The 112,608-nt window shown below is 42.6% G+C and overlaps 1 protein-coding gene and 1 pseudogene across 1 annotated transcript; one reads left to right on the top strand and one right to left on the bottom strand.

The window, feature by feature from the left end:
* The first annotated feature begins 36,682 nt into the window (after positions 1–36,682).
* LOC139385182 (protein RIC-3-like) lies at positions 36,683–40,933 on the top strand (annotated as a pseudogene).
* A 2,854-nt stretch (positions 40,934–43,787) lies between these two features.
* Positions 43,788–101,714, bottom strand: LOC139384756 (tubby protein-like). Its single transcript, XM_071129629.1, has 12 exons — positions 101,566–101,714; positions 84,011–84,062; positions 66,361–66,523; positions 62,169–62,306; positions 55,057–55,209; positions 54,154–54,275; positions 52,804–52,995; positions 52,192–52,304; positions 49,195–49,309; positions 48,615–48,713; positions 48,325–48,496; positions 43,788–44,313 (listed from the first exon to the last, which is right to left on the bottom strand). Exons 1-12 carry the CDS (start codon positions 101,601–101,603, stop codon positions 44,180–44,182), a joined length of 1,491 nt encoding a protein of 496 aa, XP_070985730.1. The 5' UTR covers positions 101,604–101,714; the 3' UTR covers positions 43,788–44,179.
* Between the last annotated feature and the right edge of the window lie 10,894 nt (positions 101,715–112,608).

Below are 112,608 nucleotides of genomic sequence, written 5' to 3'. Positions count from 1 at the left end.
AATGAACTAAATAAGATTTTATTTGGAATAAAATAATGACTTCTCCAGACTGTGTTGTTGTACTGAGCATGCAGGTGTCATGAAAGAAGCAGTGTTTGGATGAGAACACAGAGAGGGAGAGCAAGAGAGCGTCTGCACCCACTGAATCATGCCTCGCTAATTGCCATCTGATTATGAGTGTGAATTGGCTGGGAAATGAAATGCACCAGCAAATAACAAATTAGATAAATGCTCATTGCATTTGAGTTTATTCTAACTAGATGTGGAGCTGCAATAACCAATTTAGGTTGGTGGCACCGTCTCTATTTATCTGAGGGGAGAAGGCAAGGAGCAAAACTCAAGACTTTGTTATATCATTATCTTATTATGAAATAGAATTGTGTATATACAATGTAGTATTCTGGAATGATATAGTTTTTAGTTAATACTGTATTAGCAAAAAAGATCACTTGAAACTGTCTATCAGATAAAGTAACCAAAAATGTGAGACATTGCATCGGATGCAATGTTTGAGTCTTAAAATAAGGCACTGTCCACTTGAAGGGAGAATTGAGTGAAAGCAAAGCTTGTCTTGAACATATGGGGTATTAAAAGAGAACGGAGCATATTCAACAGATCTGAATAGCTTTTATGTACAAAGGCATTGCAATTAAGGGATTGCTACTTAGGTGACACAATCCTTTGTCATACTACTTTTGATTTTCATCGGTTGGTGGTAATTCTTGTTTCTATGGGCTCAGAGCCACAGGAGACCTGCTTTGCAGCGTTTCTGCCATTTAAAGCAATTCGCTTCATCCTGAGCAAAAATTATGAGGAAACCAGTTGGGGTCTTTGAGCATATTGAAATTTCCTTTAAGCATGTCTAACAACTTGGGTAAGAAAAAATATATATAAAACAAACTCTAAATGTATTTTAATGGACTCTAATGTTACCGCAACAACTTTTAACAATGTTTTTCAAAAGTTAACAGGTAATTAAAGAGAACAAACATCAGTCTTATTTTTTTGTTGCTGTAAAGGCATATTAGAAACTCCACAAATAAAATGCTATGTATTCATATTTTTTGTAGACCTATATTCTAAATGTACAGCGTTAAATTGATTTCTTTTGAGTTTTCAAATCTGTCCCTCAGGCAGTCGCCTTGGATTACTGTGCCACAATGACATCACATGTTTTGATAGTGATGTCAGAACTCTCAGCTCAGAGTGAACACCAGTCCTGTCGTTAGTGGGACTTAACAAGTCTGGAACACGCTATAGCATATAGCCTCGCTTCCTAGTTCCTACCGCCACACCACATGCAGTAACAGTACTGTACATACAGATGATATAAAACCTGTGCTCACCCAAACATTCACATAATCAAGTATCATATAAACAAATGTGATACCTCAACACAAACCCAGAACTAAGACCCACTCTGCACACTGAGTCACAAGGCATAGAGCTGGTCCATGTCTGGTCGGTGCAACACCCAAATGGAGCAATCAGTGTAATAATAAAGGAGGTAAGGCTTTTAATGGCAGTAATTAACATGCTGGAGGTTTTTACAGGTGCACACAGAGAGCACTGTGTGTTAGGGGTATACATGAGGGTGACTGTGGGCAAGACAGCGTGTGACTGGAACTGTCTGTCAAGGTTATGGGAAACGCAGAGAACAATTGCCAAATGATCATAAAACTTTTAATGTTTCCACCTGCATAGCTGTGGCATTTCCAGCTGGATGTGAGGAACACATGCAAACTGAACTTTCCAGTTTCTGCAGGATGCACACAACTCCTATTCAGCACACCCCCGGTCTTCAATTTCCTCTCTACTTATGTGGCTGGCTGTACCTCAGATTCTGGGCAGTGTGTGACATTCTGGAAGCACTTTACTCCAGCAGAAAGCAGACCAGCGACATAATTTGCTAACAAATACATTAAGTGTGGAATGTGCATTAATTAGAAATTCATAAAACATCCAGACTCACCAGCAGGTGTGCAAATAAAGGATTAGCAAGACATCAATTACACCACATAAGAGTACCTTTTAATTGCAGCTCCTGGATTGATTTACAGAGGGAGACAATCAGGTTCTGTGCAAGACGGCTGATTGCTCATTTTCTGGAAAAATAATGTGAAAAAGACCTCACCAGGCTACACTGTCCTCAGACACACACACACACACACACACACACACACACACACACACACACACACACACACTCTCTCTCTGCTGGTCTGCATTACCATCTGCCTATGTTGGTGGAGATGTTATTAAGCATGTTGAGCAGTTATGACTCAAGTCTATGAATGAATTCTCCAGCCTCCCTCCACTGTGTTCCTGATTATGGCATCTGCTTAATTAGCTGGGCTTGTGTCATGTGCTGCACACCAGAAGGAGATGGATAAATGCCCTTCACTCCAGCTCAGTTAGTATACCTGCCTTTCTCACTCCATATGATCTACAATACCTTCTCCTGTGTTACATTAGATCGCAGTAGTTTGTTCCATGCATTCATCTATAAAGGGTTTCTCTCACTCTATCCATAAACTAAGCCAAATGAACTGTCGTTGTTAGGTTCCAAAATCCTCTCCATGACTATTTGAAAAGAGTTGGCGTTTCACTATGGTTGGTTAGTCTAATATGATGCTCTTTGTCACAAGGTGTCTGTCTATCTATGTGACCAGTGTGAAAGCCCTCCCTATGTGTTAGGACAGGAGTGGCCTGGGCCTCTGTCTTTCTGCAGCTCATTCCCTGGGCCTGGACTATGTTCACCAAATGAGCTGCCTGCCACTGGCAACCCCACCACTCTGATGGGTCTCTCATTACAGACGTCTAAGCACAACTGATGGTCCAACATAAAAACACAGAGCCAGGAGACGTACGTGCGTGCGTGCGTGCGTGTGTGTGTGTTCCAGTACAGAACGATGTTGTGTAAGGGTATAACACTCAAATAGCACATTTAAGAAAATATGTATATAATAATGTATACACACTTTCATACAAAGCAACTTGCGTATGGATGGTCCCAGGAATTGAACCTACTATCCTTATGTTGCAAGCACCATGAATTACCAACAGAGCTAAGGAGTATTCTTTTTTTTCTCTTTTAGAATTTGTCTAGAACTATAAAACCTCTGTTCATGAGTCCACACTAAAACAGCCAGCCTTTATATACACTAATGATAGGTAGAGTCAAACAACTGAGTGCTATGTACTGTAGTAGCATATATTAGAGCTACATACAGTGCATTTGGGAAGTATTCAGACCCCTTGACTTTTTCCAAAAACATTTACATTACAGGCTTATTTTAAAATTGATTAAATTGTTTTTTCCCTCTCCAATATACACACAATACCCCATAATGGCAAAACAAAAACAGGTTTTTAGAAATGTTTGCAATTTTATTAAAAAAAAAAAGGAAACTGAAATATCACATTTACATAAATATTCAGACCCTTTACTCCTTGTAATCGCACCTTTGGCAGTGATTACAGCCTTGAGTTTTCCTGGGTATGACGCTACAAGCTTGGCACACCTGTATTTGGGGACTTTCTCCCATTCTTCCCAGCAGATCCTCTCAAGCTCTGTCAGGTTGGATGGGGAGCGTCCCTGCACAGCTATTTTCAGGTCTCGCCGGAGAAGTTTGATCAGGTTCAAGTCCAGGAGTTTTGGTACCCTTCCCCAGATCTGTGCCTCGACACAATCCTGTCTCGGAGCTCTACAGACAATTCCTTCAACCTCATGGCTTGGTTTTTGCTCTGACATGCACTGTCAATTGTGGGACCTTATATAGACAAAAATTCAAAATCATATCTAATACGTTTAATTTACCATAGGTGGACTCCAATGATCAAGGATGATCAATGGAAACAGGATGCACCTGAGCTCAATTTCGAGTCTCATAGCAAAGGGTCTATTTCAAAAAACCTGTTCTCTCTTTGTCATTAAAATAAAATACAATTTGATTTGTCACATACACATGGTTCTTTGTCATTATGTAGTATTGTGTGTAGATTGATGAGGATTTGTATTTAATCCATTTTACAATAAGGCTGTAACGTAACAACATGTGGAAAAAGTCAAGGGGTCTGTATACTTTCCGAATGGAACATTATTCATGTTCTACATACAAACAGCCTGTACCAAGAAATGCATATAAAACTGAAATAAATGGCTACAGATGCGTAAACTCGCCCTGATAGAAGTTTACTTATTTTATGATCTCATTCTTAAATTAAACCAATTTGCCTAGAAAGGTCTACATGAAGAGTTCTGTACATCAGCCCTGCCACACACACACACACACACACATACACTTTCACAGTCACACTGCCTCCCACCCTTCCCTCGCTGCAAATCATGTTCGACTTTGAAGTGCTAATTTTGGAAGTTTAGCCAATTTTTATTTGCTGCTTTGAAATGTATCCTCTAAGCTGCTTCACCAGCAATGAAATATACAGACCTTTACAATGAGGGATAAGTGACCAAAATGAGAAGCGCCTGGTTTTCTCCTCCACATTATATAACTGTGAATAATCTGCACATTGCATTTGCTCCTATGGCATTACTGAATTACTGACTCAATTTATTTCCCCAAACATTATGCAGACACTCACTTCTTCCTCATTTGATAAGCTACCTTCCTTCAGAGCTCACTGCAGGAACACTATGACGCTCATGACAAACAAACTTATTTATATGTAAGAAATACTAAACCTAGAGACTTACAGTACCAGTCAAAAGTTTATACACACCTACTCATTCAAGGCTTTTTCTTTATTTGTACTATTTTCTACATTGTAGAATAATAATGAAGACGTCAAAACTATAAAATAACATATGGAATCATGTAGTATCCCTAAAAGTGTTAAATACATCTAAATATATGCTATTTTTGAGATTCTTCAACGTAGCCACCCTTTGCCTTGATGACAGATATGTACACTTTTGGCATTCTCTCAACCAGCTTCATGATGTAGTCACCTGGAATGCATTTCAATTAACAGGTGTGCCTAGTTAAAAGTTAATTTGTGGGATTTCCTTTCCTTCTTAATGCGTTTGAGCCAATCAGTTGTGTTGTGACAAGGTGGGGTGGTATACAGAAGATAGCCCTATTTGGTAAAAGACCAACTCCATATTATGGCAAGAACAGCAAGAACAGTCCATCATTACTTTAAGACATGAAGGTCAGTCAATACGGAACATCTCAAGAGCTTTGAAAGTTTCTTCAAGTGCAGTCGCAAAAGCCAAACGGTATGATGAAACTGGCTCTCATGAGGACTGCCACAGGAAAGGAAGACCCAGAGTTACCTCTGCTGCAGAGAATATGTTTATTGGAGTTACCAGCCTCTGCTTCACAGAGTTCAAGTAACAGACACATTTCAACATCAACTGTTCAGAGGAGACTGCAAGAATCAGGCCTTCATGGTCAAATTACTGCAAAGAAACGACTACTAAAGGACACCAATAAGAAGAAGAGACTTGCTTGCGCCAAGAATTACGAGCAATGGACATTAGACTTGTGGAAATCTGTACATTGGTCTGAGGAGTCCAAATTTGCGATTTTTGGTTCCAACTGCCATGTCTTTGTGAGATGCAGAGTAGGTGAAAGGATGATCTCCGCATGTGTGGTTCCCACCATGAAGAATGGGGGAGGAGGTGTGATGGTGTGGGTGGTGCTTTGCAGGTGACACTGTCTGTGATTTATTTATAATTCAAGGCGATACGCCATCCCATCTGGTTTGCACTTCGTGGGACTATCATTTGTTTTTCAACAGGACAATGACCCAACACACCTCCAGGCTGTGTAAGGGCTATTTGACCAAGAAGGAGAGTGATGGAGTGCTGCATCAGATGACCTGGCCTCCACAATCACCCAACCTCAACCCAATTGAGATGGTTTGGGATGAGTTGGACCGCAGAGTGATGAAAAATCTGCCAACAAGTGCTCAGCATATGTGGGAACTCCTTCAAGACTGTTGGAAAATAATTCCAGGTGAAGCTGGTTGAGAGAATGCCAAGAGTGTGTAAAGCTGTCAAGTCAAAGGGTGGCTACTTTGAAGAATCTAAAATATACTTTGATTTGTTTAACACTTTTTTGGTCACTACATGATTCCATATGTGTTACTTCATAGTGTTGATGTCTTCGCTATTATTCTACAATGCAGAAAATAGTAAAAATAAAGAAACATCCTTGAATGAGTAGGTGTGTCCAAACTTTTGACTGGTACTGTATAATACATAAGATGAATTGCTCAATCACTAGAAAAACAAAGCAATATAAAATCATTGTTTTGCACTTTTTTGTGCAAATGAGCGTAACAGAATAATATGATACAGCAGTAATTAGGAGGCAATCTGTCTAAACCCTCAGGGGGAACCTTTGTGCTGCGAGGTCAAGGGACAGGTGAGTGCCATTCAGTGGTGGACACTAGGGTGAATCTATTCCAATCGGGAACATCAGCACTATTGTGGTTGGGAAATGTCATTACTGTAATCAGCCTTAAGGTGCAGGCCTCTGTTGTGTGGAAAACAGATCCGCACAATGAAAATAGACCTTGGTAATGGAGGAGCCTTGAATTCCACTTCATTTACCCCACTAATGGATGTATTGACGACCTCAATCACAATCCTTTTTTAACCATATTCTCTGGGAGACGGGCATTATGTGGTAAAATAAGTTGATCAGATTGGCTCCTCACAAAACAGCCCAGCTAATCACACGGCAGGCAAAAAGCTGGAGGGAGAAGAGATTTGGAATGTGCCCCCCTTCCCAGACCCATTTTCTGCTTTGCCACGGCTCTGGACTTGGCAATAAATTGCTTCGGTAATCAGCTTTTTGAAAAGCTTATTTACTGCTTGTTCTCTGTTTATTGTGGTTCTCAGAATGAAATATAAAATTGGATTTCATTAGATGTGCAATTTTCTCTTCTCGTAAAGAAAGAGAGAGAGAGAGAGAGAGAGAGCACATCACCTTGTTGAGTATAGAGAATGGATCCAGACAGAGTGTATATTATTGTTGATTGAGTCACTCTCTGTTTTGATTCAGTCTCCTCCTGCTCCTACTGGGAACACAGTCCAGAGAACCAGGAGAGGAAAGCCCAGGACTAAAAGGTAGGCAACAGTACTGTATGTATGGTTCTGGGGCAGTCTCCTGTGAGGGGTGTGAGTGTCTCTGTCTGGCTCTCAGCCTGTATGAATAAAGTGCACCCACAGAATAATTGCGTGCTCATTGACTGAGCACAGCTCTGATGCAACGTTCATTTAACCACAACTGTACTTAACTAATGCACAAACGATGTACTTAATCATATTGGAGTCTTGTGAGTTACACAGCGTTAGTTAGAAGCACTTCTGCACAGACTACTGTGTGATCCTCCAGGGCTTTTATTTTTCTGATGTTTTAGTCTGGTTCATTTCTGGTCCTATTTGGAGAAATAGCTATACGTCTCAATGGTTCTAGGCCGCGTGAATGAATAGGAGAGGATGCAAACATTAAAAAAAGACTAGAAACCAAAATTGAGTGGTCAAAACAATTTGTGTGGATGACCAAAATAGAATTTTCAGTGAAACATGTTTATTCTGAGTGTTATTTCAAAGCAGTAACATCATACATCATCACAAAGCCGATGTCTATGGTCAATATCCTAAGATGTATTACTTTGTAGATGAGTTGGATCATTAAGGAGTTATAGAATAGTATGACAATAATTATGGTTTTGTGCAGCCATACATTTTAAAACAGCACCATCTGCAGGCTAGAGGGAGGTAGCATCACGGTCCTACTGAGGGAGAGACGGAGGACACTGAACAAGTGTCTAGTCCAAGCACGCACCCATTCTCATCGATGGGGCTGTAGTGGAGCAGGTTGAGAGCTTCAAGTTCCTTGGCGTCCACATCACAAACTAATATGGTCCAAGCACAACAAGACAGTCGTGAAGAGGGCACAACAAAACCTAATCCCCCTGCGGAGACTGAAAAGATTTGGCATTGGCCCTAAGATTCTCAAAAGGTTCTACAGCTGCACCATCGAGAGCATCCTGACGGGTTGCATCACTGCCTGGTATGGCAACTGCTCGGCCTCCGACCGCAAGGTACTACAGAGGGTAGTGCGTACAGCCCAGTACATCACCGGGGCCAAGCTTCCTGCCATCCAGGACCTCTATACCAGGCGGTGTCAGAGGAAGGCCCTAAAAATTGTCAAAGACTCCAGCCACCCTAGTCATAGACTGTTCTCTCTGCTACCGCATAGCAAGCGGTACCGGAACGCCAAGTCTAGGTCCAAGAGGCTTCTAAACAGTTTCTACCCCCAAGCCATAAGACTCCTGAACAGCTAATCAAATGGCTACCCAGACTCTTTGCATTGCCCCCCCCTTTACGCTGCTGCTACTCTTTGTTATTATCTATGCATATTCACTTCAATAACTCGACCTACATGTACATTGACTCTGTACCAGTACCTCCTGTATATCGCCTCGATATTGTTATTTTACTGCTGCTCTTGAATTATTTGTTACGTTTCTTTCTTTTTTTTTTCTTAAAACAGCATTGTTTTTAAGGGCTTGTAAGTAAGCATTTCACTGTAAGGTCTATCTATACCTGTTGTATTCAGCGCATGTAAAAAATACAATTTGATTTGATTTGATCTGACATGTCTGAAAATAAACATATTCCAAGAAGAATATAAAATGCCCATTACATTGTCTGGAGAGAGAGTGAATGCTTGGTGTGTGGGGGCATTGGCTCTGTGTGTGACAGAGTGAGTGAGTGTGGTGAAAGGTACATGTAAGGGTTGCTGGGGCCTCACTGCCCCGGGGCCCTACGGCCCCACACACACACACAGCTGCAATGTTTACCAACACACCTCCCTGCTCGGCCCCCCCTGCCCACATTCATACCCACCCCCCTTCTTTATAATCCTTTAAACATGCTTCATGCAGCTTTCCTGGAAATGTAATTATGTTTACAAGGTGACAAGACTTTCCAAAGTTGTATGATTACCTGGGTTGAACATGCTGCCTACTCAGCCAAACTCACGCAACAGACCAAAGGCTAGGATTGCAACACTGTCCTCTTTGGCTGAGAGAGTTTGGTCTTTCTATCATGACTGCCACTTATCACCACCTTCACATCAAGGAAGATTGGGGGCAAAGAACACAGTCTTTAAAGAGACTTTTCATTTCATGACTCAAATACAAAGCTGTTAATATTTGGGGGGAGTTGAAGGGGGGCAGCTGTTTACCCCCCACCTACACAATGCATCTAACTCCCGAAAAGCACTTGAGGAAAACAGGTCAATACAAGCTCCAACATGCATTTTTAGAGAGAGTTGACATGGCTGTAGGTTTAATTTGCGAGGCTCGTCTCCTCTCAAAAGATCTTGATGCTTACAAACCTCTCACAAACTCATGAAGCCAAACTATGTTGACAGGCAGCTTTTCATTGATGTTTTTTGCCGTCAGTGAAACTTAAAAGCTAATTATAAAGTAATTTCACTTTGAAGCAGATGTGCCTTTCATTTCTACAAAGACCTGCACACAATATGCATATCTCACTGTTTATATACCCCCAGGTATACAACTAAGAGCCCACTCATAATACCACCAGAATAGGCATCAGTTACATTGTTGAAAGAGTACAAAGACAGTGAGGAGCCTGTCATTTAGGCACAACCAGAATAAGTTAGGCCTAGCCAAACAACACCTACGCTTTACAGTTCAAAGTTTATAACACAGTATGTCCAGCAGCTCTCTACAGGCTCAACTTATTCATATTCAGCTATTATTCTGGTGGCAGGTAGCTACAATGAAATCCAAATGAGATCTCGGTAGCACTGACATACTTTTAGCTAGCAGGTACAGGATGCCTCCTATATGATTAATTAATTGCGGCAGCCTGCCATCTGTGTTTTAACTGATTAAACAGCTCACAAAGTGGGATGCACCTTTTGATGTGAACCTTTGGGGAACAGGCTCACTCTTTGTATTTCTACCTTGATTAACCACAACACTCCTGCACTTCCCCCAGCCCTCAATTTCAAAGTCTCTTTAATTTGGGAGGAAAGGACACAATGGCATTTGGGGTGCTTTATAATCCCGCCCATCTCCAGCAGCAGTCTGGGGGCTCTTACTCTCTCTCCTCTTTTTTCATAAAGTGAATGTTTCACACAGGGCCGAGCACAGTGCAGTGAGCAAGCATCCAGCCTTCGGATAAAAATTGATTCCAGTAAATTCTCACCTGAGATCCATCACGGAGAAAGGCTTTAAAAGGTCACACATGTAATAAGTTCCTATGGTCTCAGTCACTCCAATAATGGGCCTTTAGTCTGCCGTGGAAGACTGGTATATAGAAATAATTGAGTAATCTGTGGACCATTCAATTCAATAGTGGGACTGGGTGACAGTGCAGGGGCTGGTGGGGTGCTGAGAGGTTGAACTGGGGAGTCTCTGTACCGAGGGAAACGGTTTGTCCCTGTAAGCCATGCACCTCTATTCCATCTCAGCACCGCCACTGTGGATCACTGACATTTAAAGGCTCTCTCAAAGGCCTTAAATGTACTGAATGGTGTTAGTATTTCAGATAAGAAAGAATAAATATTACAACTATTCTCAATACCGTTTTAATTAGATATAGAAGTGATAGATTCAAATATTATAAATACAAATGTGATTAACACAAGGGATGGAGACATAAAACCTACATAAACAGATACAGCTACTGTAACTATACAGATATCAAATGTTTAGGGAGCTAACACAAGTTAATGCATATTAACTCCCAAGTGAAATGCAAAATGTAAAATAATAAACAGATGATAATAAAGCAATAACAGTCCCCAGTGAGTTCAGAATCATACAGAATGGCATTTGAATAATAATTTCATAATGCTGCGGCCCAATATGAGCCCATGTGCTCTTAAACTAAGGTCCCTGCATGAACCATAACACTCAACACCCCATCTCTATAGCAATTTCTACAGATTACAGTCCTGAGATAGCTAACTGGCTGAGGACAAGCCACAGTCCCCCAGAATTATGGAATTTAATATAGTGTGTGGAAAACATTGTAAATGTATAATTTATGCTTGATGCATTCCACAGGCAGCAGCCTGTATCCTCTCTAGCTTATATTATTACCATCCTCAGATGAGCCAGACACTCTGTGGCCTTCTGATTCTGGGAATGCGAGGGACAAGCCTGCTGCTTTTGCCAAGCCAATCCAAATACTTATCACTCAAACGAGCTGGAGCATTCCAACGATTGTTACTGTTTCAAGTAGAGCTAAAAGTAGAAACCTCAGTCTTGAATACAGCAATGCTGATTTGTCTGACATGTTCGTTTGTTCAAATGTTATTCAACATATTGTAAAAATAAAAAATAAAAAAACAGTTGCCATTTAAGTAGCCTCTGTCTCGTTGGTGAATACTAACACCACTCAGGTATATACAGTGGGGCAAAAAAGTATTTAGTCAGCCACCAATTGTGCAAGTTCTCCCACTTAAAAAGATGAGTGAGGCCTGTAATTTTCATCATAGGTACACTTCAACTATGTCAGACAAAATGAGAAAAGAAAATCCAGAAAATCACATTGTAGGATTTTTTTATGAATTTATTTGCAAATTATGGTGGAAAATAAGTATTTGGTCAATAACAAAAGTTTATCTCAATACTTTGTTATATACCCTTTGTTGGCAATGACAGAGGTCAAACGTTTTCTGTAAGTCTTCACAAGATTTTCACACACTGTTGCTGGTATTTTGGCCCATTCCTCCATGCAGATCTCCTCTAGAGCAGTGATGTTTTGGGGCTGTTGCTGGGCAACACAGACTTTCAACTCCCTCCAAAGATTTTCTATGGGTTTGAGATCTGGAGACTGGCTAGGCCACTCCAGGACCTTGAAATGCTTCTTACGAAGCCACTCCTTCGTTGCCCGGGTGGTGTGTTTGGGATCATTGTCATGCTGAAAGACCCAGCCACGTTTCATCTTCAATGCCCTTGCTGATGGAAGGAGGTTTTCACTCAAAATCTCACCATACATGGCCCCATTCATTCTTTCCTTTACACGGATCAGTCGTCCTGGTCCCTTTGCAGAAAAACAGCCCCAAAGCATGATGTTTCCACCCCCATGCTTCACAGTAGGTATGGTGTTCTTTGGATACAAGTCAGCATTCTTTATCCCCCAAACACGACGAGTTGAGTTTTTACCAAAAAGTTATATTTTGGTTTCATCTGACCATATGACATTCTCCCAATCTTCTTCTGGATCATCCAAATGCTCTCTAGCAAACTTCAGACGGGCCTGGACATGTACTGGCTTAAGCAGGGGGACACGTCTGGCACTGCAGGATTTGAGTCCCTGGCGGCGTAGTGTGTTACTGATGATAGGCTTTGTTACTTTGGTCCCAGCTCTCTGCAGGTCATTCACTAGGTCCCCCCGTGTGGTTCTGGGATTTTTGCTCACCGTTCTTGTGATCATTTTGACCCTACGGGGTGAGATCTTGTGTGGAGCCCCAGATCGAGGGAGATTATCAGTGATCTTGTATGTCTTCCATTTCCTAATAATTGCTCCCACAGTTGATTTCTTCAAACCAAGCTGCTTACCTATTGCAGATTCAGTCTTTCCAGCCTGGTGCAGGTCTACAATTTTGTTTCTGGTGTCCTTTGACAGCTCTTTGGTCTTGGCCATAGTGGAGTTTGTAGTGTGACTGTTTGAGGTTGTGGACAGGTGTCTTTTATACTGATAACAAGTTCAAACAGGTACCATTAATACAGGTAACGAGGACAGAGGAGCCTCTTAAAGAAGAAGTTACAGGTCTGTGAGAGCCAGAAATCTTGCTTGTTTGTAGGTGACCAAATACTTATTTTCCACCATAATTTGCAAATAAATTCATTACAAATCCTAATTACAAGATTACAAATCTGTCATAGTTGAAGTGTACGTACCTATGATGAACATTACAGGCCTCTCTCATCTTTTTAAGTGGGAGAAATTGCACAATTGGTGGCTGACTAAATACAGTGCCTTGCGAAAGTATTCGGCACACTTGAACTTTGCGACCTTTTGCCACATTTCAGGCTTCAAACATAAAGATATAAAACTGTATTTTTTTGTGAAGAATCAACAACAAGTGGGACACAATCATGAATTGGAACGACATTTATTGGATATTTCAAACTTTTTTAACAAATCAAAAACTGAAAAATTGGGCGTGCAAAATTATTCAGCCCCTTTACTTTCAGTGCAGCAAACTCTCTCCAGAAGTTCAGTGAGGATCTCTGAATGATCCAATGTTGACCTAAATGACTAATGATGATAAATACAATCCACCTGTGTGTAATCAAGTCTCCGTATAAATGCACCTGCACTGTGATAGTCTCAGAGGTCCGTTAAAAGCGCAGAGAGCATCATGAAGAACAAGGAACACACCAGGCAGGTCCGAGATACTGTTGTGAAGAAGTTTAAAGCCGGATTTGGATACAAAAAGATTTCCCAAGCTTTAAACATCCCAAGGAGCACTGTGCAAGCGATAATATTGAAATGGAAAGAGTATCAGACCACTGCAAATCTACCAAGACCTGGCCGTCCCTCTAAACTTTCAGCTCATACAAGGAGAAGACTGATCAGAGATGCAGCCAAGAGGCCCATGATCACTCTGCATGAACTGCAGAGATCTACAGCTGAGGTGGGAGACTCTGTCCATAGGACAACAATCAGTCGTATATTGCACAAATCTGGCCTTTATGGAAGAGTGGCAAGAAGAAAGCCATTTCTTAAAGATATCCATAAAAAGTGTCGTTTAAAGTTTGCCACAAGCCATCTGGGAGACACACCAAACATGTGGAAGAAGGTGTTCTGGTCAGATGAAACCAAAATTGAACTTTTTGGCAACAATGCAAAACGTTATGTTTGGCGTAAAAGCAACACAGCTGAACACACCATCCCCACTGTCAAACATGGTGGTGGCAGCATCATGGTTTGGGCCTGCTTTTCTTCAGCAGGGACAGGGAAGATGGTTAAAATTGATGGGAAGATGGATGGAGCCAAATACAGGACCATTCTGGAAGAAAACCTGATGGAGTCTGCAAAAGACCTGAGACTGGGACGGAGATTTGTCTTCCAACAAGACAATGATCCAAAACATAAAGCAAAATCTACAATGGAATGGTTCAAAAATAAACATATCCAGGTGTTAGAATGGCCAAGTCAAAGTCCAGACCTGAATACAATCGAGAATCCGTGGAAAGAACTGAAAACTGCTGTTCACAAATGCTCTCCATCCAACCTCACTGAGCTCGAGCTGTTTTGCAAGGAGTAATGGGAAGAAATGTCAGTCTCTCGATGTGCAAAACTGATATAGACATACCCCAAGCCACTTACAGCTGTAATCGCAGCAAAAGGTGGCGCTACAAAGTATTAATTTAAGGGGGCTGAATAATTTTGCACGCCCAATTTTTCAGTTTTTGATTTGTTAAAAAAGTTTGAAATATCCAATAAATGTCGTTCCACTTCATGATTGTGTCCCACTTGTTGTTGATTCTTCACAAAAAATGCAGTTTTATATCTTTATGTTTGAAGCCTGAAATGTGGCAAAAGGTCGCAAAGTTCAAGGGGGCCGAATACTTTCGCAAGGCACTGTACTTTTTTGCCCCACTGTAGATAACTACAATCAGTCCACTGTTTGATGCCTTACTGCTTGTTACTTACTTCCATCAGCATACCAATACAGAGCATACTACAACATGATGCGACAGCTCGTACCACCATTTTGTTTTCAGCCAAACTCTCTTCTACCCCATCAAAGAAGTTCTCTCCACACACAAAACATGATATACTTGCAAATATTACTTAAACCAGAACAGATGGCCTAAAAAGTACAACACAGTAACTCAATCTGGATAATGGAAGGCTAACCACAAACTGCTCCGTTCTCATTTCTCTAACTGAGAAACTCTCAGCTGAATTGTAATTTGGAGTTTGATGCTCAACCCCTCCATCATAGTGTGTTTCTATGTTCCTCATGCATATTATAAGATGTTTAAAAGGAAAATATTGTATATTTACTAGACAGGCCTCACCATGTGCCCATAGAGGAGCCATTAGGGCCCAGACAAAAAAGGAAATGTATTGTAATTGATTGTTATCAAAGATTTCCCCTTCTCAAGAAAGCATCTAGCCATTTCAGGATCACATTTGATGGCTAAAAGCACTGTGCAAAATAAAGAAGCTCTTTCGGCATCACACATTCCTGCTGACATGCAGCTTACAAAACAATTACCGCACTTTGTTGCTTTGCCTCAAAACCTGACTAGCCGAGTTCCTGCTTTGGATCTTTCTTCATAAGTGTGAGCACAGTCGTTCCCCTGCCATGCAAGTCCTGTGGCAATTATATGGCTGAATCTATTGACGCTTCCTTCAAGGGATCTCCCATCAACAGCAGATGCATTGCACGTTCCCTAAAGATATACGACAAACTGTCAAGACGAGAGCAGCTTGCTACATGAAAATGAAGCAATTAAAATAATTCTGCATTATGTTTCTGTCGAAGAGTGGCATCTGTTTGTACGAGATCAGATCTCACCATCATTCACTTAAAACAATGAGCCTAGAAATGATTGAGGTTGAAGTCGTTGTTTAATACAACATCATTTAGATGTGCTATATGTACCATGCAGTGACTATACAGAATGTGTTGAGTGAGGCCATTGGAGACATGCCAAATAAGCAAATCACAGTAAGGTTTTGCAGGAAGCCAAGGAGGTTGAGTGAACCATATACATCTCGTAATGACAGAACATTGCAGGGCCTGTATTTGATTCTGTTTCTGTATGTTTATGAAACGATATCCAGTAACAGCCAGACTATTCTCTTATGAGGTCTCCTTAATTGCCCACCGAATCGGAATATAGTATTCAACTCCATAAACAGAAAGATTCCACAGTCAATGAAGAACCTCCAGCAGACTGAAATAGTTGATTTGAAGGGAAAGGCATCTGTGTCCATTTAAGGATAGTGTGGCAGTGTGTCTAAATAGGCGAAACACAGAATCTTGAAAATCCCCAACTAGCAGAAAATTGGTTTCTGTGGCTGCAATATAGCTGAGGCATTAATATTCAGCCCTTTGGAGGAAATATATTAACCTGGTGGGCCACGTGCTGAAACTCTCGAACCTTTTTGTTGACAGGTTTTATGAACCTAATGCACTTTGTGATGTATAGCATAATAACAGTTTATGACTGTAGGGCCTTGCTCTTAATATCGGCTGGCTGGTGTATCAGGCAAAATTATTGTAATGAGACCAAATTTCCATACAACAGCAAAATGAGTTCATTACTCTAAGTTATATTGGTGAAGTAACCAAAAGAAATTGATGCTTTTATTTGGCCGGAATTGGATTTCAGACATAAATAGAATTAGGTAAACTTGCAGATAGCAAAATGTAAGAATTACATTCCAGTTATCGAAAAGGATATCACAATGCCCCCCACCACTCTTTAATCACTGCTTTCAGACAGAGGTGCACTTTCTGTGCTGGGATAATTCCAATTTCCTTGGCCTAAACATGCTGATTGAAATTCAGTGGCATGTCCAAATTGACAGTTGGACATTACACTGTCTGAAAACACTACAGGAATGCACTATTTACAATCATGTTAAACTTGTCCGTTTTCTTACAGGCTTCCTTCTCAGTCAGATAGTCTTGCATATTTACGATTCAAAGACTGAGTATGCACTGCACATTGACAAGTTCCCTCTCTAAAATGCCTCAGATTACTGCATGGCTGATGAGAAGTAAGTACATTACCAGGAGACTAGTCTAGCATGGCTCTGAACTTGATGTTCGGGAATATTTTGGCTCCTGTCAAGGCTACAGCACAGATATGATGTACACTACAGCAAGTTATCCCAAATACATATTCCTTATGCAATTTATTCATTGCTTGCTTCACTGGCAAGGTGGAGAGGCTTGTTCCGACAGTAAAACTGAGCTACAGTTGGATTGGCAGGCGGTCTCTTCGGCCCAATAGTTCATGACTCCGTGCTTCAATACAGTGAGCAGTAAAGGTACACGACAAGGATGTCCCAGCTACCATATATCAAAGTGTGTCTTTACACCATCACCACATTAATATCCCAATACAATGATCATATACTGTGGAATAGATAGAATACCACTTTAAACTGCAGTACAGTATGTACAGAGAGTTGTTGGAACAGTTCATGTGAATGTGCTTACTAATGCAATGATTATCAATAATTATAGGCCTGTGTAGGTACTGTAGTATATAACAAGGTGCACTGTAGTTACACTGTGCCTTCCTATATATCCAAGTGTTCATGTAATACAACTACAATTCAGAAACACTTAGCCTAAAGCTGAACTGAAAGCTGCATTCCCCTGTTTATCCTATAGATTTATCAAACCAATTATAAATTGCATTCAGTCCTTTCAAGGTTACCTTAACAACATCCTCATCTCTCACAGTAGCCTAGCTGCACTATTCAGTGGTCTGTCCATTCAGTGTGTATCCTCTTCATCAGCTGATTATACTATCTATCAACCCCAGCTGTCGCTGGCCATTTAAACCTTTGTCAAGTCCTCTATGTAATGCAACCACCTGGAACCCAGTTGATTGCTGTTTTGTAACCAACACCTCCAACATGCCTCACCCTTTCTCTCAAAAAAAAAAGTACATATTATAAAACCTGAAATCTAAAAATACATAAGGTGTAGGAACGCTTTAAAATGAAACATTTGGGTTCAGCTCTGTTGATGAAGGAGGGGGGAATACCATTTACAAGCAAACTGCCATCGAAAAAAAACATTGTTTAGTTTTTCTCTGTTTACAAAGTTGAAATGAAAGGAGAAAAAAAAACATGCCAAATGCTTTTCCTCGTTGCCAAGGCACGCACAGGATGCTGGCAGCTACAAAGATTCAATTATACAAAGTGCAGAAAATAATTAGAAAAAATAATAGCACTTGAAAAAAATTGCCCCTCCAGAAATTGCGTAGAACAATAAATCTGTTAATTAGCTCATTAATATTCAATTGGGGTCAGTGGACTTAATGGAACCTTTTTCATGGGCCAAAGAAATGTTTAACTCTCAGTTTTCCCTCTGCCGGTTCTTATTATCAACTATGCACAGCCAGGCCTTATCAGTCCTCCAGATGGCGAGGAACAATGCAGCGCCATTATCGTCTTACAGCAGCGTGTGTGCCTTGTAACCGGTGTGTGCCTGGGACAGTGAAGTATAGATACTGAGGCGTTTAGTGTAATTGATATGTGGTATATATCGTATTGTTTAGGCATGTTTGTTTGCTCTGCTGGTATTCAAGGCGAAAGGAGAGGTGAAGATTGATTTTCACTGCAGTCGTTCCTGCTCTCTCCACAGGTCACAGATAAGTTGTCAACGAAGGGTTAGGTCCGGTGTAAAATACATCAAGGCTAAACTCTCGGCCATTCCGGAAGAGAGCGGGTTTCATCTCGACAAACAGCAGCACAGCGTCTGCCATTTCCTTCTGCTATGAGACCAATGTGTTTTTATTCAAGAAGTTCAGGGGGCAGGGAAGGGAGCTGTCCAGGCATAGAGAGCAGAACAGTCTTTAGCTTCTTGGCTTTGTTATGTTCCTTTTCAAACCATTCACAGCCAAATGAACAGGACACTTTTCAGCCTTTTTATATGGTTTATGTAGGGATAAAACTTGAAATCAAATATTAAAACTGAGTCAAACCAGGCATAGGCTACAGCTGCTTAGAACTCATAGGTACAGTACACAAGCCAATTAAACTCAATTGATAGAATTGGACTGAGTTTGGGCAGCAGTTCGTACACCTACTGTACAAAATACTCAATGATCTACCATTGTTTTTCTTGTGAAGTCAATAGGTATGAAATTGATGTCATTATCCAGGAAGTAACCTTGTAGTTTTGTCGGCTTTTTGAATGGTATTCAGCGCAAAAAAAAACCTAATAAAAGGCATCAGGCAGAAGTAAATTAATCCACAAACCAAAATATAATATAACTGTGTTTTCACTCATTTTGAATCGCCAAGCCCATTCAAAAGATTAGGGGACATGATACGGAAGTAAAGTGGAAGAGGAGGTTACTTTCACAGGGTATAACGTTCTGTAGCCTAACAAACATGTGCTTTACTACATTGGCTCTTTCCCAGGTACGGCATCCTGTTCCTATATATATACATACCGTGGCCTACTACACATGATGGCTCTTATAAGCCAATTGATGAGTACATGAAAGCCAGCTCCCCCAAAAGTCCCTGCAATACAGCCGGTGTATATTTCATCAGTGTATCTTACATAACCATTTCTTTTTTGGTACTTGCATATTGAGTAAAAAGAGGAGAGATCCTCCATGCCGGAGCAAGAAAAAGTCATCTTTATGATCCTATCTCCAACTTCAAAAACAGGGGCTCAATCATGGAATCTTCAGTCACGCCACCAAAAACTGGAGGCGGGTAACCAATCTTTGATTAAGCTTCTCTTAGTGTCACAGAGGTTCTGTGAACTTGCCGGGACCCTGGCTTTGCTCTCACTTATTAAGCTCCTCAAAGATTCAGATTACCTCAAGCCATTTTCACTGGCATACGACTTCAGCCAGCGTCTCACCAGAGAGCAGATTGAGACCAAATCACTCATGCATACACACTTGGCTAGGAAATGGTAAGGTCAAAGACTATGGTAAAGCCAATTATAATTAATGCAGACATATAGATTAAAAGCCAGGTTCTCACTGTGGGGACGTTATTAAAGCCATGATATATACAGTACATAGCTTTTGGTAGGATATCTCTCTCACAGAGAGGAAAACAGGCCACTGAGGATCTCAAATTTTTAGAGGCATAAAATCAGCTCAAGAAATCTTATTTTACTGACAGTCAAAGGGGAAATGGTGTTGCTTGCTCAGTATTGCTCAGTATTTATTTTTTTATCAATATTTTCCACAACACTGTGGATTAACATAGCTTACTTCAAAATATGAACCATGACGGTGTCATTTTCCATTAGCTTATTCCATCTCCTGTATTCATCATTATGTCTACAACTGTTAAATGTCAACCTTTGAAAGTCTTCCTCTCCAATCCCATGCAGGGTCTTGCCTCACTGAAAAATAAGGCGCAACACAAAAAACAAATAGAATGTGTTTCTTTCTCTGGTTGAGGTAAAGACTTTATGGATTTTTGCTGAGATAAAAGCTGCCACGTTTGTTCTAAACATGTCTGTTTACTGACACCATTCTGAGAGTACAGGAAGATTATTTCAAATCGCATGATCTTTTTAGTTGGTGTTAAAGATGTTGCTTTAAGTTCATCAGGACATGAAAGATGTCTGACTGTAGGGCTGACCATGGGGGACTTCCCTTCACAGTCTTGCCCAGGCAATGTAAAACAGAATGATACGAACAGCACAAACACAACAACATTGGCGTCAGAGACCAATGATAGAGCCTCTCAACAAATATCCAACAGTGGAATACAAAGCAATTGCCTTTGAAGCTGTGGAAGTCAACAGACCACAGTACTGAATTTGCTGAATGTGCAACAGCAAACCTATGGATCTTGACAACCAGAGGTTATCCCAGATCATGTGTTTAAAGGTTGAAAGCTTCAGAGCCTAGGTGTCATGGATAATACCTACTCAGATATCTTTAGGAGCCTCTTCTATCTCTCCCCTTCTCTCTGTCCTGGCTTAACTTCACCTCTGTCTGACAGTGGAGCTGCCATGCTATCGATCCTCCCACACCCCCACCACAGGCCCAGACGGCGGGCACAAGGGCAGCCACTAAACCTGTGGGCAAAGAGAAAGAGGACCCCCCTACTGAATGCAATTGGGATTTGAGAAAGTTAAACACTTCTCAAGCACAAAATTCCAGCCTGGGCAGCAGAGAGGGGATTCTCTCTCCAGGCCCTGTGGATGCTCCCGATCAGGAGGTCAGTTCTATCGTCACAGTCCCTCTCACCAGCCTCCCTTCCCCAGCATCCTCACCGCTGTGGAGCGGCTCAGCTCTCTCATTTACTTCAAACGCTCCTGTCAACACTTTTGCTGCTGCCCTTGACTCAAGAATGCCAGGTTGAGGTGGAGAAGGATGAAAGTGCAAAATGGAAGAAGGGGGATATTGGACAAGGTGTTGCAGAGAACACACTATTGGCTGCACTAGAGGGGGAGGGAGCCTACCTTGAGATCTTGTATTCTACCCTGCCTTTGGTGACCTCAATGAAACTGATAAATGCAAAGTAGAAAACATTCCATTGATACCAATGACCATGAAACATTACCTTGACAGAAGTTAGTCATGATAGTCATAGCTTCATCTCCTGGTCTTGTCCATCCGTACGTTACAGAATCCCTAGAAATGGAGCATACTGTAACGGTTTTGACTTGAGGTTGTTTGATATAGGGGTGCCAGGTAGGTTGTGCCTACCAGAGAAAACATTAGTTTCTCCTTTTAGTTTGGGAGGGAATGAGTCCCATCTGGTCCGTCAAATCTACACCATTACAAAGGACTTATGTAAACGTCAGAAGGGAAATCAACTTTTCATAAACCCTTAAAACATTGAAAGAACTTCAAAAACAACTATTCTTTTGCGTGGGTTGTATTAGCAACATCAATGGATTACACACACATAATAATATAACACAATGAGTTCTGGTTCCTCCAGAAATGTCCTGTACCTCGGGCCTAAAAAGAGTCCCGCCCGGTAAAGGAGTTCAGTGAACTCAAGTGACTTTGGTCACGCAATGTTGGTCCGTTCATTCCGTGTAGCGTAAACCCAGTATTAAATCATACAATCAATATAACCATTTTACCACAGAACTTTAAAGCGTATCTGCTCTTACTAATTCCTCAACTACATCTAACTACATAAATCGTCACCGTATACATCATATCAAAACAAATGAAATACCGTATACAAAAAAGGTGGTAGTCAGTCGGTCAGTCAGACAATCCAATCCGCCAACAGATCTCCAGCGGAGAAAGGCCACGAAGAATAGAGAGGAGTAGTCCACGGACGCAAAGAGTGGATCCGATCCTGGGTAAACTCTCAGGCTACAAAACACACGTTTAACAGCAACAAAACAACCGGAATAGAGAAGCTTCGGGAACACATCCTCAGTCACGTCTCCATCACAAACGCCACTTTTGCGCAGCTGATGCTGGCTATTTAATTGGGAATTTAAAGGGAAAGCACCCTATTGGAAGGAGAAGCACTGAGACGGCTCAAAATAATTCAGGGCCGTCACACACCCCCTCCCCTGGAAAAAGCCGACCATTGCCCTGGAAGGCACATCTTGGTCGGGGTAACCGAGAAAGGTCTCCTCATCACTTTCCTCTACAAAAATTCTCATGACTTTTTGGAGCTCACGCTCCTCAGCTGAGGGGTCACAGGCCTTAAGGTGTGAGACTTCTGGGTCTGGGAATCCGAGAAAAGTCTCCTCACTTTCCTCTTCAAAGATATCCAAGATCTTGCGGCGCTCAATCGCCTCCAATTCCTCAGCCGAGGGGTAACAGGCCTTAAGGCGTGAGACATGGACAACGCGCATATCTTCACCTGTGTCCTCTTTCACCACTCGGTAGTTCAAAGGGCCCATCTGCTCCACAATCCTATATGGTCCTTGCCATTTAGGAGCGAGCTTGGCAGAGAAGAATTGTTCAGCTTTCGAGTAAGGATGAGAGCGAAGCCACACCCGATCACGAAGCTGAAACTGCATGTCTCGTCTGTTCTTATCATAATTTCTCTTCTGCTTGAGTCGAGCCTGGGTCATGTTCTTTGAGACAAGAGCTCTCAAGTCATGGAGATGGACTACCTGGTCATAGCAAGCAGCGTCTGGAGTAATCTGCTGGGGCTGTAGCACCATATCCAAGGGTCCTCGGAGGGGACGACTTAGGTTCAGCTCTGCAGGTGTGACTCCAGTGGACTCTTGCACAGCAGAATTCAGGGCAAATCGAAACTCGTGAAGGTGCTTGTCCCAGTGTTTGTGCTGGGTCCCTACATAGGAAGCAATCATTGTCTTCAAGGTTCGATTTACTCTCTCAGTGAGATTGGTCTGTGGGTGATAGGCCGTGGTCAACTTCTGTCTCAGGTTCCATCTTTGGCAGGTCTCCTCAAAGAGATCAGAGACAAATTGGGAACCTCGATCAGACAGGATGTAATCAGGCACTCCCCAGCGAGTCAGGATCTCTTTCGTAAGGATGTTAGAGACGGTCCTTGCTGTGGCCTGACGCAGGGAAAAGAGTTCCACCCACTTTGAATAATAATCAACAAACACAAGCATGTACACCTTCTGATTGGAGCTTCTAGGAAATGGACCCATCAAATCCACTCCTAGCATTTCCCAAGGTCGGGTAACCACCGTTTGCTGCAACTTGCCAGCAGGCTTTCTACCTTCTGGTTTGTACATTTGACAAACCTGACAGTTTCGGATGTGTGACTTCACATCCATGCTCAGATGTGGCCAGTACAGTAACGCTTGCAACCGCTTGTAGGTTTTGAACCTGCCCAAATGACCAGCTAATGGGTCTTCATGGAAATGTTGAAGCAGTTGTAGGCGTAGAGTTTCAGGTATGTACAATTGGTAGAGGGTTCTGTGTGGTAGTTGTACAACACGGTAGACTTTGTCTTCCAGGATGGTCAGCTTTGTAGTAGGATTGACCATCTTTTCTCCATCTTCCAGGATAGTCTGGTACAAAGCCTGTACTTCTGGATCATCCTGTTGGGCTTTCCATATGGTCTCATCAGAGATGGGAAAGTCTGTTTTGGGCGAGTCTCGACTGCTTGACAGGACAGTAGCACATGTAAGATGAGGGCCACCGTTATCACAAGCAGGAGCCCTGGATAAGGCATCTGGAACAGTGTTGTATTTTCCTTTCCTGTATTCTACTGCAAAGGTGAACTCTTGCAACCGTAGAGCCCATCTTATGAGTCTGGTGCTTGGTTTGTTGGTCTTGAACACCCACACAAGGGAGGAATGGTCAGTGACCACAGTGAAGTGTCTTCCCTCCAGGTAGTACCTCCACTTTTCCAAAGCCCAGACAACTGCAAGGCACTCTTGCTCGGTTGTGGAGTAGTTCCGTTCTGCTCCATTCAATGTCCGACTGGCGAACGCTAGCACTTCTTCAGTGCCAAGTCCAGTCTGTTGGACTAGGACAGCACCAAGTCCAACATCACTTGCATCCGTGTAAACAACAAAAGGGGAATCAAAGTTGGGATGACCTAAAATGGGAGGTGTGACGAGGTGTCGTTTCAGGGTTTCAAAGGATGTCTGGCACTCTGCCGTCCATAGGAATTTCACTCCTTTTCGCTTCAACGCGTTGAGGGGTTCTGCCACCTGGGAGAAGTTCGACACAAACCGATGGTACCATCCAGCCATCCCAAGGAACCGTTGAAGGGCCTTGAGTGTGGTTGGCACAGGAAAATCTTGTACCGCCTTGGTCTTTTCAGGATCCACATGAATGCCGTCAAAAGACACAATATGGCCAAGGAACTTCAGGGAAGTTTGGCAGAAGTTGCTCTTCTTCATATTCACGGTCAGACCAGCTTCTCTTAGCTTGTCCAACACTGCTTGAAGATCTTGAAAGTGTTGTTCTCTGTTCTGGGAGTAGATAATTATATCGTCCAGGTAGACGAAACAGATCTTCCCTTTGAGCTCACCTAACGCAATCTCCATCAGTCTTTGGAAAGTGGCAGGTGCATTCTTTAATCCAAAAGGCATCACCTTAAAGGAAAACAAGCCCTCAGCACAGACAAAAGCAGTCTTGTCCTTGCTTTCCTGGTCCATCTCAACTTGCCAATAACCACTATTGAGGTCAAGGGTAGTGAACACAACAGCGCCAGACAATGACTCCAGGATCTCGTGGATGGTAGGAAAAGGATAGGCATCAGTCTGGGAAACATTGTTGGTCTTCCTATAGTCCACACAAAATCTAAGACCACCAGTCTTTTTTGGGATGAGGACAACAGGAGCAGCCCAAGGAGAGGAGGAACGTTCTATTATATCTTGTGTTAACATATCATTAATGAGTCCCTTTTGGATGATTAGCTTCGCTGGGGACAAACGATATGGCTTTTGCTTGATCGGCATTTCCTGTGTAAGGAATATTTTGTGCTTCAGGAGCCCGGTGCGTCCTAGCCTTGAAGTACATACATCAGCATTATTCTGCAGCTGTTCCAACAGCCTTAACTCCTCTGGATGTTCCAGCTGAGCTCTTCTTACAGCCTGTAAAAGGAGATCGTCAGAAGGATTATCAAGGGTTAGTGGTAACGGAGCAACGGCAGAGAAGACTGCCACATTTGAACCCCAATCATGTAACTTCGTAGCTTCTGATTGGAAGAAATGCTTCTTGCTCGGATTGTATGGAAACCAGTAGCAATTGTGTGCGATATCAATCTGGACACCACTGAAGTACATGAAATCAATTCCCAACACGACAGGAAAAGCAAGGTTCTTGGTTTGTAGGATAACTGAAGGAATCATATAGGAGCGGTTACACAGGCGGAACTCTACCTCACTCCATCCAAGTGGTCGTTTAGCCTCACCATCAGCCAGATAGAGTGGACCTTCTGTCCACGGCTTCAAGTTGTATTGCGGACCTTTAACCTCCTTCCACAGTTTCTCATTGAGCAGTGTGTAGGATGACCCGGTGTCCAGGATGGCTCTTCCTGTCCATGGGCCTATGGACAGGGGTAACACCAGTTGGTGCGGTATGAACTGAAAGGAAGGGGATGTCGATGGGGGGGCGTAGGCAGTGACTCTTGGGATTTCAGCTCTGGTTAAAGCACCCAGAGAAGGATGGTCATTCCTGCGAAGAGAGTTAGGCGTGTTGGCCTGTTGTGATTTGTGGTTTCTGGAAGGGTTTTCTTGATACGGTCTTGGACATGTAGCTGAAGAATGTCCCTTTTGGCTACATCTCCAACAGAACATGAGAGGGGTCATGGCTTGAGACTCTGGCTGTTGTTGATGGTCTGTCTTGGGTAACGGTTTGGGTGTCTGTTTCTTTCTTTGGTCATATTGCTGTTGGCATTCTCTGTCCTTCTCAAACTGCTGTCCCAAGCGAACCAGTCCATCGACAGTGGTGACTCGTTCTCGGAGTTGACTGGCTAGTAGTGGGTTGATGTTCTTCAAAATCAATTTAATGACCTCTTCCTCCTCAATGCCAGGTTTCCACCTTCTGCACAGGGAGTGGTAACCGTATGCAAAGTCACGGATACTCTCTTTCTCTCTTTGTACTCGATTCCTGACTCTGTCTGCCAACTCATCTGTGTAGTCCTCAGACAGAAATGCAGAGGAAAACTTGGCCTCAAAGTCAGCCCAGGAGGTAGTGGTGAGACGTGCCACATCCCACCAGTCTCGAGCTGTCCCATGCAACACATTCCTCAATGTGGCAAGGAGTTCTTCGTCAGCCAGGGGATTGAGGGCAAGAAAGTCACGACATCTTTCTAGGTACATTAGCGGATCAGGACTGTCATCTTTTTTCCCAAAGGTGGGAAATTGCAATTTAATGGGCATCGCCCCCACATGACGTCTACTCAAATCACCATGAACAAACGAGCTAGGAGGGATTGAGGAAGTAGAGGGGAAGGGAGTTATCGGACAATGAAAATGAACACCAGGATGCATGATGGATTGCATCCTGCAAGGGGTGGCTGTAGCATGGCCTTGTCTTGGCTCTTCAGAGGTGCCAGCTTGGCCCTCAGTGGTCTGAACAGAAGTGGACACTAGAGAAACTCTGTGTAAGGAGTTGTGTTTAATGGAGGCCATGTCCACAGACACGTCATCCAACATTTTAACACAATTAGAGAGCTCTGTTTGCAAGTGGTCTACAGTGTTAACCATGGGAGAAAAAACAGAATTAACGTCCTTGAGGACCTCAGTGTGATGATGTTGCAGGCGCCATTGGAGAGTGGCAGTGAGTTGGTTTCGTTGGTAGTCAAACTGCCTGTCCATGGCACCAGTAATTTCCCGTCTTCCACTCTCACTGAGCTCTGTCAGCGTCTGGGTTAGAGTGCTTAGTGAGTTTCTGAATTCCATGGCACTCTGTTGTTGCTCTTCCCTCAGACATTTGAATTTATCGTGGATAAGAGTTTGGAGATGTTGTTGAGTCCGACGAATATCAAGGATGTCACCTTGAAGTTGTAAAACTACAACCTCTGGAGATAAACCAGACAATGGAGGAAGGTTGGGTGTCAGATAGAGGGCTGGCTCAGTACTTTCACACAGATCCATGTCAATAAGTGAGTAACTGGTTAGACCTCCTGTGGCCTGTGGTCCAGACCGAGCATTCAGATTCCCAGGGCTCTGGCCCAAATCAACTCCATTATCTCCATTCCCATTATGATTTGTGTTGTCAGCTTGATGGTCAGAATGGCCCTGTGTATTCCCATTGACAGGTATGAAATGGATGAGCACATTATCTTGGGGTGAATCCATTGTTTTAATTCCACACAAAATATTTGCTTTGGTTAGTTCTCAATGTTGAGCTGTCCCATCTGGGGTGCCATTTTTTATGTAACGGTTTTGACTTGAGGTTGTTTGATATAGGGGTGCCAGGTAGGTTGTGCCTACCAGAGAAAACATTAGTTTCTCCTTTTAGTTTGGGAGGGAATGAGTCCCATCTGGTCCGTCAAATCTACACCATTACAAAGGACTTATGTAAACGTCAGAAGGGAAATCAACTTTTCATAAACCCTTAAAACATTGAAAGAACTTCAAAAACAACTATTCTTTTGCGTGGGTTGTATTAGCAACATCAATGGATTACACACACATAATAATATAACACAATGAGTTCTGGTTCCTCCAGAAATGTCCTGTACCTCGGGCCTAAAAAGAGTCCCGCCCGGTAAAGGAGTTCAGTGAACTCAAGTGACTTTGGTCACGCAATGTTGGTCCGTTCATTCCGTGTAGCGTAAACCCAGTATTAAATCATACAATCAATATAACCATTTTACCACAGAACTTTAAAGCGTATCTGCTCTTACTAATTCCTCAACTACATCTAACTACATAAATCGTCACCGTATACATCATATCAAAACAAATGAAATACCGTATACAAAAAAGGTGGTAGTCAGTCGGTCAGTCAGACAATCCAATCCGCCAACAGATCTCCAGCGGAGAAAGGCCACGAAGAATAGAGAGGAGTAGTCCACGGACGCAAAGAGTGGATCCGATCCTGGGTAAACTCTCAGGCTACAAAACACACGTTTAACAGCAACAAAACAACCGGAATAGAGAAGCTTCGGGAACACATCCTCAGTCACGTCTCCATCACAAACGCCACTTTTGCGCAGCTGATGCTGGCTATTTAATTGGGAATTTAAAGGGAAAGCACCCTATTGGAAGGAGAAGCACTGAGACGGCTCAAAATAATTCAGGGCCGTCACAATACGGAGCTGAAAACATGGCTTTTGAAAGCATAAATGGACCTCTGCTCTGTGAAAACCTATCAATACACATATTGAATATGGAGGTTAAAGGATGCTCTGTTGAAGGTCACCTGGAACTGAGTGTGAAAAGATAGGAAAGCCCTTTATTCATACGTTGACATGAATAGCTTAACTGTCCATACTTTCACAGTCTGTCCCAGCCAAGGTTCTAAGGAGAAGGAGTGGGATGGAGAATGGTGAAAAGACTTGCATGAAATGACCGTCAAATGATAGTGGTTTCATGGATCATCTACTGCTAGCTGTTACGGTTGTCACTCCTGTACATCCTCCCCAGTGGACAGTGTATTGCCACCCTCACTAGTAAACCTACCAAACATGATTATAACCAAATCCAAACAGTTAGGACAGCCTGTCAAACCCCTTTCACACCACACCCAACATACCATCGATGTCCTATTCACTCTCCAGAAGAATGTAGTATGGATCCACAGACACATGACCAGGAAGCTGACTGAACTACACACAGGTCTCAGGGCTTAAAGGGGGACAACACAAGCTAAATGCAACCATTATGTGACTTGTCAGAAACATTACACTACCTTCAGCTTAGCTTTTGCCTCACACCATATTCAGTGCTAAGATGAACTGCACTTACTCTGCACAGCCTAATATAAAGATACACTACTGCGCCATCGACCTAGCTACAACCCAGCACCTCCTCTGTTGTTCATGAGAGATTAAGTGCTTTCCTTTCACATCATAGGTTCAATATATGTCCCAGTTTTAATCGCAGATATGAATCAAATGCTGCCTGCTCATCTAAATACCTGACATTAGACTGGTCAAAGCCCTGCTCGGTGGATATATAACCTCTAAACGTCAGAACCATGTTTGTACAGAGAGAGGGCTGAACAACAGAGCAGAGGCTTTGGACTGGGGGAGTGCATCAGACACAGGCCAAGCCCAGAGATAAAAGCCTGGTACATCCATTCAAATGTACTCTCACACAGAGTTCAGGTTGTTCAAGAGACAGGTCTTAGTGGTCATTTAGAAAAGCCTCCGTTCATGACGCAACAGGCATAGTGATGGGGCCAGGCAGTTCAACAGCGAGCCCCACAGATATTTACTAATGGAAGACAAGTGGTGTGTTGGGTACAACTACACAGCCATCAACCATCTGCTAAAGGGCTTCCACTGGACTGCTTTATTGAGTCATCTTGACAAGTATTACCGTTCCTTTGACTGCCCTGTGAGAACTCCTGCATGGCCTTTATCTTTACAGACCTGTGAGTCTCATTAAACAAAAACCTGAAGCAGGGAAGGTGGATGTAGGCTGTATCACCACAACAAAAGAACCGTGTTTACATGTCCAAGACAAGCATATTACATAGACACAATGCAGCACTAGGCTCCAGTCCTGCAGCGCTCTCCCCCTCAACACCCCACCCCCTGGGGGAGAGAAGACCTTCCTTCAAAGATTATCAGTTAATCCAAAATGTGCAGGAGCATGAGACGATGGGAAAGGGACCAATATACGAGGGGGGATGGAGGGAGCTTCGGCTTTTTATTTGTTTGTTGGCTTTCATATTAATCCATTGGAACACCACACATTTTTTCCTCTTTTTTGGGCACGTGTAAATGATGTTTTAGAGCCATTAAATAGGAGATGAAATTTTCAATGGATAGCATGCGAAAGTATTAATTGTAAAGGCCATTATTTGGTGTCCATGAGGCTGAATCAGCTTAGCCACTCCATTCCGCCATTTGCATACAAAATGCTTTATTTTGGCAATCAATGAAAGTGTTCCACTGTATGTGTAGCTTATCACATGCTTGCAGGAAATGGATTCCTTAGCCATCTCGTTAAATTCTGTTGATGCAGAACAATTTGAAACATGGCACAGGCTGCAATGACATTTAAAGATGCCTCGGCTTAATTATATTTTGCAAACATTTGGGGTGTTTGTCCTCAGGGATAAAGTGCCTCCACTACAAAGTTAACTTGTTAATAATTCAAAAATAATCTCTCTTTTTCGCAGAGCACTAATCATTATCTCCTATTAGTAGTGGTTAAGGGCATTCAAGGTGCCATGCACACACAGGGGAGACATTCTGCTGTTTATCCGCCTAGCGACTACTTTAAATGGAGTGCTCAGATGGAGCAGAAGTGCGACAAACTGTTTCCTAATTTTCTGTGATAAAATGCTTACCATGCAGACACTACAGACCTTGTAAACTTTTGAACCCCACGGTCAGGGAGAGAGAGAGTTGTTAAAAAATAGGAGGAGCTGGAACACTCACCAAAATGCCAGCTTCCATTCTGCAGTGCATGGTGTAAATGCTCTCTATTATGTCTCCACCCAGCACAGCCAGAAAGGGACTGGCCACCCCTCATAGCCTGGTTCCTCTCTAGGTTTCTTCCTAGATTCTGGCCTTTCTAGGGAGTTTTTCCTAGCCACCGTGCTTCTACACCTGCATTGCTTGCTGTTTGGGGTTTTAGGCTGGGTTTCTGTACAGCACTTTGTGACATCAGCTGATGTAAGAAGGGCTTTATAAATACATTTGATTGATATTATCTGATAAGAGATAAAAACATCTATTAGGAAAGGACAAAACATGCTCTGTAATGTTTGGACCTGTTTGTCATATTTCAACAGTGGTATCTTATCTGAGACTAACACAAACACTCAGAGTGTTTGATTACACATACAATACAGTATATCAATGTACCCAACATACTATTCAGACGATTTGCCCTATTCCAGTACTGATAAGACAACACTAGCATATTGTTGACTGGAAATGAAACATTATGAGTTCTTTAAGCTCCAACAGAAAGATGCTTTAGTTATCCCAATCATAAACATAGCTGAATATACAGTGAATCAGAATACATACAGTATGTGATTCATGTAATTACCAGAGAGAATGTATGTTGTCTCCTATTCTTTGTTTTAGTTTCTATGTTGATGCCAGACAGAAAGTCTTTTAATGTAGATGGCATCAACATCGTCTTCTTCATTAATGCGACAGCACAGAATGCATATAATTTACCAAGTGGCATCAGAAACACTCACAACAGAAAATGTATAAAGTATATTACATGAGCCTACTGTATAACAGAAAGTCTAAGCTTTGAGATACTGTATTCCTTTGAGTCAGCCTATTTCAGCTGGTTGAGATGCTTTAAGGGCCACATATAGTATAACAGTATATAGGTGATAAATGAGAACAGTCTGTGGTCATCCATAACAAAGACTCTCCTCTCCTCACTATGTCCAGCAGGCCCCTAGCCCAGCAGCTGCACAGCTTCAGCACTCACCATGTCACCAACATGGCAGAATCAGACAGGCAGAGAGGATGAGAGAACATATAGACAAAGACTGTATATTACCTGTGCTGCACTAGCCCTGAGGCCCTCCAGTACTGATATGGTATCAGTACCAGTACTGGTACCTGCAGGCACGTTTCTCCAGCCAAAGGGTGGGCACACTGAGCTGCAGCTTTACAACACTGCAGCTGTGGGCAAAACCCTGATGGAGCAGAACCAAGAGGGGTTCAATGATCTGTGTGTTTGTGTTTAGTGTGTGTGTGTTTAGTGTGTGTGTGCACTTGCGAGAAAGGGCACACATCTAGCATAGCGCAAATAAACCTGCAATTTCACTGTGTACCTCACACAGCGCAATGTCACGGTGATGCTGAGACACCTTAAATAAAATAATCTCCACCCCCGCTGGTGAAGATCAAAGTTGTATCAGGTGAACTTCAGCAGCGGCTCCACCCCGGTGGCGCGCCCCTCTGGAGCCCAGCACAGGGCTAACACAATCAAAGGGGAAGACACAGATACAGTTCACAGCTGAGTAACTCTATATGTCAAACAAAGCTAATCAATTGTTCATTCCCTCTGTGAAAAGACGATCAGCCATGGCTTACCTTTAAAATGATAGGCCAAGCAGGTGTAACTATCCTCTCTCTCTCTCCCTCTCTGTGAAACAAACAGAACAGAATAAAACACAGCTTGTTTTAGTTCCCCAGGATTTCAGTCATGGAAATGCAAAAAGACTAAATTACTATTTTTGTTACAATTGCAGCATCCAGATGTAGCCTAACAAAAATGGTTTTTAGAATGTGATATGTGGATTTGTTTTTTGTTTCTGACCTGGTTTCTTTCCCAATAATGAACGTCTATCTGAATGTGTTGATGAATAAGAAGCTAGCCTTCTCTTTGTCTTTGTTGTTAAAGTCTGGGTGGAGATGCTGTATAGTAGACTCTCATCCAGTGAGTTGGGTCCCACCACTTGTACAACTCTGCTGCAGGTCTGATTACAGTGTAAACAACTCTTGAAAACTAACCAGCAGACGCATATGCAAGCTCTGAAACAGCACGATAGGTCTACTTCATCATCTTTGTCATCATCAGTGGCCACTATTGGCCATCCGTAGATAACAGAACAGTTGTTCTATCTCTATGTGTCCACCAATATTTGATTGATGTGTATACAGGGCTCATCTGTGAAAGAGAACTTACTGTTAAAATAAAGGTTAAATAAAATAAATTACTTCTCCATATGTTTAGGGTGAGGATAATCATATAATCATGAAGTTAGCACACATTTAAATTTGATCCCATGGTCATTTGTTACCAGTGGATTATTCAAAGAGTTGTCACAACTGTCCTTCTTGTGATGCTAATAAATAAAGTCTGACAACAGCAGCACAAGAGCCACTCAAGGACTGTCCTAGCTGTACGGCACAGCATCCTCCTTCGACTCCATTAATCCACCTCATTCACTTTTCACAACTGTCTTTGCTCTATGAATATAAAGGCCTGGGATTTGTAACAGTGTGTCCTTCATGACACTCAAAGCAAGGTTCATCCCCATCAATATCAAATAAAAAATTAAACCTTCTCCTTATATAGGAGTGCATTGATTTAATATTTCACCACCACTGAAAAACCCCTGCTCCTACACTCAACTTGCAATTTGTAAATAAATTGACTGATTTAGACAGAGGCAGAGAGAGGGGGAGGGAAAACAACTTGATGTAAACCTGGGCCCGCTATGCACTACCACTGAGTAAGGTGACATTGCACACCAAATCACTTGCATGAATATAGAGAAAGAAAACAATTTCCATTTCTGAAAGCAATTTTGTTTGGTGAAGGTGTGTTGATTGCCATGTATGTGAATCTATTGCTCACAAGACATAGAGGAGCATGAACATTCCATAAGAGTCGGTGTTACATTTTGCTATTAATATAACAATAAGAGAGCCCAGGACTTTCATCTAAGGAATAAGAAAAACTTGTTTTTCCAAGTACATATAGAAGGGCAAGCACGGCAGCCTCCCTCTGTTGTGCTTTGTACACTGCTGAGAGGGAGCAGAAATTGCCTGACTTTTGCTGCAGCGAGTCTATTGTATTTTAATTGAGCCTAATGAAGAATAATTAAGTAATTAAAGACTGGATAAGAGAGAGGTGCCGTAAACAGATAAAGGCAGAGTGCCTAGTATTACCAATGTGCCGCACTGCAGTGTGAATTGGCCATACTCTCACACATACCTCCTGCATGGCATCGTCCAAACTAGAGGCAAATTACCAAAGGCACTGTCCAAAATGTACCCACAGACCTTAGTATTTCATTCCTCATAACGGCTTTTCCATGTGTCTGTGAGCATGCATGTGGTCGAATTCTAAATGTAATACTTCCCAGTTGGATTTTGGAAATGGGAGTATACTGTGATATTTTCACCACTCTGACATTAGCAGGTTTTATTTTTTGAGTAATAGAACAGCGTGATGTGTACTTATGGGTTTCCATGAGAACCATCAAAGTCTTATTTTAACAACACTGCAATTATGGGGAATATGGAAATACATTTTGAGCCAATTCACAGTTGAGTTGACTCAAATAATAGGAAAATAAAAGTGAAATGGGGGAGGGTGACAGTGGTAAAATTAAACTCTCTTTTCTTCAAAGTACCCACAATTTAAGGCCAAGAATCCCAATGAATGAAATCTCTAATAACCAGATATTGTTAAATGCTATGGCACATCCACAGTACTTTGAAGTAAGTGTGTGGTGCCAAAAAACTCAGCATATCGCTCGCTATCTGCTGTATTAACCATCTGTAATCTCTGTTCAAATCATATGCTGGTTGGCACTGATAATCTACACATAATCCATTCCTCCAAGAGAGGGTACACAAACACATATTTGTTTCCCAGGATTAAAAGATTATGGTGGGTGGATGGCAAATAACGTACACTGGTGGCAGTTTTCACTGAATTTAATTTCAACACGAAAATTGGTAAGACCTACAAGACCTATAAAGGTTTGACTTTAACGCCACATTGTAAAATTATAATATCTTGAAATAAGGTTAAGCAAAAGATGCTTGTGAGAGCTCCTGTACATTGATTCCATGCTGGCCATGTAGTTCACACTAACTGGGACTTGATCTGAGTGTTTTATGTTTATAATCTAAGTGTGAAGCTAAAGGATTACTTTGTGTTCCCAAACCACATTGGAGGAGGTATTTTGATGCGGCCTGACAGATCAATGGCAGACTGCTGTGAGAGGCAGGGTGGCAACCTTCAGAGTGATATTACTGCAACAGCCACATGGTTTTCTTTCTTTGCATGCCTGCTCAAAATGTCACCTTTCAGGGAAAATGGAATTGCTTTAATAAATCTATGTACAGACCTCATGTGGCTAAACTATACATTCACACTCATAAAACAAAGTGAGTGGGCCCTAACCAAGGTCTATTGGACACTAGCTTTTTGTGGACTAAACTCTGCTAGCTTCACCTACGCAGGCTACAAAACTATCACATAAAATAAATCATTCTGGGCAATTATAATTGCACAATGAACACAATTACTGTAGGCCAACTTTGGTAATGAGATTAGACTAACATTGTCTCAGGGAGACCTTTGTCACTATTCCTGAATGACTGATACTGTAGGCCTATGTGAAATATCAACCATATGGAACTATATCTGTAAAGTTTAGAGTAGGGTAATTATTTTGTTCGGTGACTCGTCATAAATATTTACAATCTACTGCTCTGAATTCAAAATATAATAGGCCGCTCGACCATCCTCCCTGTATCGCCAAGCCTATACCATGGTAAATGGAATTTACAGAACAGAAACCACCATCATTGTACTCATGGTAACTGACCTCGCCCTTGATTACAGTTGCCAATAGCTGAGACGGTCAGTGCTATCTGGGATCCGTGTGACGTCCCTACCCTAACTGCAAAAGTTTTGACCTACAGGTTGTTTTATCATACTGAAGTGATTCAAAAAGTATTACACTAAAAAACAGGGGAATAAAATTGCATTGCCTGATTGAGTCTAAAAACAGCCATTATAATGAGCCTGCCCTCCTATAGCTCCTCCCACATTGATCAGCCTACATTATAATTAGAGTACAGACTCGGAAATTAAGGATGTTTTTATACACTTCAATGGCCTCCTATGGGCTCATAGACCAATCACGATGCGAATACAAATCAAAACATGGATGTGATTGGTAAATGAGTTGCAGAAATCTGACCAATTGTGTTTGCTCCTCAATTCATGACGCACCTTGGTTGGAGAGCGAGGTAGTGGCAGCGTTCCTTTCCAATAGCTAAAGCTGCATTGCCATCTGATGGATATCTTCAGAATTACACGGTAGGGCCTACTTTGTTGGACCGCGGATGACGCCTCACATGGATGAGACTGCAAGCAAGGCCTTGCTATATATAATCCAGTATTTGTCAAATTAACGTCAAAAGTATATATTATTAACATTTTTGCTAACCCTTACCATGTTCCTAATCTTAACCTAATTATCATAACCTGATACGAAAAGTAAAATCTGACGTTAATTTGATAAAAGCTTGGATGCCTTCCAGCCATGCTACTGCAAACTGAATGAAAATACACCAATCACAAAGCCAAAACAAAACAGGTCACTTCCGTTGAGCTGTAAAATCAGGAAGGATGCTGGAGGGTTGGGTTTCCACTAGTTACCACAGCCACAGAGTAAAAATGGACTATATCGTAAAAAAAAAACGTATTTTGGGGCTAAATTTAAGGTGAGGCATAAAGTTAGCTATGTGGTTAGGGTTAGGTTTAAAATCAGATTGTACGAATAACAATTGTAAAAATGGGCGGGGTGTAGCCATAATTATGACTTTGTGGTTGTGGGAACTAGTGACGACCAGAGGTTTAATGTACAGCCAAATATACTCTATTCTCTACTATCTCTGGTACAGTTTATCTGTGACAAAATGTCGATGACAACTATGTAGAAGGTTACTCTGATTTTCTGCTCTGTCCTCTGTGCTTTGTTTTTTCTTCCCTAAATAATTTTCCCGAGAGGGAAGAATGATATAGGGCAGCCCGAGGGTAAGGCAGCTTATCACTGATCCGTTCTGATGTTGATGTGCAGTTCGGCTTTGATGCTTGGAAGATAATTCCATATTTTGCGTATCGTTCTAGCCATCTACAAACCTGCCAGCAAAGCTAAATAATGTATAATACGTACAGTAACAGCATGTAACTATTGAATACAGAATTTCATATAAGTCTATGCATTTTGCCAATAGCCTACAACTGTAAGTTATTATAGCCTACACTTTTGTCATCATCATCATCAGGTTGTATGCATCTATTTAGTCTAGGAGGTTATCCTCTGTGCTGTGTTCTGCTCCTCATCGCCCTTGCCAGTTTTATGAATTCCCACACCATTCAAATAAAGTAATTGTAATTTGTCTTGTTTTTCCTGTTCTTCATTGTGACCATCGCTCTCCATAATATATTATACTTCAGTAAACTGTACATTGATTAATCATTGAACACTGCAGGCTTCTTCCTAGTTTGTTGATCAGTGCTCTCTGCTCTCATTCCTAGTTGGTCCTGGGTATTATCCTCCCATGATGCATCGCCTACAGATGCCAGAGGAGGGCCTCGGACAGTGGATGGAGGGGACTCATGACTCTGGGCCCCACAGCCCTGAGGTCCTGGCTAAAGTCAAAGGCATGGGCACACTTCAGATCCGAGGAGCCACTAAATCCAATCTGATCAGCCAGGCCGTTCCCATCTACGGATTTGGAATCCTACTCTACATCCTCTTCATCATATTCTAGATAAGCTGCACAATGTCCACCCTAGAGTGGCTCAGTTAAATGGATAGACAAACTATTTAGAGGCAGGAATGTAGAAGATGTAGACTATACAGTTATTAACAGCATCCATGTAATACCTATACTAGCTAGGAGTCCAGTGCATCCAGTACATTAGAAGGTGTGCATATCATAAATGCATTGTTGTATTCACAGATGACAACTAGGCCTAAAGGAAAAAGTACTAAACTGGTATGCCGATTTCCTACAATGACATTTGAAGCTTGGCAGGAGAGGAGGAGTAAGTAGACAGCATCACATCATTAATAGCTAGGCCATTGTGAATGGCGCAATGATGTATATGATGTGCCTTTTATCTCATAGCGCAGTTGATAACAGTCCCATGCACCTGACCTCCCTAACACACACCATTTAGGTCCTACATTCCGTGATGATTCACCCTGATGAAAGACTAATGCAGGATATAGCACACCCTGCGAGGAGAAATGTCATCTGACAAATGAGCTCCTCTCTAACAGTCACCTCTTTCATGACTTTGAGGGCTTATTTTCAATCAACTTCTTCATTGTTTTGATCGTTCCATTTGTCAGGGCCCCTGCAGAATGTATCAGTAGCTCCAATTTAAGCAACTCCATGATAAGGTAGATTAGGATCCTGTCCAACTCACAGGGAGCTTTGTTCCCTGCCTTTGTTAGACCTGGATTAGCAATCAGAAGTAATGTTGTTTCAGCCCAGCAGTGTCTAATACCAATTACTGCATGTATTTTGGATCAGCACTAAGAGGTTTAGCTCCATTCATCAAATGAATGCTAAGGGGGTAGGGGTGGGGGACAATGTGACAGGGACATGCATATAAATCTATTCATGTCCTATGTATCAATGCCACTCTCACCTTCCGTAATTAAGAAACATTGAGTCACAATGGTTGATTCGTTTCCATTCCTGAGTATTGAACGTGTAGTTCTGAACGTGCAGAGTGAATGTTGAATCTCAAGGCTTTCTGCAACATTGGAAAGCAACTCTAGATACGGTGTGTGTTCGTCCATGCATGAGTTTGCTCTTTAAATCCCTGACTGCCATGTTTCCCTCCCAGCAGATGATGAGCTGGCCCAGCTTCAGGAGAAGCTGCTGGAGACAGAGGGTGAAGTAGAGGATCTTCTCCAGAAGGAGCAGCACTCCTAACAGGTAAATGGCCCATATTTCCATTTACACACCACTTCTCCCAGCCCAGATCTAAGAAGAGTCAAATAAATTACTCCATTGCAGGGATAAATCAGGGTGGACGCCACATAAAAATGAAAGGGAAAATTCTTTGATTAACTCTCCCATATTCAGGCATTCCTTTGCTCATGTGCCATTTGTTTTTTTGTCTGGATCCAACTGTTAAAATATGACATGACAATCTTTATAGGTTCGCACTCTTACCCACCATGCAAGTGTATATTTTGTGCTTCATGAAGATTGTACTACATTGTAGATTTGATGCAACTTGAAGGAAAGCATGTACATTTAAAAGCCTCCTGTTTTACACAGAGATTGGGGCCACCATCCATGGACGGTGAATATTTGATCTCCAATAACAGATAACGATATTCACTCTGATCTTTATTAATAAGGTGTATATTAGATCAATAACATGCAATTAGTGGCTCTCTTCATTTTCACTCCATACTGGAGTAGATTTCCTATCCTTTTCAGAGACAAATATCTCCTTTCAGGACAAATCTCAGCTATTAACTTCTCTCTTTACTAATTTCTGCATGCCATTTTTCACCTCTTCACAATAACTTCTTAATATTGCTCATCCTTGAGGCAGTTTTTAGCCATTTCATTAAAATGTGTTTGACTTAACATTTGTAATCTGTGAAAGTGTTGCAGGAAGGCATAAAAGGTTATCATGAGCATGAATAATCTCCAGGCTATAGATAAAGATTGATCAGAATGAAAGCACTGTGGTATGAATGGGAGAAGGACCGCATTGGTATTGAGGCCCACTTTTCCCCTCTCTCTGCTGCTCTCTGGTGGTATGCAGCACGACTAGCAGCAAGGTTAGAAGAGCATCCAAGCAGGAGAAGTTACTGCGGAAGCTGAGTAAGATCAGCCGGGTGATGCAGGAGGTACGACTGATGGAGGGGGCCACACCTGAGATGGTGCCCTACGCTGCTGACTGAGAGGGTAGGTTAACACAACACAGTAGGCTCCTCTGTCACTCACCATACATAAAATAATATTCACATGAGGCTTTGCGTATTACTTACTGTACTTCTATAGAATTATGACAGAGGTGAAGTGGAAAAGGTAAGTTAGCAAAACGTTGGACTGTGAGACAGTTGATATTCTGATTGTCCCCTCTGGTAGAGTGTGTCCCTGTCATTCCATGTCTTTCTCTCTCTCTCTCCAGGCTACCATGAGGAGACCTACCCCCAGTATAAGGAGCCCGGAGGCAGGCGCAGCGGCAGTTATGACCCCATCACCATCCTGGAGGAGCCTGCTGCTGACTCAGATACCCACTGCCGAGGCCCTGGCTGAGGAGGTAGAAGAGGACGCAGAGGAGGAGGAGGAGCAGTAGCTCTGCCCGCCCCCACCTCCTGAAGGAGGAATGGAAGACACGGGTAGTAGTCCCACCAGAGTAATCAGATTCAGCGACCACAAAGATGTGTTTCACTACCCTAAGCAGGATACAGTCTATGAATATAGGTATGAAGAGGAGAAGGAAGAGAGGAGGAAGAGGAGCAAGTGGATGAGACAGAGGAAGAGGAGCAAGTGGATGAGACAGAGGAAGAGGGAGTAGTAGGTGATGAAGACCCACTGATGGAGGCCGAGTCTCTCAGTTTTAGTTGTGATGTCTGTAGTAATCCAGAAGCAGAAGAAGAGATGGAAGAAGAGTACATTCTACTGTCTCAGTCTGAAGAGACAGACAGCTTCACCCCACCAGATAGGTCTGGGGAGCTGGGGATTGGGAGTTCTCTCAGGTTGAGGAACAGGAGAGAAAGAGAGGGCAGAGTCAATGAGGAAACTAGTTCATCCTAAACTTGCCTCTCTAGCCATTTGACCTTACTGAATGTTCTGAATATTCCCAAGAATGTACCTCTCCTTATGCAAATCCCCGTTTTCTATCCTGTCTCCTTGCGTCCCAAGACAGAATATGCTGTTCAGTGGGTGAATTTTGTGATCCTAACTAGACTACCTAATACCCTAATATTCATTCTGCTTTAAAGAAAACCATTTACCCACAATTCATCATGTCCTTTGATGGTAGACATCAAACTATCTGACTAACTTTATTCCAATATGGCAGTCAAGCATTGTAGAGACCCTGGTGTCCTCTGGGATAGATTGTAAACAGAGAGAGAGCAGGGACCCACATAAATGAGTAAACAGAGGTAGATCGTTCAAGTCCAGCTTTTGTATCTCAGACTATTAAAGTGGACAAATTCTATTAAAAGGTCATATGAAAAATATTTTTTCAAACCAGCAACTATTAAGCCCAGAATGTATTTGTAATAAAAAATGAATTGTCCATGAGTTGTATGAGTCTCCTGTTTTCCTGTTGAATACACTGTACTACCGTACCGCTATCCTCGAGGACACTGTCCACTATCCTAGTGTAACAGGTTTGCTTCCGTCCCTCTCCTCGCCCCTACCTGGGCTCGAACCAGGGACCCTCTGCACACATCAACAACAGTCACCCACGAACCATCGCTCCACAAAAGCCGTGGCCCTTGCAGAGCAAGGGGAACAACTACTTCAGGTCTCAGAGCGAGTGACCGATTGAAATGCTATTAGCGCGCACCACCACTAACTAGCTAGCCATTTCACATCGGTTACACTAGCTGCCTATTGTCCTTTACGACCATATCATCACTTCACAAACATCTCAGGGGTTCAGTCAGAGAGTATACATAGTGTTGTGGGTGCATGTGACTGTTGTTTGACTCATTGGAGTTTTATTTTTTTCATAATCAGAGAACTGTGTGTATACAAACACTGTATATTGAACAATGTACACATTTTACATTACAGTGAAACAGTACTAAACACACTCACAGAATGAAAGGGCCTTGTTTCTTGGACACAAAGAAACTTGATATGAAAAGCACAGTATTTTTTTCTGCAAGGATCTCAACAGTTTGCCTAAAAATTCAGAAGAGTTGGAACACATTACTAAGAAACAGGAATATCATGGTTGATTAAAGTAGACCCTTTTTCATAACTTACTATAGCAATGAGCTGCCTCATCAGAGATTGTTCTTTGCTGTTTGCTTTCATTTGGTCTTCATTTTCCACTTAATATCCATAACATATAAAATAGTTTCATATATTTTGTGAAAGGTTTTTGCCTCTCAACAAGTGTGGAGAGTGGCCAGGTGGTCTAATGGTAATGTCGCAGCCACTAGCACATTTCTACAATATCAGCATAGGTTTGAATCCAGTCTACTGCCCTTTGACACAACCTCTCTATCTTTCCCTACTGTCATCCTCTCTTTCTATCTGTTCAATAAAGTCAGAAAAATATATATATTTAAAAGTAGGGTAAAGATATTTATTGATCCACTAAAATATAGAGAATAAAATCCTCTGGTATGCCAGATTCATAGAGAATGATATCAATATAGGATAACATGAGATATTAGTATGTGTGTTAATACACACAGGCCTGCTACTATCCTTGCCATATCTGAGTGGTTTGGTCTCTGATAACGTGTGAAATGAATCACATTATCAGATGGATGTTATCAGTTCATCTGATAATGTCAGATGAAGATATGAGTGCATCTGCAAACCACAATGCCCATGGTCTTGTGCCTGGTGCCAATAACCGATTCTGTACATTATATTACTGAATCTAATTCGTTAAGATTCCTGGGGACAAATTAGTAAATCATATTTTATTCAGGGAGTTGAGAATTTACAGCATATTAAAAATAACTGACTTTAGTGACTTCATCATCTGAAAATAATATAACCAAACAGAAAAGGGAACAAATCCCGTCACCTCAAGAAGTGTTTTTCTAGTAGAGGGTGGAGAGGGAGCAGGCAGAACAAAGAAACCCAGGCTCAGACAGGTCAGGTGCATTACAAAGTCCCGTCTCAGAGAGAGAACATCTGATCAAGTTAAAGCATAAAATTGGATTTTGTCTCCAAAGGCACAATATGTACAGCTATTTCACATACACTGTAAACGTCGTTAAAGTGCACCATCCTATACATTCTCATACTTGATAGTGTGATATGATGTTTTACAAGATGCACGGACTGTGTGTCATGACCTTGGCTGATCTGGTCTGTTCATATCCAATTGACTAACTACCTGTTTTTATCCTATGTGTCGGTATGACAGATATTCCCTTCAATCATGTATGCTTCAGGCTCAAAAACAAAGATTCAATGAGTGTAAACTAAGGATATGGACACACTTAAGAACAAGATACAGGTAACTGCCAGAATAAAGAAACCACTTGAGTAAATTAGGGATACAAAGTATTATGAAAGCAGGTGCTTCCACACAGGCGTGGTTCCTCAGTTATTTAATCCCATCATCCTTAGGGTCATGTATAAAAATGCCCAGTTACCTATTATTTTGGCTACAATGGCTAGAAGAATAGAACTCAGAGGGGTCTCAAATAAGTATAGGGGGTTTAAAGGGGTGTGTGTCTCAGTCACCAGATCTCAATCAAATTGTAAACTTATGGGAGATTCTGGAGGCGGCACCTGAGACAGCGTTTTCCATCACCATCAACAAAACACCCAATGATGGAATTTATTGTGCAAGAATGGTGTCGCATCCCTCCAATAGCGTTCCAGACAGGAATCTATACCAATGTGATTGGAAGCTGTTCTGGCTCGTGGTGACCCAACCCCTTATTAAGACACTTTATGTTGGTGTTTCCTTTATTTTGGCAGTTACCTTTGTCATGATATGTATAAATACATAAATAACAATATAAACACATACATGGAGGTGAATGTGATGTTCAAATGAGTAATATTAGTGACAGTTATGAAGTTAGTGTTATTTGTTAGGAGCTTTATCTTGAATTATGTTTTCAATCTTGAATGGGTCCTAATTTGTAACCTAATGGTTTCCAGTCCAATATTGAATAAGTTAAAGGTGGCATGTGGGGGTTAATTACTACGATGAAACTCCTTCAACCACTTCAACATGAAGATGAACAGTTGTTAGTTTTTTTGTTGTTGCAATAAATGTTAAATTTATTGAAAAGTAATTAATGGTTAAAGAAATGTTAGAATTCCACAACGGCTACATAAAGTAACAGAATTCATTGTTACATATTTAATTTAAAACATGATCTATTAAAATCAAGAGTGGGTAAGTCTTTGTGCTTGTCCTGTCCACTGATTGACATATCCTTATCCTGAATAGAGACTGGAAGGGTTCCTAAGGAGCACCAGAACACATACACACACTCACAGACACTCTTGCAGACAGTTTGTGCCTCCACACCATCCTCGGCTTAAGCAAATTCCAGGGGGGATTCTTGGACAGTGTTGGGCCCCAATGGTGACCCGGGATTAACTGCAGCCCTTGGTGAGGGGACTGATGGACTAAAGGAGACCCATGAGTAGGCCTTCAGTTTGGAGCAGGTAGCTTCTCAGGAGGGAAAGGACTGAGGGTGGCTGCTACTCACAGGCCAGCTTGCTGTCAAAGCTGGAGAGAGCAATGGCGAAGGCTTGGAGGGCACACATAGGGTAGTTATAGTCCATGGTGAATACATCCTCTGCAACCCGCCCAAACTGCATCACAATGTAGTCCGCTAAAGGGGTGAGGAAGAAACAGAAAATAAAGAAGTGATAACTTGATAAATGTAGGGTTTTAGTTACATAAAACAATATAAACTATCATTACTCAAATAAAAGTTTATTTCATTTATTTGACGTACTCAGACCTTAAAAATATCACTTTAAAAGAAGTGAGTGAAAATATATTTCTTGAATAAGTAAAAATATGGAGAATAAAACCCCTCCGGTGTGCCAGATTCAGAGAATGACATAAATATAGGATAACGTGAGAGATTAGTGTGTTAATACACACAGGCCTGCTGTTATCCTTGCACTGTGCTCTGTACTTTGTCTGCATACCAAATGGCACCCTATTCCCTATATCGTCACTCAGGGCCTGGGCTTACCTCCACTGTACCCACACCCCACCATACCCCTGTCTGCACATTATGCCCTGAATCTATTCTACCACGCCCAGAAATATGCTCCTTTTATTCTCTGTCCCAAATGCACCAGACGACCAGTTTTGCTAGCCTTTAGCCGTACCCTCATCCTACTCCTCCTCTGTTCCTTGGGTGATGTAGGGGCTAACCCAGGCTGAGCGTGTCCCCAGGCACTCTCATTTGTTGACTTCTGTAATCGAAAAAGCCTTGGTTTCATGCATGTTAACATCAGAAGCCTCCTCCCTAAGTTTGTTTTACTCACTGCTTTAGCACACTCCGCCAACCCCGATGTCCTTGCCGTGTCTGAATCCTGGCTTAGGAAGGCCACCAAAAATGTTGAGATTTCCATACCCAACTACAACATTTTCCGTCAAGATAGAACTGCCAAAGGGGGAGGAGTTGCAATCTACTGCAGAGATAGCTTGCAAAGTTCTGTCATACTTTCCAGGTCTGTGCCCAAACAGTTCGAATTTATAATTTTTAAAATTAATCTCTCCAGAAATAAGTATCTCACTGTTGCCGCCTGTTATAGACCCCCTCAGCTCCCAGCTGTGCCCTGGACACCATATGTGAATTGATTGCCCCCCATCTATCTTCAGAGTTTGCTCTGTTAGGTGACCTAAACTGGAATATGCTTAACACCCCAGCAGTCCTACAATCTAAGCTAGATGCCCTCAATCTCACACAAATTATCAAGGAAACCACCAGGTACAACCCTAAATCAGTAAACATGAGCAACCTCATAGATATTATCCTGACCAACTTGCCCTCCAAATACACCTCTGCTGTTTTCAATCAGGATCTCAGCGATCACTGCCTCATTGCCTGCATTCGCTACGGGTCCGCGGTTAAACGACCACCTCTCATCACTGTCAAACGCTCCCTAAAACACTTCTGCGAGCAGGCCTTTCTAATCGACCTGGCCCAGGTATCCTGGAAGGATATTGACCTCATCCCGTCAGTCGAGGATGCCTGGTCGATCTTTAAAAGTAATTTCCTCATCATCTTAAATAAGCATGCCCCTTTCAAAAAAGGTAGAACTAACAACAGATATAGCCCTTGGTTCACTCCAGACTTGACTGCCCTTGGCCAGCACAAAAACATCCTGTGGCGGACTGCAATAGCATCGAATAGTCCCCGCGATATGCAACTGTTCAGGGAAGTCAGGAACCAATACACACAGTCAGTCAGGAAAGCAAAGGCTAGCTTTTTCAAACAGAAATTTGCATCCTGTATCTCCAACTCCAAAATGTTTTGGGACACTAAAGTCCATGGAGAACAAGAGCACCTCCTCCCAGCTGCCCACTGCACTGAGGCTAGGTGACACGGTCACCACCGATAAATCCATGATAATCGGAAATTTCAAAAAGCATTTCTCTACGGCTGGCCATGCTTTCCTCCTGGCTACCCCAACCCCGGCCTACAGCTCCGCACCCCTCACGAGCCTCCCCAGCTTCTCCTTCACCCAAATCCAGATCGCAGATGTTCTGAAAGAGCTGAAAAACCTGGACCCGTACAAATCAGCTGGACTAGACAATCTGGACCCTCTCTTTCTAAAATTTTCCGCCGCCATTGTTGCAACCCTTATTACCAGTCTGTTCAACCTCTCATTTCGTCTGAGATTCCTAAAGATTGGAAAGCTGCCGCGGTCATCCCCCTCTTCAAAGGGGGTGACACTCTAGACCCAAACTGTTACAGACCTATATTCATCCTGCCCTGCCTTTCTAAAGTCTTTGAAAGCCAAGTTAATAAACAGATCAATGACCATATCGAATCTCACCGTACCTTCTCCGGCCTTCAATCCGGTTTCCAAACTGGTCACGGGTGCACCTCAGCCACGCTCAAGGTACGAAACGATATCATAACCGCCATCGATAAAAGACAGTACTGTGCAGCCGTCTTCATCGACCTGACCAAGGCTTTCAACTCTTTCAATCAACGTATTCTTATTGGCAGACTCAATAGCCTTGGTTTCTCAAATGACTGCCTCGCCTGGTTCACCAACTACTTTGCAGATAGAGATCAGTGTGTTAAATCGGAGGGCCTGTTGTCCGGACCTCTGGCAGTCTATGGGGGTACCACAGGGTTAAATTCTCGGGCCGACTCTTTTCTCTGTATATATCAACGATGTCGCTCTTGCTGCGGGTGATTCCCTGATCCACCTCTACGCAGACGACACCATTCTGTATACATCTGGCCCTTCCTTGGACACTGTGTTAACTAACCTCCAAACGAGCTTCAATGCCATACAACACTCCTTCTGTGGCCTCCAACTGCTCTTAAATGCTAGCAAAACCAAATGCATGGTTTTCAACCGTTCGCTGCTCGCACCCGCCTGCCCGACTAGCATCACCACCCTGGATGTTTCTAACCTAGAATACGTGGACACCTACAAATACCTAGGTGTCTGGCTAGACTGTGAACTCTCCTTCCAGACTCATATCAAACATCTCCAATCCAAAATCAAATCTAGAATCGGCTTTCTATTTCGCAACAAAGCCTCCTTCACACACGTCGCCAAACTTACCCTAGTAAAACTGACTATCCTACCGATCCTCGACTTCGGCGATGTCATCTACAAAATAGCTTCCAATACTCTACTCAGCAAATTGTATGCAGTCTATCACAGTGCCATCCGTTTTGTTACTAAAGCTCCTTATACCACCCACCACTGCGACCTGACCTGTATGCTCTAGTCGGCTGGCCCTCGCTACATATTCATCGCCAGACCCACCGGCTCCAGGTCATCTACAAGTCTATGCTAGGTAAAGCTCCGCCTTATCTCAGTTCACTGGTCACGATAACAACACCTGCCCGTAGCACTCGCTCCAGCAGGTATATCTCACTAGTCATCCCCAAAGCCAACACCTCCTTTGGCCGCCTTTCCTTCCAGTTCTCTGCTGCCAGTGACTGGAACGAATTGCAAAAATCGCTGAAGCTGTAGACTTACATTTCCCTCACTAACTTTAAACATCAGCTATCTGAGCAACTAACCGGTCGCTGCAGCTGTACATAGTCCATCTGTAAATAGCCCACCCAATCTACCTACCTCATCCCCATATTGTTTTTATTTACTTTGCTGCTCTTTTGCACACCAGTATCACTATTTACACACCATCATCTGCTCATCTATCACTCCAGTGTTAATCTGCTAAATTGTAACTACTTTGCTACTATGGCCTTACATTTTATAGTTCATTTCATGCAATTCTACACGTTGCCATTGGCTGTAGAGAAAGTGTTGCAGTGTTAAAGCAAGTTTGCTTCAATTCGACATATTTTGCCATGGGGTAGAGAGGTAAATTAGCTTTTTTTACAGCTAATTTCCTACAATTCTACACAGTTTGCTATAGGGTGGAGAGAAATGTTTACAATGTTTAATATGATATCTGACTGACTAACAAAATCAATGGGGGCCCTATAGCTGGTAATTCAGTAGCTGGCCGCAAAACTAATTTCGCAATCTCCCCAAAAATGTTGATATGGGCTAATTGACTGACTATCAGTGACTGACATAAAAAGAGAAAAACTGCTGATGCACAACCACATTTCAAAATGACAACTCGCAACAGTAGGTTGAGACCCCGACTGATCAGAGCTCACGGTCATTGTCGTGGATGATCTGGAAATTCTTGACTGAGGCCTGAGTGACTCTGCCGTGGAAGTTGAGAACGTAGGACTGAGTGTCGTCGTTCCACACGGGGGTCTTGTTGTGAAGCTCGATCACGCTCTCTGTGCTCTTGTTCTGCCACCGCGCCAGTAAAGACTCATGGTCCTGAGTGGCGAGAATAAGTCACAGACAGGTAAACCATTACTCAAGGCAACCAACTGAAACCACACTACCAGTCCCTAACATACTCTACCTACATTGAGGAATATTTTTTTTTACTTACATTCCGTGGGCAGATGGCGACTCTCACATGGTCCATGTTCATTCCAGGAATGATGACACTCATTTTACGAGGTCCTTTGAACCCTAAAACATTGGTTTCCTGAAAAAGAAGCACAGTGGGGACTTATATTATGGTCCAGTCTCTGTCAACCACAGAGTCCTCGTTGATAAAGTATCAGGCCAAAACTGTTGACATTTAAATGTGAGCACTAGGTGTCCCCATGTTCCAACACCAATGCTCTGTGGCTTTGCCTGCTAAACCCATGACATTGTATGGATTCATCCAGGTTTGCCTCTTTTATTTTATTTGCTATTATGTGTCTGACACACCGATGTCTCCCCAGATGAAGGCACTGTTATTAAGGGGCTACAGGGGCTGGTCCTAATGCCTGAGAGTAGTGCTCTGTGTGCGGTCTCTGGATTCAGTGTATGTATTTTACCTTGCTTGCCTCTCCTCTCTTACTTGTGTCTGACACGTCCATGTCTCCCCCAGACTAAGGTAACGCTAATTAGCTATGGGCCTGAGAGTAGCTCAATGTTTGCCTGTTTGTATCTGGGTAATAGACAACAGGAGGACTCACATAGCAGACAGCTGCCAGCTCCTGCCGCAGGTTAGTAGCCTCTAGGCTGGAGGTTGTCTTCCCAGGGTTCTGTCCACTGTCATACACTGTAAACTTGGTTCCCATGAGGTTGGACCTGTAGAGAAGAGAAAACACACTGAGGATACAGAGGGACTGGGAGAGTATGCCATACTAAAGGGACAAGGAGCCATTGAGACAGATGAAGGCAGTGGCCATTATCCCTAATCAGCCACCTCCTGGAGCCCATCCTTCAATCAGACTCAATGAGCAGGAAAAAGGCTCTGCTAATCAACCTTAAGAAAACAATACATTTGTATCCAGCCCATGATGCGCAATCAATGTAAATGGTTTACATCATCATCATCATCAACAACATCATTGTTTTTGGTTAAACGGTTGAGTCATTAGTCGTTCAAAAGTCACCATCACATTATTTCAAATTACAATTAGTGTTTATCATATCTTACAGTACATGCAATCATGGTGTTTATACTATTGCCATAGTAAATTTAATTTATGAATTAAAACTGCATTATTTCGTTATTAGCTGTCAAAATAAATACTTGTATGGCTATAAACAGTTGGAGAGGGTTAGATGAGATGTCTGCACAGCTAGGTTGAATAATGGCTCATATCTCTGTTAATCCCTTTACCTCAATCACAACTGGAGCCCCTAATGGCGGATTGGACGGCTCTTAAAGGTCAATTGAAAAGTCAGGAGCTCATTTATGCGGCCTGTCCATGACTCTCACAAGTGGCAGGTGAAAAGTCAGCTGCTCTTCTCAATCCAGCTCTCCATCAGTCAAGTGTTACTGTGATGATAGAGGCGTGAGGAGCGAGAGGCGCAGAGGGGAGGGGAGCGTAGCCTATCGACCAGCAGAAGCAGCCAGTACACCAGATTAATGAAGAGTGTGGCCAGAGCTGATCCTATTTCTAAGGAGCCCTGATGTCACTGCCTTCCTGGAAATCAAAGCCTGGGGCCCCGGCACTATTCTATACTAACGCAGACAGTGAGCAGGCCCAGACAATATGTGACTGGTTACAGGATCGGTGGCGTTTGAGGCTAGTTTCTACTTCACAGCAGGGACGTTTTAATTAAACAATTTGAGATTGTTTTGCACAAATGCCTTCTTGAACATGTGAACTTTCATGTGCCTTAATCACAAACTTGTACGGGATCCGTAAATATGAATAAAACTGTTTAACTATGAGCCTAGTTTAGCCAAGGAGAAAGCCCTTAGCTATATAGGGAGAAAGACAGGATCCTTCCTTGCTAGCCACGATTGGTTGAGATAATGGAGGGTCGCCCATGCTGACGGTTGCTGGCCATGCGTTTACATGTGAATTCTTAAAGAGATGGGTGGGGCTAAGGCTTAATAAGAGAGAGTGAACAGGCGTAAACAAAAGTAAACCCCCACAGTGAAATCTGGTCACAGAAAGTTTTCAGAAAGTATTCATACCCCTTTACTTATTCCATATTTATTTGTAGTTTTTTCTCTCTCTCACCCATCTGTCTCACCCACAATAACCCATAATGACAAAGTAAAAAAGTTTAGATTTTTTTTTAAATGTTTTGAAAATGAAATACAGATATATCTCATTTACATAAGTATTCACACCCCTGAGTCAATACATGTTAGAATCACCTTTGGCGGTGATTACAGCTGCGAGTCTTTCTGTGTCAGTCTCGAAGAGCTTTGCACACCTGGATTGTATGATATTTGACCATGAAAAGAAATATTCAAGCTAAAGTTGGTTGTTGATCATTGCTGGACAGCCATTTTCAAGTCTTACCATAGATTTTCAACCCGATTTAAGTCAAAACTGCAACTATGCCACATTCAACGTTGTCTTGGTAAGCAACTCCAGTGTATATTTGGCCTTGTGTTTTAGGTTATTGTCCTGCTGAGAGGTGAATTTGTCTCCCAGTGTCTGTTGGAAAGCAGAGTGAAAGGATTTTGCCTGAGCTTAGCTCTATTCAGCTTCTTTTTATCCCCAAAAACACCCTAGTCCTTGCCGATGACAAGCATACCCATAACATGACTCAGCCACCACCATGCTTGAAAATATGAAGAGGGGTACTCAGTGATATGCTGTGTTGGAATTTCCCCAAACATGTGTTAGTATTGTCGAGTAACTACAATGTTGTTGATCCATCTTCCGTTTTCGCCTATCACAGCCACTACCTAGTTAAATAAAGGTTCAATAAAAATAAAATAAAAACATAATTCCACTGGGTATTGTGTGTAAGTTATGGGTCATTATGTGTAAGTTATGGGTTATTATGTGTAGGCCAGTGACACAAAATCTAAATTTCATCCATTTTAACACAACAAAATATTGAAATACTTTATGTGAATACTTTCTGAAGGCACTGTATGTATGCGCACACACACACAAAGCTGATGAATCAAAACAATGTAGACATACTGTCGTCAGTGCAGACCCACCCACACATCCTTATAGGAAGCTTCTGCCATGGTGTGTAGGCTGCAGCAGTGCCCCTCTCCAGTGTGCCCACAGGGTCTCTCTGTCCTTGCTTTAATCAACCCTGGCCCCCTGGCTGCCAACACACAGGTGTTGCTTCCTCATCCCAACAATGAGCGCTCAAACGGAAGTAATGAATCCAATTACTTTGTCTTCTCCAAGAGAGCAGCCAGGTGTGGGCCTGCATAGCCCCTAATTCATTACAGCATATATCAAACAGAACATTCATTCAGCTACTCCAAAAAGGAAAACGTCCTTCTTGCATAAAATATATTTAAGGTTAGAGAATGCCATGGAGTTGACAGATAAGTATGAGCATGCACTCAGTAGCCTGCTCTACTCTACATTGTTGTAATACCTCTGCCCATTGGCCTACAGTCGGAAAGAGAAACAACCATCTTCCACAGTTTCTTGGAAGGTAACCTGGATTTCCCATAATGATGAGCTCATTATTGTGAAAATTGCAGCTGCAGCCCCGTGCTCAAAAGAAACAGCAGCAGACTCACTCACCGCAGCTTCCCGATGAAACTCTCCCCCCCTCGAGACAGATCAGTGGGATCGATGGAGATGAGGTAATTAGATGTTTTGCTCTTCTTTCTCTTCCTTCCAGCTAACAGGAACACCTATGGCAAGAACAAATCCAATTAGCAAAGCAACTTCATCAGAAACAACACCATCATCAATAAGCCCTGGGATTTGAGGCTGCAACATCTAAATTAGCCTCATCTAACCAGCTCCACTAAACAATCAAAGCATGTACTCCTTTCACAGCCTTTCACGGTTGATTGGTCATGCTAATTCATAGTGTCATGATGGTATTTGACACCAGTTTTTGTTCATAGGCAGAGGGTCAAGTGGTGTCAGGATGGATGGTGGCCCTAAAGCAGTGCTTTTCAATTCTGGTCCTGGAGGGCAGAAACACTTCTGATTTTTGTTTCAACCTGGTAGTTAATTGCACTAACCTGGTGTCCTAGGTCTAAATCAGTCCCTTATTAGAAGGAGAGGATGAAAAGCAGTCGTTTTTTGGCCATCCAGGACCGACATTGAACAGCCCTGCCCTAAAGGGTCACACTTTGCGTTCTGTCAGTGTGGTAAGTATTTATCCTTCTGCTCCACACTCACCTTCTTCCCATCCTCCCTCTCCAGGTGGAGGTAGTAGGTAGGATACATGCCTCGGTCCATGCCCTTCTTGTCTCTGGTGATCCTGCACTTCACCGTGATCCCCTGAGGGGCTGGTCTCAGGGTGAACTCTTCCAGGTCATCCACGTCAATGGCCGGCTCACTGACGGGAGGGGTGGATGCTGAGGCTGCCTCCTGAGGGACAGAGAGACACATCAGTCCATGTCACGTTCAAAACATCAGATTACCGGACCTTCAGCTATTCTGCATCCCTTCCATTATAAAATGATAATGGTTATTATAAAACATCCATTGGGGACTGAAACTACATTAGCACATTGTGTTTAAAACCATGAGGCTGTGTAGACGCCATCTGGGTTTCAACAGGGGGTTAGATCCACATGGAAGGACCAGGCAGCGAGGAGACATGATTAACAACCAAACTTCTAGTAAGAGACAGACTGTCTCAGCAGGTAGGTGACATGGTCAGGTGCTCAGGGTAGCTTCTAATGTCACTCCTGATGTCAGGTGCCTCTCTAAAGCCCACAGTACACTAAAGAGTCACTTCCCCTCAACCTCCTCGAACCACAGGAGACTACACAGCCCACCGCCTCCTCTGACTAGCTCTACCTCTAAGTCAGACAGCAGGGGAGGAAAGAAACAGCAGAGAAAAACAGCCTGTTCTCACACCACATTTCCTGCAGGTTTAAAATATTCATACAAATAATAATCAGCAGTTATTTCGGAATATGACAGATGACAAGTCAGAAATACCAGAGCTAACCTAAGACTTAGTAGCCTGTCATTTTGTGGACTGTCATTTGTCTTTTCAGAGGGGTATTTTAAATAGCATTTCAAAACTGCCAGGGGGCCAAAGGGCCAGGGTATGTCAACTGCATGATAGAAAGCCATGCCAACAGGAATATTATATTCAGCTACCACAGAGTTCAGCAAGGACATGATTAGGAGAGGCAGTTTGATATACAAACGTTCCCCTTTCCCCTCTCAGATTAATTCATGAGACTGCTTATGTTCTGAGATCAGGGGGAAAAAGTCCCATTTCCATTAGGTAAAACTATTCACATCAGAAGATGTCTGGGCTGCTTCCATGCATCAACAAACTACAGTTCAAATGACAATAATAAAGATACACAAGAGGAATAGGTTGAGCATAATGTAGCCCAAAACACAAAACTGCTCTGTCGTCATTCCCCAAATGGACTAATGGCTGAGCCCCGCTGAGCAGAGGAACAAAGCAAATAGAGGGTGCATTAGTGCACACTGTGTGTAAAGTAAAAGCTCCATCCAAGAGTCAGGAATCAATAGATGACCACAGAGCATCAGATAGTGTACCTTGCAGGACTTCTTGCTGGTGGCAGAGCCTGGCCGTGTGTTACTGTTGAGCTGAGAGGAACTGGAACTGACTTCATCCTCATCATCCTCCTCTTCGTCAAAGTTCATACTACTAGAAATACCTTCAAACAGAAAATACATAATGTAATGGCATTGTCGTGCTCCTAGTAATGCTGTTTGAATAACAACAGAACTGTAAATGCATGCTGCACCATACACCAAGCACTGTACACAAAGATACAACACACAGGAACATAGACACATAAGCCTGTTCTGAAACATCAGTTCATGGAGAGGTTTGGATGAACTACTGTCTAAAGGTAGTGTTCTGGGTAGAGTCTGAACTGTATAAGGCTCTCTCTCCAACAGGGAAAGAACCATGAAAAGCTGCCAATAGACACCTGTAGCGTGCTCACTAAAAGCATCACAACAGGTCATACATAGCATACCTGCTGCTTCCTGAATTGGTTGGTTGCCCATGAGAATTTTTAAGATAAATGTATCTAACTGTCACTGTACAGTATGTTTTCAGCTATCAAAAGGTGGTGGAAACTGGAAACCTATTTACCAAGAGGAACAAAACAAGTGGAGTACTGTTGATGTTTTTAGTAAGGTGTTATTGATGGTGTAATAAGCATGATGTTACTGTTTAGTTGACTTAGATGTTATTGTTCAGTTGGCAAAGATCTCAGGGGAAAGGAGAGCTGTATTTGACAGGTCTTACTGTATAATAAATCCAAGGTCCTCACAATCTCATAATCTCAGACCAATCACTGCATGATTGGAGAGGACAAGTGCCAATCACTCTCTGACCTGTGTTTCAGACCAATCGAAGCCACAGAGGGACTGTACATGTACACAGATCAGGCTGGAGGCCAGGGATAGGCCGATATGTATTGATACCTTTCTTAAGCATGGTGACCCTCAGGTCCTGCTTGCCCTGTGGCTGAGCACTGATCACAGCATCTCCCTCACTCCCCTCCTCCACGGCCCAGTGACCCACCGTCATGATCTGGATCTGGCCCTCTTCCTGGAAGGACGCCGGCCCATCGAGTCCTGCCACACCACCACACCCAACCAGCCCCATCAGGGTCAGACCTCCATAGTCGTACAGTAACAGTAGTAACACACATGCATTTGATCATGCACAAACATACTGTTATGTGTCAACACTCACACATAACATGCCTACAAGCATGCAAACATGACATGGAGAATGAATGGAAATCTGTTGGAAAAAAACTCATACAGTATAAGTAAATGGAGTCTAGTAGATGACATTTGCCTGGGTAATAGGAGTCATGCAGTAAAATTCAGATTTGAAAGCCTTTGTGGGTTGATGTGGTGTATTTTCGGCATGACTCTTAAGACTTCCGCTGCTTATTTGCCATTTAATTAGCCTGTGTAACAGGGCAGAACATGATGTCCCTGCTGCTAGTCAGCTACTGATTCAGCCAATCAAGCACCAGATTACTAGTCCCTTTCACACGAATGGAGTGGTGGGGGCCTCATTTATAAACCTGTACAAAATATACCCCAAAACATGCGTGTGCCAGTCTTCATGCAAAAGTTAACTTGACATGAGAATGTGCTCACCTTCCTGCAAACTTTAGACCATGTGTACGCACAGTTTCAAGTGGTTTAAATATTACTATTGCAAACAGGCAAGTGGCCTAGCATTTTGTGCAACTGTGGATTTTTTTATTTTACTAGGCAAGTCAGTTAAGAACAAATTCTTATTTTCAATGACGGCCTAGGAACAGTGGGTTAACTGCTTGTTCAGGGGCAGAACGGCATATTTTGACCTTGTCAGGTCAGGGATTTGATCTTGCAACCTTCCGGCTACTAGTCCAACGCTCTAACCACTAGGCTATCTGCCTCCCCAGATGGACATGTTTGTCATATTTCTTCTATCTTTTTAACGAGCACCTTATGAACTGCATATGCACCAAAAAGCCTGTTGTTTTGACAAGTGGCACATAATCATTCATATTGATTAGGGGAGAAATCAGGTTTGTGTGCACTGTTGAAACTAACACAACTCAAAAACCACATGGAAACTGGAAATCATTTTTACATCACTCGTTAGAGGTCAACCTGCTGATGACAACCAGCTACATTTTGTAGTGATGCATTTTGCTTTGGGGGTGTGGCCAAAATGGAAAGAGAAACGCAACACTTATTTGTCAATCCCTCATATTGATATCACGTTGAAATCAGTAGAATGAGAGGGGGGAGTCGGGTTACACGTCCTGTTCAAACTAACCTTACTAAAAACAAACACACGGAATCTGGGAATTATATGTATATCACTGGTTAGAGGACAACTTGTAGACGACAGCCAGCTACAGTTACGATTGTTGCAAGTGGGTCGCCAATGAGAAAAGAAACAACACTATTTTGTTCATCAGTCACATCGATATGAATTTGAAATCAATAGAGCAGGGGTTTGGAGTGTATGCACTGTTTAAACTAACACTATTCAAAGGCCACACTGAATCTGAGAATCATTTGTATATCACTGGTTAGAGGAGAATTTGCTGTAGACAGTCATCAAAATTCTAGAATGTCGGATGGAAGTTGTGAGGATGCCGAAACGGGGAAGGAAATAAATCAGCTGCTTTGTTATTAACTTCAACAAATCACGACTCGCAATAGGATATCAACAGTTTCTTTCAAAACATTTTTTTTAACTAGGCAAGTCAGTTAAGAACAAATTCTTGTTTTCAATGACAGTCTAGAAACAGTGAGTTAACTGCCTGTTCAGGGGCAGAACAACAGATTTGTACCTTGTCAGCTCAGGGATATGAACTTGCAACCTTTTGGTTACTAGTCCAACGCTCTAACCACTAGGCTACCCTGCCACCCCGGTGACAAGGGTTAGCTCTTATTTGAGTGATAAATCCATGTATTGGTGTGAGGCCAGTGACTTTTATACAGAGCATTTCAAATGTTGCCTGCCATTCGCGTTTTCAAAACGATAGTAGAATTCGAAGTCCCAAGACCCCCGGTCTAATCTGAGGTAAAAAGGATGTGTAATGACCCTCAATTCAATGTAGTTGAAACGTGAGGTTGTGTAATGTAGTAACACAAGGTATTAGTACAGGAAAGCACAATGTCCATCTCTTTGCCTACCCACACCAGTGATAATTCCCTGAGGTTCTCAACCTCTTAAACACACCACCACAATAAGGGAGTGGTTCAATCCTATCAGGAATCCAATCCTATATAGGTTTTTATCTTATAGGATCCTACAGGATTCAAATTCAAGAATCTCCCCAATAAACGATCATATTTTAGAACCAGTCCTATCGGATAAAATCCTCTACGAAAGGACCGACAGGATGAAATCCTATAGGGTAGGTTCCAAAATGATTTTCGATTGGATTCTAATAGTTTGTATTGGATTTGGGGGATTTTTTTGACGAGGGTAGCCTTTTCAGAAATGATGCACAGATATTTAGTGTCAAACTTGCACAACGGTTATAAATGAGGCCTCCTGGTCATTACTGCTTCAAAGCCACTGGCATACTGTTTTTCCTCATCCTCTTCTGTCTCATCACCATAGCAGTGCAACAAGCGATTAAATGAGATGAGCCAGATGAAATCACGGCCGGTAAAACGCACATTCTGAAAGACTGTTTTATTGCTCCCAACTGAATTAGTGACTGTCTTTTTAACACTGTGATTACACAAGAATTACTGCTGCTTTCAGAGGGAGATTGCAGCCCTTTGTTAGTGTGGCGTTAGCGAAGCAGCCAACCCTCGTTTCAGAGAGCAGCTGTGTGTGTGTGTGTGTGTATATGTGTGTGTGTGTGTGTGCGCGTGTGACGGGGTAAGCCATCATTCCGTAAGAAGAAAGGGGTCATATCGGTGTTGAACGACGTCGTGACTCTAGTCTGATTAATCACTAGCCCTGAGTGAATCACATTGGAGGACAAAACAATAACATTGAACAGATGAGTAAGGATTACAAAAGCATCCTGAGATGACAAACATCCCTGTTACCTATACCATCTTTACAAGGTAGTGGGCTTCCCATAAACCAGCCTGGAGGGCTCACTCTGTATGTCAGGGATAGGTATCACTCGATCAGAGTGGAATAAAACATACCCATCACTGGAAATGAACACATTTCACTGCACCTATCCGGTGTATGTGACAATAAAAACATGTATTATTATTTATTATATCAATAATTTGCCTTTACATTATTTCAAGAGCAGTTTCCTGCATTATTGTGCAGCAACAAAGATAGCGCCAACGGATAAGAGCGACATCTTACGAGTTCCAACCTGACTTAGTGACCTTTTCGTATTTATCTTTACTTTGTTTAGTAGAGAAAGTTCATACTATTATCACATATGACCGCCATGCAATTCTGGACAGATCAACAGTTGCTAATCTCAATTTCGACTATCATATCTGACTTCAACTCCGACTCAGCTGTTCCCTTGTTCATACTGGACCCCATTCCTTGGCTGCATGGGCAACCAAAACACTGCAGGCATAGACGTGGCAGACGAGCCGGCATCCTTGTGAGACTGAGACGAATAGAATATCGACCATCACTCCCCTCCGTTCTATTGGCAAATGTCCAGTCACTCGAGAATAATATGGATGAGCTTCATTCGAGAGTCTTCTATCAGAGAGATTTGAAAAGCTGCGATACTATATGCCTTGCAGAGACGTGGCTGGATGACCATGTATGAAGAACTCAGTGGTTTCTCCAGGCAGCGGCGCGATCGGACGAATGTGGCCTCAGGCAAATCCAAGGGGGGAGGGGTGTGTCTCTTCATAAACATCAACTGGTGTGCTGCTTCCAGTGAGAAGGAAATCTATAGCTTTTGCTCACCAGATATAAAAAGCTCATGGTAAGCTGCAGACTCTTATCTACCAAGATAATTCTCATCTGTAATTGTCACAGTTGTCTACATCCCTCCACAAACCAACACCACTTTGGCACTCAACGAACTGTATGGTGCTATAAACAAACATGAAACTGCTCACCCAGAGGCAGCGTTTCTGGTGGGCGGAGACTTTAAACACAGGGAGACAACAGTTCTACTTAGGGTTGCAAAATTCTGAAAACTTTCAGTAAATTCACTGTTTTCACAAAACTCTAGTTGGAGGATTGCGGATTTCCTGCTTATTCCCTCCTGATTCTGGATTTCCTGCTTATTCCCTCCTGATTCTGGATTTCCTGCTTATTCCCTCCTGATTCTGGATTTCCTGCTTATTCCCTCCTGATTCTGGATTTCCTGCTTATTCCCTCCTGATTCTGGATTTCCTGCTTATTCCCTCCTGATTCTGGATTTCCTGCTTATTCCCTCCTGATTCTGGATTTCCTGCTTATTCCCTCCTGATTCTGGATTTCCTGCTTATTCCCTCCTGATTCTGGATTTCCTGCTTATTCCCTCCTGATTCTGGATTTCCTGCTTATTCCCTCCTGATTCTGGATTTCCTGCTTATTCCCTCCTGATTCTGGATTTCCTGCTTATTCCCTCCTGATTCAGGGAAACCTCCAACTGGGATTTTAAGAAAATTTTATGAAAGTTCACAGAATTTTCCAACCCTAGTTCCACCTCACTTTTATCAACACGTCTTCTGCGACACTAGGCGTGCTAAAGCCCTAAACCACTTTTATTCTACCCACAGAAACGCATACAAGCCACTCCCTTGTCCTCACTTCAGCGAATCTGACCACAACTCTATTCTTCTGATTACTTATTATAAACAAAAGCTCAAACAGGAAGCAGCAGTGACATGCTCAATACGAAAGTGGTGTGATGAAGCAGACGCGAGGCTACAAGACTGTTTTGCTACTACAGGCTACTACTATGTTCCGGGTTTCATCTGATAGCATTGAGGAGTTTACCACACCGGTCACAGGCTTCTTCAATAAGTGCATAGATGATGTCGTCCCCACAGTGACTATATGAACGTATCAAAACCAAAAACCATGGATTAAAGGCAATATCCACGCAGGGTTAAAGGTTAGAGCTACCGCTTACAAGGAACGGGACACATGGACGCATACAAGAAAGCCCGGTACAACCTCGGATGAGACATCAAAAATGCAAAAGGACAATATAGGAGAAAGGTGGAATCCTATTACACCGACTTCGATGCTTGTCGTATCTGGCAGGGCTTACAGACGATAACGTATTACAAAGGAAACCCAGTGAGATGCAGAACGCCCAAACGAGCTAAATGCCATTTATGCACACTTTGAAGAATACAACACTATGTCTTGCGTGAAAATCCCGGTACCGGGTCAATGTGCAAGAGTATGGGGTAATTGAGGTAGATGTACATATAGTTAGGGATGAAGGGACTAGGCAACAGGATGGATAATAAACAGTAGCAGCAGCACTGTGATGAGTCAAAAGAGAGTGCAAAAAGGGTTCCAAGCTCAATTTCACTTCACACTGCCCTCTCCTACCTGGACAAGAGGGAAATGCTGTTCATAGACTACAGCTCAGTGTTCAACATCACACTCCCCTACAAGCTGATTGTTTTTTGACTCAAATTATGTCAATTAGTCTATCAGAAGCTTCTAAAGCCATGACATAATTTTCTGGAATTTCCAAGCTGTTTAAAGGCACAGTCAATTTAGTGTATGTAAACGTCTGACCCACTGGAATTGTGATACAGTGAATTATAAGTGAAATAATCTGTCTGTAAACAATTGTTGGAAAAATGACTTGTCATGCACAAAGTAGATGTCCTACCCGACTTGCCAAAACTATAGTATTTTAACAAGAAATTTGTGGAGTGGTTGAAAATCAAGTTTTAATGACTCCAACCTACTCCAATGTAAACTTCTGACTTAAACTGTAGCTCCATTCTTGTGTATATTTATTCCTCGTGCTACTACTTATTTTATTATTATATATTTTTTAAATCTGCATCATTGGTAAACAAGCATTTCAGACAGCCACTGGCAATTTTTTTATATTTTTTATTTAACCTTTATTTAAGTCAGTTAAGAACAAATTCTTATTTACAATGACAGCCTACACCGGTCAAACCCGGACAATGCTGGGCGCCGCCCTATGGGACTCCCAATCACAGCCGGTTCCGATACAGCCTGGAATCGAACCAGGGTGTCTGTAGTGACGCCCCAAGCACTGAGAAGCAGTGCCTTAGACCGCTGCGCCATTTGGGAGCCCAGAAATACATACAGTATACTATACAGTATACTGATTTGATTATTGAAACTCAGAAGTTGAGAGAGACATCAAAGTGAGGGAGCACAATTTCACACTTCCATTTTAATTCATGCTGCTTACGTATGAAGTCTCTATCAAGGCTAAGGAGCATTTCAGCAGCCACTAAGGTGTTTATTTGGCAGGCAGAGAGAACCGACTTCTCTAACATCATTACTCAGATTAGATTTTGGACAGACTTAGCACCTGAGTGCATGCTTCACTTCTCTGTAAGGGCAGCTTGATTAGCTTTAGAATGCCACTATGTGCCACCAGAGACCGAAACATGAACAGAACCGAGTCCAATCCAGCTTGAGGAGGTTTGAAAGTATGAGTGTGTGAATGAGAGAGACGCAGTACAGCCATGTACCTTATGGAGCATGGGGCATCTTAACATTGACTTTTTAGAGCTTAACTCATGAAGACAATACAGCAATACAATACAGCTATCAAAGGAGATTAATTGGGAGACAAATATGTGGTCTGGTGGCCATGCAACTAATTTCACATGCAATCTGTTTTACTCTACATGATACCAAAGTGGTATCTCTTGCTCTGCACAACACTCTCACATGGTGCATTTCATTCTGGCACAAGAAATGAAACTTCCTCCTCATTGAAAACCTGAGGATATCAATTGGAGTGTTTAATTTCCATCACGGTAGGAGACAGAGCTGAGCCAGATGGAGACGTGCTGTACAGTTGGCCAACAGACAGAGAGAGAGGACCATGCATGCTGCTGTAGCCTGTCTGTCTCTCTGTCTGTCTCTCGGTCTGTCTGGAGGCAGCAACTGCAAGCCTGACCTTTGTGCTTCCCCTTCCTCTCCTTCTTGCCGCTGCCTGTCTGCGGGGTGGAGCTGGTCGATGCCTTGCCCTTTTTGGCTGAGCGAGGAGCCTGGTTGTCCGCTACCACCTTCACCTCCTCATGTTCAGCTTCTTGCACTACGTACGGCACGGCAGGAGCCAGTGGACAGAGGGAGTTAGCAGGCAGGTGGGGGGAAATGATGAAGATAAAAATGAAGTAAGAGACTAAACAGAAGGGTACTGTCAGTTAAGGTTAGCCTATAGGGAAAGAGAAAGAACAGGTGAAGACAGAGTTAGCAGAGGACACTTTGCAAGGTTATAGGAAGCAGACACACAGCAGAGGCGTTTCTCTTGCCTGGGAAACACTGTTTATTGCCTCATGTCAAACAGGTCATGAATGTGCTAGCTCTGTGAAAATTGCAAATGCACAGCACACGCTCCTCCCAGAAACAACATGTTCCAGGATTAGATAATAACAAATGCATACTGTAGCTACAGTCCCTTGAAATTGGCACTTTGATTTTAACATGTTTATCTTAATCTTATCAACTGCTTGGTTGCCTTAGTATTTCCCCTACAGCCTCCTCTGAATATCCAGTGGTATGTGTCTATTCTCGTAAAAATTCAGAGCCCAGATCCGTCACCGGGGAGACATTCACAGTCTCATTGTGGGAACCCATTTCTCTTCTAATTATTCCAAACAGCTTCAAGGGGAATAATAGAGCAAATGCTTCAACATCTCCGAGCAGAGAGATGGAGAGACCTGTATTCATGACCTGAGGTTACTGTTAGCATATATGGAAACTAACAACTGGTAGGCCTACATACTCTGTTTCAGATAAGCATGAGTCTGAAGTCAGTTTCTGAACTAGGTTCAAATATTCTGTTAACAATGTCACCCTATATTTGGGGCGGTCAATAATTTTCAAATATTTTCCAGGTTTTTCTGCTTTATGATTTATCTACTGGATGCTAATTTGATTTATAGCAGAAGAATAAGTATGTGAACCCTTCGGAATTACTTAGATTTCTGCATAAATTGGTCCTAAAATTGTATCTGTTCTTCATCTAAGTCACAACAATAGACAAACACAGTCTGCTTAAACTAATAACACACAAACAATTTTACGTTTTAATGTCTTTATTGAACACACCGTGTAAACATTCACAGCGCAGGGTAATATTCCGTAATATTCTTGGGATGTCTGGTGTGAACCGCTCGAGGTCATGCCACAGCATCTCAATCGGGTTGAGATCAGGACTCTGACTGGGCCACTCCAGAAGGAGTATTTTATTCTGTTGAAGCCAATCTGTTGTTGATTTACTTCTGTGCTTTTGGTCGTTGTCCTGTTGCATCATCCAACTTCTGTTGAGCTTCAGTTGGCGGACAGATAGCCTTACATTTTCCTTCAAAATGTCTTGATAAACTCATTTTTCCGTAAATGATAGCAAGCTGTCCAGGACCTGACGCAGCAAAGCACAAACCATGATGCTCCCGCCACCATACTTTACAGTTGAGATATGAAGTTTTGATGTTGGTGTGCTGTGCCTTTTTTTTCTCCACCAATAGTGTTGTGTGTTCCTTCCAAACAACTCAACTGTAGTTTCATCTGTCCACAGAATATGTTGCCAGTAGCACTGTGGAACATCCAGTTGCTCTTTTGCGAACCTCAGACGTGCAGTAATGTTTTTTTGGGCAGCAGTGGCTTGTGGTGGTTCATTTCTTTACTATCAAATGAGGAGAGACAAACTTATCACACAAGTCAGAGTTGTACTTAAACCATATGATTTTTCAATGAATCCAGATAGGGTACGTAAATAAAAGCTGGAATATGAAACAGCATTTCCACTTAATACTGAACTTAACCTTTCATGGATATTATCTGAAGGATATACTGTAGATGTGGAAATGCATACAGTTTAAGGTTAATCAGATGGAAATACGAAAGGTACAAGGAACACGTAATCCCTCTTAGTGAGTGTTGAATTGATTCTTAAAATAGAGCCAAGAAAATGTGAGTTCTAAAGAGAGAAAAACAGTGGTTAATCTAAAGATGGTGAAAAATAAGGACAGGAGAGAGAGGGATTCTATTTTTATCAAGACCAAACAGTGTGTATACTTCCTTCACTAACAGTGTAGAGCCATCTGTGTGTTGTTAAGCATAAGGTATGAATCAAGGGACTCTCTCTATATGTTTGCTGCTGTACTGAATGAGCTCAAAGGCATCTTTTTGACATCTTTGGAAGGATGTGGGCTGAGATTGCAACGGGAAATATTCGGAGAAGTTCAAAGCTTTCGTGTCTTCTGGGGCTGTTTGACTAGTGTCGGAGGGGAATATTTTCATTAGGATGTACACTCACTGAAGGAAGATGAAACATATACTTTGTATTGACGTCAGTCTACTCATATGCACTGAGCTGTTCCTGGAGCTTTCATAATCAGTCATCTCAAAATGTTTTGGCACGCATTATGAAGGTGATGAAAAAAATACTATAAAATAAATACTGAGCTTTAATAATAAATTATATTATTTTATAATAATACAATTGCTCAGAGAAAATTGTTTTGTTTAACAAGTGATTAAAGAAAATCTCAAAAAGATAGGTGTCGGAATCCTTGGCACCACCTGTTTTCAATACTTTGTGAGGATAATGGCACTTCGCTTTCTTCTTTAATGTTTTATGAGATTGGACAACACATTGGGAGGGATCTTAGACCATTCCTCCATACAGAATGTTTTCAGATCATTGATATCCTTCGTCTGCCCTTATGGACTGCCCTCTTCAATATAAACCACAGGTTTTCAATGGGGTTCAAGTCACAGCCCCATAAAATCAAAGATCCACTACCATATTTTACAATAAGTATGAGGTTATTTTCCGCATACCTCTAGTGTGTGTGGCCGAAGAGCTCCATCTTCGTCTCATCTGACCATAGCACCTGATTCCAATCCAAGTGTCAATGCCTTTAGCAAACTCCAGGCATTTGCATTTGTTGGTTGCTCTCAATAAAGCCATTTTTATGGCAACCTTTCCAAATGGCCTAGTGGCATGGAGGTGGCATCTAATTGTAGATTTGGAGACCCCAATATGCGACCAAGTTCTGTATTTGTCCAACTGTGACCCTTGAACTTTTCTGCCTCCTGAACCATCTTCCTCACTGTGCGTGGGGACAAGCTACACATTTCCTCTACCAGGCAAGTTTACCACGGGTTCAATGGTTTTAAAGTTCTTCGTTGTTGCCCTAATAGTGATTAGTGGTATATTTGCTTTTTCAGTCATTTTTTGGACCCCATTGCCTGATTTATGTTGTGTTGGGCATTGTGTTCCTCTCCAGCAGCCAGCCATCCAGGGCGTGCTGTTTAGATGCATGGTCTGGAGCCCAGACTCAGTCACTGAGTTAGGGATTAAGACTACAGCTAAAGTCCGTCTGTGGAGATCAGTGGCCCAATCTCCACAGCACTAACACCATCTCTGCTCTATCTGGAAGGACTACTGCAGAGCTCTGACCACTAGAGTTTTATAGTTGAAAGGCATGTACTGGTAAATCCTGGAGTCTCTCTCACACAAAGACAAAGTTATTTCATGAATAAAGTATTACATGTTTCTTTTGCCAACCTTGACATGGTATTGATAGATATCTAAGTATTTACATATGCAGAGCAGAAAGTAACACTAAAAAAGTCACTACAGTAGAAAAGTTTTCCTTTGGCCCAGGAGCTAAGAATCCATAGACGAACTTGATCAAACAGTGAGCAGCGCATCAGGACAATAACATGGATACAGTAATTCAATCAGCCATATTTCACAAGCACTCTATGTGAGTAACCTGGATCAATACCACCCGGTCATGGCTGTGAATAGCCCTTGAAAGGGCCCCATGCCGGAGCGTTACTGGACATCTCTGTAATTGCCCGGCACCACTAGAGCAGCTTCCTCAGAGATGAGAGGAAGCGGGTTCCTATGGTAAACAGATGTTGATAGGGTCCTGGGCTGTTACCAAAATGGCACTCTATTCCCTATATAGTGCACACATTTTTGGAAAAAGCATATATAGTAGTAGTAGTAGTAGTAGTAGTATACAAAACATAGCCAAAAGTAGTGCACTATATATAGGGAATAGGGTGCCATTCGAGACACAGCCCTGGTAATAGGTTCCTGGTGGTGAAAGGATCCTGGCTGGCTCTCTTACCGTGGTAGATGGTGCTCCTGTTGCTGCTGAGGTAAGACTCTACCAGGGGAGCCTGCTCCTCACACTGCTTGGTCCTGCGGGCGCGAGACCGCCCGTCCACGCTGGACTGCACCATCAGAGGCTCCTGTCTCTTCTTCTTCTGCTTCTGCTCTAGGAGAGCTCGCTGAAACACACACACACACACACACACACACACACACACACACATCTCAATGGTGTTCAATTCTTCTGGTATTATTGACACATGCACACGCTCACTTAAATATCTTCTAATAATGTATCATATATAATACATTAACATGGATAGACATTTTCTAACACTAATGGTTTACCTTCTCACACACACTCTTTTACAACTAACCTTGTGGGGACACAAAATTCTGTCCCATTCAAAATACATTTTTCCCTAACCCTAACATTAACCCCAAAACCTTAACCTACTCCTAACCCTAACATTAACCCCAAAACCTAAACCTACTCCTAACCCTAACATTAACCCCAAAACCTACTCCTAACCCTAATTCTAACCTTAACACTAAATCCCCTAGAAATTGAATTTGACCTTGTGGGGAATAACAAATTTGTACCCAGATGGTGAAATTGTTGTTTGTTTACTATTCTTGTGGGGACTTCTGGTCCTGAAACACACACACACACACACACACACACACACACACACACACACACACACACACACACACACAGTGCTTCGTCACTGTAACAAGACACAAGACTGTGTCCTTGAGAGAAGAAATGTGTCTGTGCGCTCTGGCCCTCCAATCACCTGAGCTACAGTAGATTAAAGATTGATTACTGGACAAACATGTGCATCTGCCCAGCTTGCAATCATGCCACAGTCCAGCATAAATTACATTTCTGCTTGTCTTCATACGATGAGCTACAGAACACCCTATCAAGGACAAGATCATTGGGACATGAGTTTGACCTCTGCCTGACTGTGTCTGCTACATTTCGTTCACCTGTAGGTGGGAGATTGCCTTCATTTTTATTTTATTTTTTTACCATTTCCTGAAGAGGAACCAGACTAGTTGACAGACGTGTCTTATAACAGTTGTATTTAAACGTTTAAATGCTTTGCAAGAAGAAATGATTTCCCTAATAATCTTGTTTACCTGATGGGATTTTGATAAACGCACATCACCACCAATCAAAATAAACGTTCTACCACAGTGACCATGTATATCATTTAAAATTCCTTATATTAAGCAAATCAGATGGCATGATTTTCTTGTATTTTGAATTTACACTCCAAAACTCAGACATAATTTACAAACAAAATATTTGTGTTTAGTGAGTCCACCAGATCAGAGACAGTAGGGATGACCAGGGATGTTCTCTTGAAGTGCGTCAATTGGACCATTTTCCTGTCCTGGTAAACATTCAAAATGTAACGAGTACTTTTGCATGTCAGGGAAAATGTATGGAGTAAAAAGTACATTATTTTCTTTAGGAATGTAGTGGAGTAAAAGTTGTCAAAAATATAAACAGTAAAGTACAAATACCAACAAAAAAAACGTATGTAGTACTTTAAAGTATTTTTACTTAAGTACTTTACACCACTGGTGGATATCAAGATTTTAATTTGGTAAAATCGCACAGTGTGACATGTAATAATCATCAAATACTGACTCCTATGTCCAGTGTGGGAAGGCCTTTAATTCACACGACTGACCAAAGATAAGCCTGAACCATCAGCTGCAGAAGTGACCAGTATATGAACTCTCTAACATGATTCACACACTGGCACACACAAACCAAAAATTCATATAACCTCTTCTTTTCTCACACAAATCCTTTATCCTTATCCGGTAGCTCAGTAGAATCTGTCTTTGCACAAATTCATTATCCTACTTTCACACTAAATAATTACTTTCCTTTTCCCACATGAGACAATTTAATTTATGTCATAATCCTAATCCTAACAAACTTTTTAACATCCTATAAAAGCCAGCTCTCCTGAGTTCACAGAGTGTTAGAGCTCCACACCCTCAGAGTTCAAAAACAGAGAAAGCAAGAAGAGTTGCTTCAAACCTCTGCATAGCACAGTCTCAGAAGCACCTCAGAAGCACCAAAATAGAATGTCTTCTGCTTCTGTAATTAATGTTTCAGGACCACTGCCCCAATCTGTTTCTCCTCAGCTCTATCCCCCCTCTCTGGCAATGTGGAAATCTACATTAAGTATTACTACAGCTTGGGTATCCCTTCCATCCTGCTGCAGTCAGCAGTCATCTGAGATTATGTAAGTTTACAAACAAAGGGAGATCCCAAGGCTGGAAGCTCATCAAATATTGAGAGAATCCCAGATGAAGCAGGAACACCACTAGACTGTACTCTGCTGTATTATTCTCTGCTGTACCAGTACAGAGTGCCCTTAATCTAAACCCATGTCTGTGTCCCAGTTCTCCACCCCTTTGCCTAAGCGGGCACTTGCACACTTTCTGTAATGAATCGAAAAGTATTTGATTGGTGTATCGTTGGCTAGAGGGAGTTTCCAAGATAGGAAGTGTGCAAGTGCACACTTTGGGAAAAGGGTGGAAAATTGGGATTGTGTCATTTAGCCCACCACTTCAGCCATGACCAGAACACAACGTCTCAGCAATCTCTAGCAGTGAGTGTGGAGGAGGAGGAAGCCTGAACTAAGTTAACCAGGAGGAACCATGGGAGGAGCTGTCCAAAACACCACCAGTCACTGTACAGTGAAATAACCAACTAATAAGTTATCTCCTCTTCCTACTCTGCCTCCTCTCTCTCCACTAACAAGATGTTGTCCTTCTCTCATGCACAATGCCTGACAGTACATGTACAGCCAGGAGGTTACCAAGAAATTCACAATTTGAAAAGCATGTGAGGTGAATAACCAACATGTGCCACCTTTTGGACCTAAAACAAAATCGCTACAGCATCAGGACTGGTTATGCAACTTGCTACAGTAACTCCTGACATTTCGATGAACAGACTTTACAGGATTGAAGCTGGATGTGGATGCTGCTTAAGGAATACTGTTGCTTGGGTACCTGTCTCGGTAATGCAGTATGAATATCCATGCCCAATTTGATATTCAAACAATATTCAAACAATGGTTTGTTCAGCAGGGACACCACACTATGTGAAGAAAAACAGAGAAAGGGTCTATCTTTCTTTTGCACAGAATATCTGTACAATTTATTTTGTATGTTCTTTTTCTTTTGTGGAAAAGCAGTACATTTAATATTATGTTCTTTAACAAACAATTCCTTTAAAACAGATCTACTCTGAGAATAAAATGCAAAAGTGTTACGGTTACAGTAGATGGAAGGTTGGTTTGAGCTTTCCTTCAGTCTTCAGTGTTTGCCGAATTGATGCAATCACAGGCTCCTTAAGTACTATGGCAAGAACACACGATGGAGATCATACTGTACATGTCATGCTGAACAACCTTACAATGCATTTCCACATACCTCATTGGGGGTGATGAAATAACAGAGCCCCATTCATTTTCAATGGAGGGAAGTGAACGAGGGGAACGTTGGGCAATACGAGCATGGGCGAGGGAGCATGAACAGGGCGGGACCAAAGTTGGGGCAAGCTGAACTTTATGATAATACTTGGCGATATCGCAACGTTATGGACATATCAAAGCTCACTATAGCTTCCAGTCCCTACTGGATTGGCTGTTGATAACTAGCACTACCTAGCCTGCTTGCTAGCACCCACATGAGGGAGAAGCTAGAGTGGATAAACAAATTATTGTGTTATGTGGAAATCCCCTCTTAGCCTTAGATCCTTCTGTCTTCATATGCAAAGCAGCTGAGCAATAATGGTAATTCTGTCCTCAGCTACTGAGTGACCAAGCCATGGGAGTTTCATGGATAATAGACTCACAGTAATGACAACCACATAACCAAAACCTCAAACTCAAGGCTCAAACCAATGCAACCAAAATCTATTTGACCAGTATGTCCCATTACTGTAACATGACAAATGGTTTTGCACGAGGAACCTGGTCAATTCTGCAGAAAATCTACAGAGATAGACAGACAAACAGAACAGTCTACAGCACACCAGACCCCTGGTCCAGACTATAATACTGTCTCCTCTCCTCTGTCACTAAAATCACACTGTGTGAACCCAACAGGAACTCCCTGAGTGAATACCAGCAGGCCACTGCAGCACTACAGTGATCAGGATGGTTCTTACGAAGCTACAAATACCTGGCCGGTCTTCAGTCAGCTGTTCATTTCACCCCAAACAATATAACCATTTTTTTAACGGTTTTAAAAGGTTATTTTATTTAATTTATAATTTTATTTTCATGATGGTCTTCATCCATAACTGCACGGTTTTACAGTAGTTATGCCAGCCCTAAGCACAATACAAATCAAATCAAACTTTGTCACATGCGCCGAATACAACAAGTGTAGACCTTACCGTGAAATGCTTACTTACAAGCCCTTAATCAACAGTGCAATACAAGAACAGTTAAGAAAAGATTTACCAAATAGACTAAAATAAAAAGTAATAATAAAAAAGTAACACAATAAGAATAACGAGGCTATATACCGGGGGCACTGGTACCGAGTCAGTGTGCAGGGCTCGTTATTCTTAGGGCTTAGGGTGTAGTAGGATTCAATCTTAATCCCGTATTGATGCTTTTGCTTGTTTGATTGTTCATCTGAGGGAATAGCAGAATTTCTCATAAGCGTCCGGATTAGTCTCCCGCTCTTTGAAAGTGGAAGCTCTAGCCTTTCGCTTGAAACGGATGTTGCCTGTAATCCATGGCTTCTGGTTGGGATATGTACGTACAGTCACTGTGGGTACGATGTCGTCGATGCACATATTGATGAAGCTGATGACTGGAGGTGGTGTACTCCTCAATGCCATTAGATGAATCCCAGAACATATTCCAGTCTGTGCTGGCAAAACAGCCTGTAGTGTAGCATCCGCGTAATCTGACCACTACCGTATTGAGCGAGTCACCGGTTCTTCCTGCTTTAGTTTATGCTTGTAAGCAGGAATCAGGAGGATAGAATTATGGTCAGATTTGCCAAATGGAGGGCGGGGGAGAGCTTTGTATGCATCCCTGTGTGTGGAGTAAAGGTGGTCTAGGATTTTGTTTTTCTCTGGTTGCACATGTGAAATCCTGGTAAAAAAAAATAATTGAAACTGATTTAAGTATGCCTGCATTAAAGTACCCCGCCACTAAGAGCGCCACTTCTGGGTGAGCATTTTCTTCTTTGCTTATTTATGCCCTTATAGAGTTTGTTGAGAGTGGTCTTAGTGCCAGCTTCGATCTGTGGTTGTTAATAGACAGCTAGGAATAATATAAATGAGAACTCTCTTGGTAGATAGTGGGATCTACAGCTTATCATAAGGTAATCTACCTCAGGCGAGCAATACCTTGAGACTTCTTTAATATTAGACATCGAGCACCAGCTTTTATTCACCAATAAACACACCCGGATGGCAGTGGGAGTTTACTCGCTCGCCTACGGATCTTCAGAAGGATGCCGACCTGCGGCCCCATTTCCTCCATCTTTTCTTCACACAAAAGGCGGGGATCTGGGCCTGTTCCAGTGAAAGCAAGATATCCTTCTCGTCGGACTCGTTAAAGGAAAACGTTTTTTCCAGTCCGCGGTGAGTAATCGCTGTTCTGATGTCCAGAAGTTATTTTCGGTCATAAGAGACGGTAGCAGCAACATTATGTACACAATAAATTACAAAATAATTGGCACAAAACGCAAAAAACTAACAAAACAGCACAATTGGTTGGGAGAATGTAAAACGTCAGCCATGTTCTTTGATGCCATCTTCACTCTATATGGTCTATAAGTGATGCGTAGTTTCCAGGAAGTTTTGAAAAAACTTTTTGAATGGTGTTCAAATGTGTAAAAATGTAGCACAAAAACATCATAAATGACATCTTGCAGAAGTAAATTAATCCACAAACAGAAATATAATTTGATATATGTATTGATATGTTGTTGTTCTGGCTCTGTACTCCAGCACAATGACTATGAGGTTAAAGTGCAGACTGTCTGTCATGTACTGTCATGTTGTGTCTTGTCTCTGTCCTTTCCCTTCACCCTGTCTCCCTCTGCTGGTCGTTGTTAGGTTACCTTTTCTCCCCCGCTTTCCCCCAGCTGTTCCTTGTCTCCTCTAACTACCCATTCACCCCGTTTCCCACCTGTTCCCTTTTTCCCTCTGATTAGGTCCCTATATCTCTCTCTGTTTCTGTTCCTGTCCTTGTCGGATTCTTGTTTGTTGTGTTTCATGCCTGAGCCAGACTATCGTCATGTTTGCTGTAACCTTGTCCTGTCCTGTCGGAATCTGGCGGTCTATCTGAGCCTACCTATGTTTGGTTATTAAAGAAGCTCTGTTTAAGTTAGTTCGCTTTTGGGTCCTCATTCACTCACCATAACAGAAGAATCCGACCCCAGCCCAACACTTACGCCAGGAGCACTGCTCGTGTCGCCTACGTCATATCTCTCCTTATTGGACGGGCTCGTGAGTGGGGCACGGCAATCTGGGAGGCAAGGGCTGAGTGTACTAACCAGTATCAAGACTTTAAGGAGGAGATGATACGGGTTTTTGATCGATCTGTTTTTGGGGAGGAGGCTTCCAGGGCCCTGTCTTCCCTATGTCAAGGCAATCGATCCATAACAGACTACTCTATTGAGTTTCGCACTCTTGCTGTCTCCAGTGGCTGGAACGAGCCGGCCTTGCTCGCTCGTCTTCTGGAGGGTTTCCGCGCAGAGGTAAAGGATGAGATTCTCTCCCGGGAGGTTCCTTCCAGCGTGGATTCCTTGATTGAACTCGCTATTCGCATTGAGCGACGGGTTGATCTTCGTCACCGAGCTCGTGGAAAGGAGTTCGCGCTCTCCGTCGCCTCCCTCTCCGCATCACTACCATCTTCCTCTGCCGGCTCGGGTGCTGAGCCCATGCAGCTGGGAGGTATCCGCATCTCGACTAAGGAGAGGGAACGGAGAATCACCAACCGCCTCTGTCTCTATTGCGGTTCCGCTGGTCATTTTGTCACTTCATGTCCAGTAAAAGGCCAGAGCTCGTCAGTAAGCGGAGGGCTACTGGTGAGCGCTACTACTCCTGTCTCTCCTTCAAGATCCTGCACTACCTTGTCGGTCCATCTACGCTGGACCGGTTCGTCAGCTTCCTGCAGTGCCTTAATAGACTCTGGGGCGGAGGGCTGTTTTATGGACGAGACCTGGGCTCGGGAACATGACATTCCTCTCAGACAGTTAAAGGAGCCCACGGCCTTGTTCGCCCTGGATGGTAGTCCTCTCCCCAGGATTCAGCGTGAGACGCTACCTTTAACCCTCACTGTTTCTGGTAATCATAGTGAAACCATTTCTTTTTTGATTTTTCGTTCACCTTTTACACCTTTTGTTTTGGGCCATCCCTGGCTAGTTTGTCATAATCCTTCCATTAATTGGTCTAGTAATTCTATCCTCTCCTGGAACGTCTCTTGTCATGTGAAATGTTTAATGTCTGCTATCCCTCCTGTTTCCTCTGTCTCTTCTTCACAGGAGGAGCCTGGTGATTTGACAGGGGTGCCGGAGGAATATCACGATCTGCGCACGGTGTTCAGTCGGTCCAGGGCCACCTCTCTTCCTCCACACCGGTCGTATGATTGTAGTATTGATCTCCTTCCGGGAACCACCCCCCCCCCGGGGTAGACTATACTCTCTGTCGGCTCCCGAACGTAAGGCTCTCGAAGATTATTTGTCTGTAGCTCTTGACGCCGGTACCATAGTCCCCTCCTCCTCTCCCGCCGGAGCGGGGTTTTTTTTTGTCAAGAAGAAGGACGGGTCTCTGCGCCCCTGCATAGATTATCGAGGGCTGAATGACATAACAGTGAAGAATCGTTATCCGCTTCCTCTTATGTCTTCAGCCTTCGAGATCCTGCAGGGAGCCAGGTTTTTCACTAAGTTGGACCTTCGTAACGCTTACCATCTCGTGCGCATCAGGGAGGGGGACGAGTGGAAGACGGCGTTTAACACTCCGTTAGGGCACTTTGAATACCGGGTTCTTCCTTTCGGCCTCGCTAACGCTCCAGCTGTCTTTCAGGCATTAGTCAATGATGTCCTGAGAGACATGCTGAACATCTTTGTTTTCGTTTACCTTGACGATATCCTGATTTTTTCACCGTCACTCCAGATTCATGTTCAGCACGTTCGACGTGTCCTCCAGCGCCTTTTAGAGAATTGTCTTTTTGTGAAGGCTGAGAAGTGCACTTTTCATGCCTCCTCCGTCACATTTCTCGGTTCTGTTATTTCCGCTGAAGGCATTAAGATGGATCCCGCTAAGGTCCAAGCTGTCATTGATTGGCCCGTCCCTAAGTCACGCGTCGAGCTGCAGCGCTTTCTCGGCTTCGCGAACTTCTATCGTCGTTTCATCCGTAATTTCGGTCAGGTGGCAGCTCCTCTCACAGCCCTTACTTCTGTCAAGACGTGCTTTAAGTGGTCTGTTTCCGCCCAGGGAGCTTTTGATCTCCTCAAGAATCGTTTTACATCCGCTCCTATCCTTGTTACACCTGACGTCTCTAGACAGTTCGTTGTCGAGGTTGACGCGTCAGAGGTGGGCGTGGGAGCCATCCTTTCTCAGCGCTCCCTCTCTGACGACAAGGTCCACCCATGCGCGTATTTTTCTCATCGCCTGTCGCCGTCGGAACGTAACTATGATGTGGGTAACCGCGAACTGCTCGCCATCCGGTTAGCCCTAGGCGAATGGCGACAGTGGTTGGAGGGGGCGACCGTTCCTTTTGTCGTTTGGACTGACCATAGGAACCTTGAGTACATCCGTTCTGCCAAACGACTTAATGCGCGTCAGGCGCGTTGGGCGCTGTTTTTCGCTCGTTTCGAGTTCGTGATTTCTTATCGTCCGGGCTCTAAGAACACCAAGCCTGATGCTTTGTCTCGTCTCTTCAGTTCTTCAGTAGCCTCCACTGACCCCGAGGGGATTCTCCCTGAGGGGCGTGTTGTCGGGTTGACTGTCTGGGGAATTGAGAGGCAGGTAAAACAAGCGCTCACTCACACTCCGTCGCCGCGCGCTTGTCCTAGGAACCTTCTTTTCGTTCCCGTTCCTACTCGTCTGGCCGTTCTTCAGTGGGCTCACTCTGCCAAGTTAGCCGGCCACCCTGGCGTTCGGGGTACGCTTGCTTCCATTCGCCAGCGTTTTTGGTGGCCCACCCGGGAGCATGACACGCGTCGTTTCGTGGCTGCTTGTTCGGTCTGCGCGCAGACTAAGTCCGGTAACTCTCCTCCTGCCGGCCGTCTCAGGCCGCTTCCTATTCCCTCTCGACCGTGGTCTCACATCGCCTTAGATTTTGTCACCGGACTGCCTTCGTCAGCGGGGAAGACTGTTATTCTTACGGTTGTCGATAGGTTCTCTAAGGCGGCTCATTTCATTCCCCTTGCTAAGCTTCCTTCTGCTAAAGAGACGGCACAAATCATCATCGAGAATGTTTTCAGAATTCATGGCCTTCCGTCAGACGTCGTTTCGGACAGAGGTCCGCAATTCACGTCTCAATTTTGGAGGGAGTTTTGCCGTTTGATTGGGGCTTCCGTCAGTCTCTCTTCCGGCTTTCACCCCCAGTCTAACGGTCAAGCAGAACGGGCCAATCAGACTATTGGTCGCATCTTACGCAGTCTTTCTTTTCGTAACCCTGCGTCTTGGTCAGAACAGCTCCCCTGGGCAGAATACGCCCACAACTCGCTTCCTTCGTCTGCGACCGGGCTATCTCCTTTTCAGAGTAGCCTCGGGTACCAGCCTCCACTGTTCTCATCTCAGTTCGCCGAGTCCAGCGTCCCCTCCGCTCAGGCTTTTGTCCAACGTTGCGAGCGCACCTGGAAGAGGGTCAGGTCTGCACTTTGCCGTTATAGGACGCAGACTGTGAGGGCTGCTAATAAGCGTAGAACTAAGAGTCCTAGATATTGTCGCGGTCAGAGAGTTTGGCTCTCCACTCAGAACCTTCCCCTTAAGACGGCTTCTCGCAAGTTGACCCCGCGGTTCATTGGTCCGTTCCGTATTTCTCGGGTCATTAATCCTGTCGCAGTTCGACTTCTTCTTCCGCGATACCTTCGTCGCGTCCACCCGGTCTTCCATGTCTCCTGCATCAAGCCCGTCCTTCGCGCCCCCGCTCGTCTTCCCCCCCCCCCCCCCCCCCCCCCCCCCCCATCCTTGTCGAGGGCGCACCCATCTACAGGGTCCGTAGAATTTTGGACATGCGTCCTCGGGGCCGTGGTCACCAGTACCTCGTAGATTGGGAGGGGTACGGTCCTGAGGAGAGGAGTTGGGTTCCCTCTCGGGACGTGCTGGACCGTGCGCTGATCGAGGATTTCCTCCGTTGCCGCCAGGTTTCCTCCTCGAGTGCGCCAGGAGGCGCTCGGTGAGTGGGGGGGTACTGTCATGTACTGTCATGTTGTGTCTTGTCTCTGTCCTTTCCCTTCACCCTGTCTCCCTCTGCTGGTCGTTGTTAGGTTACCTTTTCTCCCCCGCTTTCCCCCAGCTGTTCCTTGTCTCCTCTAACTACCCATTCACCCCGTTTCCCACCTGTTCCCTTTTTCCCTCTGATTAGGTCCCTATATCTCTCTCTGTTTCTGTTCCTGTCCTTGTCGGATTCTTGTTTGTTGTGTTTCATGCCTGAGCCAGACTATCGTCATGTTTGCTCTAACCTTGTCCTGTCCTGTCGGAATCTGGCGGTCTATCTGAGCCTACCTATGTTTGGTTATTAAAGAAGCTCTGTTTAAGTTAGTTCGCTTTTGGGTCCTCATTCACTCACCATAACACTGTCAGCTTTAATTTGAGGGTATTTGTATCCATATCAGATAAACCGTTTAGAAATTACATAACTTTTTGTACATAGTCCCCCCATTTTAGGTGACTAAAAGTATTGAGACCTGAATGAATCGTGAATAATGATTAGTGAGAAAGTTAAACGCACAATTTGTGCATCTATTATTCACGATTCATTCAGGATTAGCCGCAATCATGGTAGCATCCACATTAATGTAGAAGTGTTTAGAAACATATTCTATTCTTATTTACAATAAAAGTGACTCCAAAATGACACAATACATTACTTACCATTAATTTCTATTGGGCACAACATAATCTGAAACAAAACCAAAACAAACAGCAAATGCATCCAAAAAATGTGTAGCATCACAATTTTGATGTAGTCATTGTGGGCTATGAAAATGGGACCACTTAACATTGTACTACTTTAATGCACATATGTGAATTTGTCCCAATAATGTACAAAAAGTGCTGTAATTTCTAAACGGTTCACACGATATGGATGAAAATACCCTCAAATTAATGCTGACAGTCAGCAGTTTAACCTCATAGTCATTGTATCAGTTCAAATCCAAAGTGATGGGGTACAAGGCAACAAAAAATGTGCAATTGTCACTATATTGGTGTTTTCACAAATTTGATGACATAATCATCAAACCCATTCAAAGATTAGGGGATAGGACCCGTAAGAATGACATCACTTGCACGTCATATAAGTGAGAGAGTTGTGCGATGTTCATTAAAATCACTCCCATGTTTATTAGATCACTTAACTTTACAATTAGCATCTCCAACCATTTCCTGACTTGTAATCCACTAAAAGTATTGCAGATTGATTTGTGCAAGCAGTATTGAGTAGTGTTATCTTACAGTGGCTTGCGAAAGTATTCACCCCACTTGGCATTTTTCCTATTTTGTTGCCTTACAACCTGGAATAAAAATAGATTTTTTGGGGGGGGGGTTGTGCCATTTGATTTACACAACATGCCTACCACTTCCACAAACCACAAAAAAGCAAAATATGTTGAAGCAATCTTTAAGTCATACCACAGATTCTCAATTGGATTGAGGTCTGTGCTTTGACTAGGTCATTCCAAGACATTTAAATGTTTCCCCTTAAACCACTCGAGTGTTGCTTTAGCAGTATGCTTAGGGTCATTGTCCTGCTGGAAGGGGAACCTATGTCCCAGTCTCAAATCTCTGGAATACTGAAACAGGTTTCCCTCAAGGATTTCCCTGTATTTAGCGGCATCTATCATTTCTTAAATTCTGACCAACTTCCCAGTTCCTGCCGATGAAAAACATCCACACATATTGCCACCAGTATGCTTCACTTTGGGGATGGTGTTCTCGGGTGATGAGAGGTGTTGGGTTTGCCCCAGACATAGCGTTTTCCTTGATGGCCAAAAAGCTACCTTTTAATCTCATCTGACCAGAGTACCCTCTTCCATATGTTTGGGGAGTCTCCCACGTGCCTTTTGGTGAATACCAAACGTGTTTGCTTATTTTTTTTGTTAAGCAATGGCTTTTTTCTGGCCACTCTTCCATAAAGCCCAGCTCTGTGTCGTGTACGGCTTAAAGTGGTCCTATGGACAGATACTCCAATCTCCGCTGTGGAGCTTTGCAGCTCCTTCAGGGTTATTTTTGGTATCTTTGTTTCCTCTCTGATTAATGCCCTACTTTCCTGGTTCGTGAGTTTTGGTGGGCGCCATCTCTTGGCAGGGTTGTTGTGGTGCCATATTCTTTCCATTTTTTAATAATGGATTTAATGGTGCTCCGTGGGATGTTCTGATATTTTTTAATAACCCAATCCTGATCTGTACTTCTCCACAACTTTGTCCCTGACCTGTTTGGAGAGCTCCTTGGCTCCTGCCACTTGCTTAATGGTGTTTCAGACTCTGGGGCTTTTCAGAACAGGTATATATATACACTGAGATCTTGTGACACTTAAATAAAGTCCACCTGTGTGCAATCTAACTAATTATGTGACTTCTGAAGGTAATTGGTTGCACCAGATCTTATTTAGGGGCTTCATAGCAAAGGGGGTGAATACATATGCATGCACCACTTTTCCCTTTTTAACTTTTTTTTTTTTTTTTAAACAAGTTACTTTTTTCATTTCACTTCACCAATTTGGACTATTTTGTGTATGTCCATTACAGGAAATCCAAATACAAAGGCACTGTAAATGCTTGAAAGTCTCTCTGTTGATTTGGTTTATGTTAATGTAGTACCGTAAACCCTAATCCTCTGTCTATCCCATTAATCCACTACGATTAGCCTTTAATCACCATTTGAAAAATAATCTCCTACAATTCGTTCCTACATTTCAGGAAATGCAATAAATGTAATGTGTAGGGAGAGGTTGCTGGTGTAACCCAGTATCTTGATGGAATTACACAGGGCCGATGAAAATATGCTAATTGACGAGTCTCTTGAGAGTGTCACTGATGTCGACACCATTTTCTATGCTGGTCAGGTCTGAGACAACACTTTGATAAACATGTTTATCATGTATCATGGATAGCACAGAAGTGGCAAAGGCTGATCGGCATAATACACTTCTGATAGCGCATTATTACACATTATAAACTGGGAGTTTGAGCCCTGAATGCTGATTGGCTGATGGTCGTACTATATCAGACCCTAAACCACGTGTATGACAAAAAAATACTTATTATGTTGGTAACCAGTTTTTATTTTTTTTATTTCACCTTTATTTAACAAGGTCGGCCAGTTGAGAACAAGTTCTCATTTACAACAGCGACCTGGCCAAGAAAAGCAAAGCAGTGTGACAAAAACAACAACACAGAGTTACACATGGGATAAACAAACGTACAGTAAATAACACAATAGAAAAATCTGTATACAGTGTGTGCAAATTAAGTAAGGAGGTAAGGCAATAAATAGGCCATAGTGGCGAAGTAATTACAATTTAGCAATTACACTGGAGAGATAGATGTGCAGATGAGGATGTGCAAGTAGAAATACTGGTGTGCAAAAACAAAAACAAATATGGGATGAGGTAAGTAGTTGGTTGGATGGGATATTTACAGATTCGTTCAATTTGCTCCAGTAATTGGCAGCAGAGAACTGGAAGGAAAGGCAGCCAAAAGGGGGTGTTGGCTTTGGGGATGACCCGAGAAATATATCTGCTGGAGCGCGTGCTACGGGTGGGTGATGCTATGGTGACCAGTGAGCTGAGATAAGGCGGAGCTTTACCTAGCAAAGACTTATAGATGACCTGGAGCCAGTGGGATCTGGCGACAAATATGTAGCGAGGGCCAGCCAACGAGAGCATAAAGGTCGCAGTGGTGGGTAGTATATGGGGCTTTGGTGACAAAACGGATGGCACTGCGATAGACTGCATACAATTAGCTGAGTAGAGTGTTGGAGGCTATCTTGTAAATGACATCACCGAAGTCAAGGATCGGTAGGATAGTCTGTTTTTTCGAGGGTATGTTTGGCAGCATAGGTGAAGAAGGCTTTGTTGCAAAATAGGAAGCCGATTCTACATTTAATTTTGGATTGGAGATGCTTAATGTGAGTCTGGAAAGAGAGTTTACAGTCTAGCCAGACACCTAGGTATTTATAGTTGTCCACATATTCTAAGTCAGAACCGTCCAGAGTAGTGATGCTAGTCGGGTGGGCGGGTGCAGGCAGCGATCGGTTGAAGAGCATGCATTTAGTTTTACTAGCATCTAGGAGCAGTTGGGGGCCACGGAAGGAGTGTTGTATGGCATTGGAGCTCGTTTGGAGGTTTGTTAACACAGTGTGCAAAGAAGGGCCAGATGTATACAGAACAATGTCATCTGCGTAGAGGTGTATCAAATAATCACCAGAGGCAAGAGCAACATCATTGATATATACAGAAAAAAGAGTCGGCCTGAGAATTGAACCCTGTGGCACCCCCATAGAGACTGCCAGAGGTCCGGACAACAGGCCCTCCAATTTGACACACTGAATTCTATCTGAGAAGTAGTTAGAGAAACCAAGGCTGATGAGTCTGCCGATAAGAATACGGTGATTGACAGAGTCGAAAGCCTTGGCCAGGTCGATGAAGACGGCTGCACAGTACTGTCTTTTATCGATGGCGGTTATGATATCATTTAGGACCTTGAGCGTGACTGACGTGCACCTGTGACCAGCTCGGAAACCGGATTGCATAGTGGAGAAGGTACAGTGGGATTCGAAATGGTCGGTGATCTGTTTGTTAACTTGGCTTTCGAAGACTTTAGAAAGGCAGGGCAGGATGGATATAGGTCTATAACAGTTTGGGTCAAGAGTGTCTCCCCTTTTGAAGAGGGGGATGACCGCGGCCGCTTTACAATCTTTAGGAATCTCAGACGATACGAAAGAGAGGTGGAACAGACAAGTAATAAGGGTTGCAACAATGGCAGCAGATAATTTTAGGAAGAAAGGGTCCAGATTGTCTAGCCCAGCTGATTTGTAGGGATCCAGATTTTGCAGCTCTATCAGAACATCAATGAAATCAAAGTTTATTTGTCACGTGCGCCGAATACAACAGTGAAATGCTTAAGAAATAAAACAACAGTAAAAAGACAGGCTATATACAGCTAACTGGATTTGAGTGAAGGAGAAGTGGGGGGGGGGCCCAGTTGCTGCGGGGGGGGTACAGAGCTGTTGACCAGGGTTGTGGTAGCCAGGTGGAAAGCATGGCCAGCCGTAGAGAAATGCTTATTGAGAATCTCAATTGTCGGTGGTGACAGTGTTTTCTAGCCTCAGTGCAGTGGGCAGCTGGGAGGAGGTGCTCTTTTTCTCCATGGACTTTACAGTGTCCCAAAACATTTTGGAGTTACTGCTGCAGGATGAAAATTTCTGTTTGAAAGCTAGCCTTGCTTTCCTAACTGACTGTGTATATTGGTTCCTGACTTCCCTGAAAAGTTGCATATCGCAGGGACTATTCGATGCTAGTGCAGTACGCCACAGGATGTTTTTGTGCTGGTCCAGGACAGTCAAGTCTGGAGTGAACCAAGGGCTATATAGGTTCTTAGTTATACCTTTTTTGAAAGGGGCATGCTTATTTAAGACGAGGAAAGGACTTTTTAAATAATAACCAGGCACCCGCTACTGACGGGATGAGGTCAATATCCTTCCAGGATACCCGGGCCAGGTCGATTAGAAAGGCCTGCTCGCAGAAGTGTTTTAGGGAGCGTTTGACAGTGATGAGAGGTGGTCGTTTGACCGCGGACCCATAACGGACGCAGGCAATGAGGCAGTGATCGCTGAGATCCTTGTTTGAAAACAGCAAAGGTGTATTTAGAGGACAAGTTGGTCAGGATGATATCTATGAAGGCGCCCATGTTTACGGATTTTGGGTTGTACCTGGTAGGTTCCTTGATCATTTGTGAGAGATTGAGGGGATCTAGTTTAGATTGTAGGACGTCCGGGGTGTTAAGCATATCCCAGTTTAGGTTAACTAACAGTACAACTGATGATAGATGGGGGGCAATCAATTCACATATGGTGTTCAGGGCACAGCTGGGAGCTGAGGGGGGTCTATAACAAGCGGCAACAGTGAGGGACTTATTTCTGGAGAGATGGATTTTTAAAAGTAGAAGCTCGAACTGTTTGGGCACAGACCTGGAAAGTATGACAGAACTCTGCAGGCTCTCTACAGTAGATTGCAACTCCGCCCCCTTTAGCAGTTCTATCTTGACGGAAAATGTTGTAATTGGGGATGGAAATTCCAGAATTTTTGGTGGCCTTCCTAAGCAAGGATTCAGACACGGTTAGGACATCGGGGTTGGCAGAGTGTGCTAAAGTAGTGAATAAAACAAACTTAGGGAGGAGGCTTCTGATGTTAACATGCATGAACCCAAGGCTTTTACAGTGACAAAAGTCAACAAATGAGAGGGCCTGGGGACAAACAGGGCATGGGTTAACCTCTACATCACCAGAGGAACAGAGGAGGAGTAGGATGAGGGTATGGCTAAAGGCTACAAGAACTGGTCGTTTAGTGCGTTGGGAACAGAGAATAAAAGGAGCAGATTTCTGGGCGTGATAGGATAGATTCAGGGCATAATGTACAGACAAGGGTATGGTAGGGTGCGAGTACAATAGAGGTAAACTTAGGTAATGAGTGACGATGAGAGAGGTTTCATCTCTGGAGGCGCCAGTTAAGCTAGGTGCGGTCTCCGCATGTGTGGGGGGTGGGACAACGGAGCTATCTGAGGCATGTTGAGTGGGACTAGGGGCTCCGCAGTAAAATAAAATAATGACATTAGAGAGAGGCATAAAGCAATCAATGTTGATTGGGAGAGCTAAGACAACAGGTAAGACAACAACGGGTAAAAGGCGATGAATGGGCAGAGAGGGTCAGTTAGCTACACACAGGGCCTGAGTTGAGGCTGGGGCCGACAGATAAACAAAATGAAGTACAGTGTTATTGACAGTCCAGCAGGCATCAGCTGTGTAGCCGAGTGATCATATAATAGCAATAAGGCACCTCTGGGTTTTGTGGTATATGGCCAATGTACCATGGCTAATGGCTGTATACCACACCTCCTCTGGCATTATTGCTTAAGTATAACACTGATGACATCTCCTAAAAACAATTAGCCAGATTAGCTTTAGCTGGCTTTCATCCCTGCCTAATAATCAGAGATTGAATTATTTTCTACCATGAAAACCAGGTGTGTGAACTTTCTAGTTCACAGTAATTTATCAAATATAGCGTAACCCTTCTGTAGAGTATATTCTTCCTCTCTTTTCCTCACACTACAGTCTCCTCCACCAGCCAAGGAACAACAGAGGAGGTTCATATCAGTAAGTGGCTGAGCTGCTCTGCTACAGTACAGGGACATGGGAGACCTACCTGTCTGTCTAGCTTCTGTTGGCGGAGGTTGCTGCCCTCATCGTCCAAGGTACTGCAGAGAGCAAGAGAGAGAAACAAAGAGCGAGAGAGAGATGGTTAAAACAAAAGCTTTTTCCATTTCTTTGACATTGTACAGAACAAACACACACACACACTCCAGGAAAAACATTAGTTTCCTCTCCTGTTTGATACACTGCGAGAACCACTTGGAAATTATGGGAAATAGTGATACATTAATATCTGCCATGGAGCTTTCCTGTGAAGCAGAAAACAGCAGGTGATGTCTTTAAAATGCAGTGTATGTCACTGGAGGAGACACAGTAGTTATTGGGAGTGACATGTCATGTAGCCTCCGATATGTTCTCTAGGAAGCAACATAACTCTTACGATTAAATTACAAAACGTGTAGAATGACATCATACAGAGATCAGTCAAACCAGCATGGATATGAAGTGCTAGGGAATTCATAGTCACAATTGGACGATGATCTAACATTTTTATCCTGTGTGATAGGACTATAAAGGTAATGGTAACGCTCAGCCATTCGCCATCTTTCCCATCCCTCCCATCCCTCCCACACCAAAACACACGCAACCTCTAAATCAGCAATGACACACTCCGACTACCCATTCACTCTGTGTTGCTTGGCATTGCCCAGACCATTTAAACTAAAGGGTTCTTAATTAAAGATAATAAGAGGCTGAAGGTCAGGTGAAGGAGAAGAGTGCTTCCTTCAGCTGGGACGGGGGGTAGATGGAGCAGAGCCAAGGGGGTTCAATAATGTGTCTATTTGTGGTTAGTGTGTGTGCTACATACACAGTACATCTCCCTTTCTGAAACACACACAGAAAAAACACTCACTAGCGACAGTCAGCAATCAAGTGTGTGAATGTGTTTCAGACAGGTAGATAATGACATAAACACAGCTGTTACAATGAGGGTCAACTACCGCATTACGATAGAGAAGACATGTTAATTGATATGCATCAGTGGTAAGCTAGAATGTGCATTAGACACCTCTACTCTTCTTGCCCCACCTACCCCAGTTGATGTCAATAACAACGTAGTGTGAACAGTACCCATTGACCCCTCAACAGTGATGCATTAATGCTGTCCCTATTGGGAACAGCGCTGGTGAAGTGCCTAGTGAGTGTTTTATGTGTGTTACCTGCAGTGCAGAGGGATGTCTTAGCAAATATTCTATTTTGATGTTCCCTCCACAGAATAGAGTTAGAATGTTGTGCTGTCTACCAGCATCACATGAATAATCAATGAGGGTTGATTATTATAAAACAATTAGATCAAATGCCTTTCATTACATTTTATATAAGATAACAGGGAAATCTTTTTCCCTGATACACTCTTGTCTAATAAACTCAATATCATACAGGTTTTCAATGGCATTTCGGGGTGGCAGGGTAGCCTAGTGGTTAGAGTTTTGGGCTAGTAACTGAATGGTTGCAAGTTCAAATCCCCGAGCTGACAAAGTACAAATCTGTCGTTCTGCCCCTGAACAGGCAGTTAACCCACTGTTCCTAGGCCGTCATTGAAAATAAGAATTTGTTCTTAACTGACTTGCCTAGTTAAATAAAGGTTAAAAAAAAAAAAAAATTAAAAAGGCATTTCTCTGAAATCATGCCAATTCCACAAAGTCCTTGATGCTGTTTTTACCTCGGTTTAAATATAAAAAAAATTCATAGAAATTGGTCATGTATGATTGTTGTGCAAGCAATTGCACTATATTCAAGACGCCTGTGTACGTACAGTATGCGTATACATGTGTTTCTAAGTATGCACAATACCGAAATGTAAAACGTTTGTGTACTTTAAAGTGTTTTACAGTAGGTACAGTTGAAAAAAATAATAAGTTTACATTTAGTTTGGAGTCAATAAAATTAGTTTTTCCACCACTCCACAAATTTCTTGTTAACAAACTATAGTTTTGGCAAGTCGGTTAGGACATCTACTTTGTGCATGACAAGTCATTTTTCCAACAATTGTTTACAGACAGATTATTTTACTTATAATTCACTGTATCACAATTCCAGTGGGTCAGAAGTTTACATACACTAAATTGACTGTGCCTTTAAACAGCTTGGAAAATTCCAGACAATTATGTAATGGCTTTAGAAGCTTCTGATAGGCTAATTGATATAATTTGAGTCAATTGGAGGTGTACCTGTGGATGTATTTCAAGGCCTACCTTCAAACTCTGTGCCGCTTCGCTTGACATCATGGGAAAATCAAAAGAAATCAACCAAGACCTCAGAAAAAGAATTGTAGACCTCCACAAGTCTGGTTCATCCTTGGGAGAAATTTGCAAATGCCTGAAGGTACCATGTTCATCTGTACAAACAATAGTACATAAGTATAAACACCATGGGACCACGGAGCCGTCATACCGCTCAGGAAGGAGACACGTTCTGTCTCCTAGAGATGAACGTACTTTGGTGCGAAAAGTGCAAATCAATCCCAGAACAACAGCAAAGGACCTTGTGAAAATGCTGGAGGAAACAGGTACAAAGGTATCTATAGCCACAGTAAGACGAGTCCTATATTGACATAATCTGAAAGGCGGCTCAGCAGGGAAGAAGTCAAGGCTCCAAACCGCCATAAAAAAGCCAGACAACGGTTTGCAACTGCACATGGGGACAAAGATCGTACTTTTTGGAAAAATGTCCTCTGGTCTGATGAAACAAAAATAGAACTGTTTGGCCATAATGACCTTATGTTTGGAGGAAAAGGGGGGGGGGGGGGGGAATTGCAAGCTGAAGAACACCATCACAACCGTGAAGCACTGGGGTGGCAGCATCCTGTTGTGGGGGTGCTTTGCTGCAGGAGGGACTGGTGCACTTCACAAAATAGATGGCATCATGAGGCAGGAAAATTATGTTGATATATTGAAGCAACATCTCAAGATATCAGTCAGGAAGTTAAAGCTTGGTCACAAATGGGTCTTCCAAATGAACAATGACCTGAAGCATACTTCCAAAGTTGTGGCAAAATGGCTTAAGGACAACAAGTCAAGGTATTGGAGTGGCCATCACAAAGCCCTGACTTCAATCCCATAGAACATTTGTGGGCAGAACTGAAAAAGCGTGTGCGAGCAAGGAGGCCAACAAACCCGACTCAGTTGCACCATCTCTGTCAGGACGAATGGGCCAAAATTCACCCAACTTATTGTGGGAAGCTTGTGGAAGGCTACCTGAAACGTTTGACCCAAGTTAAACTATTTAAAGGCAATGCTACTAAATACTAATTGAGTGTATGTACACTTCTGACCCACTGAGAATGTGATGAAAGAAATAAATGCTGAAATAAATCATTCTCTCAACTATTATTCTGACATTTCACATTCTTAAAATAAAGTGGTGATCCTAACTGACCTCGACCGGGAATCTTTACTAGGATTAAATGTCAGGAATTGTGAAAAACTGAGTTTAAATGTATTTGGCTAAGGTGTATGTAAACTCCCGACTTCAACTCTCTCTCTCTAATATATATATATATATATATATACAGTATATATAAATAAATAATTGTTCGCTGTGTACAGTAGGAACAGTACAGGTAGCCTGACGTCCCTCCCTGGCAGTGCTGTGTGTGTTTGGCTGTGACCTGCCGGAGCCAGGGTGAATCTGGTATACTGGGCTGGCTTAGAGCTGGCTCACATGGGATTCATGAGAGGCCACAGCGGTGCAGCTGAGTCCCCGGGTCACCTCCCCTCGTCCCGCCCGGCTTCGCCACCAGGCCCCATACATACGTTTTTCATGGAAAGCACCAGGTAGGCTCCATCTGATGGGAGGAACTGCTTATTGCTCTGAGAAACCATCCATGACAGGCTGGCCAGTCCTCCAAGTCGAGAGGAACACCCACTCTCTGCCTGTTCCCCCCTCAGCTCCCCTCCCATATCAACCTCCCACAGGTAAGCAATGTGACTCTGTGGCAGTGCCTCAGCATGTCAGTGTAGTGTGTTGTTTAAGGGCTCTTGTCCCTGAGGTCAGTTATTAAATAGGACACTGCGTCACCTAATACGTCATCCTGTCTATTACTTTTAACACCTAGGCCTACAACGTCAATATCACCTTTATTATCTACATTACTAATGTCATTGACTACTGCTATATCACTCATCATCGTAATCACATCTTCGTATAGCAAACATATAAGAAACATTTTTTGAAGAGTTCTCTTCACAAAGTAATTTGTCATTAAACACTTAACGATGAACATGCTTAACAAGAAACTATACAGCAAAAAGAGCATGCTTAAGGATACAAAAGCAAATTAAATGACATGTTCAATTATTATTTTCTATGAGGAAATTTGATTTAATGAAAGGAACTTATTAGTTCCCTAGATTAACTGAAATGATAACAGATATTTTGAACTACTGTTCCTGGTAGGGTCATATTGAACCAATCCCTTTGGTTGCTCTTCCTCTCAGATGAATACATCCTCTAATAAGTGGGTTTAGAAACTCTAGCACCTGTCAAATACAAATCCAGGACACTCAAGCGTGTGTGTTTAATGTTGGTGTGTGTATCTGTGTGTGTGCTCTCTTAGAAGCAGCAACATGAGTACGTGTACATACGTACACACAGATCTATCACTACCTTTATTGCTCCATCATAGGAGGCCAGTTCTCCTGACGCAATCTCTCAATGAGATTCATGGCAAGCCAGGTCTGTAACTTATAGCAACGGGGAGCCAATGGGAGCAGAGGAAGCAGTGCAACCATGGCAATGGGGCTTCTCTTGGAGGCAACAGCAGCAGCAGTAGTAATGTCTTTGAGAACAGGCATAAGTCTTTATTTCACCCAAAAATAAGCTAACTGATAAATAACACTGACATTATTAACCATTCGGGCAGATCAAATCGAAGTTTATTTGTCACGTGCGCCGAGTACAACAGGTGTAGGTAGACCTTACAGTGAAATGCTTACTTACAGGCTCTAACCAACAGTGCAAAAAAATGTATTAGGTGAACAATATTGTGATTAGATTGTGACTCGAGAATGCCTATAATCAGCAGAATGCATTACCAATGTATGGGGAGAGACATGCAGGGGTCACACAGAGCAAAACAATGGCTGCTGCTTCCCAAGGTGATAGTAGTGGAGAAAATACACTTTGGGGGAAATGAGCAGAGCTTTTTATGGATTCTGTTACACCAGATTCTGCATGAGAAAATCCCCATGTAATTGGATTACAGTGAAACGGTGCCATATATTCCCCAAATAGACTTTCATATCAGCAGACTTTACAACTCACCAATAATACAGTAACCTACGCAACATTGGAATTGAATGTGTACTACAGTTTTATGTTATTAAAAAAGTGGGTCAATAAATAACTACTACAGTTATTATAAGAGATACAGTGAGTTTTTCATCATTCTTGAAAGACAAAACCAAAGAAACATCAATTAGATACTACCACACACCAATGACCACAACAGACCCTTCGCTAAGCCCCTCCCCCTTGGTTACTGTTGCAAAAGACATTTTCCCCGGGAAGCCCAATTCCTACTTCTAACCAATGGTGAAATCCCCTCACAATGATCTCAAACTGTGTTTTTAATACACAATGAAATTAAAGACTACTACCCTTTGCTAATCAGGAAACTCTCTGGTATGTTGTGGTGGATTTTCATTACAATTGCTTCATGGGAACCTGGTAAAAATTATGTTTATAACGTGGCTAGCCACTGAATGGCTCTGAACTAAAGAGATTCTCCAGTACACCTGTATATTTTTAGCCAGTAGTTCTGAATGTAGCGCTCATGAGCAGTGGCGGCCCTTCACCCCCAAAAAAGTCCAAATAATAACATACAGTGGGGCAAAAAAGTATTTAGTCAGCCACCAATTGTGCAAGTTCTCCCAATAAAAAAGATGAGAGAGGCCTGTAATTTTCATCATAGGTACACTTCAACTATGACAGACAAAATGAGAAAAAAAATCCAGGAAATCACATTGTAGGATTTTTTAGGAATTTATTTGCAAATTATGGTGGAAAATAAGTATTTGGTCACCTACAAACAAGCAAGATTTCTGACTCTCACAGACCTGTAACTTCTTCTTTAAGAGGCTCCTCTGTCCTCCACTCGTTACCTGTATTAATGGCACCAGTATAAAAGACACCTGTCCACAACCTCAAACAGTCACACGACAAACTCCACTATGGCCAAGACCAAAGAGCTGTCAAAGGACACCAGAAACAAAATTGTAGGCCTGCACCCGGCTGGGAAGACTGAATCTGTAATAGGTAAGCAGCTTGGTTTGAAGAAATCAACTGTGGGAGCAATTATTAGGAAATGGAAGACATACAAGACCACTGATAATCTCCCTCGATCTGGGGCTCCACGCAAGATCTTACCCCGTGGGTCAAAATGATCACAAGAACGGTGAGCAAAAATCCCATAACCACACGGGGGGGACGTAGTGAATGACCTGCAGGGAGCTTGGACCAAAGTAACAAAGCCTACCATCAGTAACACACTACGCAGCCAGGGACTCAAATCCTACAGTGCCAGACGTGTGCCCCTGTTTAAGCCAGTACATGTCCAGGCCCATCTGAAGTTTGCTAGAGAGCATTTGGATGATCCAGAAGAAGATTGGGAGAATGTCATATGGTCAAATGAAACCAAAATATAACTTTTTGGTAAAAACTCAACTCGTCGTGTTTGGAGGACAAAGAATGCTGAGTTGCATCCAAAGAATACCATACCTACTGTGAAGCATGGGGGTGGAAACGTCATGCTTTGGGGCTGTTTTTCTGCAAAGGGACCAGGACGACTGATCCGTGTAAAGGAAAGAATGAATGGGACCATGTATAGTGAGATTTTGAGTGAAAACCTCCTTCCATCAGCAAGGGCATTGAAGATGAAACGTGGCTGGGTCTTTCAGCATGACAATGATCCCAAACACACCGCCCGGGTAACGAACGAGTGGCTTCGTAATAAGCATTTCAAGGTCCTGGAGTGGCCTAGCCAGTCTCCAGATCTCAACCCCATAGAAAATCTTTGGAGGGAGTTGAAAATCCGTGTTGCCCAGTAACAGCCCCAAAACATCACTGCTCTAGAGGAGATCTGCATGGAGGAATGGGCCAAAATACCAGCAACAGTGTGTGAAAACCTTGTGAAGACGTACAGAAAACGTTTGACCTCTGTCATTGCCAACAAAGGGTATATAACAGTATTGAGATAAACTTTTGTTATTGACCAAATACTTATTTTCCACCATATTTTGCAAATAAATTCATTAAAAATCCTGCAATGTGATTTTCTGGATTTTTTTTCTCATATTTTCTGTCATAGTTGAAGTGTACCTATGATGAAAATTACAGGCCTCTCTCATCTTTTTAAGTGGGAGAACTTGCACAATTGGTGGCTGACTAAATACTTTTTTGCCCCACTGTAAATACACTACCGTTCAAAAGTTTGGGGTCACTTGTTTTTGAAAGAAAAGCACATTTTTGGTCCATTAAAATAACATCAAATTGATCAGAAATACAGTGTAGGCATTGTTAATGTTGTAAATGACTATTGTAGCTGGAAATGGCAACATTTTTATGGAATATATACATAGGCGTACAAAGGCCTTTTATCAGCAACCATCACTCCTGTGTTCCAATGGCCAGTTGTGTTAGCTAATCCAAGTTTATCATTTTCAAAAGCTAATTGATCATTAGAAAACTATTTTGCATTTATGTTAGCACAGCTGAAAACTGTTGTGCTAATTAAAGAACCAATAAAACTGGCCTTCTTAGACTAGTTGAGTATCTGGAGCATCAGCATTTGTGGGTTCGATTACAGGCTCAAAATGGCCAGAAACAAATAACTTTCTTCTGAAACTCATCAGTCTATTCTTGTTCTGAGAAATGAAGGCTATTCCATGCGAGAAATTGGCAAGAAACTGAAGATCTCATACAATGCTGTGTACTGCTCCCTTCACAGAACAGTGCAAACTGTCTCTAACCAGAATAGAAAGAGAAGGCCAGCATCCCGGAGTCGCCTCTTCATTGTTGACGTTGAGACTGGTGTTTTGCGGGTACAATCAAGTAGTGCTTTCAAACCGCACTGAACTAAAATAATGACGAGTAGGAGCGGAGCAAAAGTTTCTAGTGGTCAAAACCAATCATCTTGAGGCTAGTGCTGTGCAGTGATTTGTTCTTTTTGAACTACTCGTTTGACTTGAAAGTCATGATTCATTTCTCAGAGTGACTCGTTAATTTTAGTTGTTTGTTTGACCTGCTGGCCCGTCTGGCTTCAATAAATTCTAAAGCAAGATTAATACCCACTTCTCCATTTGAGCTCTGACCACCAACAGTCTATCAGGTGGTCATAGAAAAATGTATCATGCTGCAGGTAGTACAGAGAAGGAAAATAACTGATAAAAGATTGCATGGTGCAAGCATGAATGCAATCAATCCGATAGCATTGAGAAGTTTACCACAATAGTCACATGCTTCATCAATAAGTGCATAGAGCATGTCGTCCCCACAGTGACTATAAGTATGTACCCAAATCAAAAAACATAGATTACAGGCAATATCCGTGCTGGGCTAAAGGCCAGACCTACCGCTTACAAGAACGGGGCATGGACATGGACACATTCAAGGAAGCCCACTACGATCTCCGACGAGACATCAAACATGCTTGCAGACGATAACGAATTACAAAGGGAAACCCAGCCATGAGTTTCCCAGAGATGATGATATGATCTAAACGCCTTTTATTCTTGCTTTGAGGAATATAACACTGTACCTTGCATGAAACCCCCTGTTTTTCCAGATGACTGATCTCGCTCTCCGTTACCAAATCTGAGCAAAATGTTTAAACAGGTTAACAATCACAGAATCCCAGGGGGCATTCTCAAAGCATGCGCAGACCAGCTGGGCAACGGTCTTCACAGACATTATTATTTAAAAAATGTACCCCCTTTTTCTCCCCAATTTCGTGATATCCAATTGCGATCTTGTCTCATCGCTGCAACTCCTAACGGGCTCGGGAAAGGCGAAGGTGCCAAACTGCGCTTCTTAACACCCGCCAGCTGCACCAATGTGTCAGAGGAAACACCATTCAACTGATGGCCGAAGTGAGCCTGGAGGCGCCCGGTCCACCACAAGGAGGCGCTAGTGCTCGATGAGCCAAGCAAAGCCCCAAGAGCTCAAAGGTGACCTACCTAAATGACTATCGCCCTGTAGCACTCATATCTGTAATTATGAAGTGCTTTGAAAGGCTGGTCATGACACACATCAACACCATCATCCCAGACACCCTAGGCCCACTCCAATTTGCATACCGCTGTCATTTATTGACTATCATTAATGTGTCTGCTATTTTATAAAATGATTACATACCACATTCAATTTTTACGCAATTAAATTATTCATATAACAATGAATTAAGTAGTAATCAGGGGCATCACGGGAAAAGTTACTATCTCCCAACTAAACTCTAAAGATATATCTCTTACATCAGTCACAGTCAAATCATGAATTCTTATTTACCTTCAGTTTCATTCTGAATGTCGCAAAACTCTTAAAACATAAATATATAAATAAATATATAAAACTGTATTTTTTTGTGAAGAATCAACAACAAGTGGGACACAATCATGAAGTGGAACGACATTTATTGGATAGTTCAAACTTTTTTAACAAATCAAAAACTGAAAAATTGGGCGTGCAAAATTATTCAGCCCCTTTACTTTCAGTGCAGCAAACTCTCTCCAGAAGTTCAGTGAGGATCTCTGAATGATCCAATGTTGACCTAAATGACTAATGATGATAAATACAATCCACCTGTGTGTAATCAAGTCTCCGTATAAATGCACCTGCACTGTGATAGTCTCAGAGGTCCGTTAAAAGCGTAGAGAGCATCATGAAGAACAAGGAACACACCAGGCAGGTCCGAGATACTGTTGTGAAGAAGTTTAAAGCCGGATTTGGATACAAAAAGATTTCCCAAGCTTTAAACATCCCAAGGAGCACTGTGCAAGCGATAATATTGAAATGGAAGGAGTATCAGACCACTGCAAATCTACCAAGACCTGGCCGTCCCTCTAAACTTTCAGCTCATACAAGGAGAAGACTGATCAGAGATGCAGCCAAGAGGCCCATGATCACTCTGGATGAACTGCAGAGATCTACAGCTGAGGTGGGAGACTCTGTCCATAGGACAACAATCAGTCGTATATTGCACAAATCTGGCCTTTATGGAAGAGTGGCAAGAAGAAAGCCATTTCTTAAAGATATCCATAAAAAGTGTCGGTTAAAGTTTGCCACAAGCCACCTGGGGGAGACACCAAACGTGGAAGAAGGTGCTCTTGTCAGATGAAACCAAAATTGAACTTTTTGGCAACAATGCAAAACGTTATGTTTGGCGTAAAAGCAACACACCATCCCCACTGTCAAACATGGTGGTGGCAGCATCATGGTTTGGGCCTGCTTTTCTTCAGCAGGGACAGGGAAGATGGTTAAAATTAATGGGAAGATGGATGGAGCCAAATACAGGACCATTCTGGAAGAAAACCTGATGGAGTCTAAAAAAGACCTGAGACTGGGACGGAGATTTGTCTTCCAACAAGACAATGATCCAAAACATAAAGCAAAATCTACAATGGAATGGTTCAAAAATAAACACATCCAGGTGTTAGAATGGCCAAGTCAAAGTCCAGACCTGAATCCAATCGAGAATCTGTGGAAAGAACTGAAAACTGCTGTTCACAAATGCTCTCCATCCAACCTCACTGAGCTCGAGCTGTTTTGCAAGGAGGAATGGGAAAAAAATTCAGTCTCTCGATGTGCAAAACTGATAGAGACATACCCCAAGCGACTTACAGCTGTAATCGCAGCAAAAGGTGGCACTACAAAGTATTAACTTAAGGGGGCTGAATAATTTTGCACGCCCAATTTTTCAGTTTTTGATTTGTTAAAAAAGTTTGAAATATCCAATAAATGTCGTTCCACTTCATGATTGTGTCCCACTTGTTGTTGATTCTTCACAAAAAAATACAGTTTTATATCTTTATGTTTGAAGCCTGAAATGTGGCAAAAGGTCGCAAAGTTCAAGGGGGCCGAATACTTTCGCAAGGCACTGTATGCTCAAGGAAATGTGAATACTTTGCACATGAACTCATTCGAAAGAATTGCAATGAACATATTTACGTGTGTATGTCTTTGCTGTCTCTCTGTTGAAAACACTCGATCCATCTACGTCGAGTAATTGGACAGAAAGTCTTGGGTTGTGTAAGTCTCTGGTTGTCCACCAGAGAACACCATGTATTTTGTAGTTGTAGCTTCTTGGTTTCAGGTGTCTGTGAGAATGGATCTTCCAGAGGAAATGTTCGTTAGAATGGATCTTTCAACTCGGTCGAGTTTACTAGACTAAAGTACTTAAACAGCTGCAGACTGAATGTTCCTCTATAGTCTTCTTCGAGTTTCAGAGTTTATAACAATTTTTCTACCTTTCAGCTCATGCTGTCGGTCACGCTGATCTAATGTAGCGCTAGAACCATTTTACACAACCATAGCAACCCGGTAATGTACTGCTCTCTAGAGATTTAAATTTCCTAACCATTTCAGCGTATGGACTGCGTTCTCACGTTCTCTGGTCTAATGTAAATTTTGTTAGCGAGTTCTTTTATAAACTCTGCCAAAAGGGGCGTTCCATGACGCCGACATAATGTCTGTGCTCACGTGGGTGTGGTCACTGACTGGTTAAAACTTTTAAATGAAAAACAATTCTCATTTAGAAGGCCAACATCACATTTCATCTTCTCACAAATAGTTTAATATTTAATCATACAAGTTCCACAACATTTAGATGTAAATCTGATAAATGGGAAATATACACATTCAGAGATAGTTATGTTGTTATACTGTCCTTAATGAGATCCCAAACCGCAACTGATATGATAATTGTTCTTTCAGTACCCACGGGCCCATTACAGAAATATTGTTTCATTATTCAACCTTTTGATGTTACCGTTTTCTTTCCCCTCCTCCTGCAAAGCCCAAAGGCAGAATTTCTACAAGGTATTTACAGGAGAGAGGGGGCGCTGTAGAGCGGACCCACTGTAACCTGATCCTTCAGATCTTCACAGGAGAGTCGCGACACCGCCCCAACAGATCCACAGATGAAGCAATCTTAATTGCACTTCACACTGCCCTCTCCCACCTGGACAACGGGAGGGAAAATAACTATGTGAGAATGCTGTTCAGACTACAGCTCAGCTTTCAACTAGGGATGCACAATATATCGGTGAACATATCGGAATCGGACAATATTAGCTAAAAATGCCAACATCGGTATTGGCCCAACGTATAGCTTAACACCGATGTGCAAAACCGATGTCAAAGCTGACTTGCATACCTATATAATGTAGGTACATGGCGTAATGATGCCGCGTAAAATATTGCGCTACACATACTGTAGCATTCCTAACCTAGCCCACAAAGTCTGCTGTGTGGATCGAGCAGTCAACAAGTCGAGCAGTCATTTGAAAGAGTAAGAACATTTCAGCGAGACAACTCAAAGGCGAAATCCATTAACGCCAAGATAATGGAATTCATTGCCCTTGACAATCAATCGTTCTCTGTCGAGGGTGATGTTGGCTTTCGCCGACTGGTCGAGCACCGGTACACATTACCAAGTGTGCTATTTTTAGATGTTGCCCTACCGGAGCTACACAGTAATAGCGTCACTGCTATCAGCTTCACGACATACTATGGTACGCCGTTCGGGTCTTGCGTGTAAAAAAAAAATAAAAGTAAAATAATACTATTTGATGCGTTAAATAAGCTCTTAATTTGACACGTCAAATAATACAGTTCTATTATAGAATGTTGTGTGTTCTGAATTTGCACGTGCAAGCCAAGCGCCACCACTACTATCAGTAACACTGTCAAAGCTGTACAGAAATATCTGCAAACAAGCAAACACCGGCCACAAACAATGTGTTTACAATACCGCGTTAGTAATAAAGCATTATTTATTTTGACCGCAACGTCTGGGGTAGCTAGCTTTAGCTTGGTACCTAGCTAGCACCAATACAACCAGCCTGAAAACAAATGACCAGTAGAAACTGAAGTCATTTTCATTATTCTTAGCAATGATTTATGAATCCTTGTGAGTAAGTATTAGCTAGGTAGCCACTTGTTGTTTGCCTAATAAAATTGAACTTCGGTTCATGAAAATAAATAGCTAGCCAGCTACTTTACCCTGTTGCCCAAAGCTAACATTATAAGCAGACAGCTAGCTTCGTCTGGCTAGTGAGGCTCGACTGGACCGGGTTATGTGTTGTGAAGCTAGCCACAATAAGGATTAGGCACAATAGTGGAATTTGCGGTTTGCCTTCAAAATAAAAGTAAACATTCATTCAAACAGCACTTTCGCGCGTTTTGCCAGCAACTCTTCGTTGTACTTCAAGCATTGCGCTGTTTATGACTTCAAGCCTATCAACTCCCGAGATGAGCCTGGTGTAACCGAAGTGAAATGGCTGGCTAGTTAGCGCGCGCTAATAGCGTTTCAAACTCTCGCTCTGAGCCTTCTAGAAGTTGTTCCCCTTGCTCTGCATGGGTAACGCTGCTTCGAGGGTGGCTGATGTCGTTTTGTTGCTGGTTCGAGCCCAGGGAGGAGTGAGGAGAGAGACGGAAGCTATACTTTTACACTGGCAATACTAAAGTGCCTATAAAAACATCCAATAGTCAAAGGTTAATGAAATACAAATGGTATAGGAGGGAAATAGTCATATAATTCCTATAATAACTACAACCTAAAACTGAAGACTCATCTTAAAAGGAACCACCAGCTTTGATATGTTCACATGTTCTGAGCAAGGAACTGAAACGTTAGCTTTCTTACTTAGCACATTTACTTTCTTCTCCAAAACCTTTTGCATTATTTAAACCAAATTGAACATGTTTCATTATTTACTTGAGGCTAAATTGATTTTATTGATGTATTATATTAAGTAAAAATAACTGTTCATTCAGTATTGTTGTAATTGTCATTATTACAAATAAAAAAAAATATATATATATATATTTTAAAAATCGTCCGATTAATCGGTATCGGCTTTTTTGGTCCTCCAATAATCGGTATCGGTGTTGAGAAATCATCATCCGTCGACCTCTAGTCAACACACACCCAAACAGTCGTGAAGAGCGGCACGGCGGCTGAAAAGATTTGTCATGGGCCCTCGGATCCTCAAAAAGTTATACAGCTGCATCATCGAAAGCATATTGGCTGGCTGCATCACCGCTTGGTATTGCAAATGCATCCCCCTCGACCGCAAGGCGTCAAAGAAGGTGGTGCTGACAGCCCAGTACATCACTTGGGCCGAGCTCCCTGCCTTCGAGGACTTCTATATCCACACACACACTATACGATACATTTATTAAAACATAAGAATGAGTGCGAGTTTGTCACAACCCGGCTCGTGGGAGCCGGGTTGCCCCTTGACAACCAGCACATGTATGTTGTAAAAGCGTTACATGGTCACTGCCCATATCATTGCATAATGCAGAAAATACACGAGAGTTCAGGGGCCTTGCTTTAACAAAGTTAAACATTTTCACTGTAGTGTCCAAACCGTCTTTCAAGCTGTCAGGTATTCCCTTGGCAGCAAGAGCCTCTCAGTGGATGCTGCAGTGTACCCAAGTGGTGTCGGGAGCAACTGCTTGCATGCACGTTACCATTCCACTATGTCTCCCTGTCATGGCTTTTGCTCCATCAGTACAGATACCAACACATCTTGACAACCAAAGTCCATTTGATGTCACAAAGCTGTCTAGTACTTTATAAATATCCTCTCATGTTGTCCTGGTTTCCAGTGGTTTGCAGAAAAGGATGTCTTCCTTAATTGACCCCCCATAAATGTAACAGACATATCCAGGAGCTGTGGCAGGCACGCCACGTCTGTTGACTCATCCAGCTGTAACGCAGATAATTCACTGGCTTGTATGCAAAGCAGTAATTGATTTAAAACATCTCTTGCCATGTCACTGATGCGTAGTGAAACAGTGTTGTTTGATGAAGTATTTGTCTGTATAGTTTTGTGGGCCTTTTCCCCCAGCATTGTCCCAGCCATATCCACGGCAGCAAGAAGAATTAAGTCCTCCACAATAGTATGGGGCTTGCCTGTCCTAGCCACTCGGTAGCTCACCATATAAGATGCTTCTAGCCCCTTCTTATTAATGGTATCTGTTGCTTTTGTACATCCCGTACTACTCGAAAGTAGTCTTTATTCTCGCTCAAAATACTTGTGGCTTATTTTTCAAATTGTCATGTTTCATTTCTAAATGTCTGCGCAGTGAAGGTTTCCCACGAGAGAGTAACGGTTAATGTGATTGGATGTGAATTATTTGACTAAGCTACCTGTATTTGACATTGTGTTGTTATTTCGCTGAACACTAGATAGTTTAATTTTTAGCAGTGAAACAAGGCTACTCAGGTGAGAAAAAAACTTCTCGCAAATGTATAGCCCCGTTGGAAAATATAAATGGACTGATTTTTTAAATTATGTAAATCACATTTTTATTTGGCACACCCCCGACGGCATTGCGCTTACCCCAGTTTGGGAATACCTAGTCTAAGGTTTTAAAAATCCTTCTTTAACCGGTCTCCTTCCCTTCATCTACACTGATTGAAGTAGATTTAACATGTGGCATCAATAAGGGATCATAGCTTTCACCTAGATTCACCTGGTCAGTCTATGTCATGGAAATAGCAGGTGTTCTTAATGTTTGTATACTCAGTGTAATTTAGGCTTGCCTAAATAAAGCTGCTCCGTTTGCTTTGAACATCGGCACATCCAGCACAAAGCGTTAGGTTTAAAAAATTCTTAGTAGTTGCCAAAGTTCCAGAGCATGCAGTCAGCATGCAGTCAAAGCTACTAGCTAACAGCTTTTGGCAAGTATGGGTAGCTGCAGCCCAATATGGCGACCGGAGTATGGGCGAGTTGGTGTGTCGAAAGGAGTGGGTGTACGGAAAGCAAATCAGCCAATTGGGCAGATTTATTGCCACTCAAGACAATTTTGCGTGTCTGATTGGACTGCACGACGTGTCGATAACCGCCGGCGGAAGCTAACGTGGCCATTTTTTTATATCAATTAGGATAGCAGCCTATATTGATAACTGTCTACTACTCAATGGGGAGGGCATGAATGGCAACACCAGGACACAGTGCCCTTTTCTCCCGCTTGACAAGCACTACTGTCCGGCAACAGCGTGCAAAGTAGCTAACTAGTAACCAATATCAGGGTGACAGTCATAGGAAGCACACACATACAACGCATGAAGCAACAGTACAACCATCAATATTTTTAATAAAAAATAAACAATCATCAGTTTTATAACTGAAAATGTACAGTTATTTGTATACAACTTAGTGAAATACGACTCAGGTTAATCCTCTGGTTTAAAAACAAGTCCAAACTCTCACAGTAGGATAGCTCAATGTGCTGTAATTGTATGAAAGAAAATAAAAACACCCACCACCAATCAAAACCATCTAACCTATAGCAGAGTGCTTTCGACACACCCACTCCTTTCCACATGCCAACTACTTTCCTTTTGACACACCCAGTCCTTTCCTAATGCCCACTACTTTCCTTGACACACCCAGTCCTTTCCTAATGCCCACTACTTTCCTTGACACACCCAGTCCTTTCCTAATGCCCACTACTTTCCTTGACACACCCAGTCCTTTCCTAATGCCCACTACTTTCCTTGACACACCCAGTCCTTTCCTAATGCCCACTACTTTCCTTGACACACCCAGTCCTTTCCTAATGCCCACTACTTTCCTTGACACACCCAGTCCTTTCCTAATGCCCACTACTTTCCTTGACACACCCAGTCCTTTCCTAATGCCCACTACTTTCCTTTCGACACACCCACTCGCCCATACTCTGGTCGCCATATTGGGATGCAGATCCCTTTTGGAGCTAAACTAGCTAGTGCTCTCAAATCGTATCCTGATGTTGACAGCAGTTGGGAGTTGTATCAACAACATGGCTAACTTCGCTAGCTAACATGCATTTAGAGAAAACAAGTTATATTAAGTGGCTGGCTAGTTAGCAATATTTTGTGGTCAATGAGACTGAGATAACTAACCAGCTGAGCAAATAAACATATCATTTCAGATTCGAAAAATACTCCAAGAGGCTCTGCATTTCAGGAATCACAGTAGAAAGTACTACCCCATGTGCACTGTTCAATTATTTAACCATTTAAACTATTTATATTTTAAAGAAAACCATTTTTCACGTGAGGTTGCCTGAGGTGTCAGACTCATGGAGAGTTTCTATCCATTGAAGCACTGAGATTTGTTGCCCAAAATTCTGAGGTGGGGCTTAGCGAATAGTCAATTGATGTCAACAATCTAAACTTCCAAGCATGCTCCCAGGTGTTATCCTTTATTCTCTCTATCCTTAATAGTGCTGGAACATGCATAGCTATTCACACTTGTACACACAAACATCCACCCACTCCCTTCTCTTGTGGTCTGTTGAGTCTTGACTAGCACACAGAGAACTGTACTGTACCTGTAGGGGATCCAGTCGGAAGAGTGCTTGGAGCTCATCTCTCTACCACTGACTGCTGATGTCCTCCGAGTGCTGGGCTAAGTGGGGACCTGCGCCAGCAGCCGAGTGAAGCAGAGGCAGCTGAGGGGTCTGGAGACAGCGATCACGGCGACAGAGCCCACGCAGCCAGCACATCCTCTGCACAGCCCTCTCAAAGTCCCCTAGCCTCTGTCTGTATGTCCCTGTGTTCCTCAGTCAGTACAGCCTATGGAGCACAGAGCCCAGCGCTGGGGCTGGAGATGACTAACGATCCAGACAGGAAGGCTCCTCACTCATGCACACAAGCAGCACACATAAAACAACCCCCTTCTCTCAGTCTCCTCTCCTTCATGTGCGGGTTCTTTCTGGTTCTCGTGCTCTGTCTATCTCGCTCACACCCTGCTCTGTTCTCACTCACGCTCTCAGCGCTCTCTCACTTCTCTCCTCCACCTCTCTATCCCTGGCACTCAATCTCTCACATGATCTCTCTGAGCATCAGTTAGAGCGGAATCGAGCACCAAGCTGCAAGGCGGAGGAAACAGGTACAAGAGATTCTCTTTTGTCTTGCTGCTTTAAATGCTTCAGCCGTAGTGTTCCCGTTCGGTCTTTCCTCCCGCGTCAACGCACACGCGCACACACACACCTAGCTGCTAAAGCATGGACTCAGATGTGTTTTCTGAGACATGATTTATTCATTCTCTGAGAGTGAATGTCATTAACATATGACTGTGCAGAGTAATTGTAATAGTCATTTAACATGCTCCGGACAAAGACACACTGTCTGTCTGTGATAATGACTGCCTCAGTCTCTCTCTCTCCCGCTCTCTCTCGCTCTCACACACACACACACACGCTGCCGAGTGAAGCAGAGGCAGCTGAGGGGTCTGGAGGGTGGGGACCCACCGTTAGTGTGTTCTGATGGTTATTACTAAACATGAAATCAATCAAATATATTTCCCTTAAAACTGCTTATTGATGCAATTCCATGTTGGCTTAATCAGCAATCTGAAAATGCAAATGCAGATGTGTTTAATAAACATTACATTTCAAAATAAAATATATAAACTATTAATCTGGTACACCAGCCTGCTCTCTCTGTCAAACCTATACTGAGTGTACAAAACATTAAGAACACCTGCCATTTCCATGACATAGACTGACCTGGTGAACATCCAGTTTTATATGGTAACAAAAATGCCCTTCCATATACTGTATTTTCACCACAATATCCCCAGACACAGTGTTTTAACTGTATTTCATCATCGGGATGATGTGCTCTTTCCTGCTCATCTCTATCATGGTCACATTCAGTCACTTTGATTTAGTGTGCATTCAGTGAACCTGGCTATTGATTCTAATATTCAGAACTGCTGACAGACCTTTTGCTGCACCACCCAGCGCACACACACACACAATCTTAGGGATGTGCTACTATATGCTGAGGCATGGGGGAACATGCATGCACTTTCCCCAACAAGGTCAGAGCAGTGTAGATAAGACTGTTATTTTAATACAGATACTGTACACACACATTATGGGATGATATACTGTCATCTGCTTTCTTTTTCACTGCATATTAGTCACAATAGCACACAATGCTAGTCAAATAAATGTCACTGGAGTCATGTGACAGATTAACACGTCAGAGGCAGTGCAGGCAGTATTGAGGGCGCTTCAGCATTCTCTCTCAATTATTTACGGTATGCCTCAACGACAGGCATCACTGATCCGTAGGCTACTGTTCATTGGTACGCTGGTGTATTGGGAAACACAGAACTGAATGGCAATACACCCAGGCTTCTGTAGAAATATAAAATGGAGGTAAATTACAGTCATGGTGAAACAAATTCTGTGAAATAAGCCAATCCAGAGAAAGCCTGGGCCCTGGGGGAGTTTCAAGTTTTAATGTCACGTGCACAAGTACAGTGAAATGCCTTTCTTGCAAGCTCTAACCGCAACAACGCAGTAATCAACAACAGTGTAACACTAAAAATAACAAGGTAGAACAAAAATAAACAAGTTATAAAAAATAAGAACACGATAAAGTAAGCAAGCATACTATACTGTATACAGGGTCAGTTCCAGAACCATATTTACAATGTGCAGGGATACTAAGTAAGTACAACATGTTCTGTCCCTCTTAAATTGTATAGTGAGAGATCCACATACTCTGATCTTCTGAGTGCTGGGCTGCTCCATATGACAACTCTCGCTAGGCAACAGCGCTAATAAAAAGGTGCCTCTGACATATTGACTCGTTGAAAATAAGCTAAATCTTCATCACCACTACCATCACCATCCTCACAGTTATCATCATTACCATCATCAAGCTCAGCCATAATAGTCTGTCTGCACCACTGGACTGTACTTCAACACTCAACATTGTGCTGCAGATTGCTTAGCCTGTGATAAAACACTGTGAACACATTTCTAAATGCATGACAGTAAAGTGGGACTGTCATAGTAAGCCTTGACATTACTAACATCAGTCCATCAGAGTGCTGTACTTTATTAGTGTGTGATGTCTGAAAGCACAGACAGACGAGTTACTCCCCTCTCGTCTTCTCAGAGCAGGTGTAAGCACAACAGGCTGGTAAATATTTGATGCCAGAGTGGGAGCCCTTTGAAGTTGGGGCTGATCTGGTCAGGTAGATGACTGACAGCAGGGGGCCCCTTTAGTTCCATCATCATCATCTTCACTGTGCCTCCTCTACCAGACTCCCTCTCTGGTCTCTCCCTCCCACCCTGATCGCCCTCCCTCCCTCCCTGATCGCCCTCCCTCCCTCCCTTATCGCCCTCCTTTCCTCCCTGCTAGCCATCACATCATCATCATCATCATAATTCTCACTGTGCCCCTGCTACCAGACTCCCTCCCTCCTTGTTTACACTCACCTACACTTTCACATGTCCAAGGACAGAAATGTAATATACTGCAGTAAATGTCCAACAAGCCCTGGACAGAATCAATTCAATGAGAAAAGTTTCAGGCGCTGTCTCGTGTCATGGCTATACCATTAAAGGACTAACACTATAAACTACCCAGAGCAATTCGATTGTCCCAAAACAGACCTTTGTGAGAGGCTTGTCCAGAGGCATTGTGGAAACTGGAGGATGGCAGGATCAGTGATTGTGATAATGGTCCTGTGCCCTGGACCCTTGCTGATGTGATTCCCTTTGAAAATGCTGCTCTGGGTAAAATGTGCATGGTCTCTTCAAATATCTGGTCCAGCCAGTGTGATGCACTGCCGCAGAGCTGAGTTCTGGAGGAGAGGAGCCACACTGTTAATAATACATCAGTCTGATCAGGCATGCAGGACATGCTATGCACACTCTCTGATGAACCACTTTTACCTTGTCAATGTGTCTGTATGCGCACGCGTGTGTTTGTTTTGTTGTGTAGTTGGAAAACAGCATGTGGCCAACCTGCTTATCCAACTGATTGAAGACAAAAGACATTTCAATATCTAACTAATTAATCTTGCTAAGAGAGACAAGTATTACAGTACTCTGAAGGAATTAGACACAAAGCTTGTTGAGAATACCTCTTCACACCTGGAAAACACAATAGCATTATGTTTCTGAAGACACAGCCTCTTAAAATCCCACTGATTACATTACATATTCCAACCAGAGCTGTTGAACAGCAACGGTTTGCTTTAAAACAAATCCCTGGATTTCTGTCTCAATCAAGTACAGTTGAAGTCAGAAGTTTACATACACTTAGGTTGGAGTCATTAAAAAAAAAAAATTCAACCACTCCACAAATTTCTTGTCAACAAACTATAGTTTTGGCAAGTCGGTTAGGACATCTACTTTGTGCGTGACACAAGTAAATTTTTTTCCCAACAATTGTTTACAGACAGATTATTTGACTTATAATTCACTGTATCACAATTCCAGTGGGTCAGAAGTTTACATACACTAAGTTGACTGTGCCTTTAAACAACTTGGAAAATGGCTTTAGAAGCTTCTGATAGGCTAATTGGAGGTGCACCTGTGGATGTATTTCAAGGCCTACCTTCAAACTCTGTGCCGCTTCGCTTGACATCATGGGAAAATCAAAAGAAATCAGCCAAGGCCTCAGAAAAAAAATTGTAGATCTCCACCAGTCTGGTTCATCCTTGGGAGAAATTTCCAAACGCCTGAAGGTACCACGTTCATCTGTACAAACCGTATGCAAGTATAAACACCATTGGACCACGCAGCCTTCATACCGCTCAGGAAGACGACGTGTTCTGCCTCCTACAGATTAACGTTATTTGGTGCAAAAAGTGCAAATCAATCCCAGAACAACAGCAAAGGACCTTGTGAAGATGCTGGAGGAAACAGGTATAAAAGTATCTATATCCACAGTAAAATTTGTCCTATATATCGACATAACCTGAAAGGCTGCTCCGCAAGGAAGAAGCCACTGCTCCAAAACCGCCGTAAAAAGCCAGACTATGGTTTGCAACTGCACATGGGGACAAAGATCGTACTTTTTGGAGAAATGTCCCCTGGTCTGATGAAACAAAAATGGAACTGTTTGGCCATAATGACCATCGTTATGTTTGGAGGAAAAAGGGGGTGGCTTGCAAGCCAAAGAACACCATCCCAACCGTGACGCACAGTGGTGGCAGCATCATGTTGTGGGGGTGCTTTGCTGCAGAAGGGACTGGTGCACTTCACAAAATAGATGGCATCATGAAGCAGGAAAATTATGTGGCTATATTGAAGCAACATCTCAAGACATCAGTCAGAAAGTTAAAGCTTGGCCGCAAATGGGTCTTCCAAATGTACAATGACCCCAAGCATACTTCCAAAGTTGTGACAAAATGGCTTAAGGACAACAAAGTCAAGGTATTGGAGTGGCCATCACAAAAGCCCTTACCTCAATCGAAAACTTGTGGGCAGAACTGAAAAAGCATGTGCGAGCAAGGAGGCCAACAAACCTGACCCAGTTACACCAGCTCTGTCAGGAGGAATGGGCCAAAATTCACCCAACTTATTGTGGGAAGCTTGTGGAAGGCTACCCGAAACGTTTGACCCAAGTTAAACAATTTAAAGGCAATGCTACCAAATACTAATTGAGTGTATGTTAACTTCTGACCCACTGGGAATGTGATGAAAGAAATAAAAGCTGAAATAAATAACTATTATTCTGACATTTCACATTCTTAAAATAAAGTGGTGATCCTAACGTTTTATTAGGATTCAATGTCAGGAATTGTGAAAACTGAGTTTAAATGTGTTTGGCTAAGGTGTATGTAAACTTCCGACTTCAACTGTATCAATTGATTTTTCAGTTTTGCCCAGCACCAACCAGTCTGGACAAGGCTCTTTAATGGGTCCAGCGATTGCTTTAGAACTAAAACAGCCCTATATGCTGCCATCTAAGAAGGGGTTAAAATGGATTCAACGTGATAGAAAATTGTAAATTAACCAAAAATGTAATGACAAAATTAATGACAAAATGAAAGGATGTGTTACAAAATCCATTCCAAATCATCCATTATGTTTTCAACAAGGCCCTTAATTAATACTGCAAGACAACAAGGCATGTAATTAATACTGTAAGACAACAAGGCAAAGAAATGTATTTTGTCTTAAATTGGGTCAAATCCAATACATCACAGATTGCAACACTCTGTATTTTCAAGCATTTTGGTGGCAGCATCATGTTATAGGTATGTATTTTTTTGCCAACTGCATCATGTTATGGGTATGTTTGTTACTGGCAGGGGTTGGAAACAAAATAATTTTCCAATCATTTCGTTTTGAACAGAACCATTATTATTTTTCGTTCCACTCCACTGTTCCGACCAGCAAAATAAAGTTCTGAACCGGTTCGAACCAAATAAAGTACAGATTTCTGTTCCTTTTTAAAACTCTGAAATCATACTTTTAAAAAAATACAACATTAAATTACTTCACCAATCAGCGCGGATAAAGCAGCTTGCTATGGAGCGGGTTAGCGATTTAATCTGTGTAGTAAAGTCGTTAAGAGCTAATTGTATGTTTCAGTAACAACGTGGTTTATCCATAATGAAAGACAAACACACACACACAGTGTCAAAGTGTAGAGTGAGAGATGCAACTTAAATTTTGAGGGGGAGAAGAGAGGATGGAAGAAGCTTGCCTTGAAGCGCTGGTCATCAAGTTATGACATGTATTATCTGAATTTGGCCCACAGAATTATACCAACAGAGGAGAGGCTTCTATGAAGGATCTTTGAATGTCTTTGAACTTCCGAGTTGGTTTAACGTTGGACCAGAGCAAACGTTGGGTAGATAGATAGAGAAAAAGTGTGTATGTGTGCAGAGCAGAGTATGTGTGCTGAGTTGAGCAGTCAGAAATTCCGCTCATTGCTCATGGAGTTCTGCTTCAGCACTCCTTTCCAACCGCTCCACTAAAAACCACTCGTTCACAGGAAGAAAAATTCACTCCATTCATTAAAATCACAATTAACCAACACCCATCCATTGTTGTGACTACCTGAACCTACCATTTTGTTTTGTAATATTGAAACCAAACCATGTGATTTGAATGAAAAGTATTTTTTTTAAAACATGTGAATGTAAAGAAAGGTGAATGTAAAGAAGTGCTTATTATTTCAAATAGGCTAAAGTCACATTAAACAGCATATAAACACTAAATAGGTCAGGAGCCAGACAGAGAGCCTAAGAAAAGGAATTATTCAGGCTATATTATTTCAATTATAGCCTACAAAGTCATTCATTGTGAAGCATTTGCGAGTATGACACACAAGGCTAGTAGGGAGTCAGGGATGTTAAGCGCTCAGCATTTAAACAACATTTTGTTGTATTAAATCATTATAGTCTATAAATTGTGCATACAGGCTGAGACTTATAGTAGTTAGAAATAAAGACACATTTAACGGAAAATGCCTTATTAAGCTCAGACTAGTGCCTTTGAATACATTTTTAGAAACGAGTTTGGACAGAGTCTGCGGCTTCAGGCTCATGTAATGGTGCCTGGAGAGCAGGCCAGCAGCGGAGAATATCCTCTCTGTGCTTGCTGTGCCACTGGGCATACTAAACACAGTTTGGCTACTTTGTTATCTACAGGTAGGACTAAAGAGTGAGGGCTTTGCATAGGCGCTATGTTGCGATTTCTGTGGGACTGGAAAGAAATGCCCGGAGCATAAAATAATGTTATTAACTGGTTCCCATGCTTTTAAAACAACGGTTCTGTTCCGGAACAGTGTAGATCACTTTCGTTTCCAGTTTGGGTTCTGTACCTCAAATCACTTGGTTATTTTCTGGTTTTCGATTCTGTTCCCTGAACCGGTTTCAACCCTTGGTCACTGGCAGTTTGTCAGCATCAAAAAATAAAGTAGCAAAGCCGAGGTAAAAAGTTAGAGGAAAACCTGTTGTAGTCTTCTGAATACCTAACCGAATAGAGATCTATATTTCAACCAGACAATTACACATTTTTATGCCAAAGACACACCAGAATGGCTTTCCAAGCAGTGTTAGGGGTTCCTGAGGGGTCCAGTCTCAGTCCTACTTGAAAATTTGAGAAGGTTTGAATATTGCTGTCCACCAATTGCTGGCCATCAATAACCTCCAACCAAATGTACTGAGCGTTAGCAATTTTGATAAAAACAATGCATATACAGTGCCTTGCGAAAGTATTCGGCCCCCTTGAACTTTGCGACCTTTTGCCACATTTCAGGCTTCAAACATAAAGATATAAAACTGTATTTTTTTGTGAAGAATCAACAACAAGTGGGACACAATCATGAAGTGGAACGACATTTATTGGATATTTCAAACTTTTTTAACAAATCAAAAACTGAAAAATTGGGCGTGCAAAATTATTCAGCCCCCTTAAGTTAATACTTTGTAGCGCCACCTTTTGCTGCGATTACAGCTGTAAGTCGCTTGGGGTATGTCTCTATCAGTTTTGCACATCGAGAGACTGAAATTTTTTCCCATTCCTCCTTGCAAAACAGCTCGAGCTCAGTGAGGTTGGATGGAGAGCATTTGTGAACAGCAGTTTTCAGTTCTTTCCACAGATTCTCGATTGGATTCAGGTCTGGACTTTGACTTGGCCATTCTAACACCTGGATATGTTTATTTTTGAACTATTCCATTGTAGATTTTGCTTTATGTTTTGGATCATTGTCTTGTTGGAAGACAAATCTCCGTCCCAGTCTCAGGTCTTTTGCAGACTCCATCAGGTTTTCTTCCAGAATGGTCATGTATTTGGCTACATCCATCTTCCCATCAATTTTAACCATCTTCCCTGTCACTGCCTGGTGTGTTCCTTGTTCTTCATGATGCTCTCTGCGCTTTTAACGGACCTCTGAGACTATCACAGTGCAAGTGCATTTATACGGAGACTTGATTACACACAGGTGGATTGTATTTATCATCATTAGTCATTTAGGTCAACATTGGATCATTCAGAGATCCTCACTGAACTTCTGGAGAGAGTTTGCTGCACTGAAAGTAAAGGGGCTGAATAATTTTGCACGCCCAATTTTTCAGTTTTTGATTTGTTAAAAAAGTTTGAACTATCCAATAAATGTCGTTCCGCTTCATGATTGTGTCCCACTTGTTGTTGATTCTTCACAAAAAAATACAGTTTTATATCTTTATGTTTGAAGCCTGAAATGTGGCAAAAGGTCGCAAAGTTCAAGGGGGCCGAATACTTTCGCAAGGCACTGTATGTTTCCCTAAGAGTTGTTCAAAGTTGGCAGTATCAGTCAAAAGTATTCACATTTGTAATCACTGCCAAAGGTGCTTCAACCAAGTACTAATGCAATCAAGACATCATTGTTTCTATGTTTTATTCATTTTGAAAATGTTCTATTGTCTCTATTTTAAAATGTGGCGTAGTATATGTAGATCAGTAGAAAAAAAATGTAATTACATTTTTTTGATTATATTTTGAGGCAGCAAAATGTGAAAACTGTGCAAGGGGTCTGTAGACTTTCACTAGGCACTGTAGCTAGATGTCATATGCCTCTAATTACCACCAAGTACAGCAGCTGGAGGAGGATTCAGCTGGATTCTGCACGCGCTTTCATTAGTGCATAAATTGTACATGCAAATATTATCCAGCAGAAACCTAATCAGCAGTGATGGAGTGGTGGCTGAGACCCAAGAGGCAGTTTCAGAGGGTGCCTGTGAGGGATTTGTACAAACAGAGGCTTCCTTATTTCAAGCTGAGTACTACATCTCTCAGCTTTACAACAGTGTGTGTGTGTGTGTGTGTGTTGGTTCAACAGGAAGTGAATGGGGGCATTGGCTGCTTCCCAGTATTGATTGGGTCTGATGTGACTGTGTTCAGTTTGAGGAGCAGCCCCCTGACTGACATTCAAATCTCATTCACACTTTTATGGTGCACTCCTCAAAAAGGGGGGAGAATGGGGGGAGCACACGCATAAAAAGTCCTCAAAGCTTCTACTGTGTGACACAAACATCTGTGTGCTTTTTACTGAAAATGACTCTTATGTCTTGAATTATACATCTGCAGTCTATTTGCACCCAGCCCTGTCCTCCACTTCTCATCAGATAGAATATATCTGCCAAAAGGAACACGAGGTCAAGGAAACTGTGGTAATGTCTGTCCAACAACACAAGGTGTTTGTCATCACTGCCAAGAAAGAGTAAGATATAGTTTGGGTTTGTGTGGGGCTTCCTAGATCAATACATGTGACAGACTAGTGTTATTCAGCAACATAAGGCATTGCACCAAATCAAATCAAATTATATTGGTCACATACATGTGTTTAGCAGATGTTTTTGCGAGTGTAGCAAAATGCTTGTGTTTCCAGCTCTGACAGTGGAGTAATCGCTAACAAGTAATATCTAACAATTTCACAACATACAGTCATGGCCAAAAGTTTTGAGAATGACACAAATATTAATTTCCACAAAGTTTGCTGCTTCAGTGTCGTTAGATATTTTTGTCAGATGTTACTATGGAATGCTGAAGTTTAATTACTAGCATTTCATAAGTGTCAAAGGCTTTTATTGACATGAAGTTGATGCAGAGAGTCAATATTTGCAGTGTTGACCCTTCTTTTTCAAGACCTCTGCAATCCGCCCTGGCATGCTGTCAATTAGCTTCTGGGCCACATCCTGACTGATGGCAGCCCATTCTTGCATAATCAATGCTTGGAGTTTGTCAGAATTTGTGGGTTTTTGTTTGTCCACCCGCCTCTTGACGATTGACCACAAGTTCTCAATGGGATTAAGGTCTGGGGAGTTTCCTGGCCATGGTTTGTTCTCCGAGCAAATTAGTTATCATTTTTGCCTTATGGCAAGGTGCTCCATCATGCTGGAAAAGGCATTGTTTGTCAACTGTTCCTGGATGGTTGGGAGAAGTTGCTCTCGGAGGATGTGTTGGTACCATTCTCTATTCATGGCTGTGTTCTTAGGCAAAATTGTGAGTGAGCCCACTCCCTTGGCTGAGAAGCAACCCCCCACATGAATGGTCTCAGGATGCTTTACTGATGGCACGACACTGGACTGATGGTAGCGCTCACCTTGTCTTCTCCGGATAAGCTTTTTTCCAGATGCCCCAAACAAAATCGGAAAGGGGATTCATCAGAGAAAATTACTTTACCCCAGTCCTCAGCAGTGCAATCCCTGTACCTTTTGCAGAATATCAGTCTGTCCCTGATGTTTTTCCTGGAGAGAAGTGGCTTCTTTGCTGCCCTTCTTGGCACCAAGGCATCCTCCAAAAGTCTTCGCTTCACTGATTGAGTTGGAGACGTGCTTGGCCACTCAGTCATGGGTGAACAGGGAGTACAGGAGAGGGCTGAGCACACACCCTTGTGGGGTGCCAGTGTTTCCTACCTTCACTACCTGGGGGTGGCCCGTCAGGAAGTCCAGGACCCAGTAGCACAAGGCGGGGGTCAGACCCAGGGACTCAAGCTAAATGATGAGCTTGGAAGGTACTATGGTGTTGAATGCTGAGCTATAGTCAATGAACAGAATTTTTACATAGGTATTCCTCTTATCTAGATGGGATAGGGCAGTGTGCAGTGTGATGCGATTGCATCGTCTG

The sequence above is a fragment of the Oncorhynchus clarkii genome, chromosome 26, assembly GCF_045791955.1.
Source record: "Oncorhynchus clarkii lewisi isolate Uvic-CL-2024 chromosome 26, UVic_Ocla_1.0, whole genome shotgun sequence".
NCBI classification, from domain to species: domain Eukaryota; kingdom Metazoa; phylum Chordata; class Actinopteri; order Salmoniformes; family Salmonidae; genus Oncorhynchus; species Oncorhynchus clarkii.
The sequence above is the reverse complement of the archived record's forward strand: the minus strand, read 5'-3'. Positions and strand labels throughout refer to the sequence as shown.

Excerpts from the sequence above, each read along its gene's own strand:
- LOC139384756 (XM_071129629.1), bottom strand. The coding sequence starts at position 101,603 with ATGAGCTCCAAGCACTCTTCCGACTGGATCCCCTACAG. Across the intron at positions 54,276-55,056 it reads GGTCACCATGCTTAAGAAAG|GTATTTCTAGTAGTATGAAC; the intron begins GTATCAATACAT and ends TTCTGTTTGAAG. Across the intron at positions 52,305-52,803 it reads AGAGGGAGGATGGGAAGAAG|GTGTTCCTGTTAGCTGGAAG; the intron begins GTGAGTGTGGAG and ends TTCTTGCCATAG.